Below are 144179 nucleotides of genomic sequence, written 5' to 3'. Positions count from 1 at the left end.
CAGCCCTGCACAGCAGTTCACCAAATGTTTAGTTTCAAGTAGCAAGAGAAGCTAATGAGGGTAGCTGGGATTCTCCTTTGCCCTTGGGTAGGATTATGGAATTGAAGATTGTCTGGTGTGCCTAGTTAGTGGGCCCTCCCACAGGGGCACAACACTTAGAACCCACTTTGTACTTCAAAAGATAACACCACCAATTTATGTTGCTAACAAGGCCCAGCCGTGCGCTGTGTGCTGGCCTGTTGTGTTTGCAGGCGTGCAGGGAGCTCTGCTGCCGGACACTGCGTGGGCTGCAGGGGAAAAGCCAAAAAACAAACCCCAACAACAAACCATCAATAGTCCTCCAGATACTCTTCCCGCACTAACATACACTGATCCATTTCTGTCACAGCACCTAAAGGGCTCGTACCACCTCAAACCTGGCTAAAACTTTCCTGTTCATTCCCTGTGACTGGCATTTTAAAACAGGAATTTAGAATGCTCCCATAATTTTAATTCAGAAAAATGAAAAATAAACTTTGTAGTGGGATATATAAGAATACATGTCTCCATATGCAGTCATTATCCATATGTTCTATCAAACTTTGGCACAGAGAGCTGCTTTTGCTGGGAACATATCCTGTTTTATCAGCATATAAATATAAATAAATATACATTTTATAAATATAAATTTTAAATTTTGCCTAAAACACTGTGGAGTTTTAAGTTTTACTTTAAGAGTAATATAAATTTTGAAATTAACCTTTCCCCCTCCAATTAAAAAAGCCATCCAATGTTCCACAAATGTTCTTACGAAGTAGTTGCTAGTACATTATGGCCTTCTTTTAAATTTTGAGCATTTCTTGGATAATTGAGTCCCATGCCTCCTCCTGAAGGTTTTTAATGGTTCTACTTTTGTTTATGCAAGTTTTTTGCTACTATTGGAGACATTAATGCTATTAAACACTTTACCATAAATCAGTGAAACTAAAAATGAAAGCATTCCCCAACCATGAAGTCACATTAGTGGCTCATCTATTGTTAAGCTCTATCTTTCCAGTTCAAAACCCCTTCAGTGAAGTGAAAGGTACTTAAAGTTTACAGGGCAATGGAACCCAAATTTCCAAATACCTGACTTAGAATGGGAAAACTGGAGCTAACAACATCCCTGACAACTATGGTGTAATGAGCAAAAGTTACAGCTCAGGCCATCAGCTGCTGAAAATACACAGCATATGCACCATACTACATGAATCCAAGCAGTAACCAAAACAGGGACTTGAACATAGCTTTTCCTCCAAATAGTCAAACTTCAGGTAAGACAGAATGATGGCAAATGATGGCATTTACACTTCAGAATTAAATTTATGGCCTAAAACTTTTTTACGCACATTCACGTACAGGTACAACCATGAGTAAGAAAGAACTGATCAAGAACTTGTGTCTCAGAGACACATAGTATTTTTGAAAGGAGGGACGGTAGAAATCAAACAAGAGAGCCTTTACAGCTCCTTGTAAATCTGGCGTCTGGTGGTCCTGTGTTTATAGGCTAAGATCTTGGAAACAGAAACCTTCTTGACAGAAATCTCACATTTTAAAAAACCCAACTTGATGCAAACCATAATGTCTGTGGCAGATTCACACAAATTACTTGGTTGATTACGTCTATGTATTTTATTGAAAGTATTAAAAACCTTCATATAGTGGTGCTTGGCTGACAGCTTGTAGATGAAACCATCTTCCTTCGGTGAAGATGGATGAAAACAGGGTTCAGAATCTTAAAATGTAACATCCTAATCTAAATAAAAATATTTACCTCCATAAAACTAAGTTTAATCTGAGAAAGAAGCTGTTATAACCTAGCACTATATTCTAATTACTTCAAGACCAAAAGAGCCAAAATAAAAAAGTTTGAATCATACCAAAATTAACAAATAGAAATTAGCCTGGAAAATAAGCAGGAAGGTAGTCTTAAAAATGCTCTAATGTAAGAAAGCATTTACAAACGTTTCATTAGCAGAACCAACCTTGTTTATCTTCACAGAGAAAGTTTTCTTGTTTTGTTTGTCATACAAAATATTACCTGTGGAACAAGGAACAAAACTTCCATCTTAACTTTGGCATATTAGTTCTTGATTGTTCATCAAAATCATTAATGCAATGGGAGGTTAACAAAATGCATATCTTGAGTGTATTTACAATGTTTATGTACAGACTGAGTAAAATAAAAATGCACGCACCTTCACAAAAGCTTTTTAGATACCAAGCAGTTTTTACCTCTTCAGGTATTTGCTTCATATTTCCTATGTTAAGAAAAAACTTACCAAACAACTTCTATCGAATAAGCCCCTCAGAATAGCAACTCCAAAACACAGCTAAGTGCTGCTTATGTTTGAACTCTCACCAAAAAAACTTCTATGAATAAAAGCTAGTCATTAGCCCAGCCGCCTGATGCAGAAAATTACTTGAGGCTGAAACCATATCCATTTGACTTGTGAATTAAATTGAAGAGGCAGTTTTCCAGTAATATAAAAACAGGACTCTCACATACTGCAATTCTGTTCTAGAAGTTCCACACTTCTACCCTACTTGGAATTTGGTTTTTATATAAAAATGTAAGCAATTGTAAAAAATTTAATTGGCTCATCAAGAAAAGATATTCTAGAGTTCCTTAATACACAGCAATTCTGGCAAATACCAACTTACTGTATTTTTTCTTCACAATTCTGCTTAATTTTACTGTTATTGGCCCTTTGTCTGGACATACAGCTCTTCTGCAAGATCAAAAAAAGACATTAAAAAAGCAGTTTCTAGACACATCCAAACAAAATCCTCTCCTATTTGAAGGTATTTTTATTTTGTGCACATAAACCAAGTTCTAACTGCTATTAAAACCTGAACTTGCATCATGAATATCATCTTCCATGTATTAAAAGCCACAGTGCTTCAAACAGCTTAGACAGAAGAAAAAGGAAGCCAATTTAGACAAGAATTAATATCCTGTATTAAATCAGAATGCTCAGTTTTGTTTGATTTCACAGCAACATGTGAAAGGTGTTATAACCCGCTTCCTTTTAGGAATATCAGAGTTGATTCAAAATGTGAATCTTATTTTCTTATGAGTTGAAAAAGGTAATTTATCTCCAGTTATATTTTCTGCAGTGAAGTCTGATCACATTAAACCTCAAGAACTCTGTACTTTTCATACATTCCTTTAAACACTGACCTTAGATAAGCACTATTTAGCAAATTAATCTACGTAATCCTGAGCTTCCCCTGTAACAATGCAGCAAATGTTACAAGATAAAGTTTATGAAAACAGAAATGCTACTTCCATATAACAGCAGAAGTGATCCCTCTCAAGCTTACTAGAATAAAATCAGTTTTTAACTAGAACTATTTTTTATAGAAGAGGAACATTACCAGTGCTTATGATAACGTGCAAGTTTGTTTAGATAAACAAAGAAAAATATTTATGCTGTTAAAATTTGATGTAGCCATATTTCAAATTAATGTAAAATTTGTCAATTGCTTGAAAAATGCAACTTTCACAGAGCTCAATGCAAGAAATATATTGCCCTTTACTTCTTCCTCGCTATTTTAACTATTCAAGTGGGAATTACAGCAGTGATAAAAATAAAATTAAACTACTACTAATAAAAACTAACTTATTCTAAAATAAAACTAATTTTACATAATTTTCAGCCCGTACATGTTAAACCAGTTGATTTTAAACATTTCAAATATTCCAATTCAAATGCTTGAAGTTACACAGATGACCAACCTCACAAAACTTCTCATCTTCACATGGCTGTAAGTTTCCTTATTGCAGGCACAGTTTTCCTCTTCCTCCTTCCTCCTTAGCTGTTTTGTAACCTGAACCTGTGTTGTAAAATACAGTCAATCCAATCTAGAATGTCATGACACTTGGGCTAAATTCATACAAAGTCTCTTCAGGTCCATACAGAAATTAAACTCAAACAGAAGGACTAGAAAACATTTCAAGTCTTCCTTCTTTGACTTCACAGTTTTGAGAATTTTTTCTTTTGTTTTTCATAAAATACAAAAAAATCTACACCTTGATATGTTATTGACAATGCCTGACAATGCATACTAAGTTCACAGGACCAAAAAAGCCCTAAAAATTCAGAGTGCCATTGCAAGTGTCTTAGAGCTATGCATTAGTTTCCATCATGAATCTGTAAGTTAAGTTTTTACAATCTAAGTTGGTTGTTCAGAGTACACAGGATTCACCTTGGGAAACTGGTAAACTACCACTCAACTTAATATGCTTCCTCATAATTAAAAAACACCCAATTGTATCTTATACAATACTGAGGTTTTTCCACTTTTCAAAAACACTGAGAACAATACAACTTTTATTTCACACTGTGAAGTTGCTTAAATGGATACATTGCCATCATTTGCATTAGAAACTTTGTAGTTCCTCATTCCCAAAATTTGCCTTTTTATGCAACCCCTTAATGTATTAGTATTCTAATTCTGAATATCACAAAGAGAAAGCTGCCAGTCTCCTGGTAGCACCACTGATGATGCTGACCACTGTGTCTGCATATCTTGGTACACATTCCATCTACTCCTACGGCTCCCATGGCTCTTTCTCAGGTAAGGATACTGTTCTCTGCCCACCTGTTTACACCGCAGTTCTGTGAACAATCTTTCAAACTGTATTTTGATACAGCCTTTACACTTTTCCAAATGTAAACTTCAGTATATCCTATTTCAGCTGCTTCCTTGATTCTTCAGCAATAAAGAAGACAAAATACGCAAGCACAGTTTTCTACGAGAAGGAAGCATCTCTAGCACGGCTCCTTTACAGGCGACTTTCTGGGCCTCAAGAGGTACAAGAAACGAGTAATGGAAGCCTGTTTTCTAAATGTCACAAAGTGCAAGACCAGCAGCTTATGAACTACTTATAAGCATAACTTCATCAAAAAATTTCCAAATCATACATGGAATTATCAGCATCTTACTATATGCATTTTTAGCATCAACTACCGGAAGAGGTTTTTTCCTACTTTATAAACTACTCTCCATATCAGTATTTTTAAGAATTCAGAGCTGAAAAATATTCAGATTTGGGTTGAACAATGTTTAACATTAATTGATTCCTCTCGCCTTCATGTGTTTTTGTCTGGGAATTGGAGGCTGTGAACACAGAATATTCATCTCAGCTAAAAATAAGGCAATATTGCATGATAATTGGTATATCAGTTGTTTACAAAACCTAGTTTAAAAAACACTTTGAGACCAATTACTGTACTTCTATTCTTGGACATATCACAGATGCTCAAAGATACTAGAAAATAGCAACAGCAGCTTTATGATTATTATAACTACAGTAAATACTTGCTCTGAAAAAATAATTAAGAATAGTTCCTAGCTTCAAATATGTAATAGAAACACTGGTAAGCAGCAATTACTTTGTTAGGAAAGCTTATGTAACATAACGCATTTCATTTTATACGAATAAAGGGCTGCAGCATAACTTGGACGTTCCTACAACAGAAGTTATTTGAGCCAATAAGTCTGGAACATACCTTTATCTGCTTATCCAGTGCATCCAGCCTGCACACTGCTTGAAATGGTCTGCGATCAATAGGACATGAAGCCTGTGTCTGAAAAATGATTTTTCTTATTACAAACTTGGTAATGTGCTAAGAGAAGTCTTAATTTTCTACAGTTTTATTTGCTATTATAGTATCTTACAGAAGCACACAAAATCCCAACTTGTTCACAGTAAGAATGCATTTGGACACATTATCCATACATTCAGTATTTTGTTTAATATAGAGAGATTGCTCTTTCAGGAAAAATCTAAAGGAAACAGAAACATAACCCAGAAGTTGTGTTTAAAAAAGGAAAAGCATTTTACATCAAGTTACCCTCATTTTCTGGTTTATTAATTCCTTTTAGGTAACTGATTTTATACCAATGTGTCCTGATTTTGACTGGGGTAAAGCTCATTTTTCTTAGTAGCTGGTACACTGCTTTGGATTCTGTGTAAGACTAATGTTGATAACACACTGAAAAGCATAACCATATGCAAATTTACTTTATATTTTGTATTGTTCTAACATTTTATTTCTTAATATTATTTTCAACAGGAAGTGTGTTGCATTGTATATCTCCCACAACATAAAACTGGTAAGCCCAAAACAAACAGCGCTTATAACACATCTCTTTTGCTGAAGTCAGCAGACAACAGATTCCTACTGTAACACATCTAAAGTTTTACAAACCAATTTTCAAGAAAAAAGAACTGAAGGCTATTTTACCCTACTGTTTGATGGAAATAGCAATTTATTGTTTTTCCCTAGTCACCTAAATGCTCTCTTACTGAGGCTGCACTACATCAGATTAAACACACACACACAGAGAACAGTAACACATTATTAACCATGGAAATGGGAAATTTCAACTGAAGCTCCACCCAAGTGGATCATGTAGTGAATCAGCTTTAAAAAAAAATCCACATTGGATATTAACTTTTGCTGAGAGAGAACTCTTTATTCCTTTTAATTACAGACCTGTTTGCTTGTGGGGAGGGGTTGTTCTTTGTTTGGGGGTTTTGTTATCATTACACCCTCCACATGCACCTTAATTTCATTGCCCTTCAGAGGCTCAGTTCAACACTTGTAAAACAAAATAAAAAACCAAAATACACACCCAGTCTCCAGCCCTAATTCATTCACTGAACAAGACCAGTACATGAACTGCATGCCCTGAAGAGGCAGGTAATTTCTGCAATTTAGAGAGTTACAGGGTATCTATGCAAGCAAGATGCAGTACTTCAATTGAATAAGCAGCTAAGAAAAACCTGCATATGAACTCTATCCCAAAATTCAGTGGTAAACCTCATTCCTGTCTTATCATCAGGGCTTCTAATTTTCCAGTTAATTCTCTTCTTTTCTCAGTTTCAAAGAGTGCTCAACTGCTATTTCACATACCAGCCCCCAAACATGGAGTATTAACAAAGTTTCTGAGCTTCTGATTTTAACTGAAAATAGATAGAACCAAATTAAGACTGATTTTAAAAAACCCAAACCCACCAGACAAACAAACAAACCCCAGGGGTAGCTTCAGGAACAAGCTGTTGAACAAGAATGTAAGTTAAAGCCATTACCTACCCCCTTTGATGCTCTGGCATTTTAGCCTAACTAAAAACTTCCTCTTTTGGGGGATATTATTGCTCTCTGCAGTGTCATGGCCCCAGATAAGAAAAGCATATTGGGTAATTAAGCCAGCTCCCTAAGGACTCAGTTCACAAAGTTTTTGTCCTGTAGTCAAGGCACAGCTAACCCACAGTAACACAGCAGTGCAATGTTCAATCAGGATATTTGATAGCATGCAATGCACTGTAGCTTCTGAATCCACTGCAAACAACAAGGTACATACCTTCATTCTTAGATATACCAGATTGTAAAAGATAAGTAGGAGGAAGTAATTAGACATTTTTGTTCTCATTTCAGGATCTACCTTAGCTGAAATGTTTATCCAATACAACCTCTTCCTACATTAAATTTACACAAGAATGTCAAGTAATCTTCCAAAGTGTAAGTCACAGCAAATTAGTACTCTATGATACTTTATTGCAATGAATAAAGTGTTACTAGTAGCAATCCAAATAGCAACTGTTTTTACCCCACTAGAAAGATGTTTAATGTTCAGTTCTCCTGAACAAATGTTTAACAACTTAATAAAGTTTCACAAAGTAGTAGAAAGGGAGGAAAACATTCTGGAAGAGTCAAAAACTACCTTTAGGTTCAGATATGTTCAGAAACAACAGATGCTCTTTCCACTCCTACTCAGTTGCTTTTTGTAGCCTTAGCATTTTCAGTAAGCTGACAACACTATCACAAGAGAAATTCTAGTAAACTCAGGACATTTGGTTGTACACCCCCAGTCCCCAGGTGGAGTACAGTTGTTTGGTACCCTGAGGGAGTTCTGTCTAAACATGCATCAGCTCTCACCTGTCTGCTAACAAATTAAAGTAAACATTTAAAATGTTGGAAAAACTGGAAGAAAAAATCCAAAGTTCTTCCCCTGTCCCTCTCCCAAGAGCAAGACAGGATTTATACTTTATTTTACATAAAGGTAAAAAAAAAGTCATCATTCATTACAAGAAGCAATTATGAGGAGTGGCGGCCTTTAACTCATCTCTCACATTTTTTGAGAACATGGTTCAGGTAACAAAGGTGTTGAGTCTTCTTTCATCAAAGGCAGGTTGCAATTCCACTCCTCTGAGGTTTCTGTTCAGGGAGCACTGTAAGTAATAGTGAATGTACACTGTGTATTTTTTGATGAAGAACATTTAAAATAAGAAAGAAGATGCTGAGATGGAACAAGTCCGAGGAGCAGCTACCACTTTTATTGTGCACAAGGGAGAAGGTATGTGAAATGTATCACAACCTTAGAAGAACCACAGATTTTTACAATATCTTTCTTTACCATAGCTTTAAAAATCAGAACATGCAGTATTTAATGTAATCATCAATATCATTAGAACCTCAGCCTGGTACTAGTGACCTGCTTTTCTTTGCTTCCCAACAGTTATTTTCTTGGAAAAGCTCAGCACACTTCAAAATGTCTTTAATTGTTTTATTCTCCACATGAAAGTATTTAGTTTTCCTGTTAAACCTGATAAATCCACAGTGATTCATTCTTTCACCCATCCTGTGATATCTGAAAAATTCACTTCATAAAATGTGTAAGCATTCACAAAAATCTGCAAGCCCTGAAAAGTTATCCACAAGCAATATGTTTGGTTTTCAGATTAAAAAAAAAAATAAAAAAATTATATTTTATTTTGTTTTTATGACCCTCTAGAAAAATCTCACTTTAGCTCCACAAGCATAACATAATTTCTATATTCCTGTAACTGCTAGAGTGACACAGAACTGCGATCTCCAAACTCAAGGAGCAATTGTCCCCTAATTTAACTGCATCACTTCAAACAGCATTTGAGCAAAGTGAGGCAATCAAAAGGCTGAAGCAGTTACTATATTCCAGCCAGGAATTTTCAGAAAGCTATACAAACAGGTGCAAGCTAACCCCAAAACATATTTGGCTGATAAAATAACTTGGACAGATATCCCCATCTCATCAAGTTCCATGCTATGAGGTTTCATAACAAGTAGCAACAAGATGCAAGTACAGAATTCAAGTTGCTGCAGTAGATCCCTCCCCCAATTTTTTTTTTCTTTAAGTGTCTCATAATAAAGTCTGTTCTCCAAATTTTGTATTGAAAAGCTAATGCAAAAAGAAACATGATCCTGCACTCTTAGATAATCTGTTACACACAAATAATATCAGATTCTCCTAACTAAATTCAAGCTTAAAGTGAGATTTAGAGCGTTAAAGCCATGTCTGTACATTTCACTTCACCTTGTAATAACAGTACAGTAAGAAGCCCACAATTCCACCTCAAGCTCAGTGAACAGGGAGACCATTACACCACATGTAGTGAGAAACACCCCTCTCCACATTTTAACCAAAGTAGGGAGACATCAGAAAATGCACTGTTTTCTAGAAGCATGTAAAAACTTACCATTACGTTTTTTTCAGTCTACTTTAAAAAACAAGTACATTTAAAGGTTTTATAGTAATACTTTAAGAAAGCACAGTTTCTGACAAGAGTCTTTTTCGGAGAGAAAAATCAATTATAATAATATACAAAAGAACAGCAGACAGTTTTAACACCTAATCAGCAGACAACTTAGTTACAAATCTAAACTACCTACATGACACAGCTAGCTAGTTCTTAAGTTCCAATTCAAAATTGCCATAAAGTGTTGACAAATTAAGTTGAATTGTATCGACACTATTGGCAAGAACTGGAGTAAAATGAAAACCACTCAGACTTTTGCACTACGCTTCAACAGCATTAACATTCATAAGCTGCTACACAAATGTTCTTGGAAAATCACAAAGTGGTTGATGTTGGAAGAGATTTCTGGAAGTCATCTTGCCCAACCCCGCTGCTTAAGCAGAGAAATAGCCAAGAACAACTGTATACTACAAAGCAAACATGCAATTTGCAAAAAGGTATCTATAATTTACACTTTCTGAAACAATTTGATTAATACAGTTTTTCTGAACATCAGTTCTCGTATGAACTATCTACATATAGATCACTTCGGGTATACTTGAACAAAAAGGTTTTTTCACTGTTATTTTTGGGGTTTTTAGGTTGTGTTTCTTTGAACACGATTTGTTTTTTTCATTTGTGTCATATTAATACTGCCCACAGTGCTCTATTCTGCAGATCACTGCAGAGATTGTTGCCACATAAGCTGATTCCTTCCTATATTCTTTAGAAAAAAAGGAATCCAGATCAGAAAGAATACACATTAAGAATCCAATTATCATGCAGATAACTCTCCTTAACCTCAGAAGAATATACACGTGCAGTAGCTTACTCCACATACTCTATGATCCAAGCCTTTTATAAGCAACAGCAATGACAACTCTAAGAACTTAACATCAAAATCTATGAATAAAACCCCTAGGAACATCCACTAGAAACAAAATACAAGACAGCTCTTTGGGCCAACTGCTTAGTTTTATTTAGTTAACCACAGATCCTGTACAGGGCCTACCTGAATATGCCCCAACACTTTGGAGAACTTAGGACTGCACATACTCAACTTCCAGATCAGATGGGGAAAAAATAATGAGGGAAACCAGGACCAGAACACGAGAGGAATAAGTTTGGTAGGTGAGGGTCACTGAAATTGATGTCTGATACACAACATTGTAATAATGCAGACAACACACTGAATCTTTTCTTCAACACTCTTCTCTTATGATGGCTCATTAGAGGAATTAATAGAAGAACAGAGATGGAAATCTCCAGTACATTTATTAGCACTCTGAAGAACAGAAAGGAAGTTAAACTGCCTACAGTAAAGTAAATATTTATTGTTTCTAAGACTGTTTTCTTTGAATAGAAGAGAAAAACAAAGGTAGAGATTTTTCTCTAATGCACAGACAAGATACCACAGCCGCTAAAGCAGTTGTTTTAGCTGAGGGGGTGTTAACTACTGTGTGCATGTTTGCCACAGATGCCTATGTAACTTTTCTTTGCATCAGTTTCACTTAAATCCTCTCACAACCAATTATAAACTAAAACATGTGCTTACCAATGAAAATACAAAACACAAGTTTATCAGAAAAAAAGTTTAAAAAATTAGTTCTGACCCCAAGCAGTTTTAATGTACTAATAATATTACAGATGACAGAAACGCGTTAATGTAATTGCTTCCTTTGGTGTAACACAACATTATTGATAGTTTTTATATACTCTAGATAGAGGATTTTTGTTGTTGGCTACACCTTCCCCCCTTTTTTATGTGGCTGGAATGATGTTAACAGATACAAGCTCTTTATACTGAAAGTAACCCTTCACTTACACTGTCCTTCTACGATCCCACCCACTGAAGGGTGTGTCCAGTAACCTCAGTTCCTGATTTAGCACCTTTTACTTTTTATGATCTTCCAGCACAGAGTCACTGAAATACAAAGCCTCAAGCTTAAAAATCTTCATTAGCAAATTATACCATGTTGGTTTACAGAAGTGGTTGACAGCTGGCACAGGATGACAAATATTTATGTTAATCTTCACGTGCCTACTGAAAACAGCCTTCAGCAGTCTGCCAGCCCAGTGCTGCCCAGCAGTGACTGCAAGAGTGCTAATTAGCATGGCCAAAGGCACACAAGTTGTCAGTCCAATAGTATAGAAGAGTTTAACAGTATAGGCAACTGAATTTTGTGCACAGCAATGCTCTCAAATGCCACAATTAACACAGCCAAAGAGAGCGGAACCATTCATGGGACATATTAAAAAGTTACTCTATAGATTAACTCCTTTGTGGGGGTTCTTGGTCTGCCCCTCACTTTTCTTTTAGGTGTTAAGACACCTTTCTTCTAAGGAAAAGAAAATACAGCACTGACTCAACTGTAATGCTATTTAATTCTGAAACTAAATCTTCAGATTTAGGCAACAGGATCTAATGTGTTAGACCTGTTCCGTGGCAAATTTCCTACCTCCCTCTAGCCTTTAGAATAAAGATGATTTTTATATATTATTTTTTATTGGTTTTAAGCGCTTTTTTTTTTAATCTATATTCTCTCATTTCTTAAAAAGTAAGATGTTCAAAGTGTTATGGCTGCTGCTTTCAGACAGATCTGCTGGTATAGGACACGACTGCAGTTGCAATGTTGAGAATCTCCTGTAGACTGACGAGGAAGCAGAAACATAAAACTCTTATCTTCTGCCTAAACTACCCTGGTTTTGATTAGAGTCTACAAAGTTATACACAAAAGCCATAAACTCTCAGGAGAGCAATGCTTATGTACAGCTTGAAAATAACAGTTTAAAGAAGTAGCTTCTCCTGTTATATTTTGAGGTCCTGATGCAATACAGAAAAATAAAAGAAATACCCAACTTGAACACAGACTGCTGGCAAAGCCTCAAAGTGTAAGGAGCACAACTGAAGATGCACAAAAGGACATGTCAAATAATGTGAATATTAGTTTTTTGGGGTTTTTTTAAGGTTTCATGCAAAAATTTTATTCTCAATTTTGTTTTTCTCCAGCACTTAAAGAAGAAAATACCATTTCTAAAATCAATTTGTTTATACTCCAACAAAAACCCCTTAATCTTTACTCAGAATCAGGCAGTGCATTTTTTAAACAGCAGCTAATTTTTGTATCTTTTTTATATCTTTATTACTCAGAATGACTTAAATTATGGCTATGATCAACCAAGAACCAGAGAAAGCTAACCCTTATGGAACACTCCTCAAAAAAGAACACATTCAGTTACTAAATATTAGTAACAGGCAAAAACCACACAGCATCAGCATGTTTTAAATACTGACATGCTTATAATATTTTTTTTATCTTTCAAATCTATATAACCTCATCTGCTTCTCACAGCTGAAACCTCTGAACCGTCACACAGTTTAACACTTCTTTTGTCACTTTACTTTTAATTAAAACTACTAGATTTAGGCAGTGGAGTTCCATGAACTCAACAGGCCTGGACGTCAGGTAACCTCAGAAAAGGAAGCCTGGCTGGTTTTACCTATCTGATGTCACGAATGAAAAGCAGCAGCAGTCTTATGTAGCTTTAGAGACACCCCCACATCTTTTTTATGGCATCACATCTACTTTACCTGTCAACTCTTAAGAGAAGTTGCTTTTATTCTATTTGAATAGCACTTCAGATCACAAAAAATAAAACTGACGTGACAAGAAAAATGCCAGATCATTCATCCGCCCCTTTAGAACAAGAAAATTTCTCTTCCTCATTGGGCTTAAAAGCATCTGTTAGACAATGTGAATAAACCTGAATCCAGCAGCAAGCCAATATACTGTACTGCTTCCCTGTGCACATCACGGTTTAATGCTTTTCAGCTGTCATTATAGCAACCAGCTAAGTCACTCAGGGTAAAATTGCAAGTGAGAATTTCCTCTTCTCTTACAAATAAAATTGCTCCAATGAATCAAATGCAAAACAGAAAATCTGGCAACAGGAAACTTTGTTTATTATCTGGTTTGTAAGTCTAATGCAATTTTAATGTAATAATCTTTTTTTTAATACTCTGAAGTTCATACAAATTCTTCAGAAAATTGTGTTACCACTGCCTTTCAGTAATAAACAGCACAAAAATTAAGATTAAAAACATAGCAAGAATAAGCATATTGCATATATACCTCAAGGCAAGTGATACCAACCTTCTAAAGGGAATACTGCAACCAAAATCATCATTTACTTCAAAAGAATGATATTACAAAGAAACTAAACAGTGGTCTCACCAAAGTGACAAACAAATTTAAGCCAAGAAGCAGGACAAAAGGCAGCAATCCCCCACTCATTGCAGTAAAAAGCAATATTAATTTGGTGTTTTATACTGATAATTGAAAAAGTTGCAGAGAAGGTTAAACACCAGACAATGCAATGATTGCATGACATAGGTGAGGAAAAAATGGACTAAATAGAACAAGGTCATCAAGGATTTGTTCAACAAGTCGTTTTTCTTTAAGGTTCCAGAACTATTTACGAAGTTATTGACATAGAACAAAAAACTGTTGAGTGAAAGAAAACACAAAATACTTCATTGCATTAAGAAAGTTTTCCAAAATCTATTTACAAATTGGTCATTGAACATTTCCGTGCAAAGCCAAAACCTCTAACTTTCTTAAAAAATATCTGTAGGCATTAGATGCAATAGATTTCGCTGAAAGATAAAAACACACCTTAGTGCTCAGTCTTACCTCAGCCCATTTAAGAATACAAGTCATGCAGAATGTATGACTGCAGTTCTCAGGAAACCCAATCTCTTGTTCTAGAAGGCAGTTCAGGCAGATGGGGCACGTGTTGCCATCATGCAATAAAGCAGAACAGGAACAGTTTTCCTCGTTTTCTTCACCTGGTATTATTAACATTGACACTTTGAAGTTTTGACAGTTTTTGAAAAAAAGTCCTTCTAGATTTGAATAATAAAGAAATAAGAATTTTTTCAATACTCCTCTGGCCAGCTTCTTATCTGCATTAGATTTGAAAACTTGAATTAAACTTGCTTGTAACAACAGAAAACTGTGTTTCAGGTGAAAAAAGCTAAGCAACATATTTCACAGACTACTGTACCAGTAGCCATTAAAACAAAGGTAAGTCAATTACAGGGATATTTCAATAAAGCAGGCATCACACTGCTTGCTATTGGTTATGCTATCATTTAAACATAACACCCCTAAGTTCTTTCTCCTCCATGACATAAATTTCACCAGCATATTTTATATTCATTATCTTATATACACAGGGTCTACCTTTAGTTTTTCTTTCTTAAAATTATCTTAATCTGAATATCTTTAAATATTTATTTGATTATTAATCAAATTATATTTATATTATATTATATATATAATATATTAATCATGTACATTAAATAAAAAATTTTGTTAAGAGTTAGAAAGTGTTTTCAGAATACAGTAATGTATGAACTCTTCTTAAAGAAATTTTACTCTGAATTAATTATTTTCTCTGAACAGCAATTGCTATCAACATTTTTGTTTTGCTACTAGAAGTTACCAAGTAATAACAAGAGAAGAGACAGGAAATTATTTGGGGACCTCATAGGCCAGAGCCAAATATTATGAGATAGTGGCTATGTTTATACAACTTCTTTCAAAATAAGCAACATACTAACTGAGAGAGCAAATGAAAACAAATCAGACCTTCAGAACTTGAACCTGAATAATATGCTTTCATATTTTCACACACACAAAATTTACCTTCCATGCCTTCATGCGTCTGATCCTCAGTTTCTTGAATACATCGTTTTCTGTTCTTCATCTTACAAAATGTAGTCTGAAAAACAGAAGCAGTTCATTGAGATTGCAACTTGAAAATAAAATTAATGAGTATTCTCCATTGTAGAGTAGAAATACATAATATTAGAACTTAAGAGAGCATTTACAATGTCTGCAATTTCTAAGTATCATCATTGCTGTCTAGCAACTGATGTTTCCAACTTCAAAATTTGCTTTTGTTCAACAGATAAAAAGTTTTTGCAGTGTTTTTAGACTACCACTGGTGCTTTTATTTTTAAAAATTAAACATATTGCTAAGTTTCCATGCAAACCACCCCATGCAACATTGCAGTAACGAACACCTGCAAACTGCTCTATGCAAATAGTTGAAGCAACAAACTTTAAGCACCCAAGCGCCAGAAGAGTTAGCTGTTTTACAAACCTAGAGTCACCATGGTAGTGGCAAGTAAGAAAAATGAAAGCAGCTTATATATGACAAAAGCAAGAAGGAAATAATTCAAACTATTTGCACTCCAACCCAAGCCCCAAAGGGAACAACAGGTTTCTTCAAAACAACATGAAGCTTTAAAAATTAGTAGTATTTAAAAGGACAAACTAAAACTTCAGAAGACATTGAAGAAATCAGAGATTACAAAGATCTGCTACTTAAGCATTCAAACCTGAATCAAACTGATGTTTACTCTCACACTTCAACACCTTTGCTAGACAAAGCAGCAGGATAGAGCTGAAACTGCCGCAATCCCACTCCTCAAATAAACTTCCTATTTCACTCAGAAGCAATACTTTCCCCCTACCATCAAGACAGAAGAGGGAAACACAGAATTTGCTTTCCCAAACTTTTCTTCTGATCAAGTCTTTATTGCTCGATCTTGGGAGCAGAAAGTGTTTTTTTAATACTAAGAAAGGCAACTCTGCTGCACATTTCCACCACATATACTTCTCATTTTCTTAGGCAACCCAAGAAATCATGACTCAGATCTGTGAGTCTCAAACACAGACTGTTTGCTAAAGAAATGGTTAAAACTGTGAAACTAATTAGAAATCTGTATTTAGAATTCAAAATGGCTTCAATGTTCCTATTAGAAATTACTTTTTGATTCCTGAAAGAGAACATGGGAATCAATCCAACTGTGGGTAGGGAAAAGTGAAGGGACAAGGAAAGAAAAGCCTAGCTATAACGGATTTTCCCCCTACACTATCACATTTTTATATCTAAAATTATTTCAAAAGATATCATTAATACATGGCATCAACTATAGGCTGGTTACCAGCACTAATACTAACACTGACTGAGTTGTAGTCAATGCTGTAAGCTACAGGCATGTTCTTTTGGCAAAACAACTACTGTCCAGACCTCCACCATTTGCAAGCTAAGCAAAACTAAACCCAACCCAAGTCAAGCAGCTCCTTTAAAGTTTAATGCCTTCAACAAGCAAAATCTGCATGAAATCAGGGCAGGTAAGACCACCAAAACCACATATGAATTTAGGAGATTGTGGTCTGTCGCTTTCACTCTGATTTGCACAAGTGGCTTTGGCCCCAGAAAATGTAAATCATGCAGTTGTGTGCAGTATAGATGCTTTTATACATAAAATATAACATCCCTCCTGTTCTATATCTTAAAACCTCAACAATGTTTTACAGAAGCAGAAAATTCCACAAGCTATACTCAAACATCTTTCAACCCTACAAGTCCCAGGACACCTTATAGCTGAGTCAGTTTCAAGACAATATCAAGAATTCTGTACTCTGCATACTTACACAGAAAAGTATTTAATAAACACAGCCTAGATACCAAATTAAGGAGTAGCTTTTGAGTTCACACTTATTATAACAGAAGTCTTGAATTCACTAAAACAGATTGCAGAAACAGAACACAGAAGCTCTTCAAATTTGTTTTTCCCCAGAAAAAGTAATCTTGTATTCCATTGCACTCTTTCTAGACACAGACATCCCAGCAATTCTGAAACACTTCCAATAATTAGAAAACCAGAAATCCTAAAATTCTGACAGAATATCAGTAAATCCAAGACATGCAGCAACTGAAAACATGTGGTTACCCCATTCTTCTCACAAGTCTATTATTTAAACAGATACTGAGTGCTGCTAATGCTTTTCACAGATCACTATGCACAGCACAACTTTGTCAGTTTGATATTTATTGCATTTCACACAACACAGTAAAGAAATTTAATACTACTGAATTTTTTATAAATAAAGAAAAAGGTATCAAAATTTACACAGTATTTAACAAATTAACTTTGAAAAGACTGTTTTCTGTACTACTTTAAAAGGGCCATCACAGGCATTAAAATAGAAGAGTTAACACTGGACTGTTACTACATTTATATGATTAAAAGCAGAGTTAGGAAAAGAGAAGCTGGTGGTTTAGAAAGAGCAGACAGCATAGAAAACAGAATACTTATTTTTCCCAAAATGTGACAAGCCAGCAACAAGCACTATACTATGTTGTGACCAAAATTAAATAAATAAATAAATTTAAAAAATAAAAAAATCAACCCTCTCCAAACTCCAGATAATCCTTCCTAAGAATGCCTCAAGACAGCATAGCATTACAGCCAACATGGTACTTTTCTGGTGCTTGTACATTCTCAATGGAATTACTTTCTAAGAGAAATATCTTACTTTATTTCATATTTGACATAAAGACAAGGGTATCCTAGTATATTTAACTGAGAACAGTGATCAGAGATACTAGCACAGGTACACAACACTACCTCATTTCTCTGTTCTCTTAAAATAATTAAGTTTCCAGACTATTCTTCCAAGGAAATGAAATTCCTGCTCTTATTTTCATGGAATGCATCTACCAACAAACGTGCTTAAAGAGAGGTAACTGTAGATTGTGGTAATAGATTTGTCACTGTCCATCTGACAAAGCTTCAAGAAGAATTTAAACAATTCCATAAAGCAGACTAAGTACCATGCACACATGAAACTATTTGCTATATCACAAAAGTAGAAGTGTGATTCACACAAACTACTTCATAGAACTCACAACTTAAAAACAGAGCTCTATTTCCACACTAATTCATTGTGCACATGGAAAGAAAAGACTTGGTCTGTTCAAAGTCATGCCTCTTAATTCCTTAATGAATCTGTTACATTAAAATCTTAAAAAGACATAAAAAAAAAAAATTGGATTAAAAAAATTACAGAAGCCTAATTATAAGTGACACATGAAATTAGCACATGCCTCCTTCTTTGCCTAACTACAAGACAAAGTCTTTACAAGCATTCTTTATACACTGTAAATGAAATGCATCAACTAAATACCCTCTTCCTCCAACATAATAACAGTCTAGAGACTCAGCTACATAGAAGTATTCCAGTTCAGCTGGAAAGGGGGATGGAAATCAAGAACACATGCAACAAAGTCTCCAGTGTGAAAGTGAAAAATTATGTTCAAGATACTTTACTCATTTCTGCAACAGATTTAACTCAGGAAACATTTGAAATCAAACTTTCAGCTTCTTAGATACATGTTACATTAATACTCAAGAGTAGTAAGTTATTTTCACTGTTCTGTTTCTCTTAAAAACAATTTATTTTAAAAATTATTTGGGGGACTCATTAGTCATGATTTGATTTTTGATTTTTATTTTTTAAGAACTCAAGAAACAATCAGATTATGAAACAACAGTCAGACATATATTTAGTACACAGAATTTTTTTGCTTAATAAACAACAGTAACAACCTTTACTTCCATCAAAATTTTGGGCAGTAATAAGTAGGATTCTGTTTCTCCCTATGCATTTTCATGGTCATTAAGAAATCTGGGAAAGAGGTTTAAGCGGCTCCCTCAGCAAATACATTTTTAAAGAAAACAGATCTCAACAACTAGTCACATTCACAAAAACAGATTTTTGCTGGTGGTGGTTTTCATTATTGTAATCTTAGTAGTTAATGACAGAACACATATCTTCTGAAGTTCCTCATATGGGCTCATCCTAATCTCTGGATCATTACTGGGAAAACATCCAGCTGCTGATTAAATTTTTTAAACATTTTGCCAGAACTTTTGCGCTGTCTTAAGAGATGGGCTGAGAAAGCACTTGTTATTTGCAATGGCAATTGAACATTTGAAAAGCTTTTGACCTACTCGTATCACCATGTCTAACACAATACATACAGCAAAAAAAAAAATATATTAAAAACCCCACATTACTGGGTATTGTTTAAGTACATCAAGAACCTTCACAGTTATTTAATTTTTTTTTTTATTTGGAAAAACTTCTGATTTGTCAGAAGAGCCTGGAAAGTAGACTTGCTTCAAGTGACAATTGGGTAATGTTTGTCCTTCAATAAATGAGGGCTACACTGGGAATCTGGAAGCACTTATCCTGGATTTTCTCCTTTGTGCAGTAAAATCTCTTGGCCCAGCACATTAGTGAGAATAGAACCGACGGTGACACTCAAAAGCAGGCTTTTAAAGAGGATCTTTACTCTCTGTAAGCTCAAATTGCACCTTGTCTGCATTCCCAAATCAAATGCAATAGAATCAACAAAGATGAGGAGAAAGAAAAAGACCAGTGCTATGCCTTGGGGAATAAAGAGAGAAATCTTTTTCTATAGGTGGTTTAAGCCTATTCATGTAGATCCAGTGTCTTGGAAAGAATCACTGCTATTCAGGCAAGGAGATACTGCTGATTCAAAGACTCTTTCCAGACCCTCTAAGGATGAAATTACCCAAGAGACCTGAGCTAATCTAACAGTTTGCTGCCACCCTAAGAAGCAGCTATGTTTCTCACCACTAGTGATGGTGAGCAGACTCACTAAGAGCCATAGGTGTCCAAAGACATTGCAAGTGACAGAATGAGGGAGGGAAGAAATAAAAAGGCATTCCCCCTTTTGGCAGTGGCAAAGTACAAAAAAAGCTCAGACTTTGCTGTCAAACTCCCTTCAAGGACACAGCAGTATCTATCTAGATCAGCTGCCAGGTCCATGAAAATGCAAGGTAAAGTCACAGGAGAAAACTACCAAAACCAAATGGCTAGAACTATACCACACTAAACAGTACACTGCTGTCTGTTGCTCTTCCCTTCCCTACACAAAAAACAAAAACAAACAACAACAACAAAAAACAAACAAAAACAAAGCCATCCTACCCAAAGCAACACAGTAGATATTATCCTCAGATTTTCCATAATCTAGCAGCAAGATACTGACATGCACACTTCAATTAGAGATGCTGTGGCTATAGCTATGTCCCTGAATCATTGTTTTAATTTTTGTGGCCCACTCAACAATAACAATGTGAATAGCAGCTGCAAACACTCATGTCCAGTCAGCACTGGACAGGACAACACCATAACTGCCTCCTAAGCAGGGAATGCAGGCATAACTCCCATCAAAATGTGCTTGAGAACTGCTCCAGTGACTCAGATGCAGTGCAGACTATCATTTAGTAAGCTGTCTGACCATCCAGAAAGTCAGGAGTTTTAAGACTTAGAACCTTACAGTGGACACACACACACAAGGTAATCTCCTTCCTATGTGTAATACTTATAAATAGTCTCTAAACCTGCAGTACAGATCTTTTCTTGCTAAATAAGTGAAATAGGCAGTGGTCCTCGATGAAGTTTAACAAAGGAGTACCTGCAAAACTTAAGCAAAAAATAGAGTAGTAAGAAAGATGCCATTTAATAAGACCCCCACATATTTGAGAATATTCTATAAACTGTAGGGGACACCATGTCTTCTACAGAATGTTGGGTGTTGAAGTGCTGCTACAAATCAGACTGAACTCTAGAGTTTTGCAAGCAAAACACTTCTGTTTACTGGACAGTGTAAAAAGGTAGCCTAGCAATGTCAGCAAAACCACTTCATGTATCTGTGCCTTGACATCTTATGCTGATCCCCAAGTTGCTTTAGCATTCTACGATTATTAAATGAAGAACACTCATCATAGTTATTCAGACGTATAAGGGTGAATAACAAAGTTCTAGCTCTACTTAGAAAAGTCACCATCCAAAAAGCTTCACTACAATACAGATCCAGGCAGATTACCAACCTGAAAAAAGGGCAATATACTTACATTGTAAAACTTACACTTTACTGTTAATATCTCTAGCAACAGCATGGAACCCATATAATGTTCTTTAGTACAAACTTACCAAAGCTGTAAGAAATCTAAACCAACAGATTTACTACTCAACAGACATCAACCAAGTTACTATCACCAACAGGAACCTATTAAGGAACTTCCTATCTCTCTCTATACTAGGAAACTCAAACATGGGAGAAGCATCCCTTCAATCTCAGAATCCCAGTCATGTAGCTGGCCTTCCAGTCCACCAACCTTCATGTTCCCTTCGTTCCACAAGTAACCAGCTCTCATTAGTTTTTAGCTAGTAATAAAAAAAAATGAGGATGTAGGTTACAGAAGAGTAACAAGCAGTAATAAAATGACACTCAAAAATCTTGTCCCAAAAGTTAACTGGTAATAAAGCAATCATTCTTCAGCAAAATTCCAAATCCCATCCTTCCCATCTGAAGAATCCACCCAAAAGAACAAGCCAATTAATCATTCTTAAGCAGTAACTAACTTAAAACAACACCAGGCACCAAAGTTTGTGAAATATTGTTGTTATCACCCCTCCTTCCCCAGAGATGTCACACATGGGATGGCTGATTTGCCAGACTCAGGAGCATCCACATAACTACTGGGACAATCCATATTAAAACCGATGCTTCCAGCAAGCCACAAAAGGTATGATGTTTGACCAAAACAGCTAAAGCCTCAAATAGATATTAATTCTCTTTGTAAAAACACAGAAGTTTTCTCTGTATTCATCAGTTCTCACCATGCTGATGGTGATGGAGCCCTATTTTCTGAGGGAAAAATGAGAGCATGAGAGCATGTCTATTAGAAAACATTTTGTTCCCCTAGGATGGATAGCAGAAGTTTAGGATCTCTCCTGAACTCGTTTTAAAGGTGATAATAAACTGTGTACTTCAGCAGGTTTCTCCATAAGTCAATGCACATCAATTATCCCACAAGATTTTCAGTATCTGGCAGCAGCTGTGAGGTTAGCCCATAAGACCATGTGACATTACATGTCAAAATACAGCTAAGTGGCACCTCTATACTATCAGTATGCTTCAGGGTGACCACTGACAACCAAGATGGCCCTGTATTTAGGTAAAGTCAATTTGCAGACCAAAAACTAGATAGAGCTAAACTTGTTAGTCAGAAAGAAACACAAAAAAACCAAAAAAGGCACTTAGTGGAGTTAGTTGTCACAGTGCAGCTTCATTTGATTCAAAGTATATGTTCCCAGCTGATCATTCTAAACTGTAAATTAAAGTTATGCTTGTGTCCCAGCTGGCTCTTTAGTGACACTTCTCAAATCCGTGGGAAAACCCTTTCCTACTCTGCTAGAGGACAAATTATGTTACTCAAGCCTCTGTCAGCTCTTGACAATTCAAAAGCAGCGAGGGCAAAGACATGCAGCTTCCCTAAATGCTAAACTAAGGCAATTTTGCAGGATAGCTCCTCAGTAAGTCTGCACTGATAACACTGCTTTCCAAAGATGTTCTGAATTTTATAAAACAATCCTAGACCTAATCTTTCCAGAAGCGCATGGCTGGGCTCACAATAGCCATAAGGAGGAAACATTCATTGGAGCTGTAGTTAAGTCCCTTGGGAAAAACCAGCCTCATTTATACAAAAGACAGGATGAATAAAACCTTCTAAAGACTGATACAAGGTGATGAAATGTGCATTCACAGAAACTACAAGCCCACCTTGCTTTTCTTTCCAAACCACTGTTTTCAACAGAAGGCAATGTGCACTGTGCTGCTGTTTCTCCTGTGCATGCACATGCATGATAAGACTCTCAACAGAAGAAGCACTACACCACAACCAGCCCTGTAAGAAGAACATGTGTTTGCCACCGGCTAAGTCACATCATTTCATATCTGGATAACAAAACATGAAAATACTGTAGTAATTACCATAATACAAAAAAGATGAAAGAGAATATAGGGTACATAACACGCTCTCACAAAATGTAGAATTCAGCGCTTAGGTGTTTCTTCTAAGTAGTCTGTGACTAAACTGGGTGAAATTTGGATTCACAAACAACAGGAGCTCATTAGGCATTAGGTGCTATTGTCATAGTGCAAATGGTTCAAGCAACTAAATTGAATCAGCTTAAACTCAAGCCCTTGCCTTCTGCTGGTTAGGCTCCTTAGTCATATGCATACTTTTGCAGCTGGAAGGGATAGCATTACATACCAAAGTCAGCAAAAATGGCTCAGCCATTTCCAAGAACAGGGTTTGTTTTTTTTAAAGTACTTTTTTTCTAGCCACTTGGAAGCACGAGTATTTTCATGCTTTCCACCAAAGAGCAGATATTTGGCAGTGGGTCACTGCGAGTAAGAACATGATTTCCACACGAGTAACCCTTCCAAATACAGCCATGTCACAGATCTGGGGGGAAAAAAAGTTTGCATTTAGTCAATGAATCTTTCCTAGTCATTGCATTTAATTTTCCCCCTCATAAACTTAATCTGTGCTTAGCATACACAAATAATTTTAAGTTCCTAACCCACTGCTACACAGCACATACAACATTCCCACAAGATGAATGAGCATACTTCAGCCAGTGCTATGGCAACACAGCAGGACTTGTTGCAATCATCTCTCTGATGCTAAAGAAACTAAAAAGACCATCTTTATTTTTCTTAATACCATCCTAGTCACACCCAAATAGCCAGACTCAAACATCAGGGATGCGGGAGCTGAACTAGAAGACCTAGCAAATACAGAAGCAGAGAAGACTAAGACCTTTTATCAGGGAAAGGAAAAATGATGGGCAAAATCAATGGAGTAAGACTGAGCTCAAATTAAAAGCTATGGGACAGCAGCAAGAAGAATATTTAAGATGCAAAAAGTAATGGGGCAACAGGAGAGTGGTAGGTAATTAGAGAAACATCTTGATCTGTAGACAAAAAGGACAAATGCAGCAAAGGAAGAAACAACATGCAATTGTCCAACTACAGACTACCACTATTTTTTCTTTTACCTAAACCGTAGTAGTCACATTTTTTAGCTTCTGCATGTTGAACCCCTTCAAAATGAAGGCTATTCTTCTAACAAAATTTATATAATGCACAGGCTTTCCTCTAACTTTATGGTTTAATTTACACTGGAAATAAAAGGACTACAGGAGATTAGAACAATAGACACAGCTTTGATAAAAATACCCTGAATTTGAGTCCTCTAGTAAATTTGAGTAATTTGAGTCCTCTATGCTGTTCCTTCATTTGGAACATCAAATCAAGGGTTTAGATTTGTGTCATGTTTATGACATGTTCATGATTTAAAAAATTGTATTCCTGCAAAAAGAAATTTCAGATTACAAGTAAAATATACAGAGTCAAAAACAAACAAAAGAAAGAAAATAATACACCCATTTAAAAGTACATTTTGCCTCTCCGAGGCATACACTTTAAAAAAACCAAACCACTAGATGAAAGCTATGATGCCAAAAATACAGTCCTCAAGCTCCTTCTTGCTTTAAATAACAGAATTTCATAAGCTCAGGTCAAAGACCTACACTAACCTCTTACAAAAACTCAACAAAAATAAATGCTGTATTTGTGGGAAAAGAGAGCTTGCAAAGGATTTATGACTACTATAATAATTTAAAGTGTAATTGTATTTTGTACAAAATCTCCTACAATATCTGTAGAATAACAATGCATTGGACGTCATTTCAGAAGTAGTAGATAGACAGGGAATAAGCAGATTCAATTACTGTTGATCTTGTTTTCACAGCCCTTACTCAGCAGTAACTTTCAGGACAGCTTAAATAAAGTTAGGAAACCCCAGCCAGAAACGGAAGACAGATATGTAAGAAAAAGCCCTTAACACAAACAGCAACGCAAAGAAAGGTAACACAAACTACTAATGCAAGATGGCAACCTCAAATCTGGGCTTGAAAATACAACCTGAACTCCATCACCTTTCCTTCCAATTTGTGAAGTGAGTCTAACAGATAGTTACACTCATCACCTTTTTAGCTTCACCATATATATGGCATCAAGAAACTGTCTACAACACAATGGTACTTTACTGTGAATTCTTAAGTGACCAACATAGGCTTTGTTATAATTGATTATTCTATGCCATTGCAAACCTTCAAAAAGAACTTCAAGCTTCCCATATCAACAACGCTAGAAGCTCCCCACAATGAGGAACTCCACTGTCATTCAAATTTTCTTGCCAGAATAACAGCCACAAAATAACCACTGGAACCCACAAACTTATCCAAGACTTGTATAAGGTACCTTTCTTGCTTGGACTGATGAAACTGCATCTTAAAAATCACAATTTCATAGGTTTAAAGAGAAGAATATACTTTACTTTCATTGTTATAGGTGTCTTTATTTGGTAACATCTCTAAGCCAAACTCCAATGAGCTCAAGGTAGGCCTAACAGATTGATTTTCTCCAGCTATTTCATAAGACCCCAAATTACTTTTTGTTACACCCATCTATCCACGACAGTCACCACCTCTTACCTAACAAATGACATACTAAGAACATTTTTAAAAAAGCAAAACTGCATAAAGAAAGTGCTTATTCAGTAGCTATATGGAAAGCAGAGGAGAATTTAATTGTCCCTCCTATGTCCAAAACTGCTGAAGTTATTCACTCTGAATAACTTAATTGGCAGACCAATTAAGACCACATGCCTACCATCAGATTCTACCTTAACATCCAGATTTTTAATATTAGTTCAACTCATTTTCATGTGTCTCCATCTCTCCTGTGGCATAGCAAGAAAAGCACCAGTTTCATTGCTCCTGTTTTAGCCTGTGTTGCTATTTAAAGATATGGACAGAGATGAAGACTTCTATCAGGCACTGGAATTTCACATTCTTTATTACTGCTGGCAGTCTAACAAAAGCCAGGTGGTAAGTAGAGGGAAAACAAGGGTTAACACAATTGGCATTTCCAATGAATTTCATACTAGCTTGAAAAAGCTTCAAATTTACTCAATTCATTGAAGTTTACTCACAAATAGTATCTGCAAAGGCAAATCACGGTTAAACAGTACTTTCACCCCTAACCATCGCATTTTAATGCAATCCTTAAATAAAAAAATGCATTGAGACATTATTATTAGTGTCTTTTAGAAAAAGTGATTAGATAATGCAATCTACCACACTATTAGGCTTTAGAAAACAGCTACTCAAAGACATTTCTACTTCCCAATTCTCACTACGTATTCTTTTATACATACACACATATATACACACACAAATGCAAAATCTGAAAATCTCAGAAAGAATAAATACCACCAATCACAGAACCATAAAATTAAAATGTTACCTTTTCATTTTTGCTATGACAAAGTATTTTTGAGTTCAAATTCCAATTCTGTGCTATCATGGAAGAAAAAAAGAGCAATACTTTTGTTTCATCAAAAAAAATTTGTGAGATAGTGTAACTTGCTAATAAAAAATAAATAGGTGAAAATACTCAGCACAACATACACAAATGTAAGACATATATGTACAATGCCTACACAGGTGTGTCTGCCTTTGTTTTCTGAATAAATCAAATGCAGTATTTTGATTGTCCTTTGTGAAGTTAACAATTTCCCAAGTTTAGAAGTGACAACTTCCACATTGAGTTATACTGAATTTGTTTCTCCAACTGCAAGTCTTTAGAAAATGATACACTGCAATAAAAGAACATAGAAAAGTTAAATCTTTCAAGAAGAAGCAGCTTCCTCTTTTCTATGTCTTTTTTAATGTCATGGTTTGACACTGGCTAAAAGCCAGGCACCCACAAAAAACTATACTCACTCTCTTCTGCTCTAGTTGAGCAGAGGAGGGGTAAAGAAAACCTGAAGAGCTCATGGGCTAAGATAAGGATTAGGAAAAAACACTAAAGGGCAAAATAAGCTTAAATGGTACAAAGAAAATTTATTAACAGAATTAAAAGAGGATAATGAGAACTAAAACAAACCTTTAGAACACATTTTTCCTCCCTCCAGCCCCTCCTTCCTTCCCACGTTCAGCACAGAGACAAAACATGGGAGTCTTTAGTCCTTTTGTTTTGGTTTTTTTAAATATCTTTCCTCAATTCACTTAGGGAAAGGAGTTTGGGTTTTTTTCTGCTGTGCCATGGGCTCCTCCCCATGGGAGACAGTTCTCTGTGAACTTTTCTAGCATGGCTTTAATTTTCACAAGTAGCAGTCCTGCCCAATCTGCTGCAATCTGGGTCCCTCCCACAGGTAAACCATTTTCCCACCACTGTTTTTCATGGGTCGTTAGTTCATGGGTTGTACTTTTGAGAATGAACTGCTCTCCTTTGGAAGAAATGGTCCTTTATCTCCAGAAGCAACAGTTTTCTCCCTCTGAGTTTCCCACTAGATTACAGCTTTTCAGCATCTACTTGCTCCAGCATGAGCATCTTTTCTTACAGGCTTCAAGTGGACCTCTGCATCCCTCCATGTACTTCATGAGTAACAGGGAACCAGTTTGTTGTATTATAGTCCTCACCACAGCTTGTAGAAAAATTTCAGCTCCAACGTCCAGAGAACCTCTTTCATCAACCTTAGTGCTGTTCTCCTCATATGCCCTCACTTTTTCTCTGACTCAGAAGAAAATTGTCATTTGCAGGTTCATTTGTTCTCAAGTTCTATCAATTGGAAAATTCTTATAGGGTTTTGTAGTGCTGAAAGGTTGAACCCATCTGGGCTCTGCATCAGGGAATTGCTCATCATGCCCCTCGTTGTCGGCCACCTGCTCTCCTTGAGCACGGTGCGGGCAGCACTGGCCGCTGCGGCGCTGGCTCCATTCAGCACCTCTCTTTATGCCAAAAAGGAGAAACTGCTGCCCCTGCCCTTCTGCCCACAGCACAGCTGGCTAAAAGTGCCTAAGCAAGCCCAGTTTACTGCAGACCGTGCCGAGATAGCCCCAGCCGCATGGGTGCTCCTGGCGCTGGCCCCGGCTGCATGGTACTGGCCGCGTGGCCATTTGCCGTGCTGGGATGGCCCCAGTGGCTACCTCATCACTCCTCAGAAGAGAAGAGTGTGCACAGATTTTTCTTTTCTTAAATATGTTATCACAGAGGCGTTGATAACTTCTCTGATTGGGCCAGCCAATATGTCCATCATCAGAGCCTTCAGGGATTGGATCTGCTGGACACAGTAGAAGTTTTGTGGAGCCTCTCGCTCAGAAGCAGCCTCTGTGGTTTCCTTGGCCCCCACTAAAAGCCAGGCTGTATTAAACCAACAGAGTTAGTTGGTTGGATTTTTTAAAAGCTCCCAACAGAGAAAAACTACTTGTTGGATTTGGTGTGGGGTACTTAAATACAGATTATGCACATTCAACCTTTAAGAGTCCCTCCAAAGCATCACCCCCATCATGCCTTTGGTGCTTCACCAGAGCCAGATGCAGAGGTGACAAACCTCTCTAACAGAGCTGTTTGAGACAGCAGAGCTGCAGCTTTAGCAAACACAAAGGTGCATTCACCTTCCATCTTCCAGCTACAGCCCTCCCTTGCTACTTCAGGACTGCAGCTATGTTCCTACACAAGAGATTCAAGTAGTTCATGGTATCAAAATTAAGCGACTTTCTTGCAAATTGTGTCCACATCCTCATCTGTTGGGTGAAAAGAGACTAAACAAGTACGGAAGATACAATATCAATGCACACAGACCCTCTCCAATCAAGCCCACTGCCTTGCAGGGCAAGGTGGACTAGTACATACAGATGAAACAAAATGTGTCTACATTCAAAGCCACAAACTAGCCCTTGCTTTGAAGCATATGCATTTAAAGATCTCTGGCATTGAACACAGAGGATGCTTAACACTGCATGTCAAAGCCACAATTAAAAAAAGGCAGAAAGACTAGACACTGTCAAGATTTAGAAAATCTACCTCATCCTTAAGGGGTTGACCAGATTAACCATAACCATTTAAGCATTCATTCAGAAAAACTGATAACAACGCTTGACAGCACTGAATAGTCAGTTTAGCCATCATGAGGAATTGCTCTGCATGTTTGTATAGGTATTAACTGGAAAGACAAATTTTCTCCCTCGCCTTAGACTAACTGGCAAAGAAAATCTGAACACTGAACATCAGTCTGACAGAAAGCCAGGCTTCAACAATTTTGTGTAGGTATGGCAAGTCAGCCCTTCAAACTTTTACCAGCAGTGGTTTCTTCATCCCTATTAATATAAAGTATGTTTAAAGACATCATTATTTGAAAGAAAAATTACCTTTTAATGTCTATATAAAACCCACTTAAGTAATTTAAAGTTTTTGCACAGGTTTTTTTAGTACTCAGGACAGTGGAAGACTGAAGATCCTGCAAAGAAACCCTATAACAGGATAAAACAAAAAACCAATAGATCTATGTAACCTGAGAAGAACAATCATGTATGATGAGCAGAACTGTCTACAAGTTTTATAAAACCAGGGGCTAGAAGCCATGCAGGAACTGCATCAAACTACAGCCAGTTGAGAGCACAGAGAAACTCTTTTATCATCTAGATGTTTCCAATGCAATAGCTGACTAACTAGAGAATAAGGTAAACTTACAATTGCCTACTGGGTCAAACTCAACAACCTTCACACATGCAACAAACAGCCTTCACATGTGATAGAGAACCATAAAAATCAGGGCCAAAATACTCACTATATACCTGGAAAAGTGTTTCCAAAGGTAATCCGAATACGAGGTAAACTATACCCAGGATTACTCAACAACCCAAGATCACTGCTATTCAAGAAGGTCAGAAAAAACATTCTCTTCCATGACCATTTGGAAGAGAGATTTCCTCACAGACAAAGCTGTTGCTTGCCCTGCTCATTCCAAAGCAGACTTTAAGGTCAGTGAAACATGAAAAAAATAGACATATTTCTTATTTGTGTCATTTGTCACTCAAAGCTGACACATCAGCAAATGTAAACTACTGAAAAGAAAGCTTCAAAAGATTTAATATTCTGACTAAAAGTCTAAACAGCCATCCCCACCTCAAATATGTCTCATCTTATCTCAGGAAATAACAAAATCAAACACTGTATTCCTAGAAATGTTAAGGAAATGTTAGAAATGTTAAAGGAAACACTTGAAAAAGTACTCGGGATCATTTCCAAGTATTTTCCATGCCACTGAAGAGGATGCTAACCATTTTCTTTTAATACTTTAAGTTTCCAAATACAGCTTTTCCCGTTAAAAAAGATGATACATGGATTATCACATATAATCAACCAAATAACAGCAAATTTTTTGTCACTGTCATTTCATTTAAGAAGCCTATTACTTATTTATGCTAAGAGCAAATGAAATCATGACAAAATTACTCTCCCATGTGTAAGAATCTGAATACCTACATAGTAAAACCTTAAGTCAGATTATACTTAAAACTATGACCCACTGAAAAGAAAATCAAAAGCCCCCACACATTAGTGATCTACAAACTTAACAGTGGACACTCAGTTAGCTAGATTTCCCTTTAAGGTTACCGAAGCTATACAATTACAAACTTAAAATAGAGGTTCAAGAATCAGGCACATTCCAATCCATCATAAAATAATTACTTAGATGGGCACAGCCTTAACTGTCTCTTGACATTTTAAATAAATAATTCTTTGCCAACAGCACTTAGTTACTGATACTAAATATACGGTAACTACCTGGCCTTTCTCTCTGTTATCTCGTTCTTCCTAAGAATTTAAAATTAATTAGTAGTCTAAGAGGAAAACATCGTGAGAGGGAGGGGACCAATTTTAGTCCTAACAATACAGCTTTGTTTTGAAGTTATGAGTTACACTTCGGGCGCAAGTTAATAATATTCTTTAATACTCACCAAAGAGGGAAAAAAAAAAGAAAAAGAAAGAAACTAGGACACCATGTACTATAAAATACGAAAACTGGAAATTATCTCACTAGCTCGGTAAATTACTTCCAGGCTCCAGCGCTCCCCTGCACAACTTTGCTGATGTCTAAGTCGCGGTCCCACACCAGCACAAAAGCAGAGCTAGGCTTTGAGCTGAGCCTCTCCGTGCAACTTCCTCCACAGCTCTAAGGTCCCAGAAGCCGCTCCTCCAGCAAAAGCCGCCGGTGTTTACAGCTCCAGGCGTCCGGTCGTGCGCCCACCCCACCGGGAGCAGAGGGACGGCGGTGCTCCGCGGGCCGTATCTTTGTTCAGCCCCGCTCATGGGTCAGCGGGCAGAGCTGCTGTTCCTCCCGGTGCGGCTTCACAAAAGCTTTCGGCACGGAGGGGGCCGGCGGATCGTCCCGGCCGCGCCGCTTTGTTTCCCCTCTCGCCCCAGGGGGGCCGGCGGATATGGGCGCCAGACCCGCGTCTCGCCACGGCGACCGAGCGTCAGCACCGCTCCCGGTCGGCGCCACGACGCGGGCGACGAGGAGAGGTGGGGAGGGGAGTGAAGGGGGAAAACGCGGCCGGAGCCGGCAGCAAACTCCGCCCCAGCCCGGCGGAGCGGCGGGAGCGCCCCAGCCCGGCGGGCTCCGCGCGGGGGCGAAGGCCCCGGCCGAAGCGGGACTGCAATGCCTCCCGCCCGCCCCCCTCTCCCGGCCCGCCAGCGCCCGGCCCGCGGCCCCGAGAACTTCCCCTCGCCGCGCGGAAATTCCCGAGGGAGGCGGCCGGAGACAGCCGCCGCGCTCACCTGGCGCCGCGACGTTCCCTGACGCGGTCTCTGCCCCGCAGGGAGCGGCGGGTCCGGGTCCGGATGCCCGCGCCCGCTCCGCCGCCTCGGGGCCGCCGGGGCTCGCGGGGCCCCGCGCGCTCAGCGCCCGCCGCGCCGCCACATGTCCGCGCGTGGCCGGGGGAGCGCGGCGGCAGCGCCGGCGGGGCCCGGGCGGGGGCGCTGCTCCGCTCCGGCAGAGGCGGTGCCGCGGCGGCAGAGAGACACGCCTCCAGACCGCCCCGCGCCGCCCCCGGAGCATTATGGGATAGGTCCTCCAGCACCGTCTGGCGGGGCGGGCGGGAGCGGGAGGGCACGTGACCCGGCGGCCCCGCCCCGAGTGGGCGCCAATGAGGCGGGGCGGGGCCGCGCGCCGCAGGCGGGGGCGCCCTCTGGTGGCGGCACGGCAGCCGGGCGTGGCCGAGGATGGGTGCGCTGCTGGTGACGTCATCTGGCCGCGACGCGGGGCATGCCTAGCGCCAAACCGTTTTTTTGTTTGTTATTTATTTATTTATTTTGTTAATACTAGTATTAATAGCATTTTAATACAATTAGGCAGCGGGCACACTGGACGAAGCCCCGTGACCACGAGAGTGTGGCACGGGGCAGCGTGGGTCCGGCCCTGTAGGGAGAGGAAGCCGTGCCTGCGGGGCCCCAAGGCGTCGCGGGGTCAGCCGTGGGTCGTGCTGGCTGCGGCCTGTGGCTGCACGGACACAGTGACGTCTAATCCTTGTACATTTCCATACCCAGCCTTTTCAAAAGCAGTTTGCCGTGGTGTCGTACGTCCTGATTATGGCAGACAGGGAAGAAGTTCAGTACAGCAGCGGCTTCTGTGCGCTGGCCCCGTTACATCTGCATCACAGCACCGCCGGGCTGCGTCTGCTGGAGGCTCCCCCACACGGGCTCAGAGGCAGCGGAGAGCTGGGAAGCGCCGTGAGAGCCAAGCCCTCAGCTGAACCCCCAGGGCAACTCGCTTGCCATAGCAACAAACCACAGGAAGGGGAAACAGCTCCCCCAGATACGCAGGCTTGGTTGAATGTCTCCTTGCGTTCAGAATGAAGTCACAGCCTGAATCGAGTAAAATGTATGTCAGAGTCAGTCTGTCAAGAATTATAATAGCTTATTAGTTGCTATGATTACGAGAGAGTATTAATTTAGGATCAGCTCAGAAGGACTTGAATTAAGTAAGAGCAGGCTATGGGACAGAATATAAGAGCCACAGGAAGGAAGGAAAAGACTGTATCCATTGGAAGGCTGCAGGGAAATGTAATAAGAAGTAAGACTACTCCCATAGTTTGGAAACATAGATTTAGGAATGGAGATGAAATGTTTAAGGTAAGTCTGACTTTAAAGTGATTAAGGCTAACAAATTCCTCAAATTCTTCAATGGGATTATATAAATAAAAGAATCAGGTGTTAGGAAAATTTGCATTAAAGAAAGCTTCGTTATAAACACGAGTGCTGTGTTTTGACTACACTGAGATCTTGAATGACCCTAGAACTAGACCCTGAAGCAATTAGGAAGAGAGAACCATAGCAGCAAACCAGCCATGTGTTTGCTTAGCCAATCACAGGGGTAAGGTTTTGTTGCAAGGAGGGCATACTGTACACAGCTACTGTATGTTACTCTTTGTTACTGTTGAATATTTTAATTAAAATGTTTACTAAGACACCTGGGGCTCACAGGTGCAGAGAGAGCTTGGAATTCACTGTTTCTGTCACAAGTCGAGGAGATGTTGCTGTCACCCACTCATGCTGCACAGATCATGTTGCACAGAAGAGCCAGGCAAGCTGAACAGAAATATCTGTGTGAGAGAGGAATGCAAAGAGAAACACTCATCACCTCTGATGTGCTGTCTGTACTTCCATTTGATCCTCTGACTGTCTGTCTTACATTCATCCCAGTGCTTGCCTTTATGGCTGCTCATACAACTTCAAGATATGTCATAACAGTCAAGTGACTTTGGCCCTCTCTTGCTCACCTTTTGAGATGGACGTGTTATGTACATTGTTTATGATGGGGGGACAGATGGACATCTGTGACTTCCCTCCTGTCAGCTTTGGCAAATATGTCTTTTGTTTTCCTATGTATACATGAGTTTCCAGCCTGCAGAGGTTTGCAGTCCAATCAGGGCTGAAGGACAGTCCTGTCCAGTTGGACATCTGCTCCCAGAACCAGTCTGTCAAGGATGAGCGGTTGGTCAGTTCTGCCAAAGGTGAGCATGAGGAATAGCTCCTTCTGTGAGCTCTGTGTCTGCGGAAAGGGGGAGTGAGGAGTTTAGGTTTTGTACAGGGGTATAGAAAAAGGGGGTAATGATTTCTGATTTTCTACTAATCTCAGCAAACCCTGTGATAAATTAACTGGTCATTCATAAAACCCTTAGTATTTTTCTCAAAAATCAAGAAGGAGGATGATTTGACCTGAAGGGATAGCTGAAATATCATTAGGAATTGAGATGAAGATGGCAGGACAACAAGTATTACCTGGGGCAAAGTTGATAGGAAAGGATACAGAAATTGTTAACATTTCTGGATTAGTGGATGAGATGTCAGCACCAGCCAGTTTTGCTGAAAGGATAATCTTATATTCAAAATCTAAAGATCTGAGAGCTAATGTTGTATTTTTAGACATTGGATAATTTTGTTCTCATGCGTTACAGTGGGAAAAACATAATGTTTTTAGTCTGTTTTAATGTGTTCTAAAGTCTTCAGCTTCTTCAATTGTTCTTCAAGTGACTGATGGCAGAAGTTGTCTTTAGTCGAGGTGGACGCCACAGAAATAAATCCTTTGCGGGTGAAGGATAAGTCTAGTAAAGGAAGTTACTGTTGCCTATTGTCTTTTCTAGGTAGGTATGAGTAGGGCTGTTTCTTCATTTTCCGGCTAGATCCAGAATGTTCTGCTGAAAGATCATGAGTAAACCTCAGGCTGTAGGAGACACACAGTTTTTAGCAGTACTTTCAAGGCCCTTTGTGTGTGCCCTATTCTGTTTGGGTGATTTACTCTGCCCACATTTTTGAGAGCTTCCCAGTATCCGTGAGAGCTGGAAAGTTCCCTGAAGTGGAGCCTCTCACCGGCTCGTGTTTCATTCAGGATGGCAGCATGGTGTGGAAGCACAAGCAAAGCCATATTCATGGCACAGCTCTGAGTATGGTCAGAAGCCAGATGTGCCAGAGAAGAACTGCAACAAATGCAGGAAGAATAGCGTGAGTGAGGACATGGTCATTTGGAGAGGGGAGCAACAGGGAGTGTGATACTAGAGATGAGAATGGTGTTAGGGTGAGGGAGAGAGGGAGATGATGGCAGAACTGACTGAGAGATTTTGATAATGATATGATAGAGCAAAGGAGAGGAGGTGATGCTTGATGAAAATAGGGATGAGTCAAGCATAGGACTCCTGGAGGACAAAATGGTAGTTATTCATGAGAGCAGAAGCTAGAATTGTCACAGAGCACAGAGGGGAAGATGGAGACAACTGCTTATTTGTGCTGCGAATTTAAATTCTTAACTTGGAAGTATTCTGTGCCATCCTACACCATTTGCCATTAACACAACATTGCAATGATGGCACAGGTAAGTAACTTCTTTTTTTTTTTTTTATTTTTCTCTGTCCCCAGTGTAATGAGCCTGAAATGGTATTTCTGGGGTCTTGAAGCTGCCAGTACTACGTTCTGTCTCTGGAAAAGAGGAGGTGAAAAAACTTTAGCATAGTGCATTGTTCTTCCTGCTGTGATACTGTTGGGACTCATCAGTTAAGCCACTGAAATACACTGTACCCAGGGAACAGAAGAACTATTGATGATACAATACTTTTGCTGTCTGATTTTCACATTTAAGTAATAAATGATTCATCTGTTGGGCTCTTGGATTTTGAGCTTTTAAAGAATGTAGATATATGCAAATGGCATTAAAAAGGTGGATTTTGAGAGTTTATTCAGAGCTTATTTACCCTCTCTGCCCCATGCAGGGTCAGTCATGTATATGATACTTCTTCACTCAGTCTGTTCTTCAAGATCTCTGCTGGTGGACTCTCTCCTCCCAAAGTCTCCCTCCTGAAGCGGCCATTTCTCTAGTTTAAAATTTATACTGTTGAAAAGCTGTTCTGATTCATATCTGTGATCCTTCCTACTGCATCAGAAGCCCATTCATTTATCCCTGTTCACCATGAGCACTGGTATCAGATTGTCCCCTTTCTCTTTGAAACAGATTTATATTTGCTTTTACCATTTTTAATTCCTTTTCGGTCTTTCTTTTAGGTTAAGCAACATTGAAAGGTCTACTAAAATCAAATATACGGTAACTGCTTTGTCTGCCCTATCCAAGGGGCTTGATATTTTCCTATAAAAGGAAATGAGAGTGCTTTGGCAGCATTTGTTCCTGAAAAATTAGTGTTGGACATTGTCTTCTTCTTAACTTTGAAGTAATTAAAAGTTGTTAACTTGATAATTTTTTCAGAGAGTTTTTTTGGGGCTCTGTCTCTCCCTCTTTCCAGGAATAAATTTTTATTGTTTTAATGTGAAATTCAACTTTGCCATGTGTTTATATATTAATAAACAATTAACTGAAAATAAACTAAGTGAATTAGCTCATTGTTCCAATAAAGTGTCCTAAAGTCTCTGTCTATGGTACTGGCATTCTCCTTTCTTTTTAGGGAACTTTTAATTTTGAAATTCCTAGATATATATATATATATATATATATATACACACATATATATATATATATATATATATATCCAAGTAAGTAGGTTGTATGTTTTTTTTGTCAAGATGCCTTAAATACTTGGCTGCACAGAGAACATTATTTCAGTGATAGAGCTTTTCATTTTTTTCTTGTTTTAAAATACATTTGATTGAGAGACTAGTTTTTTATTTACATGCAGTATGTCTTTGCTTGCAAGTTTCATTGTTTAGAAATACAGCATGATAGTCTCTAAATAAGTGGGATGAGTTAACATAGACTAGTGAGGAATTTCAGACTTCTTTTTAGCCAAAAGGAATATAAAAGTATGGTCTAACACTCTAACACCTAAAAAAAGTCTTTTTTGAGAGTACAGTCAGTCACAGTAGACAACTGTTCAGCTGTTCCATTTCCTTTTTTCTTCCTTTTTTTTTTTTTTTTTTTTGTATTTGTTTTAATAAATCACAGAATATTCTGAATTGGAAGAGACCCACAAGGATCATCGAAGTCCAACTCCTGGCCCTACACAGGACAAACCCAAGAATCACAAATGCTAGCAGGTATAGCCATGTTGGAAACAAAGTTATCAATCCTCTGCATTGGATTTTTGTTTGTTGCTTGTTTGATTGAGTTGTTGGGTTTTTTTGGCCTTCTAATTCATTCAAAGGTGCTGGTCAATTGCTACTGGTTCAACTATTCACATTTGAACTGAACACGTTTGTCATTTAGTAGAGTATACACAATTGTCCCTGTTGGCCTAATCTTTGGCAAAACTGAGTTTCAAAAGATGGACAGGATCAGATCAGATAAAATTTGACGGCACACATATCAGATTCACAGTATTTCCATATTCAGTATCTACATGTCAGTTCCTAGGAGTTTCCTGTTCAAATAAAGTATGTTCTAGCTCTGAAGCTGAAGACCTTGGGCAAAACCCTAGGGTATCAGACTTTCTCTGTTCTTTGTGGGTAGCAGCAACCCTTTTGTATCGGATCAAAGGAATTTTGTAGTGGTCTTGGCTGCAATTTCTCTCTTTATGCCAGTTTGCTGGTCACACTTTGACTGTTCTCCATGGAGATAGACTGGAATTCTCTGGAATATGTCCCATTGTAGAAATGAAAGATGCTATTAACAGCAATATTGAATATCTGGAAGAAGAAAAGGCTTCCAGTGTTTAGGGCTTGTGAGGAAACTGCATTAGTTTAATGCCATAATTTATTATATTGTTTCCTTGGCAAGAAATGGAATAGGTGTTATCCTGTCATGGAGACACCGTTCTTTACTTATTCCAAGAGTTCCCAAGAGCATCCTTGTACTGTGCTGTGACCAGCCACATTTATTCACAGTCTTAAGACAAAAAATCCTCAGAGCTTTTGACACTAGTACGTACATACTTACAATTTCTAACAAAAATCCAACAGTGCACTCCATAGCAAAAATAGCCACTGTTCTATCCTTGCTCCAAATTATCTGTTCTAATTTGTGGATTGATGACTTGTCTAACCAATTTAGTCCATTGAACTTAAGCTGAACCATATTACATAATGTTTCCCTTCACCACCCTGAACAGGCTTACTGGTTTCACTCAAACTTGATGTAACAACAGGGTAACATATTGTTTAAAGTGTTGAGTGTAAGTACCACCCTTCATCTTAGAAGAGCTATAAGAAATAGCCAAATAAAAGCAAAGTTAAATTAAAGGCACACATGGGCTTGAACTCATTGGATGAAAAGGTTTTGCTCTAGGACTGTGTATGACAGGAGGATAAGAGGGAATGAAGTTAACTGGTGTCATGGTTTAACTCCAGCCAGCAGCCAAGCACCGGGCTGCTGCACTCCATAGACAGGAACTGCTCTTTACTATGTCCCAGCACTCATGGACATCAACAAACTTAGAAAACAGTCTTCCTTTCCTGTCTTTTTTTCTTATTTTTGTTTACCTCAAGGGATGAAAACATCTTATCTATCAAGAGTTTATGCAATCTGAACCATACTGGAGAACATTATAATACTGCAATCTAATTGCCTTGTTTCATGTGAATCAATATTTTTGTACTCACGTGAATATCTAAAAGATTTTAATTTTTTAAACAGATGCAAAATGTCCATTAGTTGATTTTTTTTGCTTGAAAGATATGGACAGATTGATTTTTCTGAAATTCCTTGTCTAACCTTAAGAGATTAAGAACACTCTTTGGCCTTTGCTGGTTCTACTACAGAAGAGCTCCTTATATTTAATTTAAAATGCTGAATCTTTAGCACAGATTTACTTTCTCTAAAGTATTGATTAACTACTACAGTTCAAAAGTGCTTTGAAATCTTCGTCTTCCTTAGTTGTCCAGCGTGTTGAATCCTGCAGTGTCCTTTGCCCTTCCTTGAGATTTTGAATACACCAGACTTCTCAAAGTTTCCTGCACTTGCCACTCCTCCTGTTAAGGGAATCCGTATTCATAACTTTCTGGTTTAGCAATGGCAGTAGCAGGATGAACAGGAGTCTCTGAAATCCAACCTACCATGCCATCAAGTTGAGGTGCAAGAGAATATAATGCAGAACAGTGTCTCCAGAAAATGTCTGTCTTTTCATACCAAGAGACATTACCTTGCCCTCCTGCCTAATCTGTCCCTCTCCCAAAGGTTACCATTTTGGACAAACCCAAACACAACCACAATACAAATGCAATACACAATACAATACACAATAGAAATAAGTCCCAAACTTAACAGTTCTTTACAATAATCTGCCATGCAGTTTGAAACATTGTTTGTGCTCTCTTTTGTGAGATGGTAACCAGCAAAATGGAAAAGCAGATTAGTGGAGATGGAAATATCCTCTTGGATTGCTCCACATGAGACATGAGTCAATCAAGCTTGTCACAAAGTACCCAGAGAGGGCAGAATACAATCCATGTTCACATTTGGTAATGTTTTGGTGAGGTGGTGATGAGAAAAAATTATTTTACTTAATTGTTTTGATTTTGAGATAGTTAATTTCATCTTTTCAGTAAGACTGAGTCAGGAAAGTTGATTCCCTGTGATGGTTGCATGGCTCTTCTTCACAGAAGGTAGAAAACAGAAATGTAATTCAGTGTCTTATAGATGGAAAAAAAGGAATTGCTCTGAGGCAGCAGCTCTCAGGGGCTGTGAAGCTTCTTGGAGGACTTTCAGGCCATTTCTTCTGTTAATTACTTTTAGAGTTGTGTGTGTTTCTTTAAATGCATTCAGAAAATGTCCTGTCTTAAGCATAACAGGCAATAATCCAAGTGACTAAAATAAGAACAAAACTTGGCCATAACTTTAAAAAAATAATTTCAGGCTTCAGATTATTTGCTGTATAGCTCACATGAATTCTGTCAGTTGCCAACACCACCACCATCAGCTTTTCCAAACAGTCATTTAGTTTTGTACTATTATCAAATACTTTATCTTGACAGCATAATTAGTGATTTACTGCACCCAAACTGGGCTATGTTATTACAGTCCCTAGACAGTAATCCCCAGCTGATCACCCAGTAGAGTCAGCAGACAGGTTGCTAGCTGATGGTCCAATACAAACTGAAGTGCTGTTTGCTATCTAATAAACACATTTGTTCATAGCACACTCACTAATAAGGGCACCACTAAAAAGAACATCCCTTAATCATATATAATACCACTGGAGTATTTTTAGTGCATACTAAACAATCTTTTTACCCAAAAGAAAAACTAAGCATCTACTCTACTAAAAGTACACCACACTTAATACACTCTGAGAACAGTATGTTCAAAATTGTGTTGAAATTAATTATTTCTGACATTTTCCCCAAAATAGCTTTTTAATAAGTCTCTGCTTCTCTGCAGCTGCTCAGGATGACATTATGGAAGAAGGCAGCTAGGTGGAGGAGTTGTTAATGTTATGGTGCTCACATTCATGCAGCCACCATCAAGGCTGGACTAGAGGAGGTGTTAGCTTTATGCTCTGAGACAAGTTTTGTTGAATTGCTGAGATTACCCACAGGTTATAAAATTAAGGAGAAATATAATTATTTCTTAGGTCTATTTCTCTGGGGTTTTTCTAGGCTGTTTTAATTTATTTTGTTCTATAGCTACATTAAAAAATATTCTTGTCACTTATGCCAGAATTCTTTGCAGTGAAGCTTTTCCCACCTGAAATTTGCTTGTCCTTTGTATTTAAAATGCTGGAAGAAAAATTTAGCCAAAATGCTAAGCACTTTCACACCTGTAAATACTAACTAAGAATAGGGAAGTAACCTTCCCAGTAATAATTTGGTGACTTGAGCACCTTCTGATATCCCCTCTGCTGCAGTTTTTGGTGCCAGAGCTGTGTGGCACACTGTATGCTGTGGGTCCCTGTCCCTGCTGCTCTCAGCTCTGTATGGCAGAACAGTGAGGCTGCCATGGTATGAACTCATCACCCAAGCAAGGCTCATGGGACACAGAGGTGGAAGACATATTTTGGAGTAGTGTCTGAAAGGAAAGGCAATAATCTCTTCAATAGACCCAGTGGATAAAAAGAGGGACTGGATTGTAACTACCATATAATGTCAGAAATCAGAAGGGATCTGAGCCATCAAATCCAATTAGCCATCTATTGAGGGAAAGAATGTCTTATTTATGTTCTTATTCACACACCTTGGTGCTACCATAGACTTGTTTAGGTGGAGTGACTGCAGGTAAATGCTCTTGTTGCCTACAACTACTTAGTGAAATGTCGTGTGTCTTCTTTTTGCATTGGATATGTCCTTGTGATGGATACACAGGATGATTATGTATCCATTTGTTTATCAGATAAAATTCACAGAATCACGGAGTTCTTGTGGTTGGGAGCGACCTCTGAAGGTCACCTGGTCCAACCTCACCTTGCTCAGGAAGGGCCACTTAAAGCCAGTTGCCCAGGACCATGTCTAGATGGCTTTTGAATATGCCAGAGATGGACACCACAGCCTCCGTGGGCAATCTGTGCCCTGATATTCAGAGGGAACCAGTGTTTTCAGGCTGTGGTTTCTTGTAATGGATTCTGTCTCTGGGCACCATTGAAAAGAGCCTGGCTCTATTCTTGTTACACCTTCCCTGCAGGTATTTGTACACACTGATGAGATCCCCTTGAGCTTCTTCTTCTCTAGACGGAACAGTCCCAGATCCCTTGGCCTTGCCTCCTGTGTGAGGTGCTCCAGTCCCTTTGTTGCCTGTGTGATCCTTTGCTCGGCTCTCTCAAGTAGCTCAATATCAGTCTTGTAGTGGGTAGCCCGGAACTAGAAACAGCAGTCCAAACATAGCCTCCCCCGAGAAGGATCACATCCCTCAACCTGCAGGCAATACTTTACCTAACACTTGCCTTCTTTGAAGGAAGGCCACTTTACTGGTTCATGTTCAACTGGGTGTCCATCAGGACCTTCATGGCCTTTTCGACCAAGCTGCTTTTCAGCACATATACAAAAAAAAAGAAAAAAACCCAAAAAAACAACCAACCAACCAAAAAAAAAAAGTTATAAAATAGAATAGTTCTATAAATTTCCAAATTTCCAGAAGAGCTAAATAGATCCTATTAATGCCATCTTCCCAAGTTAGTGAAAAGGAAGCGTTATAAAGTGTGAATAAAATAGCCACATTTCTGCTGAGGGAGCACATTATATATTTTGTAGCTATTAATAACACTGAACTGTTAAGGGGAGTTAGTAATGACCTTCTCAATTCAGCATTGAAATTGTGGCTGAGTCTGTACCTGATCTGTGACAAACTTTGTGTTTTCAAGTATTGGGGTACACTGCCCACTAACATTCTAAGCACATAGTAAAAGAGTATTTATTTTTGCCTGCTGCTTATTTATTCTTTCCAGCTGCTTAAAAGTCTATAATAAAAGTGGTAAAGAGACTTCAAATAAATTGTTATACCTTTTAAACAGAACTCAGATCTAGTGCTGAGACTGCACCTCTCCAACAGAGTTCAGCCATCTCCTCTAGAATGTTGGATATGTTGAATGTTCTCTAGCCCTGCAAACTCAATGTTTCCTTGATGCCATTTTCCCTGTCATTGCATCAAAATATTAGCTTATGTGAGAGGTTGCTGTTGTGGTGGCCTGGAGAGCATTGCTGCCCATGAAAGCAATTATTCTGCTTCCTCCACTTTCCAAAATATTTCCAGAATAGGTAAGGAACCATTCTAAGGCTGAGATGAAATTACCAGATGGCAGCTGCTGGCTTCTGGATGCTTCTTTTTATTTTGTGGTGGGAGTGGTGGACAGCCTTCTTGTGCCACTGCTCAAAGCCACATGCTGAAGTGGCCTCTCTGGAGAGGCTGTTCATGAGGTGGCCCTGGAGCAAGCTGGATCCCTGGACTTGTAGGTGGCAAGAAGAAAACACCTGTTGTACATGCTCCCCCTGCCTTTCTTCACCTCAGCTTCTGGGAACACTTCCTGTGGCAGTAGTTTGTGAGGATTTCTGTGCTAGTTTTTGTAAAGCAGATTTCTAAGTTTTAGAGGGAAAATGTGGATTTTCATTTGTTTCTGGACTAATAATTCTTGAAAATTTTAAATGGATAAAACTGCAAATGCTAGCTACAATTGTCCATATTTTCTCAAACTATCATTACATAGATAATTGTGGGAAACTTTGCAAAGTCCTTTTGGAGAATGACCTCTTCCCCAACTGAGCATCAGGATGAGCAGTTGGAAAACCCCATCAGAGAACCTTCCTGGGACAGCTCCTGTAAAGCAGGCAGCAGGCAGCTGCTGTACGCCTGCAGCCGCAGAAGATGCCCGTTAGCACAACCAGCCGCACGGTGGAGCTAGGTTTGAGGAGACAGAGGTCAGAGCATCCCAGGAGATGTTCTTTCTGGCTTGGGAGGAGAGGTGCTGCCTCCCAGAGTACTGGCAGGTTTCCTGCTTGTTGTCTTCCAGACATAAATGAGGCTTTCAAAGAGAAAGGAAACACACAGAGAAAAAGCAGTTGTCAATAGGGAAGAGGTTTAGCAAGCTCTTCAGCAAAGCTAAATAGCGAGATTGAGTGCCAGTGAGCACAGGACCCCAGCTACACACTTAAATGCAAAGGAAACATAAGATTAGGGGGAAAGTTTAATTTTCTAGATATTGAATATCGTGACTAATTTCCTATGAAACTGTGTTTCATCAGGATCTAAAACACAGGCTATGGCTCGGAATAAGGCTGCAGTTGTTTCCGTGGACACTGCTGGCTGTGACTGAGAGGTTTAATTGTGCAGTAGCATCCTGCATTTCTAGGGAAAAAAAAAATAAAAATAAAAAGAAGGATTACTGCAGCAACTCCTTTCAAACAAATTTTCTGTTCACTGCGATGAAATCAGTTCAGAATTAATTGTCATGTTAGGTATCAGTTAGCCACATCACTTGAAGGAGATTCAGAGTTTCTCTCTCCTGATGGCGCTTCCCAGCAGCCAGGCAGAAGAAGCTGTAGGTGGCAGCATGGCGCTCCGCGGGAGGGCAGACTGGTGCTGGGCACTTCTGACTCATAACTGAGCTGGTGAACAGAAACCACAGACTCGGTGGAGACGCCACTTTTCTGTCACGTTGCAATCTCCCTCCCTCCAGCAGCCCTCTTGGCCTCTATACATTACCCATCCCAGCGTTTCCCGGCCGGATAACCACTTACTCTTTTCCTTCCACCCATCACAAACTCTTCATTGTACAGCACTGATACCCCTGGGTTTTGCTGGAGTTTTATTCTGGTTATCCTTTTTCAGAGAGGGCTAAAATCTGTGATTGGGCACAATGACACACTTAGGGAAAAGGACAGCCAAAGATATTATTAGTTCCTATTAAATGGCAATGCCAAAACTGCACAGGATCAGGTTTTATATGACCGGGTATATTTAGCAATTTAGCAGTACTGTAAGTGAGGATGTGCATCATTTCCGGGGATTGTCAAGCCTTTGATGGAACTCTTGGAATGCAATGAATAATATTATTACAATACTGTACTTTCTTAAACATAGTGGGCATAATTAAAGTCCCACCCACAGAGGTCAGATCCATCTGACTCACTATTGTTAAGAGTTAAGAGACTTCCATTTATTTTAACAATGGTTTGTTTAGAATATGAAGTCAATGGATTTCTTGCCTTTGTGGAATGTGTCATTTTACTATTTTATTATTTACATGACATTTTACATTGTCAGGGACAATGTGGAGTTCTGGAGTAAAGCTATAAATAGAGTAAAGATACTATTGGATCTGGTTGTCACCTAATAAAAGTTAAATCTGCTTTGATTAAATCAGTGAAATTATTATTTGCATCAGTGTATTATCCGGTCTGGTATATTTAAAATATACCTTTAAAGGTAGGATTGCTAGACCAATAACAGTGTAGACTGTATGAAACAATAACACTTTAAAATTTTAGGTTTCTTAGGTATTTTCTTAATCCTTTCATCACAGTGGTTTAGAGAAAAAAAAAAAAAATCTCATTTTTACGTCGGTTTTAACATCTGGAGCTTTTGCAGAAGCACAGAACTGATATACTGTATTTGAATCAAGCATTGCATTGGGACTTTTAAGGGAATCCTATCAGGAGAAAAAGAGCTAAAACTATTATTACCAGTAACAGCAAAATAAGTATTAATGAAAGCCATTAGCAAAAAGCAATCATTATTTTTTAGCTGATTAGTCTATGGATTTGATAGCTGTCTGAGTAAAATTAGTTTCATGCATTTGCTGATATGGCCACTTAGATTCAGATCTTCAGAGGCATTTCAATTTGGAAATCCAGGGCAAGCCTGGTTCTTGTGTTTATTATTAGGAGCCTAAATAAATTGTTGAGTCAGAGGTCCTGCTAATGGAAACACGTTAATGTGTACCTTATTCTGTTACTGTGAACAGTCTGGTTATCAAGCTTAGAAAGAAAAAACAGTGAAAACCAAGGCTTCTTTTCTGCTCTTCAAATAAGGAAAGAGGACTAAAAGGTTCCATCTAGCAATACAGAAGATAACAGCAGGTGAGTGGCTTTCCACTTAGAAGCTCATGCTCCTTCAGATGCTTTTCCAGGGTGACCTACCCAAGGTGCAGGGGGGCGACAGGACAGTCAGCAGCTGTATTGTGGATACAGGTGGGTGGCCCTCCTCACCCTCTCAGTGAAAGAACCACAAAGTAGCAAAAATCAGCAATTCCAGGCAATGCATCTTCTAGCTTTCTTAAGGCAAGGAACTGTAGCACCACAGAGACCTGACGTCTCAAAAGGAGATGTTCTGTAACCCTGCAAACACAGTCTGCTCCACTGCCCACCACATGCCATCCCCGTAATTTTGCTTGGGGAAGCTTAGGGCTGGCAGTTCTTGTCCCCATGGTCACCATGTTCTTGGTGGGCAAACCATCACCTTACTCCTGTCCGTATTTACTGATAACTGAATGAGGAGCAAAATTAATCAGCTGGGGCTGCAAGTGTATGTTATGCTACTTTTCTTTCATACTTGCATGAGAGAAACACATCAGCACATATTACTGCATGTGGTACTGTTGAATGTGCTGGATAATCAAGGCAGAAGATGCTGGCAGCATCTGGCAGTATGAACAGCCAAAATGCAAAGGAGTAGAAGGGACAGTGCTTCAAAGACACTTCTCAAATCATTGTACAGATCTCTGCAATTTTTGTCCTCAAGCTGAAGGTGAGAGGGCAGGGTTCAACACAATATTGGAATGAGTCTAGCTTTCATTCATGATTGATTTTGCTGTCTTGCTTACATAACCCACTTAATCCTGCCTCCTAGCTTGGTAAATCACAGCTTGCATTCTCTTCTTAGGCATCAACCCAGAGGATCATGATGAAAAGCAAATCTCATTACCCAACAACAGTGCAAGACATAGAAAACGGAAAGTAAAGAGAATGATAATGTTGCCACTTTGGTGGGATCAGTTTTATGTTCATTTTTATCCAGTAGTAATTCTTAGACACAAAAATGCACTGTGCTGGGGGATGATAAATGAGGTAGGAATTGGAGTACAGGATTTCCTGTTTTAGAGGAGCCCAGATCTCAGGTTGAAGGTGTGGGATTAGTGGGTCAGGGGCCATGCTTATTCCAGTGTCCCCAGTTAAGCCCTCAAGTAAGTAGGCAGGATTTACAAAGATATATTGAACCTTCCAGAATAGCACTCTCACTCACATATCTTGGCCAATAATATCAATGTGAGGCACTTAAAAACATGCTCTTATTTATTGATCTAAGCAGGAGATGAACTCTTCTGGCAATTTATTCCCAGTGGGAAGACAGAGTATCTGGGACATCTGACCTTGTACACCCTCCCTTGGTACTGGGGAGGTGCAGGCTTGTCTTTCATTCTTTTGTGCAAAAACAAGGACAGTGCTGAAAATATATGGGGCAGGAGGGGAGGGGGAGAAAAGGCTGGCCCCTAATTCAGTCACTTCAGTCACCAAGTTGTATGAGTAACTTTGGTCTTATTTCTTCAGACTGTTGGGTTTTTTTCTTAGAGTAATTTTCTCTTTTCTGAAATTGAAGTAGGGTATGGCCAAACAGGCCCATGGGGAAGAAGGGGAAGGGTGAGCAGAAGAAGCACTGGGGTGGAAGTCATTCACTTTAATCCTCAGTGTCTGATGAAGTGGTGCTAGCTAAATATTGGCTGTCCTCCAAAATTCCTCACCTGGAAAACTGCTCAGCTGGGGAGGGGCTGAACTAGGTGCTCAAACTGGCCCCTGCAGGCCTCAAAGATGAAGTAAAATAGAGTCTCCTAGGGACAGAGCACCATCTTTCCTAGGCCCTCCTTCACTGAGAGCTGAATCCAGCCCTTGACAAAGCTGGGACATGGGATCATTGCTCCAGCCTGCAGATGATGGATGGAAGCAATGCTGTCAGAGCGTGCACGATCCCATCTCTTTTCGACCAGTTTTGATTAGGAGCCTTGTGTTTTGCAGCAGTAGCAGAACAAACGCAATGAGGAAGGCCATGTGAAATCAATTTTTATTTAATTATTCATTGCATATTTCTATGCTGTACTGAGAAAATAATTCCAAATCCTATAGTACCCAGCTACTTTGAGCTACTTTCCTGGAGGCAAGCATGTGACTCTGGTTTCAATTGCTACTGTAAATATACAATTATTTATAAACTACCTCAGAGGGACCATATGGTCCCCTTTTGAATAAAAATGCACAGACGGAGCTGAAAAGAAATCAGTGAAAGAGAGGCATAGTAAATTGATATGTAACAAACCATCTGCTTCCGTGTATGAGGATGTTATAACCAACTGCAGGAGACATAGTTAAGACAACAATAGAGAGCCAACTCCTTCTTGATGTTTGCAGATCTGCTAGTCTTCTACCTAATATCAATTTTGTGTTGTCATTTGCCCCAGCAATATACCAGGAAAGCCATATTAGCTACCTTCTACATGCCTGGGACTAAGAATTCTCTGTTGTTTCTCTTGCATATGCCTATCCAGTGAACACATCACAATTTGATTTAAGTTGCTTTGATTTTTGCTAGGTCTATGAAACACACTAAGTATCACTAATCAACTGTGCTAAAATTAAAATGTTTTGAACAAGGTTATTTCTGTAAAACAGTAAGAAAACTGATGTATTTATCCATTCATGATTCACTCCGTGATCATTTATTAAATTATTTTTCATACAGCTCCAAAACTTACTATGACTTTGGTTGGATGATGTCAGAATAATGCTTGTGTTATTTCTCAGTTATTACAAAGGAGCTGTGACAGCTGCAGAGATCTGGTTTATGTTATTGCTATCATAATGTTGGGCTACCATAAAGACAGATGCCAAATGGGAGCATTGTTGATGTCACCTGGGTTACAGTGCAGCAATGGGAACCCTTAAATGGGGTGCTGGTGCCGCAGGGAGAGGGTGGCTCAGTACCAGCAAAAGGGCAGCATAGTTGGTGTGAGCACATTGTCCCATGCTTTGCCCCATTCAGCATTACAGGAGCTAGGCTGCTGGCAGTCCCTTGAAAGCACAAGGGCAGTGACTGAAAACTGTGGGGTTGTTATGGCAAGAGAAGAATGACAGTCAGGACAACAGTCCTAGCACTGACCCTATGAGTTTGGGAACAGTTCGGTGACCCTGTCTGACACATGCAGTGAGTTACTTTTGCTCTCCCATGGTTTGTTAACTCATCAAGGGGCCAAGAAACTGTCTCTGCCTTTCCTGCCCAGCCTCTGAGAGCAGGCAGGCAGAGAGTGAGGATCACCTCTCTGCATGAGGAAAGGAAGTCTCAGGTCCGAACTGCCCCCATAAAAATCCAACTGTGACTACACTGCCTGGGCAAGGGAGAGAGGGGAGACACTTGAAAATACTTGGGTTCTTTATAAAAACACAAGAAAAATATAATTTTCTTTAAAAAGGTAAATTGAATGAACATTTAAATGTGTGTTTTCTGAATTATTATAGTTATCCTAATAATGTAACAATATTATGAATAATATAAGGATCACTATTACAAAAATTCATTCAAATGGCTCATGTTTTGACATGGGAATTCCAGCTATGGGGCAGAGACTGAGTCAGATAGAAAGGGACAGAAGCATTAAGAAAAGAATTATAAACTGATTTGCCTTATTCTCTTCCCCAGTCTTCCTCAAGGCTGCCAAACGCAGGACCACAGTCAAAAAGGCCTTCAGGCCAACATCTCCTTGCCTGGCAAACTCTGAAGAGATGTTGAGTCTCTTGGGGGCACTTTATTCCTTTGCAGTGTGTTTTGTGCCTCTCTTCAGTGTACATTGAACAGGAACTTCACCATCCTGACTGTGTATTCAGGGGCAGTTGGAGACTGTCTCATGAGAACCAGCAGCATAAAATGCTGAGATGAGAGAGAAGCACATTACTCAATATGAAAGCATGGCTCATCTAGAGACCTGTATTTCCACACAAAGCTTTCTGACCTTCTGTCAATCTTTCCTTACTTCAACCAGCAGTAAAGTTACGTATGTGCAACCTTTTCTTCTTACTTCCCTTCTAGGTTTCCCAGGTGAGGTGCAGCTTGCTGGAGCACCTCTTTCACAAAGTTTACCAAACTTCTTTGGCTGTAAATCAGTGGGCAGAAAGATGGTCCTTCTAAAAGCACTGTCTTCTGACTTGAAACAGAAAAAACAGCAGACATGCAGCGTCTTACAGAGGAGTTCAGGTTGTCACAAGCAACACCAACTGGGCTGCTAAATGACATGCACATATTAGTGCAGTGGTATGACTTTTTTTTTTCAGCTGTTGAAGAAAAACATATGACTACCTGATCCGAGCCCTAACGGTTTGAAAAATGGTTCCCAGCGAGACTTGTGTTTGCCCTTCATTAACTTCATTGGGTGACATGGATTTGTTTCAAGGGTCATCAGAAGCATGGACAGCACTTCAGTTTCTGTGTGTTCAGATGTAAAATAATGGTAAAGGAGTAAATACTTTTGATGACCCAGTTTCTCTGGAGCTGAGAACAGATAGATATGTTTTCTATAGCATGCAGTATTGCTGCAAAGTGGTGAAATGCTAAACTGCTGGTGTCTGTGCTGATTTGCCTCCTGACTTGGATAAGAATGACAAATTTGTGTTAGAGATTAGTCTTCATGTGTAGCCTGCAATGACAAATCCTATAGGCAGTGATGGTTTTGCTCTGCTTATGAGGAAAAATAGCAGCAATAACTAAGGACTGACGTATAACTATGAGCGTGTATGCAAAATAATGTTTGCCACAAGAACAGAGAAGACATTGGCGCCTGGTTGTGCAATTCTCAGTAACCATCACTAGCCATATTGGCTACCTCCTCACAGCTTGGGCCTTGTGCATTAGATGGTGTTTCACTGAACTCTATTACCATGATTGCACTTGCCTTTAATTTTTTTTATTCTCAGTGGAGATTTGAAGTAATATTGTCCTAAGAGACCTGGAGCTCATACAATTCCAGTGAATTTTCGTTCCTAAAGATATTTTCTTTATTAGTGCTGTCTGTTTTCCTGGGCTTTTGTTGACCTTCTGCATTGTTTACAGAGTCAGTTTAGATACTTATACATTTCTTACCAAGGTTGAAACAAATAAAATATAAATCCTTTATCAGCACTAAAAGATACAAAGGCTTGAAGCCTATCTAGCATTTCTCTTATCCCCTCCAACTCCACGAAGCAATTCTTACATAACTTATTAGAAATCCATTAAGGCAGTTCTTCATAAGTCAAAGACATTTTATCAGGCTATATAAATCTAAATCTAATTCCATTGATCACAGTGGACCTCAACCATTTCACAGCAGGGTGTGAACCTTGGAAAGTCTGTGGAAATAGTGCCTGGAAATAGCTCTGTGTATCTAATTAGTAAATTAGTCTGGTGTGCCTACCACTTAGTAGTGCTTGCTAGTACCCTTTGTAAAATAAGCTCTGTACCAACTCAATATGTTTGTGGCTAGATTTCTTTGCTCATAAAACTTGGCACTTGAAATTCTTGTGAGACATTAATTAATTCTTTTAAAAAATGCACAGCATTTGTATATGGGTGCTATATAACTAATCTGGTCCCTTGTAACTAGACTGTGGACTTTCTGTCTTGGACTCATCCAGATCTTCCTGGAAGGCCTCTGGGATGGAAAATTGGCTGAGGTGATCCATAGCAAGAATACGTGAAGTCTCTTTTGTGGCACTGAGCCATAGTACCAAAGTTGGTACTTCCCCAGCAAGACAGCAGAGGTGTTACCAGCTGGGTTTTGGGACAATGCTGCCTTTGCTGGAGGTCCATGCAGCATCTATAAAGGCGTAGGGTTGAAAACACTGTGTGTTCTTCTTGTGGGTAAATGCCCTCTTCCTGTCTGTCCCATTATGAAAAGTACCCCTCAGAGCTGACTTTGATGAATCCTGCTCTTTGTGGGTGTTGTTTACCTGTCTCAACTGTGCTAACCACATTGTTTCCTCAAGGGTAAGTGGGTAGGTAAAGAGTGTGTTGCAAGACTCCTTTTCTAGCTATTAGTTTGGACCTATTTTTTTAATAGGTATCTGGGCTGTTTGTCCAGATGTGAGTAAAACAAAAAATACCCTGAAAAAGATGCTTTCCGATTTTAGACAACTGTTTTGGGTCCTCAGAATGGTATTCAGTTGCCTGAGAGAAAGTATTGCTTATTTCTGCAGTAAACAGAACTAATGGTCTCTTGTGCTTGATAGAGGGTTATAAGGTAAATATAGAAATGTTTTTGCTTGAATGAACTGATTTATTACTGTGCTCTCTTTTAGGATAGTGAAATTATCCCCAGAGAGGTTAACGTGTTGGTGATGTGTTTGCCTGATGTGCTGAGGTGAAGCCTCACTTGCTCAGTGCTTTAGCTGCTTGGTTGGGTTTGCAACTGCATGGGGTGCGTCTTCTGCTCAGCTACACATACTCATCATGGTATATCTAAAATGATACTCTGGTCATCCACAGGGACACGCTTTCACTTCCTAGTTGTCCAGAGCATGAGTCCTACCAAGACCTGAATTTGGCCTAGTGTAATTTGTAGCAGGCAGGGACATGCCAGAACACTACATGAAGGAAGATTATTAGGCGGCATGCATTTATCTGAGCACAATTCTCACTCCTTAAAGTGCACTCTGCATCTTGGTGGGCACTGGCAGCTTAGTACAAAAGATCTCAGGCCATTCTTTATTCTTTGGCCCACAGCAGGGGTAAAAATATCATCCTCTCTCTGGGTGAGACTGCTCTGAATGGCACAGCCAAGTAATCACATGTTGCTTTAGGACATCAGCATCCCCTGTGAGGATGACACGTCTGCTTTTGTAGTGATAATAAATGCATTTTGGAGCCATCAACACAGCTAGGATTCATTTATTTTGTCTTTGTTTGTCAACCGAGTTTAATGTTTCACAACCAGGACTCTTGAGAAAACAATTTCTGCATCTCCTAGTACCTGCGTTCCTAGGGTTTATTTCATTAACTACAGGGACTGTGGATTCTAGTTAAAATAATCTGCCTCTGGAAATGGAGAAGTTGACCCTGATTGTTCTGCACAGAAAGATGCCAATTATTTCTCTACTCAAGTAAAAATTCAACAAAGAGTTGAATGTTCCTGTGCCTGTTGCTTTACAAGATTGTTTATCAGTTTACAGGGAGGCCACACTGCCTTTTCAAAGTGCTGCTGGAGGGCTGCCAGCAATAGTAACAGAAACTGTGCTCATTGTTTAAGTGCCACTGGATGCAGGAATGGCAGACTGATGCCTGCTTTCCTTTCATTTTGTGATGATCTAATTGCAAGAGATATATAATTCCTTGTTATGTCAGGGAAGTTGTTTCTTCAGCATCTGGTACTTCTCTGATTATCTACAAATGGTATCTGAAAATTAATAGGAAATCCAGCTATTATGTAAGAAGTACTGCAGGGAACTGCTGCCTGCACTAAGCCTGAGAAGACTTCCGAGACTGCAAGAACTGGCTTTGTCAGTGAACATATAATTTTCTTTTCTTTTCTTTTCTTTTTCTTTTTTTTTTTTTGAACATTCTAGTAAATTACAGGCTTTGGTTATGGTTTGAAGAAATGTGTTCTACAAATGTTGTAGCATCTGTATCCTGCTGTTTTTACTGCAGCCATTGTACAGGTCATTAATCTGATCCCACATCATAAAAATTTCTCCACCCTCTTCATGAGTTTCTTTGTTATCATAACACTTTCCAATACCTTAACGCCTAACTCTGACATGTTCCCTTATAATTACCTGGGGTACAACAACAGGTTTTTTATCCTCAATGCACTTGGCTCCTGCAGTGGTCTTCCTGAGCACCACATTCACCCCATCTCTGTCACAGACTGCACATTCAGCTCTGGTGGGCTGGAACCAGTGGCCCGGGAGACATCTGGGCAACAGACCCTCCTCTCTCATCCTCATCAGCTACTTACCAGGATGAGCTCATGACATGAGCCTGAACAGGAGAAACGGCAGCTGCAGATGCTCCCACGTCTGATACTTGGTTTTCACCTCTGTAATGTGTCAAACTGTAACTCCTCTGTAAAATGGCAAACACCTCTGTGCAAGGGTTGTTGCCATCCAGTGCTGTGCAAGGGGAATGGTTAAGCAAACCCCTGCCAAGCAAGGTGAGAGGAGCTGCCAGGTTTGCCTGGGCTGTGGGGCATGTCTATAGCAGCAGTAACAAGGGTGGTCCAGCTGTTGCAAAGCTTAAAGCAAGCACTGCTGGGAAAACAGTGGGGTTTGGAAAGAATAATTTTGGGAGCTTATCTAAGCATGGGTCCCAAAAAAGTATCCAGGAGGGAAGACCACATGGGAGCATGTTATGGGCATGGCCAGTACTTGGTATGTTTAGTCTGAAGTGACGATCTACACCAAAAACTAGGTAAATCTCACCAGCTTTTCATAACTGGCAAGAGGACAGTGCTTAAGGTTGGAAGCCCAATGGGCAAACATTCTCCCAAGGTACATGTGTCCTAGGTAACCCAAAATACTATTGTATTCCATATTCATCTGTGTCCAAAAAATCATTATTGTCTGTTTACAGCCCAGCAGCACAGCCAGAACAGCAATTGTGGTACAGTTAGGAGGTACCAATCCCTTCAAAATGTTTGGGTCTGACACTGTTTTCCCTTTGTCTCCTTATATGCAGTCGGCAGTGGGGGCTGCTATCTTGGAAGGGCGCAGTACCCCACCAGTTTGGGTGTCTTTTGTTCCTGTAGAATTTGTGAGATTTAGCAATTTTGTATTTAGTGATTATTCACAGCTATTTTTTGCCTGTTGCAGTTTCATTTGTCAGTAAACTTATTTTTTCCATTTGTATCTACTGGTTCTTTATTGATGGAAAGGGATTGGTTGGAACTAAGGGGAGGTAACTAATTTTAGAATGTCCAGTTATTTAAATTGTCTTAAACCAAGAAAATATGGCAGGCAGGAGGAAGGGGATCTGGTTACCTCTGGGAAAAGGACCTGACATTTTAAGCCAGGTAGCATTTTTAAGGAGGGGATGTGGTTCTTGCCTCCAACGTACAACCTAACTCATGTTGATAATACACTTTCCTCCATTTTTCCAGGACAGCAGTTTCTGTGGGCTCATAGTTCAGGGAACTCCTAATGTGGCTTTATCTGCAGGTCAACTCTCAGACAGGGCTGCCAGCCATCACAGTTTACATTTCCAGCCATATTATCTAAGCCTTGGCTGATCAACACCATTTTCTAATAATATCAATAACCTCACATTTTTCAGGCAGTGAGCCATGACAGGTTGAGGCACACTAAGCGAGCAGCACCACCCCTTGCCAGTGCCATGATATTTAGTAACACTTGACAGCTTTAAGAGTCTCCATTTTCCATAACTGTAAGCTGAAAGAGGAATGCATGGCACTTAGTATTTGGAAATTGCAAACACAACAGGGTTGCTTGAAGACTTCTAACCGCACTGGGATCTGTGTTAGAAAGTCAGTAATTCAGCCAGAGATCTTTGAATCAACTGACTGCAAAAAAAAGGTGCTGCCCTCCTGTATGGGGCTGAGAACAGGGAAGGAAGCTTCCTCGCAGGAAACAAAGCCCATGTTCAGTTTGTGGTTACAAAGTCTTAGAAATGGACTTATCACTTGTGCCTGCTCCTACTATCTCCACTTTCTCCACACTTCCTAAAGTTAGCATGAGTTCTTACTGCCACCTCTTAGTATAATGAGACATCTTAACAGTGGCTTGAATTTGGGCTTCAGCTTGAAGGCTAAACGCAATTTCACACGAATTTAAGTCAAACCAAGACCCCAGCTGAACCATATGAAGGAATGTCTTCCTTCAGATAAAAACATTGCTTGCTCTAGGAAATAGTTTTTGTTGTTTTGTTTTTATTTTTTCCCTCGCAAACAGGGACTGGTCAGATGTACTCAAGAGATCAGGCTGACTTTGGGGATACAAGTCAAAAGTAGAAGTGTGTGGCTGGAAAGAAGATTGGTGTTTTTAACTTTGGCTGTGTGGTTTTAGGTGAACTTCAGGTGAAGCTGTCAGACTGCACTGCAGAAGGCAACATTATTTATGGCAGTCTCTCTAAGCAAGGAAAAAAAGAACTATAGTTTCTCTTTTTTCCTTTGATCCATAAATTATGTTCCTGTGTCTCAAGATATGTCTGAGATGATTAAGTTTGGCTGGGTAGAGGAGTGTGTGCAAATGTATGCCAAACAGAAGAGACTATTAGACCAGTCCAGTGCAGAAGCTTGTACCTCTGTGCTCCCAGGTTTATGGCTTTAACATACATCCCTGGGCTTGGGAACCAGACAATGGCTTCCAAGGAACCTCTGATACACAAATTGTCCCACCACTTCTCCTGCAGAGGAGCCTGGGGAGCTGTACTCATCCTGTGCAGTCAAGTAAGCTCTTCAGTTGTTTGGACTCTATACAAGACGCCTTTTTGTCGGTGGTCACTGTAATCTGAACACTAGTAAAATCAGTGGTCAAAGGTAAAAAGGTTAGCATTTTCCGGACCATTCAAAGCTTTGACAGAGGTGCTTTGGCAGAAACAGCTAATGCCTAAAACATTACTGTCTTTGGGTATCCTCCTCATACATCTGCTAATGGTTTCTGCTTCCATAGCTGAGAAAAGTCTGGCAGGGGTTTAGTCACTTCAGGCATCAGTGTGACATCTTTAATCAAACCCAACTTAAAGCAGCCCTTAACAGCAAGTTAAATTGCCTGATTTGACCTTGAAACAGACTGGCAAGCACTCAGCCTTCAAGGAGCAGGCAGAAACAAGTACTGGCCTTGAGGAATGCTATTATCTTCAGCAACCAAACCACAGGCTGTGGTAACCACCTGCTCCAGCTTCACATCCCTCTAAAACTGCATCAGAAACTTCATCTTAATGTACCATGGCCTTTTGTTGATGCTTTGCTCTATATACTGCACCAAATCTAATGCAGTTGGCTTTGCAAGAGCTGCATGCCCTACAAATTCAGTGAAAATACTTGAATAAAGAACAAGAGAGCGTTTGCTGTTCAAGCCATTAAAATGATACATCATCACCCCTTTGGAAGAATGAGTATGGCCCCAACTAATTTAGATCACAATTTTAATGTTTAAAAACTAAGAGGTAACAGAGAGATCATAGAACTTGATACATTTTATTTACACATAGAAACTGAAAAACTGTGTTGTTTATTTGGATATGAGCAGCACAAAGTTAACAGGTGATGTTAACAGGAGCAAAATATTACCAATGACTCACTTCAACAATCTATTAGCGATGAGCTTGTATCAAGCATACATCATTCAAACAACATTGTTTATACTGGATCTGTGAGCCTTAGCATATGTTGGGACACTAAAAACAGGTTCCTATAAACAATGTAAAGTTCAAGTCTAGTGGAAAAATACCTTTACAGTTTATATTTTGTTGGCTATAACACTGAAAACAAAACATACACTGATATTAATTTGAAAAGCTCTGTAGAACTGATTGTATATAGGGCTTTTTCCCCTCAAATTTGTGCTCATGATAAAAGCAAATGTTTCAAGTTTCATTTTCATCCAAGCCCATAAAGTAAACATGGAAAAAAACCCACAATTATTTTTAGATGCATTTCTTAACCTCCATTTTTCAGCAGTCCTGAAAAAACATTTCCATGTTTCACAAGGGAGAAAGTCTGTGCAAGGCCTCTGATGGATTCAGTTTCAAGACATACTCAGCCTTCCTTTCCCCATCACCCTCACCCCTGGACATGCAGCTATCCAGCTGCCTGTTCACAGGGTGGGATGTGCAAGCAGTCCCTGGCCAGGGAGGCTCTTGGCAGCATCTGGTGCCAGTGTTTTGGTCGCATGAGAGCAGCAGGGTCTGAGGCAGAGCAGCCACAAGACTCTGCAGGAAGGGAAGGGGGCTGGAAATGGCACCAATTGCTCTGGTTGCTGCCGACCCCTGGCTTGTCATACTTTTTTTTTCTGAACTACTGGCATTCCTGATGGCTGAAAATGGAAATGCAGAAGCTCCACCCTGACTCTGTTTGTACTAGATTGGTAAATATACGCCTGGGCACAACATAGCATAGTGCTAAGTCAAATTGCTGTCTGCAGTTTGCTGTGATTTCTTCCATAAAGCCTTTTCAGCACTTTACTACCAACTGACTCCAGCTGAGGAGGTAAGAGGTATCTGGGTACCAAAGGGGCCCTTTAATAAGGGAGATATTTTACTCAACAGGAAGACCGGCAGACTTGCTGTTGAGAAAACAGGGAGTCATGCACTGGAATTAATCCTAGCAACTTAACTGGACCTTTTATTTATCTTTTTACTTTAAGGATGTAATTATAATTTCAAGTTTGGGATTTAACTTGTGAACTTTAGGGACAAAGAAAAGGATATACATTTTGCTAAGAAGCTAAAGTATTTGTATTTCTGTTAAAATTATTCTTAATATGCAGAGCCTATTTCAACACTTCATAGGGGATAAACAACTGCAAAAATATACAGCATCCTATTTATTTACAATATATATGTACATAAAAATGAAATTTCCTACAATACAACACAACTGCATAGATTTGTCTTCAGAAACATAGGTATGTGTACAATTTGTGAAATTCTAGACTTTCCAGCCCTGTACCTTTTATTAATTCGTTATCTTTTTTTTTTTTTTCACAGTTTGTTACAGAAATCCTTACATTAGATACAAATAAAACATTCTTTGCTGTACGTTATAGGAAATAAGGATTTTCTGACGCCAAGGGCTCTGGGGATTTGTTTATCAAAGCACCGTGGCGCCAGCTGATAAAGCCATCTCATGGAGCTGCTGATGGAGCTGAGTACATTCTGTGGTGCCTTTCTCCTACAGGCACTGGGGTGGGGCAGTAGGACTGGAGGTGGGACACCACCACATGAAAAGTTTTGTTTTGACCAAGGTGCTCTTTAGCCTTAATGTAAGGTTCAAGCAAAGAAATGTATAAATTTAAAGATAAGCTAGACATACCATTAATTGTTACTGTTTAATACTCAATACCAGAGAGCTGTGTTGCGCTTATACATTGTAAGGCAGATGTACAGACAAAACCCACACATCATCCAACCCACACTTCCATGTGTGACCTATTACAGGTGGAGCACAGGCTTTGGGTTCATACGTGGCTGAGAAGAGCAGCCCTCGGAGTGGATGAGCGTCCCCATCCCTAACCTCGCAGGATGACACCAGCTGCTGTGCCCTAGGCTTGCACATGTGCCAGGCACCACTTGGTCCATGTCAGCTCTACAAAAGCTCTGTGCTGGTGCACAGTTTTGGCATTGGCCCTCTGACCAGGAGCAAGCATCACCCAGAGAGGTCACTGCCCCGAGATACTGTTCCCAAATAACAATTTACTGTGTTTTACTACCTAGGCATGTTTGCCATTGTACAGAGAAGGGCAGCTGTATTACGGTTGCTTTAAGCCCATAACTATTTTCTTTGCAATGTGCTGTGGACTAGGAGAGGCAGCAAGGCTGTCTTAAGTGTAAGATTAACTCTTACAGTCTTATTAGTAATCCCTGCTTCTAATTAGTCCTTCCTTGTCCCTCACCACTTGATTGTTGCTACTACACAAATGAGAATTTTAAAGTTTTTTGTTGCAGTTATTAGGAGCAATTTTGCATCCAGTCTATGACACTTGCAGTGCTCACAATAGTGATAAACTCTCTATGAAAAGAAAGCATGCTATCACCTACTAAGTAGATAATGGTACTCTGGATCCTATTAATTTTACAACAGAGAAACTCCTACAGCATTTCACTGTGCTCTTAAAATCCTAACTAAAATGTGGGACTCATACAATCGTGGCTACAGTTTCACTATTCCAAATGAACTGAATAACAGCAGTACATTTTACAGATAACCTCATACAAATATTGTCATCCATCACTGATGTTGACAGTTACAGCAGGGTCTATTGCATTCTGTTAAGAATGTATAAACCTGATGAGAAAACAAAAAGCACGTTATTTCACGTTCATTACCACAGACATCAATAAACACATGATTCCTTTCCATAAATATCTATAAATATGATGCCAGTAAATCAGTCTAAGCAAAATTCCCTCTTTTTTTTTTTATTTTTTTATTTTTTATTTTTTTTTTCCAAGAGACCCAGAAACACAGTCTATTTAAAGACTTCAGATTTTGGGTATCTATTTTTCAGTATATAAGACATGCTTTGGTGATTCAGTACCTTGGGTAATTTCAGTTCTATGCGCACTCAGCTCATCCTCCCTAATTATTCAGTAAAACTCCAGTATACAAATAAACTGGGGAAAAGGAGAAGGCAGAATAGCAAAGAGGAGAGAGAAGGGTAGTGATGGAGATTTAGGAAGATGAACAATCAGTGATCCAACAGCCCTTCAAGTCGAAGGAAGTTGGGTGCCAAAACTCAATGGTTCATATTTCAAACAGCAGACTACAGACTACTTGTGGGGGGGAGGAAGGAGGAGGAAGATGTCACACATGTGACCTTGCTGGAACCCTGTACAGCAGATCAGACCTCTAGCTCATACCTGGATACTTGAAAATCATTCCCAGGATCTTGTCTCTCACAACCCCCCAATGCAGAAAGCTGTGCTGCTCATTAATCAGTAGTAGAAGAAAGATAAAGGGGGAGGAAAGCAGGAGAGCCTGGTAGCATCTTAAGGATAACACTGCACAGCATTCTCAGGTCTGACTTAAGTTTTTAGGATAAGATCCAGAGAGATTAAAAGGCACCTCAAAACCTGAAATGTAACCTCAGCAAGCTGAGTCAGAGAATGGAGTGAGATGCTGGGCTTCTGCTGCAGTAACCAGAGGGTTGGGTGCCTGCAAAAGGAAAACCACAAATTTACATCCAAAGTTGAGAAGATGCCTGGAATGAGGTGGAAAGAGATACGAACAAAGCACAGGCTCTTCTTCCCAGAGCTTGCCTAACATCTGGTCTTGTAGGCTATGGTATGGACTTCTCTATGAATAAGGGCAGGGATCAGTCCCATAAGGGGACAGCGCAGAGAGAACCAGTGACCCACACCATCACAGGCAAGGGTCTGAGACCAGCCACAGGAAACTTAGCACAGGGGTCCCAGGTAGCTCAGCGGTTTGCATGTTAAAGGCTGGGCTAGGGGTGCTTGGGAGAAAGAATGATGCACCAGAGAACTTTCTGGGAGAAGGTTTCCAGTTTTGTTCTTGCTGTTGGGCTACTCCAAGTACTTGGGCAGCCTGTGGAATCTACTCTGCCTTATTTCTGGATCACAGTGAAGTACAGTCCGAGGCAAGCACCTCACTGCCTATGCTAAGGTACAGATCTGGAAGTCTGGGCTTAGTAGGCTTAGTTTCTGCAGCATGAACAATATGCATCTCAATGCCCAAATTCCTAGGAAGGCCTGTAACTAACCTCTCTGGATGTTATCTTTAGAAACCAACTTTCAGGGTCCTGAGATGTGTTCTGTGATCTCAACTCTCAGTGACTTCAAGCCATTTAGGACAAGGCAATGGCAACTGAGGCAATTCAGTAGTGCACAGAAATCCCAAGATCCCAAATACTCTATCCCTAGCCTTTAAAAGATCAAGTTGCAATGACAGGTTCCTCACAGCTGATGATGGTCTGCTCCCACAGTTACAGAGGGAGTTGTCAGTGAACCAGCTACTAAGAACAAGAGGGTCACTACATACTGACAGGTATGGCTCAAGCATATCAAGGGCATCACAGACCTTGGGCATGAGCAGGGCTCCCTTTAGCCATCATTTCTTTCAGTGGGAGCCACGTTCATATTCTGAGACACTTTTTAGCTCACATGGTGAATGACACAAAGTGAACATGTTTACACTGCTGGCAGTGCGCTAATAGAAGATGTCTGCTCAGGATGGTGAAGGATCACCTGCTTAGCTTTTGAGTCTCTACAAGTGGTTCTCTACACCAGCTATAAGGCATTAGGCAAATGCTTATTCTGTGGGCAGCTGTTGCAAGTTACAGTGTTTCTGCTAGTAGTAATTGAATATCTTCTAATTGTAATGGAGAACTAATGAAAAATGTAAATGAAATCTTGTAAATACAAAAAGTATTTCTGTTAATTTAAAGAAATGTTGCAGATTTCAATTTCATTAGAAATCTAGTAGTTTGGCAGAGTGAGTCAAATCCTGCTCCCACTGCTGTCAAAGACCCCACTGACTTCAGTGGGAGGAGGGTAAGACACAAGAGAGGAACCAGTCCCTACAAGGTATGGAAAAGGCATGAGGTATGAGTAAATGCGTAGGTTTTGATAAAACTGGAGCTTGGTATTTTTTTTCTGAGAGCAATGGGCATTACTAAACAGTTTAATGATGAAGAAAATGCAGACTTCTTATGGAAATCTGCAAATGTCTGCTTCTCTTCAGACTTATGTACTCATGGTTTGGGGTCAACTTCTGGTCAACCTCCAGCTCAAGTGTGCCAGAGGAATGGTGGATCTCCTGCTCCCTGCTCCACATCACAAAAACACACACACAGACACACACAGTCTGTTCCCCAGAGCCATGAATGGGCCAAGCCCTGGGGCTGGTTCATCCCCCAAAACATCAGAGAGAAGCACCGGATTTAGGACCTTACACAGGGCTCAGCTACGCTCTCGTGGTGCTTTTCATGCCTGTATCCAGAATGCTACACTTAACCCAGTGAGGCAAATGGTGCCTGAAACAGCAACAGAACAAACAAACAAACCAACAAACCAGATGCATACAATTAGAGAGCAGAGTTTTGGCTAAAAGATGGGGGAAAGATGTGAATGGACAACACTCCAGTTGGAATTGATAGCAACAGGCACTGCTCCCCTAAAGGAGCAGAGCTTGTGGCTGGACGGCTAAGGATAATAATGTAACAACGCAATTCATGGGTGGAAGAGGGGAAAATAGTTGTGATGGATTTCTATGAGCGATGCTCTATATAATCTCATAGACAATTAACACAGACTGTTTGCTGATCAGAGAGTGATATGCCTGTTGGAAGAATGGGTCTGTTTTCTGCAAGAAAATACTCCCATGACAGTATTTTCAGTACTGGATAATCATTATTTGGATTTGATTTGAGTAAACTCACAAAAGGTGGAATAGACAACAGAACAGATGGTTGCGATTTTGGTGTGTAGCAGGCAGGGGTGTCTTCTTTCGAGAAGAAGGTGAACTTCAGTGGCCTTCGGCACTGCCCCCTGATTGTACCCAGTCATAGATGACCAAGGGAATGCTCACTAGGGAAAACAATACCCCCAGTGCCAAGAAAAGAGAAGCCTGAAACAAATAAAAAAGGAGAGAAGATTAACAAATAAAAAGAAAAGGCAATTAATTCAAGTATGTTAACTTCTCTTAAGGAGATGTACAAGGGGATGTATCAAAGTTATCAGCTAAAATGAGCTAGCAGTTCTGGTAAAGACGAGATACACAGATAATTAAACTGATTAGTGTCATTAATAATTACTTGCTGAACACCAAACTATTTTTTTTTTCTCCTTTCAATTCACTTCCAAACAGTGATCATCCCTAAAGAGGATTAAGTGAGTCTGTTTTTAGGACTGATAAGCTCTGAGCTTTCCAAAGCCTCACAGAAACCAGTGTATTCTTCCCATTGGATATGTGTTCATCAAAGTTCAGCCCTTTTGTCATGGGATCTGTGGATGCGGCCAAAGTGAAACATGTTTTCTACCTGTTTGCTCAGAGAAGAAAGGTCTGACTGTACAATGCTTCCAGTGCATGCCTAGTTAGACTGGGAATACACAGGAGTATTGCATCTTTTCAGCTGCAGCACTCTCTGGGGCTCACAGGAAATCTTTCCAAGGTCCATTCCTATCTGCTCATGCATGCCAAATGGCTAACACATCACTTTAGCTGGCTGCTTCATGTGGAACCACCCTAAGTCTGACATAGGTCCATTAAAACCTTGAGGAATACTGCAAATGGAGCACTTTGCATGCTTTCTGGATCAACACACAGAAGCAGAGAGAGCTTGCTGTTCTGAAAGGCTTGTTGAAGTGGGCTGGAGGGCTTCCTGCACCCTGCTGACAGTTGCTGCTGCTTGCCAGCCAGGGAATTACCTCATCCCACAGAGCAGGGCCTCCCCAAAACACAAGATGCCATGCATGGCATGGCCCCTCCACCTCCACCAGGGGACTCCCAGGGTAAGCAAAGGAGAAGGGCAAGCACAGCTGCCAGCTGACTGAATCACAGAGGGAATGTAATGTGAAGGAGCTCACACATAGGTCTGCTTTGCACCTAACACGTTAAAGAGAATGACAAGATGGAAGTGTTGCATTGATGGGAATGGAATGCATACCCAAATCCTCTGAGTCAACTTTGATCCATCCTGCTGTGTAATTTTTAAATACAACGATGAAGGAAGAATGAAAATCAGCATATTGGCAGAAGTGACCCCTGCAAAATTCAAATGAATGAGTTTTGTTAACTGTCAGCAACAGCTAACTATTACATTGCTGATTAGCAACTCTTTTTTTATTAGTAGTACAAAACCAGGATACTCTACCTACAACTCCAAAGATATCCTTCATGGATGGGATAAAAATGACTAACAGGTTGATGATAACCAAAAGAACAAAAGTAACCAAAACATGACGGCATAAGTCAAATTTTGTTTTTCTGGCCATCTCGAATAATGATGAACGCACCTGTAGGGGGAGAGAGAGAGAGAGAGAGAGAGAAAGTTTCTTGTCAAGAATAGTCTATGAGCCAATTCAAGGCTTCCCATGTTTATTTTAACTGGTTCTTCTTGTGACAAGTGCTGCATAGATCTGTCAGAAATTTTGAGTTGCCTGAAGTAATGTCCTTTGAAATACTCCTTAATTTGTTATTTCAGAACTGTAGGTACACATGCATGTGCAGTAGGATATTCCTCTGTTTTTAAAGTGCCTTTTTGAATCCTTCTACACTTAAAAAGAAGCTTCACCTCCAAGCCTGCTCCAGTAAAATAATGTAAGAGAGGACCCTTGTAGATTCAATTTAAAACAGGTGTAAGACCAAAAGTAATTTATTTATTTACTGCATAGAGAATTTTCCAGAAGTTAGTGGGAGTCTAGCATGAGAAAAGACTAATCCAAGCTCAAGTTCTTTTTGTAGCTGCAACATTGTAGTCTCAGCCACCACTGGACTGTGGTTTGAAGAAATGTGCTGTGTACAGCTGTTGCCAACTTCCAAACCAAGCAGACCTTTTTACTTACAGTGAAAAACAGCACTGGCACGGTGAGTATCACCGCCACAATCACAGCCAAGCGCACAGTCAGGATGAGGATGTCATCTTTGCTCTGGTATTTGTGAAGCAGATCTGACTGCACATTCTCTATGGGAAAGACAGTAAGGTAAGTGTTCTGGCAAAAAGGCAATTAGTCCACAAAAATCATTGCTTAACAACAGCCTTCTTGAAAAACAAGTGATTTATCTGTAAACAAAAGAGTGTGGAATGAAACATCCTTGAGTTAAAACAGCACTTTGAACAAAATCCCAATGATCCCATTACTCCAGATTAATCCTTTGGAGGCCTGATTTGGGAATGCATCTTAATTCATGACAGCACATGCCTAAGTCTAAGGTAATTTTCACTGTAGAAAAGACAACAGTGAGACATACATGAAAGCTTGCTTACATATATACATATATACAGAAATAGGTAAAGTGAAATAATCTATTTTTAATTGGTTCCATGGACTTTTTTTAAAGTTTCAAATTATATTAAAATAAACACATGCACTGCAATGGCTGAACTTAATATAAACTGCAAGGTCTTGGGCTAAATTGGTCTAAACAGCAAATAAACTTCCAGCAAAAAGCAGTGCCCCTGTTCTAAACTGAGAACAAAGCCTATCTTGGGTTAGCTCTCAGCAGGACGCTCTGACATTTGCACTCAAATCCTTCAGCAGCTCCTCTGAGGGCTGCCAGCAGAGCCTGCAACTCAGCTCCACGCTGGCCAGCAGCCCCAGCAGCCAAGACAAATCACAGGGGGTGCTTAACAGGGAGGTGCTGGCAATATTTTAATACAACCTCCTGCAAAATGTTTCCTTGAAGCTGTGATAAATAGCGCAGAGCAGGTCTGCGTGTACTAACCAGCAGGAAAACCAAGTTGCTGAGGGACCTATGTGTTTGCTTTGTAATTTTTAAATATCCAGGAGCAATAACCTAAAAGGGTGGCTGTTAAGCATGCCACCAAACACACTTGCTGCCCCTTTTTAGGTCCATGTTTTGTTTCTGCCTGCTAATCTTAGAAAGCTGGTGGTAAAACGTAACAGCTGTTAAAGGGAACTCAGTGGCCACATCTGATTTACCATCTCTGGCACTTGGCAAAACCTCATGTATTCCTGGAGGCAGAGGGATCTGTCCTGTGGCAAAATGCCTACATTCCCCCCAGGGCACCCTTCTGGGTAGAGACCACAGGTCAACACCACCTAGGCAGTGCCTGAATCCCCACCAGGAGAAAGAAAACACTCTCCCACCTCCCTGCAGATCAGGAGTGGGGTTTTCAAGCCGGGCACATGCACAGCTTTCTGCAACACAGAGCTTACTCTGCTCCTGCAAGCACAGACTGCAACTTCTGTACCGCTCACGGGCTGCAGCCAGGTAGGAAGTGAAGGGCAAGGCTTACAGTTGAAGGTCTGTTTTCCTTTCAGCTAGATACACCACAGAGCCCAACCACACTGTGACCTTTTAGGGGAAGAAAAACACCTCTTTTCTGTAATTCTGCAATGTAAATATAGTCATCACTGCAACACTTTTGAGAACACAGCAAACAGACAAGTACTATTGGTGTAAAGAAGAAATGGTCACAATAAAAATACTGTTCTTACCCAGGTAAGGGTAGAGAAGAGGTTATAACACTGTAAGTGAACATATGAAATGTAAGGTCTTTTCAGTCTCAAGGGGCAGAAGGAAGGAATTTTATGGAGGAATTCTATATTCCCTCCATGTCTTTTTTGCAGCCTGTCACTGCACTGACACTGCAGAAGCCCCAGCAGAGCTCACCACAGCTTCCACCTGTGGGGTCTCAGTGCTGGAGAGCAGGGATGCCTAATGTGGGGAGAGGCACACAAGACACCCCAGGGATTCCTCCACCATTTCCCCTCAGGAGGGCCAGAAGGACGCAGCCCCTACCTCCTCCATGGACTCCAGACCCTCGTCCTTGAGGGATGTGGGAGATTCCCAGAGAGGAGCGCCACAGATCTGCCTCCTCAGATCCCTGGGGCAATCACATCAGAATCTCCTCCCTGCCAAAGTGAAGGGGTCCATGCTGATTTACACCCACTTGCTCCCTGGGGCTGCTAATTTGATGCATCTCTACGAAAATGTGTTAGATGGGAGCAGCTGGATGAAAGCGGCTGATGCTGTTGTCACTTGCAGCCTATTTGTGGGTTTATGGGGAAAATTAGAAAAGATGACCTCAAGTTACTTCAACACATGTATACTCAAGGCCTCAGAATGGGAGTCTGAGAAATCAAATATGAGATAGGTACACCTTTGAAAAAAAAAAAAGCCACATTTCATATTTTTTTCTCTTGCAATTGGTGGCTGACAAGGGACAGTATCATGAATGAGGAGGTTGTAACAAAAATGCCACTTGGAATAGGGTGGTGAAGACTGATGGGTGACTCTCAGGCAAAAGGCAAACATTAGCTTTGTCACCTGTCTTGTAACCTCTTAACAGTCCATGGAAAAAGACACTACTTTTCAACATTCTCATGACATTGGAACATGAGAGCTCCATGGGCAACATTCCTGCAAGTTCCCGGGCAACATTTCATATTTTATCCTACTTTACTTAACAGTTGTGGCTGTAGGGCATACATATTGTATCCTTTAGCAGTACAAAATAATTTGTTTGTTAAGTGAATTGATATGCAAGGAAAAAGAGAGGGTGGGAGTCTCAAACATGGAGATAATCATCCTTGGTGGCTGAGCTGGGACAACACTCAAAGCTTCCCTGCCTTCATTGACAGCTTGTTTAACCAAGACCCAAAGAGGTCAGCTCTAGGGACACAGGGAAAACATTTGGTCTGTTGCCTCTGTGATGGAAGTGTCACTAAGAAAGTGAAAAAGCTGTGATGGCCGATTTCCTAGGACCTGCTCTCAAATCTGTCTCAATTTTTGCAAATAGGCATGCTTCAGCCATTACCAATGCACACATCATTCAGGTGAGGACCTTGGAACAAAATCTTAGTGGGGCCCAGCTAATCCCCAGTTCTGTAAAAAAAATCTTTCCCTCATATTTTGAAAATGCCTTTTGCAAATAATACTTTCACTTGTTCTTTTCATCCACAGGGGAAAAAGAGGAAAGGCTTTATACCTTCAACATGAGAAATTCAAGGAAAATCATTTGGAAAAGTATTTTAATATAAGTGGATGGGACTTTCCTTTCTAGCTGGGATACACTATTGATTTTACACGTATCCCCTTTCTACTCTGATCAGTAAAGAACTGCATACTTACCGTAGAAAGTCAAATAGCCAAATATGGCAGTCATAAAGTACATCAGAAACATGGCAAAAAATGAGATATTTGAAACCAACTGCATTTTTTTCTGTGAACGGCTGGAGAAAGAACAAGAAAAGAACACATAAGAATGGTTGGGCTGGATTTTTCCATAGCTGTTTCAAAATGTATTAGGTGTTTGCATAAGCATAGTAATTCTGGGGAGACTCATGAATGCATTTTCATTTAAAACAGAAACTCACTGACAGCTGCACAAGGAAGAAAAGGACTGGGGAAAAGAAACCTACTTGGGGCTTAAGTGAAAAAATAGTGGGTGTGACCTGTGGGTCTGCTCCATGTCTGTACCTGCTTAAACAGTGAAGCCGTGTGGACAGAGGATGACCCTGAAAACACTTTGGTAATTAAATTAAAAGGTGAAAATGAAGGAACGATAAAATTATACAGAGAGAAAAAAAACCCAAAAATGTTCTGAATGACTGCAGAGAAATTTTTTGTGTGCCCATGGGTAGAAAATACTGCACTAATGCTGTGGAACACACACCTCTCCTCTGCCAAATATCAACCAGCAGAACTTGGCTCTCCCCAGGCTGCTGTGTACTTCCAGGGAAAACTCCCAGGTGTTGCATTATTCTCCACCTCCCTCGCCCCTGCCCCAGGGGCACAGCAAAATCTGGGAGGCCAGATTTCCTAGCTGACAGCCATGCTTGTTGGGTGTTACTAAAGCACACCTCTGAGTGGCATGAATGATTCAGAGCACCTCTGTGCTGACATTTTCCATGTAAAATGGCTCCAAACAATAAACTGGAAAAAAAAAAAAAAAAAAAAAAGAAAGGCTTACTCTTTAAGTTCGCTGTAAATCGGGAGGACTGATGGGTGGCACACAAACGCAAAAGCAATGGTGGGCAAAGCGTACACGGTCTGTTCAGAGAGAATTTCAGAAAATGAGTTAAGAAGTATTTCCCCCAGTGGTGTGAAGAAATGTTCCGTGTTCAACTACCTCAGCTCCCAGCTCACTGGACTCTTCAACAGAACATTGAGAGCCTTTCTGAGAAGGCAGAAGACCTGTCAATTAGCATGTATTCAATGAAATGTTGAAAACAGTGCTTTCAACAGGAGGACAAAGTCTTTGTGTTGGTGGCATGAGTGCAGCACTGACTGTGCTCACAGAGCACACGCTGCTGCTGGCTTTGCCCCCTGGGATGGGCTTGCCTGCCCAGCTACTGCCCCCGTTACTAGCACAGTGTCACGCGTGAAAGGGACGCATGGTGGGTCACCGCTACGCTACCCTGCCTTGGCATGGAGAGGGGTGCGCACCCATGGTGCTAAGGCTGAAGTCCTGAAGAGGAAGCCCGTATCCAGACTGTAAGAAAAGAGAACAGGAATGCAGAACTTACAAATAAATGGATATTACAAGGTACCAGACTGAATCCCTTAATTTTCCAGGCCAACAGAAGGACTAGGAGGGCTGTGGATGGAGCATGCTTCTTCTTGGGAAAAAGACAATTATGTCACCAGAAAGCGGAAGAGGCCTCCAAGTGGGACCTCAGCCCCTTCTCCACTAAGAACCTGAGTGGGTTTCAGTCCTCAGCCAAACTTCAAAAATGGTGTCAGTGCCCATGCACTTCTATTCTCCTGAGAGAACAGGTATGAGCAGAGGTCACAGGAAATTATATATAGGTCCTCCTCAAAGGACATGAGTCCATTCTACACACAGCTCTGTCCTGCCCTCTGAGATCTGCTTGTGCTGGTCACAGGCATCCCCTTCCCATACAAGACATCCTATGGTGCACCCCAGGCCTAACAGATTCACTAAATGCGCTGGTTGCTCTCCAGAGGTCCCTCCTTGCCAGGTCTTTGCCACCTCTCCCTCACTCACAGCACAGTACTATTGTGGTGTCTCCATCTGCAGGGATATTCAGAAGCTGCCTGGACACGGGGCTGGCTGACACTGCCTCAGCACAGGAGTTCAACTAGGTGACCTCCAGGTCTCTGCCAGCCTCAGATATCCCTCTATTCTGTGAAATTGTACTCTCTCCTCTCACACATTGAAGTTGCTAAAGTGACTGGCAAATTGTTGGCCCTGAGGGCAAACCTCTGAAATTCAGCTCTGGTGTGCGTAATTCAGATGGACCAATCCTTCTGAGGTGCCTCCATTGGCTCTGAGGCAAATGCATAAGACCACTACCCTTCAATGCTTTCTAAAATATGCCTACACCTAAGCTGCCATGGCACAACAAGTTAACTAGTTCTTGGTCCATCATGCTGGATCTGGGGTGATGGTTACCCCCAACCAAAGAAAAGTGCTTTGCTTGGCTTCTTCAACTGAAGCTGGTGGGTTAAATTAAAAAAAAAAAAAAACAACAACTTTTTGCACACCTCTGCTGTAAATGTACATTCCCTATGAATGTGACTAAGGCCCTGAGGACCACGCACTGATGGATAAGGTGCTGTTTCACTGGGAGCACTGCCTCCCAGCACAGCTGACAGGAGCCATTCTCCTGCTCCCACAGTTACAGACAGCTGCCCTCTCACATTCTCTTAGACCAACTTTTTCTGCAGCTGTGTGGTGAAGGAAGGAACCATCCAGCTGGAAGGCAACCAAATTTTTGCTGGATTATCTTTCAACCATATCCTTTTCACAATCCAGTTCACCGCATGGCTACAGAAACATGTACCCTGTTACAAAGAAGTGATTTGTGTGCAGAAGGACAGAGATTATGGGCTTTGGATGCAGGTGTGGCCTACTCAGCCTCTACTGAGCAACAGCCTAAAGGCACAGTTGCAGCATGGACAGTAAGCAGCAGTGGAAAGGAAAAGTCTCCTAAAGAAAGCAGTTATTGTCCAGTGGTAGCTTGGGCTCATATCCTTAACACCTCTACTACCGGGGCAGGACAAGGCTGTAAGGAGGCACATTCACCATGGCATCTCTGTAAGACTGGGCAAGGAGATCTGTTGTGCATTTACCACTGGATCACAAGGGGAACCATGAAGAATCAGGCTCTTTGTGGTGCTGATCAGAATAAGAACATGGGGTTTAGGTGCATATATTATGTGAATTAAAAGTAAGTATTATAAAAAGAAACATACCTTGGAATTAAAGATAACATACTTTGGCTTACACGTATGTTCTGAGCTATTTGATAGGATAGATGATGTTGCATTTAGCCCTTGTCCATCACAGGGAATTTGAAACTTCTTGTAAATAACCTAGAATAAGAGCAAAAGATAGCTAATTGCTAAAATAATAATAAAAAGACAATTTAAATTAAAATATCAGTGGAATTGTGGGCATCCTGGCCTGTATCAGCTAGAGTGTGGCCAGCAGGACTAAGGAAGTGATCATTTCCCAGTATGCAGCACTGGTGAGGCTTTCCCTTGAGTGCTGTGTCCAGTTCTGGGCTCCTCACTACAAGAAGGACACTGAGGTGCTGGAGCAAGTCCAGAGAAGGGCAACAGAGATGATGAAGGGTCTAGACTGAGTCGTAAGAGAAGCTGCTGAGGAAGCTGGGGATGTTTAGCCTGGAGGGCTGAGCAGGGACCTTATCACTCTCGGCTGTAGCCAGGTGGAGCTCAGCCTCTTCTTCCACATAACAAGGGACAGAACAAGAGGAAATGACCTTAAGTTGTACCGGGGGCATTCAAACTGGACATTAGGAATTTTTTTTTTCATGAAAATGGTTATAAAGCATTGGAAAGACCAGGGAAGTGGTGGAGTCACTATCCCTATAAGTGTTCAAAAAACACACAAGTGGATTTTTCACTTGAGGACATAGTTTAATGGCGAACAAGGTGCTGGGTTGATAGCTGGACTTGATGGTCTTAAAGGTCTTTTTCCAGCCTTAACAATTCTATGATGCTAAGTGACTCATCCAACAAAGAAGGCAAGTTGAACTTACCACTACCAGGAAAAATACCATACAGCTTAATGAAAATCCACTGGTATAGCCAAGGTATCCTGAAAGAAATTAAGAGGAAGTCTCATACAGAGTAATTTTATTAGTCTTATCTTGGTTTTTACTGCTGTTTGCTTCTTCATAAGAAGTTCAAGCATATTACACATTTAATATGTGTAATTGCGAACATCTGGGCAGGACAAAAGCATGTACTGCTGGTTTGGGAGTCTTCCAAAGTCTTTCAAGTCTTTCGGGCAAGCCTAAGCCTTGCTCTGATCTGTTGTGACATACTCAGGGTCACCTTTACATTGGTTTAACTAACTTTACTTTTAAAAGAGGCTGTGATAACTGAGAAAAACATGAAAGTGTGCAATTGCAGTGTGAATGTGACCCAGGTTCCCTGAGTCACGTCAGCTGAGTTTGGGTTTTTGTCTCAAAAGGAAGATCCCAAATGGACTTTGGTGCCAAATGCTGTAACCAGCATGGTTTTAAAAAAACACACTGTGTACCTACTGGCATCTCAGTGGATTCAAACACATCTGAAAATGCAAATGTCTGTACATATCTTACTTCAAAGTCCAATACTTCCAGTTAACCTCACCAGGAAAAATGTTGATGCTGATAGAAAAGTAACATTTTTTGTAATCTCACCATTTGTGAAGTTGCTTTTATGGGCCACACATAAAATTGAATTATCTTATGAAATGAAGACCCTCTTAACTATAATTTTTAAAATCAATTTGCACAATTGTATGGATAAAACTGGTTTATACTGAGCTCAATCATTGTGATAATTTAGGCCTACTTGTTTCAAAATGCTCAGAACACAGACAATTTCTGGATCAGGGAGATGGCTTAGAAAAAAATGACAGCATATTTTTATTATTATAATTGAATTGCCAGTTTGGCCATCAGTGGCACGATGTTACTTTTTTTTGATACTCATGATGGCATTTTCATCTTACCTAAGTTCTTCAAGAGACATAAAGGGAGGATTATACAAAACGTCACTGTGACAACAAGAATTCGCCCATCCACGTACCACTCCCTGTATAAATTCCAAAAAAACATACCATGAGCACATCTTAAACATTTTCTGGTTCTTTTCACTCAGTCATCCTCTTTGATTGCTATACTTACAGTACTATCTTTGGTCTCCTTACACTACAAGCTCCTACAAAAGGAGAGAAGGGACCACATCTTGGCTTTGTAGACTCATTAAGTACTCATGGCACTGCTCTGACTCAGGGCAGACTTCCAGAGTAACCAAAGTATTACCCTGCCATGGAGATCAGTGCGTGGGTCTGAGAGGCAGAACCACCTCTGTAACCTGCTATAAGCCACCCTGCCAGGATGAGGAACGATCACACAAAGGGCCATAGAGCACAGTGGGGCTGGGGGGCCACCATGAGTCATTTGCCAAACCACCCAGGCGCGCGACCAGAGCAGCAAACCAGGCTCCAGCAGGCTGGCATGAACTAACTAGCCCAAGTCTGCATCTCCTCCACCAAAGTGCTTTGCACTCTACTGCAAATAAAGAAAGAGGAGAAGGGGCAGTGTTAGTGATGTTCTGTATGACCGATTTCCATTGCTTGGTCCAGTGTAGTAGGAAAGCCTGAAGAATGGAATCTCTACCACCTTCTCCTACACTGCAGCACACCATATATTCCAGTGCAAGGGGTTATTACTAGTATACAGAAATGCCACCCCTCTACTAAAGTAGCTGGTAAACGCCAAGTAGTGATAAGGGCCAGAAATCTTAGTATTATATTCTGCAGTTGTCACATGCTAGTAGGAAAGAATTTCACTCAGTGGACATTGTTTCAGGGGCAAAATCATGTAAGAGGCTGAGAACTCAGGGAAACACACAGTATCTTTAACTTGCATTGTTCACAGTATTTCAAGTGTTGCCTAACACTGTAAAATATTGGATTCTATGACAAAAGTTTTGTATATAACAAAATTCTTCATGAAAAGCTGGTGTGCAAAAAGGGTAACAAAAGCTTTCATTTTCTATCCATCTTCTCCTTCCCAAATTTGTCTTGTGTTTTATTAACCTCCTGAGATATTCCTGTGAAAATCTACTTTGACAAACCTAAAGGGTATCCAATATTTCAGAGCTTTTGTAAAGATATGTTTAAACTTTACTATACAATGTTAAATTCTACAGTCTAAGTACCAGAACTAATTCAACTTACGAAAAAGTTTCTTCTTTTCCCATTAGAAACTTTATGGCAGAAGGCAGCTCATTTTTGACTATGAAGAGATAGCTCAACATTGCTGGAGGAAGAAGAAAATAATTTTAGAAAACAGGTAAAATATTTTGTGGAACAAGTGCTGAGAAGCATCCTTAACTTTTCCTACATCCGTGTCTGATGATAGAAGACCCCAAACTATGACTGATTGTAAATTACTGATCAGTAATGCAGTATTTTTAAAGGGCTGCATGCAAAATGATAACCACAACTATACTGAGGAGCATGAAGATCCCTGGATATCACGGAGAGAAGGAATCTGATTTGTCTGTAGCTGTAAAATTATTGAGATATTCCTGGGCTTTGTTTTTCAATATTTCTTATTTCCTTTACCTCCAACATTCTGAAGAGATGTAGATCCAAAGACAATCATTTTCCCTGGGGTACCAAAGATCTGCTCACCAAGCTTTTCATACACCATGCAGCCTGCATGAGAAGAAGAGGAGAGCTATTGAAAGCTGTTGAGTCAAAGCACTTAGATTTCCTTTTTAGCCAAGCACCTATTTATGCAGCCAAACCTGCCCTTTGCAAGTAGGAAGCTCTCTTGTAATTTCTAGGGCTGAAAATGATGTAGGAATGTTTTCTTGACTGTTGACTAGCAGTCACTTCTGAAATGGAAGCTCTTAATGAGACTATTACACCCCTTTAATGAGTCTGTCTATACCCCGAGTGACATGTTAAGTTCTGGTATCCTCATCCCAGTATCTTAAGTTTTGCACCTGCAATGAGAGTAATGTAGAAAGGCTCCTCTCCAGAAAAAAAACCGGCACAGCAGGATCCATAAGTCAGCCCTGGCAGCCCAGACACACACTACTGCCATTCTGCAGTTCTGCTTGCCTTGACTGAATGAACAAATGAGGACAACCACTGGTTTAGAGCATCATTTATGGCTTCTAATGACAAAGCCTTAACCTGTGAATTCTCAGTGTCGTATGTTTTTGGCAAAGCAGGCAAAGGTGTAAACTATAATTAAAATTTCTTTTCAAATATCTGTCAAGCTTGTGAAATTCCTCTATTAATTGGTTTGTGTTTATGTTAAAGGTTTTGTTTTTTTTTACTTGGCGGTGATGTAGGCTGATAAAAAGATTGGGCATTGTGAAAATGCTGAGATCCATAGGAACAGAAAGAGAAATATTCAGACGCTACACTAGATAGATGATTTTTAAAATGTATCCCATTATCTCTTTTTCTCTATATTACCTTACAGCTGACATTTCTGCTTTGAAATTTGTGTTAAAAGTAAGTTTGAGCTTAAACGTACCAGCAATATAGAAATCAGGACTTAGATTTTGGGAAGTAATGGGGCACAAATGTATCCATATTAAGGCACCTGTAGCTAGTTTAAATAGGCAGTTATTGACATTATACGTGCTGTAATAGTGATCATGTATGTCCAAATTGCATATTTAAATATTACAGTATTTTGTGCACAGATTATTTTTAAAATATGGATTTAGACGTTAACAAGGAAAAAGACTTCTTGAACTGTAGGCAACTTCTAATTTCTGAGTTTAGATAGTGCATCTGTGTTACAGTTACACTTCTCTCTGTGAAAGAACTGTTCCCTTTTATTTTATTCTAAGAAAACTCCACCACAAAGATTATCAGGAGTTTCACACTAACCACTGTATTTCCAGGTAAGCTTCATCATAGGCAAAGATTCATTATATTTAATTTGAAATTTGATTTGTAATGCAAATAAACTTTATGAGCTGCTCCTCTTGGCTCACTGAAGATATCATTTCTGGGCAGCAGCATTCATTCTTTGTCATAAGTTTTTCTCTTTACAGTGATGTTGTTCTCCATTGCCATGCCATAAATTCTTTAAATTCTTGTTAATTCTAGGCTTCTGACCCCAAGTGTGTCAGGCCTTCCTATTGTGTCAGCAAAGTGATAGAAACTTACACAAAGCATCTGGCCTCATCTGAACACTTGTCACCTCTTGATTTTTACATTCTACTGAATAGGGGAACATAATAAATTACCTGTTTCCTTTGAACACACCAACAGGAGATGTATTGAATAAATAGAAAGCAGTGTGACTGAAACCAAAAGCAGCCTAAAAAAGAATGGAAAATAAAGTTTACCATACAAGATGAGGTCTGACATTGCAATATTTAATTCAGATCATGTTTCTATTGTCTCTGAGAGAATTTTTTATTCTTCTGACAATGCAAAAAGGCCTAAAATACATGTAATTCACATCCTGCTTGCAGTTCCATCATGGAGGTAGAAAACTCTGTGTGTAGAGGGATACAACCAGATAAAACTTAGCAGAGCTGCAGAGCACAGCCTCTTAATGAGTTACACCTCCCCATATTGAAAAAAGCAAGAATAAAGATGTTTTATCAGATAGGAATGAAGATTTATCAGAGTACAGACAAGCCAGATATGTCACTCAAAATCCATTCTAAGGGTTTTTTTCTTCTGGAAGCAGAGTGAAAATTTAAATGAGAGTCCTGTATTTAAGGACTTCCATACAGAATGGAAGCCTCTATTCCCAGGACATGTTTCATATGCTACCAAAGCCCAAATGACTTTTTATATGCCTCACAGTTCCCAAGGAGGAGGATGTGGGGGAGTTGAGGCTTGACTGTTCTTCCCTTGGGAATAAAGGCTGCAGCCAAAGGCTTGCATTTTGTCCAGGTAGGATTTGTGTTCCTTCACTGATGTCAGTCCTGCTCTGACATGATCCATAATTTAACTTCACACAGAAGAATTGCAGAAAGTAATGACCTTGTAGGGAACTTGCAATGTGTAGTGTATTGTAATGTGTAGGGAACTTGCTGGCACAAAGGATAATTAGTCAGTGCCGGGGGCCAAGTGCATAAAAACACATTTTCTCATTGCTCAATGTCTTTAATCCAAGCACCATGTGTGCCTTCCTCTCCAACACTCTGACATACAAAGACCTGATGATATTTTCATGATGTGTGCGAAGAGCATTCAGACAATCTGTTGGCAATTCCTCCCTTTATTATGACAACTACCCTCCGGACACCAAGAAAAACAAGGCTAAAATTCAAGAGAAAACAAACTGCTGCCATAGATGGATTTTCATAGGAATACATAGAAAGAACAGAATGAGAAGCCTCCTCCCCCTACCTTTTTATTAGTTTAGACTGGAAATACTTTAATGTCAAATAATGACTGACTAGTTTCTTGGGCCAGAGGAGCAGGAAGAAACATAAAGAGGTGACAGGAGGAACTGTCCTTTCACCAGCAAAGAATGACAGTTAACAACACACTCTTTGTACAGCCCTAAGGGTGTTTCTCCTTGAGAAGGTGGAGAAGGGAAGGAAGACTGCACTGGCTTAGGTCATTCTGGTCCATTTTTTATGGATTTGCTAAGCCCTGCTCCTACCCATGTTCCCTGCCGAGCCGTTCCGCCCCTGTCTGCCTACAGACACGGCGCTCAGCCCCAGTGCTCAGCTGCTGGGGCTGACTCACTCCCAGCCCCAAATGGCTACAACTCTGCATGCCAGCATCCAGTCTGTCTTAATATTAAAAGCTTCTGTTTTACAGGCACTGAGCTCATGGAGCCTTTGCAGTGGTAAAAATAACACTCCCAAGCAGCCAGGTATTTATCTGATCTGTTGTCCTTAGCTCCCCATAGGGTTCCTACAGACACTTGGCATTTTCATTAGCACTGTATGAAAAACTTGTTTGTGCTAGGACTGTGGTATGGACAAGAGTATTCGTGCCAGAACCACCCCTTGGAAAGGAATGAAAATGTCCATGCCACTCGCTCTGCACAAATTCAAAACAGAGGCAGGGGAGCTCGCGCTGCAGTCCCAAAAGCATTTCCCTACTTTTTATTATGTCTGCTTTCAAAGAAGTGCTGGTAGCTATGGAAGCCAACAGCAGATGCAAAAGTTACCTTCTCCCAAAAGAATAAACAGTTCAGGCCAGGGGACTGATAAAGTGTTGGGAAGAACAAAGTGCTTCTGTGATGCCAGCGCTGTCTTCTCCCAGATACCACATTTACCAGAAAAACTGAAACTTGTGCTGTCCCTCCCCTCTGTGAAGTCCCAGGCTTTGGGGCCAGAAGACTTATGAGGCTTATGCAGTGACAAGATTATCTCACTGAGCAGTTCTGAACCCTCAAAAGGTGCAGAGGATGGAAGAACACAGGGTTTGCTTTCGTATAGCCTCCCTGTGGGCTGGTCTGCCAGCCTGCCCTAAAACACTGCAGGAATTATACTGAGGCTTCCTGACCCCTTCCAGACACACCCAGCAAAAGTGGCTGCAGTGTGAAACTTCATCTCTAGTCTCATACTATTCCCAATCTAATAAGGCCCTCTGCCTCAGCAAGGTTTTTCAGATCACATGCAGTGCTGGGTTAAATGCAGGTTGAAAACACCTTGTGCTTGGCCAGCTCATATTTCTCTGCAACAGGATCCATCACTTTGGTCCCTGGTCTCCAGGATGAAACCACAAGCAGCAACAACTTCTCCTGCTGTCCCCAGGTAATCCAGCTCATCTCTAACCTTCCAAACTTTTTGTGTTACCCTTCTACAGCAAAGTTTTCTCTCCTTTTGCACACTGGAAACTCTCTTTTGGTCTAGGCTGTAGTTATCAGTAACACTGGGATTAAGTTCCTCTGAGTTCCTACTCTCAGTAATTTTGCCTAGAAAGGATATTGCTTTGTTATGGCACTGTTAAGCAAATAAGCTGTGTCATTGCCATGTTTATTTTGCACATCTTATGCTTAGGATATCGGATCTGAATTGATCCAGACACTCATGGCAGTGCACACTTCACACTGCAGGAGCCCAAAAGTTGTGGGAGTGGAAATCAGGCTGGGTCTGCTTTGTAAGTGCAGAAAATGCTCCCTTAATTTTTCTGCATCTGCAGAATTTTCAGGGATGGTGCATGCCAACACTGGATAAAGCAACTAGAACCTTTCCAAAATTGTGCTACTCAAAAGCAGTAAATTTAAGATCTTTCTCACGTTCAAAAAGTAGTGAAAGTATTGTTAGGACTCTGATCACCTGCAAAGCAAAATTATCTACCTGTGACAGTGACAGCAGAACTATACATTTATGGGAAAAATTAACTGAATTAATTTATATTAATTTAAAATTAACTGAATTAATTTGAGTGTAAGAAAAAGTCTATCACTAATGGACTAGGTTTAATGCTGAGATTATGGCATGAGAGCAGAACACTTAAAGCAGTTCAACTTTCAAGCATTAACAACAGACACCACATTAGGATCCTGCATCTCCTGGCTACAAAGAGGAAAGCTCTACTAGCCTGCTTAGTTAGGTCCTGCTAACTTACTTCCTCTGATCTCAGCTGGCTGCTCAATCTCAAGGCCAACAGATCTAAAGGCATTATAAAGCTAACAAAAATTATTATCCACTTTTAAATACACATAGTTGATGCTACAGCAAACAATGCTGTCATTTTCTGTGTGAGATCTCCACATTCATGTTTGGCAGCTTTTTGTACAATGTGTACAAATCTATAGATCTAGTACACTCACTACTCTGGTTGAGCTCAGTCACCAACACACCTTGCTAGAAGTTTCTGAGGTGTTCACATCACCTGTCTGATCTACATTACTTAAACTGCATTTGTACATCCTTTAGAACAAACACGTCACTTAACTCTCCCAAAAAGTGCTGAAAGAATGAGAAGAGGATGAGATTATAAAAACTAAATCAATAAGGGGAAATTGTGGCTGTTCCTTTGCTGAGAGCCTATTATCACAGAAGAGGTGACAAGGCTGAAAAGACGCAAATGCTTTTTCTCTCCTTACAGTGATGCCTTTTCAGGACTACCTAAAAACAGAGGCCTAAGGCATCAACAGCAGTTATTGCAACCACCAGCTGTACTCTCTGAGATGGAGCATGGGTGGAATATTATATACAGGTTAGAGTACTGGGTAAAAAAAGCAGCAAAAGTAAAATAAACTCTGTCACTCTGCTAACGGAAGATGTAAATCACTAGCTTAGTGACAACACAATAATGAGACGCTCTTGAAGTAAATGGATTAACTCCTTTGATTACTGCTAGATTTTACCCAACCACGGCAAATTCTAAGCTAGCAGCATGGACCTAGCTATCCTGGCACAAAACTCCAGAGCAGATGGCTATATGTACCACTTTGGCCATCTACTCTGCTTTATACAAGGGCTCAAATTAAGTATTTCCCAAAATCCTAAGAAATGACAAAAGTTTTGTATTTTTAGATTTAACAGATTTAACATTCAAGAAATGACATCTCTTTAGAGCAATCTGTAAACTCAATAACTATGTTGAATAGTTCTCAACTATTGTAAATTATTGTATGTCTTCCCTCAATGAACATTTATTATTGAAATCTACACACAATTCCCAACTGATTTCCTAACAGTCACTTTTCAAAATGAAATGTCTCATACTGAGATCCAGAATAAAACTCTTAGTCATTCAATGGCACTGTTTCATTTTTAAACTATTAAATTCTCCTTTATAAAAAGCCTCTTTTTTTTTTTTTTTTTTTTTTTTTTCTGGAGTTAGGTAGTCTACCTTAGTTCTTTTCTATACTAAAATCTTGGCTATATTTATGTTGGCTTTCAAGGACTGTCACTGAAGAAACTGTGGGAGCGAGATGAAAATATTATATGCAACATATAAAGGAATATAAATACTCTTTGTTTAAAAAAAAATGTTTATTGCACGATGCCTTGAAGAGAGATCTGAGATCCTGTGTCACAAGTAAGAACTAGGTACTAACCCACTGCAACTATTACTACAGAATATTTTTGACGTCTATGTAGCTTGCAGAGCACAGGAAATGTCCCTACTAGGTCTGTAGTAAATAACATAGACCTAACTTTCTCTTGCACTACAAATAAATGGTTTTTTCTGCAAAAACATTTGACTGAAAAAAGATGTCTGAAACTCATAGCTAGTATTTTCAGGCTTGAATGCTGTACTTGACTACACATGGACTATAAATCCCTCCACATGCTGGCAGTGCACGCATTCTTTAAACACAGTGAAATTCCATGGAGATCAGCTACTCACCACATGAATACTTACAGAAAAAGGAGAATTCCTGTGTTGGCCAAAGCAAAAGCAAGACCCAAAATCCCACTGCCCATAATTGCATTACTAAGGTTGAAGACGGACATTCCCAGTGAAGTTGTTCCTGGGATCTGGGGAAATAAAGACAGATGTGTCAGCAACAGCTTGGAACAGAGCAGGGAAATGCACCTCTGCTTCAAACCCCATGTTTTGTGATGTATCAGATGTAACTACTGCTATGGAAATGACTTAATAAAAATTGTTTGAAAGAGGAGAAAGCATCACTGAACTGTCACAGCCACGCTGCTCGCTGCCCCGTAGATTCTGTAAACTGACCTAAATGGTACAGGCAACACTCAGCTCAAACTGCACTTTCAGTTTTAAACCCCATCTTCCACTACACCTAAGAAACATCCTGGATGTGTAATTTATGTATGGTGAAGCCATGAGGAACCACCACAACTTCCTGCCCAACAGAGGCCAGAGGGATTCCCTTGCCTCAACCGAACCAGTATGCTTGGGGGTTTTGTATTGAGGTTTTATTTAAGTGCTGATCCCAGGCAGTTCCTACTGGAAATTGAATTCAGTTATAGTTGTGTGTGCCCAGCACTTTTAAAGACAATGTCTAAAGGCCTTTCATATGCACAACATGCATTTTGACAGGGAACAGAGCAATGAGAGAGACTTACATATTCATCACATTTCTTCTTCTCAAGGTGGCTGTTTGTGAGACTTCTTCTGCTTTCTCGATCCGAAATAAACTTGCTGGAAGAAGTCAGAGGATTTATTTCCAGCAAGTGCTTATAGAAAATATGAACACGTTCATTCCGTAAGCAGCATGTGATTACAAAATACTCAATGTATAAAAACTGTATGTGAAAAGAGGTCACACTCATAACTGTTCAATGAGCCAGGTCACGCTTCACTGATAAAACATACATGGAGCATCAAAAAAAGGTAACATCAGCACAAGAGCAGAATAAATGCATATAACTGCAAAATATATGTATATATAAAATAGACTTTTAGGCTATTTAGGGAAGGAGCAGAACCGATTTTGTGGACAGAGAAGTAATTTGTTTGCACAGAAGCTAAGAGGAGATATTTCTCCAGGGTGCTGCAGAGGCACACATGACCAGTACCCCACTGCTCCCTGCCCCTGCATGTGGGTGAGCGTACCTAACACCACTCTACAAGGCAAGCAGCCATTCTCTGTGGCCGAGTGAGTTGTACTTATTCCCTTCCCTCATTACCAGGCCCTGTAGGTCCTGTGAAGCAAATACAAGAAACCAAACAGACTTCTTTTTCCCATCCCTATCGACCTTCAGACTGCTGGGAATCGGCTCAATTACTTCCTGCCTTGCCAGGCTGGAAGGTCCCAGGCACATGGCCCACCAGGCAATGGTGATGACCCCTCCACAGAAGAGGGAAGTGTAACAGCATCCTGGGCACTGACTATAAAATCAAGCAGTTACAAATCCTAAGTGGGGAACTTGGGACTGCAGCTGCCACTGGCCAGAGACAGCCACCTGTCCTCCACATCCTCCAAGGATTATGGGAGTGGCTTTTATTATTTTACAGGATTTTGAGTCAAGATAATGATTGTATTCTGATACAACGAACCATAGATTAAGATCTGACTCCGTTTGCTGAGGATTCAGGTGACTAGAAATTGTAAGTCAAATTGCACTATAAATTCTGTATTATGCTATTTATAGATTGCACTGCATTGATTCTGCTTGTTGAAATCCTGTACCATTCTAATCATAAATTCTGTACTACACTAATCATAACACCCTGCTAAAAAATAAACCTTTAATTGAAACTATGAATTACTGCCATCATCATTCTGCCAAGGATCCCTAGAAGATTTCACCTGTCCCCTCACTGTCAGGGGTACTGCAAAACCCTACATTGCTACTGAAACCTTAAGTTGCCACATAGGGTTGGTAGGGCTGGAGTTAAGAGGAGGAAGATGTGACATACATGCCAGTGCTGGCTGGACAGTCCTGAACCAGGCAACCTGCTCTGCTGGTACACTGTTCTGGGCTGCAGGATTTTCACGTAAGCGTATTTCAAAAAGCAATGCTGAATTCATCATGCTGCAAAATTAAACACTTCTGTGCAGGGAAACATAGAATAAACAGCTTTTCTTTCTCTTTAACCTTTACTTGTTCTGTGTCCTCGATGTATTCACATTTAGAAACTTACTGTCCCCCTGTGGCAGAGCTGGCATCCTTGAGATTTATGACACTTTTGATTTAGATGAGCTGTTATTTTCTCACAGATCTTCTCTTCAGCAAACACTTTGGTTTGCATAAAGCATTCTTTCAGCTTTTCATCTTTTGAAGGTTTATGCACAATTAAGTCCCTGGCATCTTTGCTAATCCACAGATGGTTCTTAGCCTGCACTGGCTAATGCCTCAGCCATCGTACACGTCACATACCTAACCAGGGGCTGTCACCAAGTGTCAGAGCCCATTTTAGCTGTAGCTACATCAAGCTGGCTCTTCTTAAATTGAAACAGACAAACAACACTGAACACAAACAGCGGCACTGCTGGTCCTTTCCCACAGTAGGAAACATCTACTGGCCAGGGAGATATAGTTCAAACTGTGACTCAAGACTTTGCATCATCTCAGTACATCCAGCAGTATTCAGGCTGGTAATAAATCCATGAACTTGTAAAGACAGAGCTTGAGCAAACTTCCCTACTGCCCCAGCTGTGGCCTAATTACTAGTGATATGTATGCTAGCAGAGCTTCTAAGGCTGTGCCAAAATCATGCAGCTATAATGCTGCTGACTTGGCTTCCACAGCTGAAACACTGGGCCTTGTGTCTAACATTTTGTGTTTATGCCTTAAATCCAGGCATAGATTGCAAAAGGTAAGTAGTATTTTAGCTGGGTTTTTTTTGCAATTTTGACTCCTGCCCATTGGTCTGCTTTGATTTTCTATTCCTTCAATAAAAAAGAACTATAGGTTTCTTCTGTATTTTTTAAATACTAACTTCAGCAACTAATTTGCTGCAAAATATAGGCATGATGTCAGATTTACCAGCCCTAACACAGTTGGAATAGATGGCTGAACCTCCCCCACCGTTTTATGAAGTGAAAAGCAACCACTTCTAAGACAGACTGATCTGAAATTAGCTTTCCAAAGCTCACCTTGTAGGTATTTCATCCTCATGGAATAAAATCTCAACCTGATTCAGAGCATGTGCTTTTTCTCTTTCATGTCTGTTTAAAGCCCATCTCTTGAACGCAGGCAGCAGAGTGTGAACAGTTTGAAAAGGACATTCCAGCTCTCTCTCGAAACACCCTGCAGGCAATTTGTACAGGCAGGAGCACAGAGAAAAGTTTTGTCTCTTTTGGATTTGTAACTGCTGCTGGGAACATCTGTGGACTTTGCCTTCTTCTGTCATTTATGGAGATCATGTGTCATTTTAGATTTTGTCAAGAGCTATGATAGAAGTCACTAGTCTTCTCCCCCTAGTTCTGCTCATCCCCTGCAGCCAGTTCCCCCTTAATAATTACAAAAATAACAAATTTGTAGATACTATTATTACTGCCTTCTGGTATTAATGTTCCATGAAAATTATTGTTAAAAACTAATACACAATAAAGACAATACTCGAGCAATGTTGTCTGAAAATAGAAGTGACCACAGGACTTTCCATTAGAATACCTCTGACAGCATAAACAGTTTCTGCAAAGCTGGTACCTTCCATGGCCAACAAACATGTTATACCCTTCTGGACAGGACTTTGAGAGAACTAGTCTGATTTGATAAATTGATCCAAAGTACTTTTTTCTGTGTCAGTTCCAGAGTGAAAACAGAGTGGGCTTGTTGCCCAGCCGGGCTCCTCATCCACCCTGCGTTTCCCACATCACACTGCACTTTTCTCAATTTATGCTGTGTGATGTCTACAGGAGGGCAAAGTTGGGCATGGGAATGAGGGTACTGGGATCCCAAGCCACGGGGTACCTAGCACCGAGCCCAGCTTTCTCATGGGGGCCCTCCCAGCCCCGGGAGAGCTTGTGCAGACAGCTCAGCAGCCACGCAGGACAGGGGGATGTGGGCTCTGCTGTGCGGCGTTTGCTGTTGCAGGCAACTTAACCTGCAAGTCCAGAGGAGAGGCCTGCCTTGGGACAACGCTTGGTTTGCCCATACCACATGACAGAAAAAGTTTTCCATAAATGAAAAATATTACTGATCTTAAAGGAAATAAAATTTAAAAAAAAAAAACAAAAAAACAATGAATTCAGCAGAAACAAATTTTATCAAGATATTGCTTTTTATAAACTTTTTTTTTTTTTCATTTCAGGATGTTTTTTTTCCCCTAGAGCATATGAAAGGAAACATGTTGGAATACTGGAATTTCTAGTTAAACTGTGCCATGCATCTGCTCTGCTTAATAGACGTGCTTAGAAAACAAGCCATTCATTGTCACAGAATGTTGTATTTTTGACCTTTATGAATATGACACAAATTAAGTGAAATGCCTGTTTATGCTGGTCTCTCCCAGCCCTCCCAAGGATCAGAGGCCTCTGTGAGAGGTGCTGTGGCAATGCACTGTGGGACTGTTTGTGCCATCAAAGCTTTGAGACTCCCTGACAAGCATGAAATCCATTTGCACTGTTTGTTGTCTTCATTTCAAATGCTTTACCCACCACTGAAAGACATAACCCATTCTTATATATTTCTGCTTTCCTGTTGTGTTTCCTGTGTCACAGCTGAGTATGAACAGACTATACAAAACTTTTCAGATATATTAATGAAATATCCTGGCCAAGATATAATGAGCTCATCCTTGTGATGCATGAAGCATGAAAGAATATCTTAATCTAACTTAAACTGGTTTGATTTAGTGCAAAGTAGAAACTTAGCCTTATTGATAAAGTGTTTTAAAAAGGATGATGTTGAACTATGGTTTCCAAATGTAATTTATTTAAGGACTTCAGTGAGAAATGTTTGATTAAGGTGATACCCCCAAGCTAACCACTTTGGCTAAGCAGAGTTAGCCAAAAACCATGTAGCCATCTCAGATACGTTTAAGCATAATTAAATTAAAATGTTATTTTACAATGCCTTAAACATTTATTAGGGAAAGCTAGTTTTGCCAAGATGACAGAAATTTATCCTTAGGCAGCTTCTTAAACTGCATGCTAACTTGAGCAGTGGCAAAGATTTCCAGGGCAGGCATGAACAAGAAATGCAGAGGAAAGCTTGATCTGACTTACACTATGAAACCTGAACCAGATCTTAGCATAGCTACTAACAACCTTGTTAACTGAACAAGGGGGACTGATAACTCACTGTAAACCAAGACAGGCATTCAGATATCAGTTTCCTGAGAGCACTGTCATATAGTTAAGGACTAAGTTATCTAAATACTGATTTACAACTATGCACAGAGATGGCAAAGTTTTATAGCCAGGAGACATAGTCGAAAGTCACAAAATTCATGTCTGGGTTTCATGCAAATCTCTGAATTGACATTTTCAGAAGACATTCCCATTCAACATCTGCATACAAAGAAAAACCCCTCTTAATACAGCCTCTTCAAGTCAACATACCCTCCCTACATATAACTATATATTTAGGCCCAGAAAAGGCTGGAAAGTCAAAGGAACATATAGGATTCTCTTCCAAGATCAAGAAATATTTGGAGTTTACAGCCAGTTTTGGAATCAGCTTGTGCCTGGTATACCGTCTCCAAAAGACCCTTGAAAAATTGCTCTACATTGAGCTTGAGAAAACTACATGCTGAGAGAAAAAAACATTTAAAATTAAATATAGGGTGCTAAATCAAACAGGTTGAAACAACAAAAAAGTGAGTTGAAAATTACAGATCTAATCTAAAGCTCAAGTGAAATCAACAGAAAAAGTCCCACTGATTTTGATGGACTTGGGCACTTTACAAGGCCTCACATCACGTGCCAGGCAGCACAAAACATGTTTCCTATGCCTGTCAACCTCTTACTCCATGGAAAAAAGGTGTTTGCCAAACTAGTTACAAAAAGGGACTAACCACATCCTTTCAGGATGCGTTTGGCACGGGTGCAGAGCAGGATGTGCCCGCCTGCTGGTCACACGTGACAGCACGGAGGTGCCTGCACAGAGCAGTGGCTGTGGGTGCCTCAGTGAGAGCCTGAGCCCCAGGCCATGCTGACAGGCTGCACTGGTAGCTGTGCTCAGGGAGAGCTGCCTTGGTTTGGACATGGAGGGAAACATGAACAAACTGGGATATACGGGGCAGAATAGTCATGCATGGGATGCAATGAGTGCCTGGGCAGAGGGCTAAGAGAACCATAAAGGCTATATCCTATAGCCAAATGACAGATCCTCCTTCTGCAGGGGAAGCAAGTTCTCCAGAAAGGAACAGAAACTTGTGGAATATGTTAATCTGCCCTAAGAGCTAGACCACTAATCAGAAATTCTGCCTCTGAGTTTCTGACCCTCTTTCTTCACTCCGCTTTTTGTCTTCCTTTCGCAGGCAGTCTGGATCCAACCCAGATCTTGCCACACTTATTGTGCCCTAACTCCAGAAAGCACATTGTGACCACAGAGGACCAGGCACATCCAGCACACTCCTTCCCCACCCTCCATAAACATTCACTGACAATGAAGCACCAGCAGGGTTTTTCCCCATAACAGTTACTGATGGCATCAGCCAAAGTGCTGGTGAAGCACAGCCAGCCCAGTATAGCCACTCCTTGTCTCGAGGATATAAATCCTCAACAGCCTCCAGGGAGTGAATTTACCACTGTCAGCCCCTAAGCTCCTCTCCTTACAACATGAACCAGCAGGAAAGCAAGCATGTTCATACTGGAGCTGTTTTATTTTGGCAAAGTTGGAGGCTTTTTTGTATTTCTCTTGCCTTTTTTTTTTTTTTTTTTTTTTTTTTTAACAGAAGTGGTTTGTGTTTCGTTTTGGCACTTTCCATCAAAGCAGTTGCATCAGAAAATTCCTGACCAGCTCTAATCTTCATCAGCGCAGCTGCGCTGCGGTCACAGCACCACCCGCCCTGCTGCTGAGGGCCCCAGGACTTCCCTGGGGCTGGCGCTGGGGACAGGCTGGCACTTTGCTGTCCCCGCCCGCAGCCCGGGCCCCCGCTCTGTCCCACGGCACGGCCGGCTGCTTCTGCTACGTGAATCGTGGGGACAATGCTGGCTGCTTATTCCCACACCTGGCACCAAGATCCTCGTCCACCCACGCAGTTGCGAGTCCCACAACCGACTCTAACCTCACCTGGGAAAAAACAGCTCTGAATTTTGTTTTAACACTAGAAAGTGAGTTTCTCATGTAGCTGGAGACGATGCTGCCAACAGGAAGAAAAGGCAAGAGAAGAAGATTTTAAAAATCGTAAAATAGGCGGTGGCAGCCCCGCAGAAGGGAGCAGAATGATGTGCTGGGACACGCTTCCCGGCAGGGCCGGATCCCCACGCAGGCACTGACTGGCCCTGTGCTCCACCTTGGTTTGCAATATTTGAACAGGAAGTTTGATCAAAACAGAGCTTCCTATTTTACAGCTCACAAAATCCAAACAGGGTCTGTCAGCAGGTCTTTGCTATAAACTGGATGGCTCAGCACCTGTTGGAGGCTGGCAGGAAGGGCTGGAGAATGGCTCTCTAGTGGAAAAGGCAGCTCTTCAGAAATGACTGTAAGCTTATAGAAAAAATCAACAGCCTAATAATTGTATTGATAATAATTGTAACTAATACTTTTCACCAATATTGATGCATTTTTTACACTTGAGCTGAGTTAGGCGTAAGACTCAGTTTTACCATCTTCTTGCCACTTCTGCCTCAAGGGAGCAAACCGCTGCCCAGTTTATCTTGCCAAATTACAAATACAGATTGGAACTATGTTTGCTGCCAACCACAGCAGCTGTAACTCCCCAGAAGCTTGGATACATGGAGGTGGCCAGACAAGTTAAAACTGTCGAATCAGAGACCAAAGGTCAGCTAACAGACCTCTCCAAAATTATGCCATCGTATTGTTATTACTTCTTCGCTGTGTGTAAGCAGACATCTAAAAATTTTGGTTTTTTGCTGCATTATATATTTGTGAATTTTATTAGACTAATTTGAAAGATTCAAAATGATGAATAAATTGCTACTCTGTTTGCTTTATCTGCTATTGCAGCCTATGCCCAACAGATGTTACGTATGAAATTCAAATTACATCTTCAAATGGAGCATGACTTGGTAATGAATTATTCAAGACATATATTGAAAATTAGAATGCTGTTTTTAAACAGTGTGTTTCTTAGCAGAGGCAACGTCAGTGGAAAAATACTCACCTATTTATCTGGCCATTTTCCACCTCTGTGAAATCATTTGAGTCATTGCTGATGTTATCATCTTCAGGGACAGTCATATTCTGCAATTCGGTCAGTTCTAATCCAGCTTTGAAAGGCATGCTGGGTGAGGAACTGTGCCTATCCAAGTGGTTCTTCAAATCCTAATGTTTGGTTGATATCTCGTGGGTAAACTGCAGCCACAGTGTCAGCAACCTAAATGAAACAAACAAAAAAAAAAAATCCAAGATGTATACCACCACCGGCAGGCAATATCACCAGGAGAAACCAGTGAAACCTGTGCAGGAGGGCTATCCATACCAAATGATTTCGTACTGTTAGCTGGACCTCAGGTTATGGCCTAAATACAGTGTGGAACAGTAGTAACCTCATATGTTGTAATGAGTTCAACCTCACTAACCTTATAAATTTACCCTGTCCTGCAATCAATTGCTGAAGATGGTATTTTATTTATTTTTTTTTTAAGTTGTGAGCAAACCAAGCCTGATGGTTTCAGGAAAAAAAAATTAACCTCCTACAAATTAAGGAATAAAAATTATTTGCTTGTCCAAGTCTCAATTCAATATCTGGTGTTTGTCCTCTGTATGTTCTCCATTCTTACTTAAAAAAATAAAATACACTTCCATGCTAATGCTAAGTGGGATAGAAAGAGGGATAGAGTTATCCCAATACTCTGTTCTACTAAAACATGTATTCCAACCTGGTAAAGATTTCTGAGAAAGCAGAGGTGCTTTGTTCAAGTTTTTGGATGGTTAAACTTGTTATGAACAAGGAGAGAAGCAGAAAAAACCTAAATCCCTCAGCTCATGTATCACAGAAAGGAAGAGCAACGCATACCTTGTGTCAAGCAGTTATAATCTAGAGATCAGGTGATCTCTCCTCTTTTATGTATTCCATAAAAGCAAAGGCAAATCAGAGAAGTCTGCTACAGAGACATACTTCCTCATCAGCAATGCAAATCAACCGAAAGACCAGTATTTTCTGGAGTCCAACCACTCTCGGCTGAGCTACAACTCCAGCGTGGTAGTCAGGCAACAGTGTGTTACTCACAAACAAGCTCTTGCACCACAACTCTCTGAATTCTCATTTTGTGAATGAATTTCCTGCAGTACTGCCAAACAACTACTCAGCCTGGGGTACATGGTGAACCCTCAGACACCAGATTAATTTGGGGATATTTTTAAATTCTCAGGGTTACCTCAAAGCCATCAAACTGCTTGCATGCAAAGAGGCATGAGCATCCTCAGGCTCTTGCAGGGAGAGACAGGAGGATGTAATTCACTTGTTCAGTTATAACATCTGCCTGTTTCAAATGAAGTTTACAGAAGTCAGTACTTCTGTTTTATACCACATCCCCACCATGCAGAAGACAGCTTTACAAATGAGCAGTTTTTTCCCTGTAAATACTTTCTCAGAAACGCCATTTTAAAGTTTACACGTGCTCTTAACAATTCCTCAAGAGGCCACCCTGTCCAAACCTCAGGTGTCAATTTTAAAGGCTAGCCTCGAGGCTAACAGCAGGGCAGGATCCCTTCTCTTCAACTGAAGGAGCAGCTAAGCATGTGATTATGGTGGCAAACACGGCCTGGTGCAAGGGTAGAGTTCGGGGCATGCCAGCTGGGTACTTTTCAACTCCTCTGCAAGAGATTTCCACTACAGATACCAGGAAAAAACTGCTCAGGTATTAAAATGTTGGCACAATAAAATATTAAAAAAAAAAATTATTTAGGCTGCTGATAAATAAATGCAGACTGGCAAGCAGAGGGTGGTTTTAGCATTCTGGAACCGTCTTCCTGGAGGCTGCAGGGAGAAAATAGTCTACCTATTTTGAAAGAGAGGCACAATCTTTTTATAAAAGGATAAAGCCACAGGAGACAGCGACTGCTGAGGTGTCAAGGACCAAGCCCTAAAGTCCCCAAGGACTAAATTCTGAAGTTTCTTGGGACCACGAGTTCCTAAAATAAACAATTTCTTAAGAGACCTGGCAACCTCTGTACCAGGATCTGTGTCCCCCAGCATTTTAAAGCCTGTGTAAAGGTTCATTCTGAGATTCAAGCAGAGAAGCTTTTCCTTTGGGCACTGTTTTGTACCATGATGCCCAGGAGGATTTGCAGAACTGCTTTGACATTGCCTGTGCTTGATAAATTCCCCATTAAGTGTTTCAAAAGCTGAAGGCGCTGAAATTAGCAGCGGTGTGAGGTAAGCAGCACACTGGAGAGCCGGCTGCACAGCTCACTGATGTGTGGCTCCAGCTTTGCCCTCTGCCCCTGTCACTGAAACACTACAGGACCAGACTGGCAGGAACACAGTTCCCTGCTTCATCCCCAAGGAATCTTTGCAGCACAAAAGTGACAAGCGTCACTTGCTTCTACAGAAAACTAATTGAAGACTTTTCACACGGGCATGTAGTGATAGAACAAGGGTGAATGGCTTTAAACTGAAAGGGGACATGTTTAGGTTAGATGTTAGGAAGAAATTATTTACTGTGAGAGTGGTGGGGTACTGGAACAGGTTGTCCAGAGAAGTAGTGGATGCCCCATCTCTGGAACTGTTCATAGTCAGATTGGATAGGGTGCTTTCTACAACCTGGTGTAGAGGAAGATGCTCTTGCCCACAGCAGAGGGGTTGGAACGAAATGATCTTGAAGGTCTTTTCCAACCCAAACCCTTCTATTACTCTATAAGGCAGAGCAGAATCTTAGAGCAAGCTGAAGCACCACCAATCGTTTCAGCAGATTCCATGTTTCAGTGACAAGTTGCTCCTGCAGTATCATGAGAGTAGGCACATCTCTGAATATGCATCAGGTTCTTGCTAGGGTAAGTGGTTTACTAAAAAAACACCAAAACAGAAGCCTGAAACAAGGAAACAAACAAAAAAAAAATATTGAATGAAATAATGCATAGCACTTCTAAGTATGAGAAAACCTGATCTCAGTGTCAAAACATGGGGTGGTTGAGGAGAGAGTGGTGGGGCTGGGAACTGAAGTTTTCATTGTCACGGCATGAACTCATAACAGATCTTTGCCAAAGTAAAAACAACATGTCCTCTGCACCTCCACCTATAAACTTAAGATGATAGTAGTGACAATAACACTCAGTTTGTGAAGTGCTTGAAGACTCAGAGACAAAGGGTGATAAAAGTGTGATACCTGGAATAAAACACTATGCAAATCACAAAATTTTTGCAATGATAACTTTATCTTAGAGATAGACAGAGAAAATCCTTTGTCACTGCTAATTACTCTGGGCATTCTCTACAGTCAATGGAGTACAGGTGGTCAAATGAATTTCATCCCCAAATCACCCACTCTAAACTTCAAGTTCACCCACTCTAAACTTCAAATTCACCCACTCTAAACTTCAAATTCACCCATGTGACAAATCACAGAGCCTAAATAAAATCTAAAATCCCAAAGGTTATGGTTCATGTCAGCTAGCTTAATTCCCTACAAGTCAGGTGTCCACTCCAGGCCTGTCACTTGGCCTCTACAGCGGAGCCTGGTGCTGCAGGAGGACAACTCCCCTGACCCATGGGAAGGGTCTGCAGCCACACTGGGCTGTTCCCTGCAATTGCAATAGCTTTGCTACCAAAAGGAGATTCAACGCTGGGATAGCTGAGCTAAGCAGGCTGCCACCTCAGGTGTACGTGCCACTAGTGCTGTGAGCAACAAACCCAAAATTGCTTCTATACTAATAGAATATACTAATATGCTAACTATAATAATTAGTTATATTAAACTAATAAAAATTCACCATATGTTGATACTGAGCTATATTGGAAGCACCAGGGTAATATTTGTATTTTTACAGCCTTTTCATTCAAGAAATGTCTTTAAAGAAATGCAAATAAAAATACTATTTTGGCAAGAGTTCTTAGGCTGAGCTTTATTCCCAATTCACATTGAAAGACAGTCAATAATCACATGAATAGTGACTGCAGAAATCCCAATCACCTCGGTCACTGTGCCTACTACTCTGTCCAGCCTTAAACCTCTCAAAAGAAAAACTTCCAGAGACCTGCCATCAAACCTCTCTTTCCAAACACACACCTAGTAAATAATAAAGGACAAATCAGAATTTTGCTCTTCAAATTCTTCAACTCAGATGGGCAAACACTCCTTATTGAAGAAGGCACCTCCACAAGAGAAAACCAGCAAAGAGCTATGACTCTTCAAAATGAAACTCAAGGATCTGTGTTTTGTAGCTAACCTAGCTCTTCTGTTTAGTAGAAAAAGCATTGCTCTGGCCTAGCAGCTTAGCCTTCTCTTTAAAGATCCCATGATATGTCTTGTAAAAGCCATTAGAGATAATTTCTTTGTTGTGTGCTCTTTACAGAATATGGGAAAAGTTACAACTAGTCACAACTTGAGGAGGACTATGAGATGATACAAGAAGATAAAATGAGTTTATTATTTTCAAGGACATCGAGACTGTCACAAGCCATTAAAGCACATTCCAAGAGCAGTGGTCATTTTCTCTGTCAACCTGTGAAATATAAAAAAAAAATTCCCGTGCAACTCCAGGTTCCTAGACTGCTAAAATTCCACAAGAGCAGTAATGGGATCAAAAACTTTATATCTGAAAAAAAAAATAATGATAATACAGACAATCTATTTCTTCTGGTTCATGCATGAATCCTCTCTAGGCCATACATGGAAGAGGTATATATAATCTCAGAAAACAGTTTGTCGGAAGCTGTGTTTCTGCACAGAACCTCATCACTCCTGGTAGTAATCACGACGGCTTAGTTCACATGCCATTTTTTTTTCACATCCTGTAAATGACACAGCTCCAAAAGTGTCATCTTAAGGCACATGGCTGCTCAAAAGCTGACCCAGTATGTAAGTGGTCAAGCTGAACAAAATCTAGTCTATCTCTGGGTATGGTTTTTGCAATGTGCCCTTTCACTGGGCACTTCATTCACTGCGCGCTTCCCCCAGTCAAACGGTCTCGGAGTTGGTAAATATCCAGGACACACTAAGCACACTTAACTGTGGAACTCAAGATAATTTGCTCAAAAGACAAAATGTGAGTCAATTTCTTCTCAAAGGGAGTTTTGCCAAGAACTCCTCTTGGTTGGTTACAAGTCATCAGAACCCTGCACTTGAGTTTCACACAAGCTGTTTTCATTCTGCAAAGCCTGAGATGTGATACATCTTCCTTTGCTCATACACTTTTGAAAGTTCTTTCAAAGAAGAGCAATATGACCAGTAAGACAACGGATATAAATAATGGAACACAGAAACTGAAACTCTGTGTGTGGACTATTCACTTAAATGACAAAAAGCAAGAATAACCTTTATACGTAACAGTATCACACTGGGAGGCAGGGAAGCAACTATCTCCTTTTTGTTCTGCATTGGTGACACCTGACATGAGGGACATAAAGCTCCAGACTTACTCCTCATCTACAGGAAGGACAAAATGGAGAGATTAGAGAAGAGCCACTGAGATAACAAAGAGCTTGGAAATTAGACTGACTCACATCCACTGAGCAAACATCTGCAGTGCTCGAAATGTCATTGCCTCCAGCTCCTCAGCTCTGCCCCTCTGCATGCCGCAGGCTGCAGCCACAGGAGCAGTGGAAGGAAGCGGCTTCACCCTGGCCCCGGCAGTGTCCCAGTTGGGCCCAGGAGCCACAGAGAACCATCAAAGTGCTGGCACACTCCTGTCCTGCCATTGGCAGTGGCGCCAGGATGAGGGCAGTGCGGTGGCTGGGAGGCCTTCGAGCTGCCACAGCCATTTGCTTGGTGTCTGCAAGCCACCACCTCTCATCCCCAGGCTCCTCTCCCTCACAGCCCCCAGGGCAGGCAGGATGGAAACAGTTAAAAGATAAGATGGGGGGTGGGAAAACAAATGACAGAAGACTTGGGAAGGAAGCTCAGAAAAGGGTGCTATAAAACAGAAGTGATGAGAACAAATGTGGATTGTCAACCTTTCTCTTGGTAGTGCATGACCTCGTGCTACAACAGGAAAATGCTCCTCCTCTGCCCCATCACTCTCCACACTGCCCTTCCATGCTGCCATAAAGAAAGGGAAGACAGTCCCAAATTAAGTCTCGACAGGCTACTCAGCTGATCAAAGGCAGGCAACTAAGAAACCATAAAATCCCAGTCTGATTCACCAAGTGATTCATTACTTTAGGCAAAACACTTAAAGATGAGCCATAAAGGAAAATGGTTTTAAGTACATTTTTGTTTTGAGCCCTTCCCAGTCAATTTAGGAAAGGAATTTGGCAGAGGAATATAGTCACATTTTTTCCTCATTATATTTTTTTGTGAAATCCTCTCAACAGTCTTGGTTTTCCCAAGAGATCACCACCACAAATAAATGCACTCTTGTCTTCCACAGAAAGTGGAAATGCCGTATGAGTGGGGCTTTATGGGTCACTGCAACAAAACACGCTATCGAGATGTATTTCTAAGGGTTAAACAGCAGCTCTGAAATTCCCATTTAAATAAACTTTTGTACTACAGAAGGAAGGATCCTTTGTAATAGTACATGTGTAACTCACTTTTCTGCTTTGGTTTACAAGTAATTTCTCTGCCTCAGTTTTCTTGACTGTAAGAGATTCAAAACAGTATTTACCTGATAAGCATGGGCAAATGTTGTAAGAGTTAACTGCAAAACATGAAAAATCTGCCATTTTTCCCAAGAGCAGCTGCTGAAATTTCTTGGATTGGATTAAGGTCACAGCAGTAAGTATCCATCAGAAAGAAAATTGAATTCAGGCTTAAAATATTTAAATATTTCCACAACATCCACTTGCCTTCACAATACAAACTTTTAAGTGATGGTTATTATCATGTTACTTGCTATGCACATTCCAACAGAAATGAGCAAGATGCTAAAAGAGAGAGAAGAGCACAGGAGAAAGGAGAGTCCCATTTCTGCTCGGTCACCACTCTTACAATGCTAAGAACAAGCTCCCAGAACAGCAAACACAGACAAAATGTAGGACAGAGACCCAGGAGGAGCAGCCTGCAAGCAGGAAGGCCGAGAGAGTACTGCCTTCCCTTCCATCCTTTAAAACCCTTGTAAAAAGCAGGATTTGGGCACCAAGGACAATTGATCCTCCACGTTTTACAGCATTCTGCAGAAAGCTTCAACCTCAGGGGACAATCCTCTTCACAGGGGTATGTGCAGCTTGGTGCTCACTGCCAACAGCTGTCTCCCATCCTCACCCAGCCTGGGCAGCCCAGTTGGTCCGACTACGGCACAAACAGTCTCAAGCGACAAGACAGAGGATGCTGCTGCAGTGTGCTTCAGTGAAGTGCTCTCTCTATGGTGCCTCTTAGAATAAAAAAACTCCCGACCTTCCGAAAAGGCAAAGTCAAATAGGAGTCATTCAGTACGACAGCGAAGCAGATCCCATTTTAGTCAGTGAATTTCCACCGAGCTTCAGTAGAAGGCCTCTGCTTACCAGCAATATGGCAGTTTGGAGATTTCACGCAGGTTTTGCAAAGCGGATTTCAGCGCCATTTCAGAAGGGGCTCCTAGCCTGGAAAGGGCAGTTATTGATACCTATATCCTTCAGCAACAGATGGAATTCCCTTTTAGAGGCTTTTTAAACAAAGTTGGTCTTTTGGTAGCAAATGAAGTAAAATTTAGATGGAGGATGCTCTTTCTTTCTCCCCCTGTGGCTGTTTTTACTTCTGATCTATGAAGGTTAGACTCATAATGTAGGGAATCTTTGTTTTGTACTGGTTTTTTATTCCTGCAATATATTTTATCAACTAACACATATTTTTTTCTTACACTTTACTTTTAGAACAATGTCTGTTCTATGTTATTTGGCCTTTCAAGCACAAGTAAAAGCCAAACAAACCTGAAGGTGAACAAAACACGGCACAGGTTCCTATTTATAATTTGGATTAGAGGGTGGTAGAAATGCCCCACAGCAGTCTGGGACACTGAATAGCCTAAGGACATGAGGTGAGTTCAGCTGGTGGCATAAGGAAACTATAGTTTCTCCTTCTATAAAACCAGGGGTGCCAAATCCAGGGTCTATTTCAGTCCTTGCAATGTCACATAAACAAAGCACGTCTTCACACACCTCACCGTCTCCTCTCTCCCAAGAAAACACATCCTAGCTACAGGTTGCATTACCAACTCCGCAAAACAATGGAACGAGCCCCCTGCCACAAGAGCGAGCTGGACGCACACACACGTGAGCCAATGCAGCCCCGGGCATCCACTCGGGCCTCTTTTTGTTCTCGCCGTCGCTCACTGAAAGCGACCACCTCAGCTGTTACTATGTATTTACGGGCACCACGCACACGCCTGCGCGCCGTGGGCCCAGCCTGCATTTTCCGAATACCGTGAAACTTGCACTGACCCCATAGCAGTGCAGGGTTTCAGGCAAAGCCCGGAACGTTCCCCGGGCACGGCTGCACCGCGGCCGCGCACCCTGCGGGGGCTGCGGCACCCGCCACCCGCCCGTCATAAGGGGCAAACTCATTCATTATTGATATTTATTATATTTCTCTGCCAGCGGAAGCCCGTAGCCGCAGACTGCCAGGTTTTTGTATTATTTCTGCGGGTTCAGTTTGTTTGTTTGTGGGTTTTCTCCGTGGCCGCCTCAGCAGCATCGCCGCCCGCCTCCGGCGCGGCAGCCGCGGGAAGATGCCGCATGGCCGCCCCGTGTCCGCCGCCCCTCCGGGCTCCCCCCCGCTCCGCACGGCTCGCTGCCTGCATTTTAGGGTTTGCACAGGGCAGCACCAGGGCCGAGCACACACGTTTTGCCGGGGATGGGGGCAGGGTTGCGCAGACGGCGGGGACAAAGCGCGGGCGGCTCCGGGCTCCGGGCTCCGGCCCGCGCTGCGCGGAGACAAAGGGTGCGCGGGGAGCCGCGGCCCCATCCCTCCGACTGCATTCGCTGCTGCTGCCTACCTTCCCCAGGAGCCGCGGGGACCCTCTGAGAAGCGATCCACCTTTTCCGCCGGGATCCGGCTGGAGAACCCCGACAAATAATTACAGGGATAAAAATAAAATAAAATGTAATTAAAAAAAAAAAAAGAAAAAAGAAAAAGAAAATAAGAAGAAGGAGGGATGAAATTGAAGTGGCGAAACGAAAAAGGCGAGAAAGATGTCCTTCCTCCTCCCGCCGCGCGTGTGTGCATGTGGAGGTGAGCGGGCTGGCGGGAGCGCGCCAGGCGCGCCGCCGCGCGGGGCCGGCGCCGGGGCCGCGCCGCCAGGTGCTGCGGGACCCGGAGACTCCGCGGGCCCCCCGACACGCCCAGCTCCCCGGCCGCATGAACGTTCAGCACCTTTTTTATTATTATTATTTTTAAAAAACAAAAACAAAAAACCCCTAATTTTTTACTCTTTTTACAACAGACAACATTTTTTCTCTCTTTTTTCACGCCACAGGAGAACCCCTCCTGGCAAGCAGGCTGGATTTTTGTAGCTTGAAATGGCTACGGAAGATCTGGCATTATTGTGTTAGCTGATTTCCTGTGTTGTCATCCTAAATGTATATGCTGAAAATGCTGCCATTTGTGCAAGAGGTCAGAGCGTTTCCTGCTGGGGCAGGACACATTCCTCAAAATGAACGAGGAATTTGACGCACAGACGATTTGCTGCAGCTTTTTATTTCCATGCTAATATCTAGAAAGCATTGTATGAGCTTTTTGGCTTGGAAAAACTTTTCAAGAACTAACTTGAAGCAAGATGGTGTTGCAGCTGTCCTTGTCTCCCCCCGCTACAGAACACATGACTTGCATGGGATATCACAAGGCAAGGAATGAAAGGGTGATGGAGCCTGTGGGTTTGGACACACTTTGCCTGGCCACCCATGGAGAGTAATGGCTTCTGGGAAGCTTTCATGGCAGCTCTTTCAGAAGCTTCTTGAAGTGCTTGCTCTGGAATTTCCACTACTGGGTCTTCTAAATGTCAGGCCAAAAAGGCAGATGACACACATGAAGAACTGTGGTTTTCAAATTACTGATTTTGCATATACAAATTGGATTCCTGTTTTGGTGCTTTCACCTTTTTTTTTTTTTTTTTTTTTTTTTTTTTTTTTTTTTTTTTTTTCAATAGGGCAGTTCACAGAATCATAGAACAGTTTGGGTTGGAAGGACCTCTAAAGGTCATCTAGTCCAACTCCCAGCAATGAACAGGGACATCCTCAACTATATAAAGTTGCTCAGAGCCCCATCTGGCCTGACTTCGAATGTTTTCAGGGATGGTGCATCCGCCACCTCTCTGGGCAACCTCTTCCAGTGTTTCACCACCCTTTTTTCCCTAATATCTAATCTAAATTGCTCCTACTTCAGTTTAGAACCATCACCCCTTGTCCTATTGCAACAGGCCCTATTAAAAAAGTTTGTCCCTCTCTTATAGGCCCCCTTTAGGTACTGCAAGGCTGCAATAAGGTCTCCTTGGAGCCTTCTTTTCCCCAGGCTGAACAACACCAACTCTTTCAGCCTTTTCTCATAGGACAGGTGCTCCATACCCATGATTATCATCACAGCCCTACTGCACCAACAGCCCCGTGTGTCTCCTGTGCTGAGGACCCTAGAGTTCTCTAAATGTGAAGCACTGTGCAAACAGTAATTTAATCAACACCTATTGCATCCTGCTAGGACAAGAGCCATATCATCCCAGTATTGGGAGTAAAGCCTGAGGCAGAGCTGGCTGAACAAGGGCATTATGGCAAATCTTTCAGCCTTACTCGTGTGATTTAACCTCTCACATCAGAATCATATGCAGTTCCAGAGAAATTTAAGATTGAAAAAAGATGTGGGACTGGATTCCAAGCCAGAGGCTTCACTCCCCACCCAGCCCTCAGTGCAAGATACCATGCATGAAAGCAGAGAAGTAGATGTTTGCAATTCACTCTGACTCAATTAGACTTCTATATGGTAAACTGAAAATCAATCTCTCCCCAAGATTATTGAATAAAAATGTGTATTGTATAGTGCATGGAGTCAGGTGGTGTTGCCCTAGGGAATAAGAGCAAAAACTACTTTGTTTCTTTAAAATGAAACATGTATCAGGACATCAGGTGAATGATCATTGACTTGATGTGTTCTGCTACCTCCTTTCCTTTTATAGTTGTAAAGGCAGGCTGTTTGATTCTTACCTTGTCATGTGCATTCTTAGAATGGAGGTAATTATTTTTCATGGAATTCTGAAAAAATCTTTTTAATGTATCTTAACACAGCTCCACAAAAAATGATAGCATTTCTCAGAAATGGAAACTATTTTACTTTGCATCTTTACTTTGCATCCACTCTCCCTCTCAATATCTCTCTGTCTTTATCACTGTTGGTTCTGTTTGCCTTGATACACTGTGCAACTTTGATGCTTGTGGAAAGCATCTTCTAGTTCAAGTTTTATGGTTTCTTGTGAGCTTTTATTCAACAGGTTTTCATGACAGTCACTCTTTACTGACTCTAATCACTCCTCCTGTGTCTTTTTCTTTATTCTTTTCACTCATTATCTCATTCCTATTTCTATACACAGAGAATCCACAAAGATTCAGGAATTTACCGTAATTTTTTTCTTTCTGTTGCCCATCTGAAGCTGGTATGAGGTGGGTATCCATCTCAAATCTCTTCTTGGAGATTGCCTTTCAGTGCACTTTTATCTAATCAAAATGGATCCTATTTTCTTTCCTCTGAAATAACCCTAAGCCTTTCTCTGTTTGTGGTATCATCATTCTCATCCTGTTTTTGTTCAGACTTGCAACTTCCAAATATCCTTTAGATTATATTTTGCCTGCCTAAAATGAATCAACAGCCATGTTCATTTTCAGAACTACCCTCTGAAGTGCAATGTTCTTCCAGAGTCTGGAAAATTCCCTTCTGTACTGTTCTTCAAAAATTTATGCTTATTGACTAACTTACATTTACTAATGGAAACTGCTGGTATGCAACAAAAAATGTATCTACATAATAAAAGTGGACCTAAATCAAAAGACACCAAATACTTCTTTGGCTGACCTAATTATTGCACGTGTGAACATTTAGCAATTTTCTTAATGCAATTTCAGAATGCTGTTTGATTCGGTGTGCATTTCATTGGAAGTGGGGCTTGTTTGGCTTCTTTGTTGTCTTTTGCTTCTAAATTGCAGCAAAGCCTACCAGACATTCCAGACACAATTCTTGCACCTGAAACAAAGCTGATGACAGAGCGTCATTAAATTTGTATGATTATCCTTACAACTATTTTACCCTCAGGCAAATATTTGGCTACAGCCCAGGGGAATGGAGTTGCTTGAGTTAGAGGTGGCTGTGCCTGGGGCAGAGGAATTCAAGGCTGATGTGATGGGCCTGACAGGTGGAGCTGGAGGTGCTTACAGAGTTCTCTTCACCTCTATTTTAGTAAATCCATCATTGTCATGCTTGAACTTATGTGTTAGTGCTTGTGTGAAAGAGAGGAGAATAAAAGAGAACAGATCAGAAGTGTAAAGCCAGCTGAAGGAGAAAATCCTGTGTTTTTCAGAGAATGTGCTTGCTGCCAGAAAGTGACCTTGAACGTCTTTGAAGTCTCTGTGACTGCCGTTCAAGAATAGTGATGAAGCAAAGGGTGTAAGCAATGGCTATTTTTGCACCTCAGTACTAGCTCTAAATCAAGATGGACTAAATTTCATACAGAATTTAGTGACTTTTTTTTTTTTTGTTCACTGTCTCTTTTTTTTTTTTTTTTTTTTTTTTTAGGAATTTATGTCCATTTGCTGCAGATAACCAACAGGTTTGGAAACACGGCATCTAAGCCCTGGGACTGCTCACAGGAGGGGGCAGTACTGGTCCTCTTAAAGGAACTAGACAGGGAAATTCCTTTCCCACCAAGGCTTCACAGAGACTGTGGGCTCAAAAAGTCTTGGAGATGTACTGCAAGGACAAACAAAATACTGGTACCTACTTGGGCTGGGTGTGGTTCAAGCCCAAACACACCTTGGGGCTTTCTGAGGTGGGTGAAGTCTTTCAGGGTGGAACAGCAAGCTGTTGACTGCACAGTACAAATTTATTCCTGGAAATAAAGTAAATGTTTCAACAAATATCTGTGGATTCTCTAGTCTGCCATGCCAGGATTTGCTAGCAAACAAAAAAAAAAAAAGGTTTTGGGGATATCCATCATCATGTTAAAAGCTTTCTGGTGCTAGCAGTGTCCTGACACTGTGACTTTAGCAGAGGAGGATATTTTGCCTAGCAGCTGAGCAAGGCAGAACATCATAACTACGATGCATAATGTATGATCTGCACATGACTGGTCTTGCGTGATACTCTGAAAAGAACTGCCCACACCTGTCACACATTTCATGAACACTGATAGCATCAATTGTGATTAAACGTGTTCAGATGCCTCCAACTCTGCATGTCGAGACAATCAGTTTTGCAGGGCTGTGAAATCTTGCAGGCATGTCTGTAATGCTGTGACCGTGAGATGTTATCCCTCGTTGGCTTCCTGGCCAAAGGATGGTATACAACTGATGATGAGTAATCCTGGTTTAATAGGAGCTGTCCTCTGCTCTTCCTCTTTAGATTCAGGAATTCACGCAACGAACCAGGTAGTTGTGCCTTTTCTCCTTAACTCCTGATCATCTGCTCTAACTCTTTTCTTTGGTCAGAACAAGTGTTTTACTGGGATACAAAGTTTTCAAACTTCTTGCATGAGGCTAAGAAAATAGCAGTGGCTAAAATAAAATAGATTTACAAATATGATATATGCCTGAAGTGGTAGTAAAAGTTTCATTTAAACACATTTTAAAAGTAGGTGTAACAAAATGCTCTTTTATTTACTTTCCTTTAAGGTGGTGCTTCCTGACATCAGTTTATAGTACTATAGACCAGTTTATATGGTCTGAATAGAACATAAAACTTTGATCTTTTTGAAAGGAGTAAATTCAGACTTAGTGGTGACCAGGATGCTGAGTTGTGTTACAACATAAAGATGAGATCCTCTCTTTTTTTTCCCAGAAAATAATGGGTTTTGACATTCCATTTGTATGGAGTAACTTCAAGGGCTTGCTTAGCATTTTGAGGGATAATACCTGTGATGTCATGTTGTCAGAAACCACCCTGGCAAATTGCAACTCCCAATCCCAGCATATACTATTGATATTATGTATTGATAGCATAGCTATTGAGAATGGGATGTGTCCAGAAAAGTGAGATAATTGATAACTGTTGTGAATTAAATTATACTAAAAATACTTAGTTATGTATTGTATTAAATTATACCAAATATAATTAACTTAATCTAGGAGTGGCCTGCTAGTGCAGATCCCAGTAATTGAATTCTCTTCTGTTAAAGAAGATGGATAGATAGATAGATAGATAGACAGACAGACAGATAGATGAAAGAAAAAAAAAGAAAATTCAGAATTTAGGTGCCAAATATATATCTAAATCCCTAACATTAATTAAAAGCTTGTGAAGTTGATGACCGTATCTCACTGCTACTTAAATCCATGGGCATTGAGGGAAATCAGTATCTTTAGAAATCAGAGTGGTTGTTTACCTGACTATGTGTGAAATTAGATGCTGACTTGTAGGTATCCTGATTGTACATACTGATCTTAGTGTAACCCTGCAATAATATGATCTGCTAACCTCATGGTATCATGAAACATCATGAAATGGGAGAATTTTGAAAAAAAGAATGAATTTTGAATTTTTTACAATTCCCATCTTAATAAGATGACGTAAGATTTTCAGGATGGTGGAAAAATAATGAATTCTTTAAATCACCACAGTAAACAAACAACAAATAAAGCTTTCTTTACACACAAGAAATTCAGACTCAGGGAGGTTAAAACTAAGTCCGTTAAGAACTTCCTGATGGCCAATATTTTTTAGAAGAATAAACCAAAATAAAGCTATTGACGTGCCTGAGGACATTTCAGGAAGTGCAGCTAAAATCTGACAGAAATAATCAGGTTTTTTTTAAATCTGATGTTTTTAACACATCTGTAAGACTAGACAGATGCCTCATGTGGTACCCAGGACCCATCCCATACTTCTTCTGATATTTACATTAGCTTTTGCAATTCTGTAAAATACAAACCAATTCGATATTCATTAAACATAAATTAAATCAGTGAAAGCAGAATTTATCTCATCATTTACAAGGCTTTGGGTATTGCATATTCCATGCAAGTCCTAGGTTGTGACAGTGCTGTAGGCCAAGGCTCTGTGCACAGCGTTCAGTGGTTATCGAATGCACATGTTTTAATTACATGTTCATGGAGGAGTACAGTTTCATAGAAGAACCATTGAACTAATAAAATTAAACACACTGGAATTTCATGTTATAAATATAGCAAGACTTCCTGCTCTGCTCAAGACAGGTAAGTTTCAAGCCCTGCTGGTGTGGCTGCTTCCCCCAAGCCTCCCATGCAGCAGGGAGATGGTCAACACTGGTTGTGCCGCACAAACAGGCAATTGAGCTCAGGCTGCAGATGAGGAGAAAAGGCAAGTAACACACAAAAACGCCAAAATATGCAGCTCTGTTAGCAGTCATGCTTAAACACATTCTGAGGTACCTGTGTGGTAACCTATTTGTCTCTCTGGTTTTGGGCTTCGTGTAGCAGCTGTCATTACGGTAATGAAGTGATTAGATCTGCTCTGTTGCCTAATTACAGGACTAGAAATGGCATGCGCTCCTGCATTCTGGTTAAGTACTCTATATCTGAATCCTCTGATTTCAAGGATAGTGTTTGGGAAATTATCTTTAGAGCACATAATTTTTTTTTTTTTAAGTGCACTTGATTGAAGTAAGGAGTCTATCATATTGTAGAATTATTGATTACATCAAGTACTTTGAACTTACACAGTGTTTTTCATCTCAGCATCTCTTAATATTTTGCTACAAGGGGCAAGTATTATTAGTCCCATTGCAAATTGAAAACTTGGGTAAAAAAAGGAGAAAATATTATTTATTTAGGATTCCTGTCAAATGTTAAAGCAAGATTAGTTAGTTCAAGACTAGATACCCTTTTCTTTAATATCCTTGAGAAGATGCTACAAGCAAGAGACCTTTTGTTGCATTTCTTTTGAATGAAAGGATCTTCCATGTAGGTCCTGGTGCTATAGGTTTTGGGTACAAAATGAGACTGCTCACAGTTTGCAGCTGGATACAGCACCTGCAGCTTTTATTTCCCAGAGTGGCTCCCCACTCTTTGTACAATTCTATATAGTCATATTAATGATGAAGAGAGAAGACTTCACATGTCTGCCTTAATTACTGATACTTACGTCTCTAGAGGTAGGACTGCCTTCATACCAGCTCCTGACATCTTTGGAGATGGAAAACTAAACCTGTTCCTTACCAGCATCTGTTTTATTGTCCTCCAGCAGCTGTGTATTTGCCCACCTAAAATGCATTTCAACACTGTGGGCTTAAATCCCTCTCCTGTCTGGCCTTACAACCCTTAATGTCCTATCTGGGACAGTTGGTGTGATCAGAAGTTGAACATCTGAGTGAAGACTACCTGCCTTGTCCTGCAGCCTCTTCTGACAAATGTGTGCTAGCAGAAGGTGCTGCTCACTTAGCAAGGAATACAACTGAATGTGTACCCTCTTACAGAAACAGGATGATCATTATCAGTGGAACATACACTACTCAAGCATTGGCAGAGGCTCTTCACACTGGAAAAGGGATTCAGTAGTTTTGATTCCCACTGCTTTCACTCATCCACAGTGAAACAGGTCCCTCCTGTTTCACCATCTGTCTCATGTTGCTTAGCCAGAAGGTGAAAAAAACAGGTAACAGTAACTTTTTAACAAGAGGGTGTCAGAGGTAAAGTGCAATAAAATTTCAAAGACTGATGTAAAAGTTTAAATGCTGGTTTAAAAGAATGTATCCTGAGGAAACTGATAGTAGAAAAAGTTCTTAGAAGACTGGAATGCAACAAATGCTTTGCCGCTAGATCTGGTGTATAAAGCTCTAAGTAACCAGAAGACAAAAGATATATTACAATATGAAGGATATATAAATTTACATTATTATTTTATAGCTAAAATTTAGAGATATCTAATGTATAATCTATATTAGCTGATGCTATTATAGCTCTTGTAATGAATGCATTTAAAAAAAACTGAGAACAGGTTTAGAACTTGTATTTCATGCAGGAGTTTGGCCGTAGTTTGCTAAGTATACCTGGTCCAAAATGCCGTTTGGAAATGCTGTCTTCCTAAAGCCTTGGCAGAAAGCCATAGCCTGACCCTGCAATTTTGTACATTCAGGTACAGAAGTCACACTGGAAATATTGTTATGGACCAGTGTACAAAGCCCAATGTGTTTTTAGTATTGCCATCATGGCTTAATGCAGATGTAAAAGGAAGGCATAACTGCATTTTGCAAATGTGTTCTGAAATATTCATGTTCATCACAAATGCTACCTGGTTCAGGTTGTGGATGCTTTTCTAGAAGATTGTAGTCCAAAACTGCTGTTTTCAGAAAGAGTTGTGGTGGCGGTTTTGCAGGGTCCACCTCCCCTCTATGCATGTGCAGGGGGGCTGTGAGAAGTGGCCTCTTTAGGCAATCCCAGTGTTAGGGCTGGCCAGAAGCTTCTTGAGGACAGTGAAGGCAGGGAGATGCACAAAACAAATGCTGTACTGAAGCACTTTCTGAAATTTGGTCCATAATGGGGAGTCCAGGATGTAATGGTGTAATTAATTTCTCGGAAGTTGCAAGGGCCCAGGGGCAAGGAGCAGCCTGTGCAGGAGCATGCCCCCCTACTAGGTTGTGGGTGGAAAGCCAACTCATTTCCTTTCAGCCAGGCTGGGGCACACATCCTGGTTAGGAACAACATCATCCAAAGCCTTGAGCTCAGATCTGTTCTTGCAAAGGCAGAAATGGGCAGGTGGTGCACAGGCAGCTTTGCTTCTCTGAAGCCTGAGCTAGCATTTTTAACTCATGAGAATTGTCTGCAGCAACTTGTCTCAGACCTGACTTCCCACTGGAAGTTTGTATAAGAGATGTTTAATCCCACCGCTTCATGTCCTCTTCCCAGACTGGGTGCTCAGGAGTCCCCTCTGCCCTGCTGTTTCCCTACCTCAGAGTGGGACCCTCCCTGGGCCCCAGGCAGCCTCAGTGGGGGCACACCATGGCAGGAGCAGCACTGGGGTGCTTGGGATCAGAGCAGGGCCACTGTGCTCTCAGACCTGCTGAGGGCTGCCTTGTAACACAGGGGAGCGGGCTGCTGATGCTAACCTTGGGTAAGACTCAGAAAGGATGCTCTCTCTCTGTGCTGACCTGGAGGGAGCATGGTAGCTCATTCCAGCTCCCTGCGGTAGTGACCGCAGTCCTACAGGAGCTACACAGCTCTCTGGGTTACAAAACTGTATTTTTTCCTGCTTTCCAGGTAAATAGCATTTTTCTGCAATTTTCCTTGGGTTGTGCACTTTTTGCTTTTTGCACTAAAGTTTGTGGCTTAGTGCAAAGCTGAGAGTTGGGAAAATCTGGATGCCAAGTGGCAGATTTAGGACAGAAAAAAGTCGCCAAGCTCAGCCACAAACTCTTCTCCTCTCTTCTCGGTTGAGACAGGACAAATCCATCCCACAACTCTCCCTGCCAAGTCACCTCATGCTTGAAGGATGCCTGGCATAGGAAATGTCAAGACTTTGATTATGGTTGTAAGAAACCTGAATCAGGACCTTAAATAAAAGAGGGATTGGACTTTGGGGCATGCCCACTGCCACAAACAAAACCAGCAGCCTGTACTACAGGGAACCAGGAAACTAAAAATACAGTGAATCAGGACTTGATTCACATGCATAATTCTGTTTGAAAATGTTTTGGGTTTAACCAGGGGAGTGACTGATTGTTAATTGCTGAGAACCTCACCCTGTGCTCAGTAAATATTCTGCAAGCAGAGAGGCAGTGTCCGTGAATGATCAAGAAGCTCTCAAAGCTTACAGCACTATGCAGTTATTACAGTCTGAGCATTTTTTAAGCACAGCAAATATTTGCTTTCAATTTCACGGCTAGCTGTTGCTGGCAACACACATGGCCTCTATGGGCACAAGCACTCATTGGCTCCTTGTTTGCCTTTTGGTTTTCCGTCAGGAGCACGGTTTGGTGCCAACGTGTAGTATTACAAATATAAAATTATTTGCTTTTCTCTGACGTTCATCTAGTTTCAAATGGCTACTGATGCTTTTCATTTAATTTCTCAAGTGGATTAAACAAACATTTAATTTCTCATGTGGATTAAACAAACACGTGCCACTCACAACAAACACTGCTGCTCATGACTCATTAAGTTGTGCTTCCTAACCAGGTAATCAATTGCCTGAAAATGTTGCAACAACAGAGTTGATGACCTGTGTAATGTGAAAACGAGGGTAACACAACCAAAGGCCACCTTCTTCAGGCCTTTTGCACACAACAGTGCTGCGTTGGGACTTCTAAAACTGGAGGGATTTTTTTCCTCATCATTTTAATCTCATGCTTGGGAAATTTTTGGATTGAAATTTATGGTTTTCCCCCTGCTCTTTTCCTTACTCTGTCTCCCTTTATTTAGGCTAACTCGTGTCAAAAATAACATTATGTCACATTACATAATGAGAAAAGTGGAGCACCAACGTCGTTAATTAGGGACGGACAAATGTTGGAGTCTGTCATTGCAAGGGGTTGGCAAGGGGCTTTGTCCCAGACACTGAGAAGAGAAAAATCTCCTTTAGTTGTGGCGAGCAAAAGCTCACCCACAATGCCCCCTGAAAAGTTCTATGTAAACAGTACTAGGAAGTTCTATAGTTTCTCTGTTACTATTGGTTAAGCATTGTCAAATTATTTTACATATTCCTAATTCCCAGTTTTTATTGGACCCTTTCCCTCAAACTCCGCCCTCAGCCCACTTAATATAATTATTTCCCTACCCTGGACCCCGGCCTTTTTAGTGAACCCTATCCAGTGTACAGATTATGCGGTTGTTGTTTTGCTTATTAAAGCTTTTGTTTTCGGGTTCATCCCTCATTTATTCATCACCCTCTTGAGGACCTCTCCCCAAGAGAGCAGCAGCAGCCAGCCAGACCTAGCGTGTTACAGACAAAACTTTCCTTTTCCAATACCTCCAGTCCCTATCTCTTTGCTAATTAAAAGACCACACTGCCAGCTTACCTGCATTGCTCTATATGCTGATCCAGACCTCATTATGCCCTATGGACACAGGGACAGGAAGCACACCCTGTACCTTCCCTCAGCTTTGTGACAATATGCAAAATCTGGGTGGTCTATCTGGGGCTGTTTGAGTATGGATACTTATTTCTGTGCTCTCAGAGTTTTGGAGTCCTCACTGCACGTTTGGAGAATGAAATTTTAAAAAAACAGCTATTTTTACAATTTTTTTTATATAACTTTATATATACATATATATATATATAATTATTTCTATATATATTTATAAATAGCATCTAATGTTGAACTGCTCTTGGAAAATATTCGTCTACTGACAAAAGTGACTGCCATCCCCCTGCATTTACCCAGTCTAAAAATACTGTGTCATACAGAATTCACTCATATTTCATTTGTGGGTCTATAATTTTCTCTAAGAATTTATTTCTTGCTCTGGAAGTGTTTATTTTCCCCTATGCCAGTGACGCTAGTGCTAGAAGTGTTTATATCATTGTCATGCTGCTGCTGTAAAACTTGCCCTTGTTTTTCTACTCATCTGGACTATTCTGTGTTAGCACATCATGAGAGAAGTCAACAAACCAGGACACAATTCATGGAGCTAGGGTGCACCAGCACACTCTGGCAAGAAGAGGTTTGCACACTGAGTAAGGCAAACTTTTGAGCACACATGGCCATCTCTGGGTAAGATGTAGAAACAGACTTGGAAGCTTGGCAGAAGTAGAGGGAAGCTGCTCTAAGCCAAATTGGGCGTGTGTAAATTTGGCCACCCAGCAGAAAAGGTAGCTGGTACTTGCTCAGCAAAACAGGGAGATGTGATAAATTTATCCCTTGAAGTGTGGGGAAGGGTAATGTATCATCTGCCCGAAGTGAGAATGGGAAAGGAGCAGTCAGTGATGTGCAGTGAAAGTTAGCTTCTTAGCAAACTTTGGTTTGCCACTTCTATTTCAGATCTATACAAGGCCCTGTGCTCATGCAAGCTTTTTTTTATTTCTAATTCTTTTTAATTACACCAATTAATCTAATAAAAGATGCAATCCCTACTTACAAAACCTGTCTTGTTTATTTCTTAGGCCTTTTGGCTACAATGGTGCTACAGCTTTTGATACAAATGTGTTGAATACAACTTATTTTGATATATATGTCAGCATGTTCTCATCTTTCATTTTACATGATACAAAGGACACAATATGTTCTTGTGAAAAAGTTTATGAAGGGAAAGCACAAAACTAAATTTGATTCCTATGATTTTAAAATTGACTTTTCTGAGAATATGTGTTCCTCTGCTACACTGCAGTTTTTCCACAGTCCTGTTTACTATGTACAGAAGATTTCAATGTTACTTCTTTGACATCTAAATTGAACAGTCTTCAGTTTATTTCTGTTTCCCCTGTATTTGGTTTTGGATATATAGATTTGTCTCTTTTCTGTTTTGCTGTTCTAGGAGATAGGTATGCACCTTTCAGACAAGTGGGAAGTGATTTATCTTTGATAGAAATACGTTATGACATATAATGCTCTTATTGATCTATCATGCTGTTATTCTCGGATGTGCTTTCCTTGCAGAACTGTTTTCTGTATTAAAGAAATGAACAGCTGAAATTTTGATAATCCCAAGCTAAATCTGAATAAAACTCATACATCTAAATATAAAACTAATAGCAAGATGTGATCAGAGTTTGCATATGTCAGCTTCATTTGCAAAATCAAATTCTGACAGGAAATGGAAAACAAGAAAATCATCCTCAAGAAGATCCTAATAACCTCCAAATTCGAGTATGTTTATGTTTTGTTCATTTGATCCTCTTTAAGGATTAATACAATACATCAGGATGGAGCTTCCTATGCAGGAAAGTTAAGAGACAGAAAATAATGTTAAAAGGTCTTGTATTACATCAGAACGGAAAAAAAAAATTGTAAAAAGAGGAGAATGAGAAGCAAATTTAAAGGAAATAGTTGCTTTTTCGTAACTTTGCTACTTAGCAGCAGCAGGCAGGAATTTTCCTAATTTTCTCCACAGTATCAGACAGTAAGCAGTGAGCAGAGTGGTCACACAGCACAGCAAAGCCATCTCAGCAGCCACCTTCGGTTGGCTGTCTGCATCTGCCCAATTCTCCCACTGAGAAGTCTCCATCCAAAAGTGGCCATGGCTTCCCTGAAACATCTTCAGGTCCATTAGCTGAGAAGTTCCTCGAAGCATTTACTGTGAAAGGACATCTGTGAGAAATTCCTTGAACGGTGCAGCTGAAGAAATGTCTGGGAATATTTGTAAGAGCCCATTAAGCTGAAAAATGTGCTGTGTTCAAAGGCCAAATGCCTGGAAATTCACCCCAATGGCACAGTTTGTTTTGCCATGCTTGGCCTTCCTCGCCATGCTGACACCCTGCCCTCTCTTATGGGTGCCACATATGATGCTTTGAAACACATGCACATATTTCATGAAAATATCATGAGATCAGTTTTGGTAGGGATTCAGCAGAATTTGTAATAGGATTCGGTATCCGCAGCAGGCTCGGAAGCTGGGGTAACTTTTCTCATGCTGCAGGGATTCTCCCTGTCACCTTTCTCAGCATATGTCCCAGATACTTGCTTGTTTCAGTGCAAAGTTTGAGCTACAACTTCTTTCCTCAGTTTCCAAATTAATTCTGTATAGGAGGCCTTGAGAAAAAAAAAAACAACCCACTTGTTTTTGGCTTGAGTCCAAAACTACTTTAAAATAATCATTAGTTAGTGAGATGGTTCCAGCTATTTAAAGCATATACTTAATTTGGGTTCCCAGAGCCCCAAGCACTGTGCAGGGAAGACCGAACTTTGCCTTTAAGTTCAGGCAAGGCTGGAGCAAGTGCTGTCCCTGTCCTCCAGCAGCATCACTGGACTTGGAGTACAGCTGCTTATGTTCCTGCAATAATGATAGTATGCAATAATGATAATTATGTAATAATTATTATGTAATAGTGATAATTATGTAATAATGATGCTGTCAGGTTTGAAGATGGTTTCAATAATTTCCAGACACTCTTTTGTGTAGAAAATTTGGTTAGATGAGAAGTAAAGACCTTCACTGGATTTTGGAGGGGATTTGCAGCTCTCTCTCTGTTTGTGTCTCAATTAATCCTTGTTAACTTTGTGGTTGGTTTAAGAAAAGTGAAGGTAATGTGTGACAGCTGGTACCAATACCACATGAGACCACCATTCTTAAGACTATAAATCTCTTCAAAGCAAAGAATTTATCCATTTTTGTGTCTTCCAGATAAACAAATAATTTGGAAACAGCAGAGTGATTCAAATTAATTATTCAAAATTTAAACTCCTCGCAATTTCTGTGTTGCTATGATCTTTAAAATAATTCACCCCGTCATCTGCCTTTGGTGCAGCCAACTATAAAGAAAAACGAAAACGGCCTCACATTCCATTAACATACTTCTTCACCTTGTTATTCTTTTCAATAGGCAAAGTTATCCTTCCTCAAAACACAGGCATAGTTCAGGCCCTCTATTTTGTTCTACAAAGACTGTTTTTAAATCCCCAAGAACAAAGATAATTTCCTATGAGTCAAGGCAAATTCCTCCCTTCAAATGTGAGTATCACCGTCAATCTTGTGACCAGAAAAAATTACGTACTCTCATTTCCTTCCTATTTGGTTCCTGGAAAATTGCATCATTACTACCATTTAAAAAAAAAAAAAAAAAAATTTCAGGAAGTGAAGTTTCTAACTCAAGGCTAGAACCTTGTTTGTGACTTTGCAATTTTTATGAGATCCTTGTGATTCAAGATATTGTAATTGACTGTGAGTAGAAAAGCCTACAGCGTCACTGACAGAGTGACAATCCTAGGATTTCTCAAATATATGGATCAGGCTCACTATTTCCCTAGGGAAAATACATTTTATGCTTGTAACACCAAAACCCATCAGTATAAAAGCTTTTTAGAAAGCAAGAGAGCCCTTTTCTGGAGAGAGGCACACACATGCCTGTGCAATTTCTCTGTAGCTGCTTAGGATAAGAAGGAACGCTCTGCCATAGGGCTGCTGTGGGGCAGTACCAGCCCTTGCTGCCCAGCACATCCTGGCTGCCCTGGGAGACTTGGCTGTGCCAGGAACCAGTGTTTCTTTGTTTTCCAGGATTGGTTTCCTCATTGGCACCTTGAAAACCAGGAGAGGAGAAGGTTTATGTGTCTTTGTCCAAAAGTTAGAAATTAGTAAAATCTGAAAAAAGTTAGTCATCTCTTTGTGGCTTATCTGTGAGTTATCCACTCTAAGAATCCATTTTTAAATGGTGGTGTGATTTTAAATGGTGATGGACCTCCATGCTACTCCAATAAGCTACCTCCTTCATTTCACTGAGCATATAAATACTGGTAATTGCTCACAGTCAGCAGGAAAGGTTCTGGCTTACAGTGATTTACTTTATTGTTTATGTTAATGTGCCTGTGGGATAGAAGATAGCCCTGTGGGCACTAAGTAACAACAGTTAAGTAATGACTCCGGTTGCCCTTGGAGACTGTCAACACATACAGTTTTCTCCACTATTTTTCTCACATGATTTCAAAATAATTCTAAATGATTATGAATACTTATTAATTGAGCTGTTTTACAGGCTGGCGTGGCTAATGTTTAGTTTTTCACATTTTCTTTTATATGTACCTTATCCAGGGTTATTTCCACAAAGTCCATTTCCCCTTTCTGCTCAGGGAAGACAAGGACACAAATGAATAACCACGAAATCACTTTGGGATTTCTGATGTTTTGCACAGGCGTTCTTTTCATCTCCCTTTCTATTTGCTAGTGAGTCTACTTTCTCCCCACCGTTACGAAATCATTGTCCCTTTCTGTTCCTCTAGAGGCCTCTTTTCTCTGCTGTGTTTCTTCTGGCTGCTTTCCTCCCCTATGATTTGTGCTTCAGTGACTCTCACTGCCAACTCCAAATATGCAGTTGTCTACATTTTCACTCCTGCTTGTGGGAGCCCTCAGTGACACTGAACTGATTGTGAACATGCTGGGGAGGGTGAGGAGACCTGAGGGACCATCAGTCCCCACTGTGATGGGTACTTGGCCACCAGTGGTGGCTCCTTTCCCTGTGAAGGATAACTGGCTGCTAGCAGCTCTCATTCCCGCCCTCCAACCACCATGATCAAGCAGCCCTTCTGCTAGCACACATTTGAGTTTTTGTCTTGGACACCTTTCTCTTTTGGGAAGTAGGCAGCTCAGTGGCCTGACCACCTCTTTGCCCCTACATCTGCCAGCTTTCCACATCTTCCAGCTCCCTGGAAGGCTGCAGGGAAATTGGACTCATGGCTAAAAACAACACTGGCTAATGAAAAAAAGCACAAACAGCCAGATCAGCGTGCAGGGCAGCAGGTAGGCATGGCCAAGCTGCAGCAGGAGGACGCAGAGAAAGCTTCGTCCAGTTACATTTTCAGTTATGCTCTCCAGTGCCAAAGGCAATCCATAGTTTAGTAACATTAATGCACCAGTTGGCTTTCATAGTCATTACCATGATATTGCGATATTTCTCACTATTTCATCTTTACAGTCTATGAAAAGATGGTATGGGAAGACACAAAGCAAATGAAAAGTAAAGACATTTATTTGTGAGAAGAAAATAAGTGCCAAGAGTTTGTAAAACATTGGAAAAATTAGAAAAGTGAATTAATGGTCTCAGGTGTCTGTATTGGAGAGGGAAGGGAACGCTACAATACATTATTCTGCAGAAGAGTGAGAGAAATGAAAGCAGGAAAGCAGGAAAAGATTCTGCAGAGAACTTCTGTAGTTTAGAGGAACTCCTTTTTAGAGGAAGTTCTGTAGTTTATCTCTGTGTTCTTGAACTATGTATAATAACTCATTGTGCACAGACAGGGCACAACATTCCAGTAACTTCTGCAGGGAAAAGTCTGAATCACATGGGCAGCTTGACTCAGATAACAGCAGAACTGACAGAAACAAAATAAACTGTAAAAGTAATTTAGATTCCATGTAGTTAATTTACTCAGTATTTATAAAAATAAGAAGGCAATAAAAGTAGTTACACTAAGTGGTTATTGATGCCTTTTTCAGAAGGATTTAATGTTTCTATAATGATTCTGGATGACAAAGATTGTGTCTGATTCTTTCCTACACTTACCCATATTCAAGTAAGAAAGGAAATACTTCAGAGACAGAGTTTTGGTGAAGCTGCTGCTAGAAAATGCAAATATGAAGACTGATGTTCCCTGCCAAAGTAAAATTTGCAGGGGAGGACAGCTGGATATTCTAGTAGTTAGCCATGCTCAGACATAATAACTGTCATAGGACTTCTCTCCTGGGACTTGGAGATAAGCAGTGTGTTGATCCAAGATACTGATTGTTTAAATGTGTTGAGAAATTTAACCACAAGATGGAAACTGGCTCTGTTAAGTGTGGGAGTAGTGAAGTGCTGCATTTGACCTACCACAAAGGGTGGAAATTTGTGGCAGCAAGAAAACAAAAACATTTGTTTTATGTTAAATTACAAACTTGATTTTGAAATACAGTGTGACCCGGAGGGTGACGTGGCCTGTATTTACTTTGGTAGTTTATAGGAACTCACTGCAGTGCTTAGGGCTTGGTCTTGGGGGGAAAAAAACCTGCTGCTCTTAGGTCTCATAATCAATTCAGTGTTCACATTAACCATGTAAGGTCTGAAGGGATGTGAAATACAGCACATGTGAAATGAATGCTCTCATGGAGGAAATGAAGATTAGAAGCCAGCTCACGGTGGCTGTTAGAGTACAGGCTTCCACAGCACAATGCGTGAGAGGAGTCTGAGGATTATGGATCTTTCTGGGACTGAGAAAACAATGTAGGTGTGGAAATCAGCATTGATTGAAATCACCCCTCTGGGGTGAGAGGGCTAGGCAAGACCTTGAAGCAGGACAGACTTGGCAAGGCCAGGGTAGAAGAAAGAAGCAAATTTCAGGGGAACTAGAAGAAAGTAAAGGTGCCATCTGTTTCCTGCTCAGCATTGTGAATAAGCTTAAAGTGACAACCCTCTTTTGGAGCTTGGACTTTGTGGCAGGTACAGAGGCTCAAAGCATGGGATTTTAAACACTGTTACAACATAGTTTCAGTTCATTTTTAGAAAACCATTGCACCATCTCATTAATCTCACAAGATGAGCAATCTTCTCATTCTTGTGTGAAATAAGATGTAGAAAAGACTGTGTTATGAAGTTATTTAAGTTAATGGAATTGCGTGATTGTACAGGTGAGCTTAATTGTTCAGTTTGTCAAACAGCATTCTAGGGAAGGGCTTCTACACTGCTACGAAGTTCCTGTGTGACAGCAGACAGCTTATGAGACATGATCACCCTTTCCAAATGGCTAGCTTGGTGCTTAGGGTTCTTGTTCCAAGAATGATCACCATTAAGTAAGTGGAGGACATTAAATAGACTCAAATACATGGCTGTGCCACAGTGCTTCCTCCCCATGCTCCAGGCCCCCAGAGCTGTATACTGATTAACACCTTCTAAAAGGCCTGCAAACACTGTGAAACTGAGTAATTATGTTTCACAAACATGACACTAAAATGAGAATTAGAAAGGAATGAAGGCATTCATCCCTCATCAGGATGGCATTTGGATTCTGGGAGAACACAAACACTGTGAACACACAGAAAGCATCTTAAAAAAATAAAATAATGAGCAGCTACTAAGTGAGGATTCCAGGAAAAAACCACTTTGCAATCTTGTAATTAATGCAACCTTAATTGAGGATTTCCTGATTTCAGAGCTTTTAACTATCCTTCTTAAGTATTGCTTTTGTATAGTGTTCTGCTGTACACATGACAGAGTTACAACTCCAGCATCTCTCAACCAATTCTGAGTATGTGGGACAGATATTCATTCATATGATGTGATACATATTTATATGATACACTTGTTTTGTATCCAGTTTCCAAAATGGAAGCAAACCAGGCATACCAGTTTTGTAATTTTTTACATAAGCAGTTGTTCTACTGGAGACTCAAATGAAGGAAAGTGGCACAGGATTTTAACAAGACTCACTTATTACACTTAGACAAGATCTAACACATTGGGTCTTGTCTCTAGCTATGCCTTTTCCATGAAAGAAATTACTTAATGCAGGTTCCTTGTAGAATTTTATCTCTAATGTCCAGACCTGTTCTCTTTTACTCTTGTAGTGTCCTAAGTGTCCTACCACTAAGTGTCCTACATCGTGGATGTAGTTGTATGCCATTCCCTCACCCCTTTCCTGGAAAGTGTTAAATATGTTAATTATGCATGAAATTAAAGGTACACTTTTAGCATCACCTCTAAAGAAAATCCTCAAGATGCCTCCCCCAAGAAAAACATCACGCCCTTGCTTAGGATTATCTATTTATTTATTTCAGTTAAAACAAACATACAATGTTTCATTGAAACTGTGTTGCTGGCCACCAGTCTAGCCAGCAACCCTAGCTAGGCTGTTGGCCCCTCCCAGTAAGGCGGGTATTTACATATGTACACGGCTGTACCGCGGGATGCCCGAACCTGGCGGCCTAACTAACGAGCGTTAGATCGCAGAGGTGGTGAACTTGCTGCATTCAGGAAATCGTAACATCCATGGTAAATTTTAGAGAAAAAGTATACATGAACCTGAACAATGCTTTCTATGGACCCAAGTGATTCCTGTGTTTATTGCAACATATACATTTGTAATAAATACAATCTTAGTGTTTTCTTACACACCTTAGGCGTAACACACTTCTTTCATCTCTGTAAGCATTACACTTTGTTGAAAAAGGCTCTTTCCTTTGACAGCTGTTACACAGATGTACAACATGGACAACTGCTTGAAATGATGTAACAATCAGTAATGAGAGAGGAATATATACATAAATCCTGGACTCCAAACCTACATTATATACATTATACTTACAGTATGTACACACATACAATTTATGTACATAGACTATCATAAATATTGAAAAATAGTTTTAGTTTTAATGGATTAATGTTTTATAAATAACATGTTACATTTATGACTGAAATATCATGGAAGACAGTAATGTCTAACTGAGGTGACAGAACAGTGGTTTAATACTGAAGCTGCTCTTTTAGGTGGTTTGTAATGTAGGTAACTTTAAACAGACAGGTTTGGAAAAAAATAATAATTAAAAAAAATCACATGTTGGATATCGACCCAGCCAAGTGGAACTCAACTGTTGCAGGTGGAGAGTCAGTCATCAAATTATATAACACATAATGTATAATCTAGAAATTGCTACATTCAGAGAATTAGTGACATGTACAATACACTATGAGGTGTCACCACAAAAATCTCCTTCCCTTCCCTACTACAAAGAAGGAATCTGTAGTAACTTCTCACAATTCCTTCCTCTTCTAGGGTTGCTGTGAGAAAGGAGGAGATTTCTCACTTTCTTTCCTCTTTTTAAACGCAAGGGAAGCACTTCATCCCTTATGTGCTACAAATTGCTCAAAGGTAGACAACATTTTAATCCTCTTCCATCTTTGCACATTTGCAGAGAAAGAAGAAAAGCTGCCAAAGTACTGAGGAGGCACATGCTCAGCACTTCTGTGGAGATCAGGTAACATGGGATAGTTAGCCATGGATGTACAGTACCTGAGGCAGAGAAGTACCTACGGAGCGTTAGTCAGTGCTGACTCCAGGATCATTAATTGCCAGTTGAGTACCACCGAATTAATATTACAAATAACACATGAGGAATCTAACTTGTCATTACAGTTTTACACTATAGTCTTAGTGACCAGTACTTACAGTCATGCAGAAGTATCAATACAAAATACCTGCAGTTGTTTTTCCATAGATTTTAAATGGCTGGGCAGAGCTTGACATCATCTGCCAAATGGTGATTATTGTTTAGATTAATTTCTGATTAATTCTAAAAGAGCAAAAAAGTCTCAGGCACTGTTTAATCAATGGATTACAGGCCTTTACTTGGTCTCTCTGACACAATGAGTGGGATTTCACAAATCAGATTTTTAAAACATCGTGTCAGATGAAGACAGTTGACCGACCACATTGCCATGACTATTTCATTAATAATCTCTATCTAGGCTTTTGTACCCAATATTGCTGTGTTTGAGAACCTCTGTAAGCCAAGTACGCTGTTATACAAATGTTACCTCTCTTCAACCTGGGACAAGAATGAAAGAGCAAACATGCACTAGAAACAAAATAGCTCATCGCAACCATACAGCACCTGTCTCATCAGCTAGGGCTCCTTAGAAACTTAGCTATTTCTGAAGCAAACAAGTATGAGATGACTATCCAGCCTATGAGGTTATTTTTAATACTACTATACAGTATAAATTGGAAGAGGAATCCCAGTTGCGTATGTGAAGAGAGTTTGTACCAAGCATGACATATCGGTGCAGTTATTTTGTGGATTTGACTCAGAAACAGAATAGTCAAGTAATTCAAAATCCAATAACGGATGAGGAATTTGAGAAATACTGTACAGTTTTTGAATATTATACAACTAGAAGACTACGTTAGGACTTTTTTGTTTTCCTACAGAGTGTTTCAAGATAGATTGGATAGAAAAAATCCCAACAAACATTGTTACAACTGACAATGGACCTTATTAATAAAGGGAACTTGAGGAGGGAGTTTTGTATTAATGGCATCATATGCTCCAGTGCCATTCAGTTTCTATCTACAACAGGAAAAAAAAAAAAAAACAAAAAGCAAAAATCCCAAACCCTGTTTTACTCAATTGCACTACTGAGTACCTCAAGAAGGGAAATGTCAATGCCATCTTTACAATTTTAGATTACTTATGCTTTTCTCAAATGCACCCTTTTCTAAAGGGTGGGATTTTTAAAGTTTGAAAATTTGTGTTTCCACACCATTTTTTGGTAACTCTAGTTACTTATGAAACCCTGAAATGATTTTCAGGATTATTTTCTGTAAGGGAACTTCATGGAAAGCATTTAGTATCTGAGAATTTTGATCTGAATTGGCTTATTTTCTGTTTTGGTCATTAGAAGCATTTTTAAAATAAAATTTCTTCTAATTATGCCTCTACAGAATCATAAGGTATGTTGAGTGGGAAAGGACCCATCACAATCACCATATCCAACACCTGGTCATGCACAGGGCACCCCAAGAGTCACACCATGGTGCCTGAGAGCGTTGTCCAAACACTTCTTGCACTCTGTCAGGCTGGTGCTGTGACCACTTCCCTGGGAAGCCTGTTCCAGTGCCCAAACACCCTCTGGGTAAAAACACCTTTGTGCCCTTTCCTTGGGTCCTGTCACTGGTGACATGAGTGAAGAGATCAAGAAAATCAAACTGAGTTCAATTTAGGACACTAATTAAATATTTTTCTGAGCTCTTCTATGTTATTTTTTCATTCTTTTTAGAAAAATGTTTCTTAAAGTCAAAATAGTGCTTTTGAGGTCCATAAGAATTTTTGGTACAAAAAATAATAGCGTTTCTCTCTTTCTCTCGCTCTCTCATTGGTTATTTAAACACTTTGCTGTAAATTAAAGAGTTCTTTCTCACATCAAATGGTTCCATTAGGCACATTCAAGTAAAATAACAAAATATCCAAGTAACAATGACGAAAGCCAAACATGGCTTGATAAAAGTCTACAGAGAGTTCTGTCCATTCTCTGGAATGGAATAAAGTTGTCACTTCCTTCAGCCAGACACTCACGTGGTTTGATGTTAATATCCACTTCCATCATGCAGAATAGTTTCTTAAAGACAGAGTTCAGATATTCTATGATCAGAAGAACCATCAACAAAGAATCTGCCTTTTAAAGGAAGCTGAATTGCTCATTTTCATTCTCAGTAGGTATCTGAGTGAACACTGGCATTTGAAGTGGAGTATTACAGAGATTAAACCAGGGCAGTTAATGGCCATCAGATGTAACATTCTGGGTCCAGTCTAGAATAATCAGTGTCATACACCCAGTCATCACAAGTATACCACTTAGAAAGAAGAATGAAGCCTGAAAGAGAAAACACAGAAGTATTTCAGATTCTGCTATGACACTGCTGGTAAAACACAACATACACCTACAAATTCACACCCATGCATAACACAAATGCTACCGCTCATGGAGGACAAAGTAAGAGACAAGAGGTTAAGTCAATGACAAGGAGTTAAGTATCTTTCTCATTTTGGGGTCCTTTCTCAAATCAAGAAGTACATATATTTTCAGTATAGCAGACCTCACCCTCAACTAAGGGAAATTAATGTACCTGCTGATACCAGTCTGGCTATGCCACTGTGCTAACTTGACTCTGTCTCAGTATGTCTGACTGCATAATGAGTCAGTACGTCTTTGATTAGTAGGAGCATCAAGAACAATCAAGATAACCCAAACAATCGGCAGAGATGAGCTCTTATGGGGAAAATTATGTAAATAAGTCTTAGAAGAATATTTGAAGAATGTTAAGGCTTTTAAAATATAGTTCTTAGGGCATTCTGTTGAAATCTGCCTCTTACCAGCAACAGAATTACCCAGTTACTGTTGAGACTGGGGGCCAGGGACCAAGAGAAGTCACTGAAGCAGACTTAGTCTTGTGATGGCAAATTCCTTGGTTTTGAGTTCTTATGCAACCCCTTACAACTGTGCAAGGTAACATTAAATACCAATTCACCGACCACCTTCACCAGGACTTCAAAATTCATAAATCATGACAAAGATAATTCTCTTTTTTTGCTTTGAATTAGAAAGCAAGTGTAGTTACATATTTGTCTATACATACCCCAATCTTCTGCACTGACTTCATTGGTTCCTTCTTCACTAATTTGATGTAGAAGGCAGAAGGAAGTATAAAGATCAGCATGGCAGCCGCAGAAGCACCTGCAGAGAAAAAGCATGGAAATAAATATTCATAACTAGGTAAACATACTCTAATTAGACTGGAACTGCTTTTTCTGAAATGCAAAAGACTGCTTGATCTGACAAGAAAATGCTTACCAATGAATCCAAAGATGTCTCGAATAGTAGGGACAAAGATAACGAGCACATTGGTAAATGCCAGAAGAGCAATGGTAATGCAGCAGTGACGCCACCAACTGAACTCCTTCCCTGCCCACAGCAGCTGGGTAATGGAACTGCGGATCTTGGGAAGACAAAGGAAAAAAAAAAAACAGTGATTTGCCACCTGAATTAGACCTTCCTTTTCCATGTATTTTAACATAATTTTCCTGAATGCTTCAGATTTTAATAGAAGGTGAAAGATGAAAGTAATATGGAGAAAAAAAAACAAGGAGAAGTATCTGGCTTGAACAAAAATAAATTCCAGGAAATTCTATAACATCTAAGGGTGTTGTTCAACAACATACACATAAATGGCCAGACCGTGTCCACACTGTATGTACAAAAACATGCTGGCTTTTTTAAGCTGATAATACAACAGTTTAAGTATTTTTATAGAGGGGAAATCTATTTCCCCAATACAGCCATGCCAGGAAAACAATACAACTGAATATATTTGTATCTACTGCTCGGTAAATGTTACCTGTTTATTGAATTAACACTATAGCTATAATTTCTCAAGTTTATCATAGTAAGTTTCCTTTTTCAGTTAAGAGAAAAACTCTTCAGTTTTTCAACTAATAAACAGTAGTTGCCAAATTGCTAAACGACTGCAGCGGTAGAGGTGTTTAAAAAAATTACTTACTGGGAAAATAACTACAGGTACAGTGAGGGTTACAGCCATAAGTACAGCAAGACGCACAATAAGAAGGAGAACATCAGCACCCAGGTAAGCAGAGTAGGTGTGAAGCAGCTCTGGCTCAACTTTTCCTATAAAGAAAACAGTATTTTAACTAGATTTAGTTGCCACACTTCTTAAACATGTGTTTCTGCTCTAGATTGCACACAGATTTTACAGTTACATCATCAACATAAATTGAAAGCTCCAAAAGCTCCTGTAAGAATGTATCCATTTTACACAGGAATGACTTGGAGGCATGGAATCTGGTTTAATCCATTTAATCCTATGTCTTGGGCCTAATTCTATTACTGATCTCCTTCGGGGTGTGCACTTATAGAAGTGCTAAAAAAAACAATAACCCAACTAACAGTGTATATTTAGAATACATAATAAATGCTTGCTTGTTCTATTTTTAAAATAATGCTGTGAGTCTGAAGAACATACATAATTTTAAAGAAAGCAGAGAGGCAATACTCACCGTAGAATGTCAAGTATCCAAAGAGAGCAGCCAATAAATACATGAGGAACATGGCAAAGAAAGATACATAGGACACATTCATCATTCTTTTACGGCTTCGGCTGAAAGAGAAAGTAACATTGTTAGCAGTGAGAACATACTGTTTTATACTATATTTAATTGTTTAGTGAAATTGAAGATACATATCTAACACTTACCCTTTCAGTTCTTCATAAATTGGAAGAATTGCAGGATGGCAGACAAAAGAAAATGTTAGGATTGGGACAGCATAAACAGTCTGGAAAAAAAAAGTATGTTTCTTAAGTATCTCAACAGACATTAGAAATTTACTTTTCAAAATCATCAGGAGATTCTTCAGTTTTGGCCTTATTTGGTGATGAAGACCAGCTATTCTTTACAATGGAAACTTCAGAAAAAGTTAAAACAAGTTTGTATTTTCTTAAACCCAGACCTGGAGGTACCAAATAGTCTCAAATGTCACTGAAGTCCATGCTGAGCTGAATGTATTTGCATTCAAAATCATGTTCAGCAATTCACAGGCTTAAGCCATTCTATCTTGAACTCTGTATTGAGCATTACACATGTGTGGAGATTTGCCACTGTAATTGGGAGCATCCCACGAGTCAAGAATTTGTGACTGGGAACAAGGCAAACATCCTATTTGAACACTTCTACAATTTTCTTCATCTTCTTCTGCAATCTGCTTTTTAAAATGCTTCACTAACTTCCTTGAGGAAGCTTGAGAAATGCTATGCTGTAGAATGGGAGATTTGTTTTTTGCCACTCAAACAGGTACCTCAAATTCCTTTTAATTTCTATGTATTTGGCATGTAAAAATACCCAGTCTGCATGAGGTAAACAGTACCCAAGTCTACTGGAACAGAAAGTCTTGACACATCCCAATTTTAAAACCAGACAACTGCTTGAAGGAAGAATGACCTAATTTATCTGCTACATACTTAAGTCTCTCAGTTGTTTTCAACAGAGCATCTGATTTTTGGACAGTTACCTGTGAATTGAAGATGAAGTATTTTGGCTTGCACATATCATCAATTGTTATATTTTCATCTACCAAAGGTGCCACTGTTGCATTAAATAATGTCACATTCATGATGACACTGTCCATAGGACAAGGAATCTGAAACATCTTCCAAATTACCTAGAAATAAAGCCACATGTTTATTACTTTGTCTAATGCAAGATGTGAAAATTTTTAGAAACTATGCATAATTTCACTTTGAAACACACTTTTACAAGTACTGGAAGTTTTCAAGATTATACTTACAACAATCAGAAAGAAGACCATGCAAAGTAAGGAAAACCCACTGGTATAGCCCAAATACCCTGTGATAAAGAAAAATTAAAAAAAAATCAATATATAATAAATAGAAATACCATTCAAATCAAAACATTATAAAAAAACATATTCTGCCATGTGATCTCTTTAGATTGTCTTTCCCTTAGCATTACACAGAACAAATTAATTATTCATTGACTTTCTGCTAATCCCAACCCAGATCTAAAGGTTCTGAAAGACATATTAGGGTCTGTACACACAGTGAGTCTGTAATGTTAAACTTTTTAACTTACAAGAAAAAGAAGCACACTAAAAAACCCCACAGCAACAACTATATGAATTGATTGTTGTATACTAAGAATGATATAGGATGAATTTTAATAGCATGCACTATCAAGATAACTTGGTCTTTTTTCCTTTTCTTTTTACTTATATACTTAGCTTCCAGAAAACAGTAATTTGAGAGAGTAATTCACATCGAGACTCTCAGTTATTAAAGTTCCATTACAGGATTCTCTGAATAAACAGCCTGTTAACTGAATTATTCACATATATAACTGAATTACAGCCATTTCAGATAAAGCATCTGGTATGAATATTCTGTTACTCCTCAGAATCTACAATGAAAAGATACTGCCCAGGCTTAGCAGCCCTATTCTTTGAAGGCTGTTACAGGATAGATGGTAACAATATTGTAATTTTTCACCATTGACCAAAATAGGTCAAACTTTGGGATAAGAACAGAAACAGAATGTTATTGTTGAGCTCTGTTCTAAAACTATCCTACCTGCTGTCCTTTCATTTTCCACAAACACATCTGTAATTTAGTATACTTGTCTTGATTTTTTTTTCCTTTCTTCAAGGAGACTGACAGCAATTACCTAAATGCTAATTAGTTGCAAGAGATGAGTTTGGAGACAGCTGTGAATTCACACAGCATTTCTAGACCCAAGTATTGTATCAACACATTTCCCCACAGTATTTTCCAATGGGTTTTTATTTTGATTGCCCTCTACTACTTACCTAGATTTTTCAGTAGGGACAGGGGAAGAATGAGGATGACAGACACCAGCAGCACTAAATAGTCACCATTGAGATACCATTCTCTGTAGAAAAAAGGTAATATTTGTAAGTAATCAGGTATTTAAAAACTACATTTGCAGTTTAGTCCTCCCTCTTATCTTCTACAACATATAGCTCCTTAAAAAAATGCACTACCTGATGTCAAAAATGACAGTATTTCATTTCCTATACGGACCTAACACCCTACAATAACTTCTTATCTCACCCCAAACCTGAATTGTGCCTTTCCTTTAGTGTCCTTTTATAAAAATAAAAACCATCTGGAAGTCAGAAGACAGAAAATTATATGATTGGTTAGAAAAAAGTCAAGTGGGATCAATCACAGAAAAAATATAATTTTCTTAAGTGCTGGTTCCCAACTCTCCAGATGTGTTAGAACATTGCAGGGCCCCAGCAGGGTTTCCATTTCTAACGGAAATAGAATTCTGCTGGGTGCCCTGTGGGACTTAAAGAAAAACAGGTGAGGGCTGAAGGTAAGGCAGTAGCTCAAGCCCAGTGGCTGAGAAAACTCCAACAAGCACTGGGAGTCTCTTGGAGGCACATTTAGTCCCTTTCAGTAGGGAAAACATGGTAAGAACTTCAGAAGCTTTTCCTTCAGAACATTTTTGCCATTTTTTTCTGTAAGAAGCAGCACCTATTTTTTCACAGAACATTTTTGAGCATTAGAAGATTAACATCTTTTTTGACATACATAAAAAAAAAGTCCTACAGGACCATCATATATGCTTTAAGCAACTAAAGTAACATTAAGTTACACATTTATTCCCAAGTATTAATACTTTACATCCTATTATGATATCATTTTAACAGTATTTATTTTAAAATGGACTGTACACTATTTAGGTAAACATAATTTAATTTGAAATTTGTATATGCAAACTTAGTTGCTCAATTATAGTCTTTTATATAGTAATGGAAATATGGTATAATTAACAGACTTGCTCTGGATTTACATAGTAAATGCAAAAATGTATAGTCATTTATTTCCTCAGTTTTACCTGGGATAACTAGATGTAAAAAATGAGTATTTTAGAAAATTCAGATGTATAGGACATTAACACCATACACCTTTTGTTGTCTTTTTAAAAAGTACAGTAGACTTGTGGCAAATTTAAAAGAAATCACAACAAAGAAACTCCTTGCAGTTGATACAATCACAAGAACATGCACTGCTATTGTGCATACCATATAGAGGCCATCAGGACTTTCAGATCAAGGACTTCAAAGTTTTTCCGTCCTGAAGAGTAAAGAATGGGATTGTGCAGCTTTAAAATATAGCCAAGTACTTTAGAAGTTGCTAAGCAAATTTTAATCATGGAGCTAGCATTTGTAATATTGTCTCAGAATTCCAGAAGTTCTTTTACAGTAAGCATTAGTTTGGGACACTTAAACAGGTAAGTGCTTACATTTTAGGCCCCAGGCTTCCAGAGTGGAATCCATGCCAATGGTAGCCACCCAGACTCCCCTAAGCAATGCATGGAGAGAGTCAGTTAAATGGGGTTCACAATTGCCAGAGCACTGAGCAAATACTTTAAATCAGTGTACAGCTACCTAGTGCCAGCCGACAAGAAAACATTTAAGACACAGATCTCAATTTCTTAATTTTCTCTACCAGATTCGCAGAGCAGCAGCTGTATCCTATGAGATTCACAGACTTTAACTTTCCCTCTTGAATGGCAACCAGTTTTGAATTCTTTACTGAAGATGGGACAGTTAAAAATATTTGCCTCCGAGCCCCCTTCTAAATACTGGCTACTCCAGGGGCTCTCTTAAGAATCGAAAAATACGGACTTGAATTCAGCCAAAGGAGAGAAATGAACCTTCCCAGCAAAGAATTTGTAACCATAACACTAGTAAGTAAATAGGGTAGGTGCAGTATTCGAGTACATTAAAAAAAAAAAAAAAAAAGAAAAAAAAAATGAAAAAAATATGGCTAGCACTGTTATTATGACAATATCTATCAGCAAGCTGTATGAACATCACCAAATTGCTTGAACCCCTTGGGGAACGCGGCAGAAAAATGCCTACCTTCTGAACTCAGGCTTAGGTGTAAGTTGGAGTCTTGAGCTGCTCAGCCCTCTCAAGACTGGGACACTTCAGGACAAGGCACAGAAGTACAACTCTGAAGAGTGAGATTTATAGCACTTAACTCTATCCATCTGAACTCAGGCATCTTGTTTTTACACACCCTCTAAACACAGAGTGATATGATCAACTGTTCTTTGGAGATGCCCAAAATGTGTCTAAGGTGCACCGAACTGATCACTACAGAGGATCACCGTTCTCCACTGATTGTACTAAGACAATTGTAATGATGAACTCAAAATATGGTTAGATAAAATGAATCCTCTTTTTAAAGCCAAGCAGGAAAGCCACTCTGGAGTCAAGGTGTCTCCAGGAATAGATGGCAAGGCATCTACCACTCTAGTCTTGGGCATATAAACTGTGGTTTAGGTCAATGTTTAGCCTCTGTATCTTTTGAAAACTGCTCCTTATGACATTCCTTGCATAACTGCACTTTAGTCTTACATTTAATCACTTGCCACAATATTAATACTAGAAAATCAAATTAATCAGACCAAACATTTTGAATGCAGTAAGAAAGTAAAAAGAAACAAAACAAAAAAAACCAACCATAATCACATTTATCTTTCCTTATCAAGTGTATGTACTGACTGGTACATACATTAACACTTACCTGATGTTCTTTACAGAACAGCTTTCTGCAACATGATGCAATACCTGTATTTTTCTACCCTTTTCCCAGGTCAGGCTGGATCTAAATGAAGTGAAGCACTCAGGGGAAGGGAAAACTTACTGTATCTCTGTCTGAATAAGAAGCTACCCTACGGTGTACCGAACGTGGTCTTCATATAAAAATATATACAGTCTCCATATTTGTTTCTCCTAATAGTTTCTCTGATGAGGAGTTCTAACACCTACCCTGTGGTCTCTTCGATGTTCATAAATGTCTTGATGACCAATGGTAACTCATATTTCACTATGAAGAGGTAGCTTGACATAGCTGTAGGTGAATAACATCATAGATCATTACAAATATAGAATATGCCACATGATGCAAGAATCACATAACATGTTTCATAACTTCACTTGAACACAAGCAGTTAATGAACACATGTTGTGTGACAAATAAGTCTCCAAGAATAAGCAGGGAACAATTACTATTGACAGAACAGACATTTTAAGATCTTGTCCTCACCTCCAATGTTCTGCATTGTAATTGATCCAGAAGCAGCAAGTTTTCCAGCCATACCAAAAGCTTTCATTCCTAACTGTTCGTACAATAAGGATCCTAGAAGAAAATACAACATCCCATTGAAAGGGTGTATTTCACAAAGATACCGTAAGAAACTAATACTTCATATTTGTAAAACAGTAATTTGCCATACCTCCTTCATTGGCAGTCTTCAAAAGAAGATGCACTGAATACAAAGAAAATATTGAGACAAACAGCAGGAGTATTCTGGGGAGAGAAAAACATGCACATTTGTAATAGCCATAAATAACTTTTTGTAACCCTATTAAATAAAGATGCATCAAATATAAACATTCCCCATATTAAAATATTATATGGGAAAAAGTGTACATTCTAAGGTCACTTGAAAGTGTTCTGAAAACCCAATTAATGCTATGTGTAGAAAGGATTTTATACTAAATTGCAATTCACAGGCATACAAAGAAATTCTAGTGTAGGCTTGAACAATGATTCTATTCAGTCTAAAATGGCATAAGCATCACCAATGTCAGGATATTATACTTGGCTACATTTGATAATACATAACTTAATAAATTATCAATGGGAATGGGTGCATCCTTGTAAGAAACTGTATTCCTCCTGTCTCCATGTCCCTGTTCAACAGTGTGTCATGCACCTATCGAACGTACAGTTGAGGGTAACTACAGCTGAAGTGAAGATTATCTCTTGGTCTTAAAAGAAATCAGCTTTTCAGCTTAAACCTGTGTTATGTCCTTTTTTTTTATGTAAGGATGAAACTGCAAAAGCCTTAAAGAATTGAGTGAAAATTCAGACTCATTGAGAGCTGTGTTTTCAAATGGAAATATACATCTACTGTCATTAAAAAAAAAAATAATTCTTTCCTCAAAAGTTAACTCTTCAGATGTGCTTACATGGGAATCGCTAGTGGCTTGTTTATCTTCCCCACAGCTTTTACAGGCAATGCATATTATTTCCAGAAGCACATTTGCATCACCTAAAATTCGGATCTCTCAACAACAAATCTCTCCCACAACAAATGCACTTCCTGGAGTGGCACGCTAGGGGGGACTTCTCGGCTGCTGAAGAACACAGTGGAAAATTACAAAGCATTAAAAAAAAAAAAAATCCCCGGTCTTTCTTACACCAATACAAGCATTTTGCTCAATAGGAAACCTGAGAATCAGCATATAAAAAATGGCTTAAAAAGGGCAAACTTCATTTCCCAGAGTACATTTCCTCTTCTGTCATTTTTAATGTTGGCAAAGTTAATAAATGCAGCACAAAGAACTGGAAACAAAAAGATCTGAGAAGCTTCACAGATCTGTGTAGGAAACCTATGTTACTGCGCCAATTCAACACTAACGCATGCACACAAATAAACCTCTATTTCTGACAGATAGGGATTAACTAGGACTTGACTCAGCCATTGGGCAGAAACAGCACAGCTGAGATGTGCCAGGGTTACACTGCTTTAAAACAGCACAGACCCTGGACACCTCTCAGTTCCAACCTGGAATGGGGCTGCCTACAGCGCAGGCAAGATCAGTCAGCAAACTCATTCTGAAGCTCACTCTGTTTCTGGCTTCCAGACCATTCTATTCATTTATTTAGTGCTGACACAAGTGACAAGTCACAGCGCTTACACAAGTGCCTCCACAGTCTTCGAAGAACTTACTGCCTTAATCAACTGCATCTGGATCTGATTCTGTAACCTAGTTATTAAGGGATGCCTGTAATGCCCTCACTGTCATCATAAATCCTCAGTATCATCTGTGATTAACTGCTTTCCTGCCTCACAGCTGTACGAACTACAAGTTTTAAAAGGTAACAAGCTAGTTTGTCTTTGAAACGGCACTAATGCAAATAGATCTGAATATAGTACCTGGAAATAAAAAGCAACTAAACTGCCTCAGCACCCAATTGTTAAATTGAAAGTTTTGAACTTCTTCCTCAGAGAAGAGGACCTCCCCAAATCTGTTCAAATAAAAATTTATATTCTCTTTTTGTCCTCTCCTCAGAGACATTTTAATGTGTATTACACTGATTATATTTCATGTGCTGCAGAACATCTTTAGAGCACGAAATTGATGTATAGAGAAATGAAGTATTTCTTCTAGATTTATGCTAAGTCTTTCATTCAGTTTAGCACCATCTAAACTAATGAAAATCTTAGGAGAAGATTTACAAATCACCATATACTTAAAATCCTTTAGGTCAGAACTTTACACGTTGGTAGTTTCCTCAGCAAACATGAGCACCACCCAATACACTGTGAAACATCTGGAAGTAAATCTGACCTACTTTCTGGAAATCTGGCAGCAGAGTCAGGGAAATTTTGAACTAAACATTGCTCTTCATGTGTTCTTGAACATTCAGCACATTGATCTATTTCCAGGATAAAAACACAAAGTTCCTTTAAACATATCCATGGATACTCATTTGCAGTCAAGTCACTGATACTACATTGCTCATGAGCTGAACTACCTCCAATACCTGAAAAATGTTCTTTCCCAGGACATTTAAAAAGCACTGTACACAACTGTATCCTTATGCCATTTCTAACTACATTACTGTAGTTCTGTCCTACACCTCAAAGATTTTGCCAGTGTAGACAGGCCAGTAAAGATACACTGGTCATTCCACTTCCCTCCCTTGCAGGCAGACAGAAATTTTTATAGGTGTAACTGAAACCATATCCCTGAACTGAATGAAAGCGTAGCAATAAAGCTGATTTCTTTATTGGTTAAGTTCATTGTAACTCTGTAGGAATAATGATGTCAGCTGCGGAAAGCGAGACCACATCCCTGACTGGGACTTGGATAACAGAACTTTCAGGGGAATTCTATCAGTTATTCATGGAAAAACTACAGCTAAGTCAAGTAAAACTCACTGTAAAATGTTTTTGAGGGTTGCAGAACTTGCAGTGAATCTGTTTAATTTTTGCAGGTTCTTCTCAATATATCACAATCCTTAAACTTAAAACAAGCCATAAATCCTAAAATGCAATTCTGCACCTATGGAAATGACTGGATATTTTCTAGGGGTCACATTCTTACACACCAGAAACACAGGGGTTTTTTGATGAATCAAAAGATACTTACACAAAAAGAGCAATTCCAGTGTTAGCCATGGCAAAAGAAAGACCAAGGATGCCACTACCCACAATAGCATTGCTCAGATTAAATACTGACATTCCGAAGGAAGTAGTACCTGGATGCTGAGGAAAGGGAGATAGGTAATAATTAACAGAAAGTTATTACTCATCTCAGAACTAAAAAAACCAGAAATTTGGCAGTACGTTTTTGTTTGTTTATTTAGAACGTCATTGCTGGGTACTTACATACTGAGTTTCGTATTTCTTCTTTCCAAGGTTGGAGTCGAGCAAAAAATTTTGGTTTTCTGGATCAATATCCGCATAGTGGCTGCAAAACAACATTGCATCATTAGTGACTCTTACGGGCAACGCGCATATTCGCTTCCCGATGCATTTCAAAGGGAAAAGGACAAACCGATGGAATAACCCCGAAAGAACCACCCCACCTGCCAGTGTCAGCGCTCGGAGCGCCGCGCCCGTCCCCGGCCGCAGCGACTCCGGTGTTTCCGCAGGGATTGCCCCGCCGGGTCCCCGGCTGCTGCCGCCCGCCGCGGGCCGGCGGAGCCCCCTCACCTCTTCATGGCAGCCGGCTTCGTGGGGTAGGGGTAGCTGAAGTCGTTGCTGTTGGAACTGTAGCTGCTGCTGTCCTCGTCGGGCGAGATGTTGAACTTGCCCATCTCGGCGCTGCTCATGCTGGCGGGGCGGGGGTCGGGGCTCGGCGGCGGCCGCTCTTTTGTCCTTGCCGGCGGGACTCGCCGCGCCTGCCGAGGGGGCGGGAGGCGACGTCAGTGCCGCAGCGGGCGCGCGGCCGTCACGTGGCCCCGCGGCCCCCGCCCGCCGCCGAGTGGAAAAGTACCAGGCGCGCGGGGCGGGGGGCGCGCGGACAAAGGTGAGCCCCGCGCCGCCGCCGCCGCCCGGCCCGCACCGCCACCGCCGACACCGCCCGTTCCGCACCGCCACCGCCCGGACCGCACCGCCACCGCCGCTGCCACCGCCCGGCCCGCACCGCCACCGCCCGGACCGCACCGCCACCGCCGCTGCCACCGCCCGGCCCGCACCGCCACCGCCCGGCCCGCACCGCCACCGCCACTGCCCGGCCCGCTCCGCACCGAGGCAGCGGCACCGCCACGCCGCACTCCTCCCCCATCCCCCCCCTCTCCGCCTCCCCACCCCGATAGCGGAGAGCAGACTGATGCAACACCGATGGGCGATTGTCACATCGGCTGCCGGACCCTCCCGCCCCGCGGCTGCCCTTCTCTGTGTTTACCTCCCTCCTCCCCGCCGGCGACACCGCGCGTCCCGGCCTTTTCAATGGAAAAACGCAAATCGGCGGCGGGACTGCGTCGCGCCGCAGTCGCTTTGCGGGTTTGCCACCTTTTCGGGATGCGGCGGCGGCGCGTCCCTACGCGCGTCTCGGCGGAGCCCGGCAGGCTCTTGGCGACAAGCCGGGGCGCTGCCGCCGGACAAAGGCGCGAAGGACGAGCCGCGCTCCATCCGAAAAGTCGCCCCGTTCCTCCTGGCGGCCCGGTAACAGCCAGCCCCTGCCGTACCTTCTACGCACGAGCTTGAAGCGAGGGTTTCTCCCGGAGCCTCGGAATAACGAGATTCTCCTGTCTCCGCTGCTACTTCTTGCGAGGGAAAAAATGCCCTTAACTATGAAATATCAGCGAAAACAAGCCCCTAGATAAATAAAGGTAGAAAAAAAAAAATCACGTAAAAAAGTCAGAGGTATCAAAAGGAAAGAAAATATCGCGTCTGTGTCGCTCCGGCGTCGCTCCCGGTCTGACGGCCCCCTCCGGGCGCCGCCGCTCTTCAGGCAGGAATGTGGGCGCGTCACCGCAAGGGGCGCGGCGCCCGCCCGCTGCCGCGCCGCCCCCCCGCCCTGCCCGACTGACCCCCTGCCGCCGCCCGGGCGGGGGCTGGGGGGCGCGGGGGGCGTCCCCGACGGAGGGGTGGGAGCCGGTCACCGGCGCGCGGGGGTCGGGAGCGCGGCCGCTGGCACATGAGCCGAGCAGCTTTCCAGTGTTTACATTGGGGCCCTGGTTTACGCGCTGGAGCCAGGACGCTGCGGTGCTTGAGAGGCGCTTCTACCGGCCCAGTGTACCATCCGCAGCGTCACTGCAGCACCCGGTGGCTCCGGTGGCTACCGGATTACCCAGGATCTGCCTCCCTCTTTCCACCCCGCCGCCCCGGTTCTGGCGCTGGGGTCTCCCAGTGGCTGGGTGCGTGGCATGGGATGAGGTGCCACCGACCCATAGCTCCTCGCTGCGGTCACTCGCTATTTTTAACACCTGCGGCAGCGCACGTGCCAGCCTGGACCCCGAGGGCAGCCGACAGACGCCGCGAACGTTTCCTTCGAGAAGTGAACCGGAACGACAGACTCCCCTCAGTGATGTGATTCACGATAAACCCCCTGTAGGGAAGGGAGGGGGGAAACAGAACATCCTGCTTCCTTTTCCTCAGGTAACCACTCCAGATTTGGAGAGCTTTGCTGCTTGGCCCTCCGTGGAAGTGGGCGGCAGGACTTTACTGTCCGCCGCAGCTCCTCACACGCCCGGCGCAAGACACAGCTCCGAAGGAAGCTTGATGAGGGTAGCGGGGACCCGGCTTAGCTGCTGTCTCCATAGGGACAGGGGGTTGCAAAGCCGCCTCCCCAGCTCCTGTCCTCGCGGCAGCAGCCACTCCCACGCCAGTCTGGTGCTGCCAGCCTCGAGGGTGGAGGATGCCCTGCCACCGAGTCGTTTGACACCCCCCCCCCCCCCCCGTGTTATCGCCTGGGCTCCCTTCTTCTGCAGCATCGAGGGGCCATGGAGGGTGCGAGGGGCGGCAGCCTGGCTGCTGTCCCGGGGCAGCGGCAGCAGCCGGGACACGAAAGCAGCTCACAGCGTCGAGGGACACCGAATCCCTGACCACCACCCCCGCTCCTGGGCCCGCTGCAGTGCCCGCGGCTCTGACGGGGACACGAGGCTCCCCAGGGCTGAAACAGGCGGGCGGACGGAGGCTCTGCCCCGCCGGGACGGAAGCGGGCGGGAAGGCGCCGGGCGGCGGGAGGCGGCTGCACTCGACCGTCCCCCCCCCCACCGAAGGTTCTGGACCGCCCCCGCCGACGCCGGGTTGGGGGGCGGGAGTGGAAGCCGGGAAGGGGCGGGGACCGGCGGGGGCACGCGCAGGAGATGCAGGAGCCGAAAATTTTCCATCTCTGCAGTCGTCCCCCCACCCCCATTCGGCGCGGTACGTCAGGCGCCCCCCGCAGCCGGCGGGGCGGGACCGGGCGGGATGCGCTGCGGCGCCTTCCCGCGCAGCCCCGGGGCGCGGCGGGGCCGCACCTGCTTCCGCGGGAACGGCCGCTGGAGTGAGCCCGGAGCTGAGCTCGGCGCATTCCGGGCTGGAGCCGGCTCCTGCCCTGCACACCTGCCCTTTACCCCGTCTGCGGGCGCGGCGGAGCGCTACTTGGTGGTGAGGGGCGGTGGAATCGCCCCGGGAGTGCCCAGCCCACGGCGGTTTGGGTCCTCTGAAAGCCTGACTGCACAACGGGCAATCTGCAAAGGCTTCGGCAGCCTGACGGGTTAAATTGAAAGGCTGCATCGCTCGCCTTCACAGCGCGATCACGGCGATATGTAAATAAGCGCTACTGCGGGGAAGGCAGGGCACGCTTTTTCCAATGGGAATAGTGAATGCCTGGTGCCTTTTTCAGTCAATCCCATTCTTCGGGTGTCAGCAGTTCTGTGAAACAGTGTACATGATAGAGGTCAAGGTGACCTATTGTGGTTTTGCCAGTGTAGAACAGACAAAATGACGTATTCGTAACATTTTTAGGACTGCATCATCCATTTCAAGGCAAGCGCACAGATTGGGTGCAAGGTAAAGTGTCCCACATGTGCCTGATAAATACAGCAACCATCTTTATAGATGTGATCTGGTTGTCGTGGACAGTACAGCTTTTAAAAAACTTTAAACTAGATTTTTTAGCAAAATAAAAGTTTTCTCTACAAGTGCTTTTGTTTTGTTTTGTTTTGTTTTGTTTTCCCCCTAGAACTGTCCTCATTTTATATAGGAAACGATGATGAGGCTTTGTTGCTCCTTTATGAGAAGAAAGATTGGTAAAAATGCATCCAGGAAGGAAAATTGCTGTATTTCTAATGGCCCCATTATTGGAACTCTGCAACATGTGAGTGCAATCTGCACTGCTCCAGAATATTGAGTCTTTAAAATTTTACCCGTGCAGTCTGTTTGCTGGTTCAAATGATCTGCTTTTTTCAAGTGGTTTTAAGTAATGCCTCACTGATTGAATTATAATTTTCCTGATTTTTGTAATTGCCAAGAATGTCCTTGGCAAAACATACATAGGATGTGTTTCATCCAATTTTGAAATGTATTTTGTAATCGGAATAATAAAAGTTAATATTCATCAGTTCCTCCCATCATAGTTTAAACGATTCATTTGTTTTCATTGTCATGCTTTTCTTTCTCTCTTTTTTAAAGTGATTTGTTCTTTTTTCCACTTTCCTTTGTTTTCATCCTCCTTATCCCTAAGTCACCCTCATTTTTATACCTTCCATTTGTTTGCTTTTTATTTTGACCTTTTGTGTGCCTTTACACATTGGGAGCTTCCTTACAAAGAGCGAGCATTTAGGATAGTTAAGAATGAAGGTTTTTACTTTTAATCTGGAGATTCTGTTCCTGCTTCATGTTTTAAACCTGTTGTAAACAAACCTGTAAGTTAGTTAGGTGTTGTAAAAATTGAATTGTGTTCAGTGACACAGGTAGAAATTAACTAGAGTTTTCAATTTATTATATGGGGAGGTAATGGGGGTTTTGTAGCTGAAGAACTATCTGCTGTGTTCTAAATGTCAGTTTGCAGTGGAGAGCTATCTATAGATTCACACCTCACTGTAACATCACCTGTCATTCTTCATCCTGCAATTGGTTTCTTTTAAGATTTGATTATTTGTTTTTATATTTAGAAAAAGAGCTACCTTGCAAGTGCCCATGCTTGTTTTTTTATTTTTTTTCTTTCTTCTCATGTTTTAGTAAATAAAAGGCCTTTATAGCATGGGAGGTTTTTTTCCCATGCTATTTCTTCCTACATATATAAATAAATCTTGAGAGATACCATAAAACTATCTGTAACACACACCCAGTAGAGTCATTTATGTTTATGGTATGCATGGAAAAGTTATGTGTACAGTAATACTGTAAATGTCAAGTCTGTTCACAGGGGTTTTAGATGATACTTCCTAAATTGCCCAAAGGATATCTAATGAAATATGTAATATGTCAAAACACTTTGTTCTAATAGCTACATAACATTCATTTTGTCTGTGCCTAGTATGAATAAAATAAAAATCCCAACAGAGTAGGCATCTGCATTGGGTGAAATCCTCAGTACTGCCAAGAGTCTGGGGAAGAATGGTAATGGAGAACACTAACAGAGACCTGAGAGCTGTGTTGTGTCCTGGATGAAACGTCTGCACTGCTGTCTGCATGACAGATGCAGTCTGTCATGAGGAAGAGCTGGAAGTATGGGTGAGTGGGGAAAACAAGGATTCATGGTTTTGCTGCATAGACTCAGTGGTCCACAAAGATGCAGGTGGGGCTAATGGGTTCCACCATCCTTTCAACCAGTTTGGTTCATGATTCTTACCTCACATGGACTGCCTGTGGCATGCAATTAATGAAATTATAGGTTCTGATTATATGCTTTCTTAAACAAAACTTCCACTGAAGCCAAGAGGTATTACGAGTGCATAAGGAATGCAGGATTGCATATCCTGCCTCTTGGGCTTTGTGATGGTGCGTTGGAGTTACATATTAAACTTGGTTTAAGCCTTCATTTTTTTCCCTCTGTGTTTATTCTAGTCTAGTTTCAGTTTTGCAATATGAAAACAACAAAATCACTATGTTAAGAATATAAGCAGCAGTATTCTTTCAAAAAAATAGTACATTCACTATAATTATAACTTGGATTTAAGCCAAAAATAGGGAACAATTCTGAGTTTTGAAGCCATACTCAAAACAGTGAAAGCTGCATGAGATATGTAGTATATGTAGTACTAATAATTTCCAAGAAATTGTCAGCCTTAAATGGACATTGCCAGCTGCTATAAAAATAATTTTTACTTTATATTTTTAACTCTGCAACATTTTTAGGAGTTTTAAAAATAGCATTTCTCTGTTTATCTTGATTCATCCTTTCCACTCAGTGAACTCTGATGGTTTTTTTCCTGTGTGAAATTTGCATAAGTTTTTAAGGTTGTGGTGTCTGTTTTTGGCTTTTTTATTTTGTTGTTGTTGTTTTTTGTTTTGTATAGTACAATTCTAGAAATGCTTTGGAAATGGTATGTGTTAATTAAATGAAACTCTTGTCATTTTCTATGAGCCATTCCATGTATTTTTGTTTAGATTCTTATGAGAATAAGAGCTACCATTTTTGCTCTTTTACCATTTGCTGGTGGCAGAGAATATAATTTAAAATACACATTCGGATTCCCAGAGATGTTATTGCCATTATTATGGGAGTCTGTGTATCAGTATCACTTATTATGTCAGCAGATCTTTGGGGACATTGTTTGTCAACCAAATAATGCTTCACATCTTTGGAGAGTCACTTGTATTTTTGTGGCTCCCTTAAAAATACTGCAACTTTGAGAAATTATTATTATTATTATTATTATTATTATTATTATTATTATTATTATTATTATTATTATTATTATTATTATTATTATTATTATTATTATTATTATTATTATTATGTTATCTGGGCAGGTTGCTTTGCGAGAGGTGTATGCAGAAGGGAACAAAACTGGAACAATTGTGTAGTTATGAAGAGGATTCTGTGCTTTACTAGACAGAGTAATTATGTGTGCACAAAAAAGAAAAAGGCCAGTTAGGGCAGGAGTTTAACAAGCACTGCATTTTGATGGATAACAAAAACTCAGTGAACCAAGAAAATCGACTCCTCACTTTGTAGTTCTTGTAAAAAATACCATGGAAACAGGTAGCAATTAAAACATATTACAACTGGATCTCTATTCTGTAAATTCTGTAAAATCTGTGTGTAACACTTGGTATGCATTAACCTTGTTTTGGTAAAATTCCAAAACTGCTATTCCAAAACATCTTGAGGACTGGATCCTACTTTGTGGTAGACAACCATTACCTACTGAACTTAAAATTCAGCTTTTCAATTCCAGTGCATAAAGCACAAGAATTGTTATTTACAGTATCACAATAGGTCTCTAAAATCTGATACTTTGTGTCTGACAGTGGCCAATAGAGGATTTTTCTGTGGCTAAGGTAGGAAAGAGGATAGGACCATGCAGTTGAATGGTCGAGCAATCTGATGTTTAGGATTTGGGACTTACTGAACCAAAGGTTGTATCCATGTGTTTGTATTTCATAGTTTCTGGTACTCATCTACATGAAATTGTTACATCACTTTTGAGCCCATGTTTGATATTTGTTATAAGCAATGACAAAACTTGCTTAGGCATTTACAAAAACTTCTTCCATCTGATAATTTTTTCCCCCAGACTTCTTCCTGATCAGTTCATTTGAGATCCCCATATTTTGCATAGTAAAAATCAGGTTTTATACACCTTTATTCTACATTGTATGGTTGTCTTTCTTGAAGTCAAAGAGTCATAGTCAATCTGAGAGAAACTTCAATCAATCTTCAGTTCCCCTGGATTCCTGTCATAGAAAAAATGAAAACTGTTCAAGATGTTATAGGTGCTTTCTCCTTTGTTAGAGAATGAAATTTAGAACTGGAGTATTTCATAAAATGGTAGCAAGCATTGCCTTGACTTTTTTTGCAGTTGTTCTGTATTCATGTTTATGTGTGTTCTTCTGCGTGTTCTGAGGAAGGATTTCTCCCTCACGTCTTTAGGCTGAGTGTTTGCTGTAGGTCTGAGTATTCTGAGTTGGCTGGTGTCCATGTGTTGAAAATTTTTAGCTGTTTATTTTTTATTTTTGAAAGCGGTTTTTAGTTGTGAATAATTATGACTCAAATTTATAAACCCATTTCTTGTTGGAAGAAAAAATCACTCTCCTACCTTAGTGTCTATAGTTTTTTGGTAAATAAAATGGGTATCTTTAATTTAGTCAAAGAAATCTTCAAGGATCAATCCCTGACAAAAATTCGGAATGTCTAAATAACCTAGTTTATACACTCTTCCTTGAATGCAAAGAGAAGATTGGAAATAAATGAGTGAAAAAAATTATTACACAAATTCTGTATGGTGGTAAGGACATTTTTGTTTATATACATACCAGAGAATTTATGTGCTTGGAAAGACATCCCCCTCCTGTTTATCTCCTATGTGCAGAGTGCTTTTACAGACTAAGCAGCTGCTGAGTCACACTTTCACCAAATGACTGACAGCCCTGTTTCTACTAAGAACTGGTAGGCTTTCTCACTGCCTATCAGGCGAGCAGTGAACACCCCTCACTTAGGAAATGAAAGTATGACACAGCATTATAACTGACCTCACTGAAAATGCTGTAAGCAGCCAAATGGAGATGTGTTTAGGCAGCCATATAGGGCAAATCAAAATCTATCCACATTGAATTATTTACTGGCAGTAATGATTCACTGTTAAAGAAAGTAGTATGGCAGTATTCATTTCAATGTGCTGAACTAGCAGTTCTGCAGTGCAGTTATTCAGAGGAAATTTTGTCTAAATATATGAGTAGCAAAAGATCTGAGAGCGACATGGAGCTCTCTGTTGGTAATGTTTCCTGAGCTTGGAAAGATATGTACAAAGCTAGAGTAATTAAGTCTAAGCCTAAATAATCTGCAATTTGTAATACCAATATATGACATATATTGAATAGTTTGTGAGTCCAAAATAAATTACAAGAAGCTGTAAATATTGTTTTCCTCTTTAAAAATGTAGAAAGATTTTGTTGTGGAGCTGTAAGTATGTTTAAATACATTTATTCCCCCTTGGTATATGATATTTTAAATCGGCTTTTCCTTGAATGTAAAAGTACATGCTTGGATTCATGACAAGCAGAATCCAGATTACATTTACAGAAATATCTGCAGTTATTACTTCCTTTAAAATCCTTTAAGTAGTTAGTTATGTTGGTGTTAGAACAGAATTATTGCATAAACAGCACAGCTCTTCATGTTTCATTTAGCCATTTGCTTTTTTGGTTGAATATGTAGGTATAATCTTTTAACAGAGATAGAAATCTACCTTTAACCAATACAAATTTTACTGTCATTTGGCATGTGAATGCATATATTTTTGAGGTTTACTGTACTGCTCTGGTAGTCCATAAAAAGTTTTGTTATGGCATTCAGCAGGGAATAAGTGACTGCACTTATTTGGTTGCTGCTGTGGAAGTGCTTATTACATCATTCTCCTGACGACCTTCTTTGGACTGCAGATTATGATATAACTAAAGTCATCTGGATTTGTTGTAGCCCATAGACACCTCAGTTGCCATGATGCTGAGACTTCTCTGTGTGGGGAACTTACTCATCTGAATAGTCCAATAGTTTTCGGGTGTGTGATTTTGTGCATTTACTACAGTTTTTGCTAGATTTGATAGGTTTCGTACCACTGTACTTGTGATGGAGTATGTTGAAATAATGTCCCTTGGATTTGACGTAGGATTTTGACACACCATACTAAGAGACAATACATGTTCCCTGTGGTATGACATCAAAAAGTAACTATCAATTGTACAAGCTATCTGAAGAATTTTAAACTATAGATGGTTCTATAAATAACTAGCCTGTAGAGAATACATAACAATGGGGTTTTTTAGTTAACTCATGGTTGGCACATATGTGGATAGATTGCTGACACTACCTCAAATTAAGAAACAGAAAATCTAGATCACAAAGTCTCCTTTTTATTCCATGTACAGACTTGCACAGGTAAGCACATGTGGACAACCTCAAGGAAGTGATACTGGCTTCTGTTAATGAATAAGAAAGCTACAGGAAGGAATAGAATCCCTTCATCAGAAATTTAACAGCATTTAAAATACAATATGGTTAAATATTTTTGAGTAGGAGCACTAATTAATGTCAAAACAGGTTATTTAGCAAGTGAAACGTGATTTTAGTGGAACTTTGGAGTCAATTGTGGCTAGTGAATGCTATTATGATATACAATTTGTTCCTTTTTGTTCTGATTGCAAAGTTATTTTTAATGTCATGTTGGTTTACAGAATTCCTCAAGGTCATGATCTAATTTGATATGATTTTCTGGTTAACAGTCTGAAATGGAAAAGTCTCACAGAGAAACAAAATTGTTGAGATAAGATAAAAAAAATTGCTACAGGATGAAAGAAATGTAGGTTAATTATTACATCAGCGTACTAGGCATACCCATCATTTATACTTTTCTCCCAAATTTTACATTCTTTATTTGAATATTTTTGGAATTGTTTGTAACAAATACTATTTGTGGTAAAGTAGAAACTTGGTGACCCTGACTGTGACCAAAATTATCTCAGAAAGCATAAAAATTTAGAATGTTTTCCTCTTACAGATTTATGGGACAATATCACTGTAGAGGGAATTACTGACCTAAAGAAAATCATACAAACATGTAGAAGATTTACCAGAACTGACAGTGCTGCTTTTCTACCCCTCTCCATCTAGTTCCCCTACATGTAGGCATGTAATGTTTTGTTCTGTCTGCTTCACTTCTTTCATTCTGCTTCAGGTCTAGGACCATTAGCCCTCAGATGAGATTGGCACATCACCAAAATTTAACGATACAGAAAAAGTGCTCTGTAGATTTTGATTTTATGAAAAATTTTGAAATGAACCTACGGGAAGGTTTGATAAAAAAAGTGAGGAGAAAAGTGGAGGAAGGCTTATTAGGAGTCACAGAGAGGTTGGAAACTTATCTAGAGACCAGATCATCACTTTGTTCACTAAATTTCCATTGAGATCCTCTCATGGGCCCCGTACTGCATTACACCGTGGGCTGAGTTCTGTCCTGCATGTGTGTAATTGTTGCCAGTCACTGGTGCAAAATGGTTGTACACCATCTTCCCAAAAATTGAAGGACATTGGGTGTAAGACTACCTGTGACTAACACAAATCCCATCCCATAAATACATTATTCCTGTATTCCCAATGGTCCTTAAGGTCTTTGCAACACAAAATGGGCCTTACTTCTGCATACCCCTTGTCCTGTCAGCTCTTTGCTTCTGTAACAAAATCCCTCCAAGGCATGGGAGGAAGAAGCACAGGGTAGGACCTGGGTGCTGACTGGCCATGAGCTAGTATCAGAGTCAGGATATTGCCTTGTTGCTCGAGAGTTGGCTCCCAAAAGAAACCTGCCTGTGTAGGCAAATGAGTGGTGAAATCTGTGTTTCCTATGGGCTGTAGCTGCCCTGCCCAGCTTCCTTGGGACTCCCACCCACACCCATGTGTTTAAGCTCATGTCTGGACATCCCATTATTGCTTGTGTGGATCTGCGTCCAGCTCTGTCTCTTGCCCTGTGGAATTGCTGGCTGCCTTCCTGGCAGGCCCTTGAACCTATGCTATAGACAGCCTTGCATCCAGCCCTGTTTCCTGACTGGACCTTGAACTCATGCGATAGTCAGCCTTGGCCCTGGTGCTTTCCTTCAGGAACACCTGGCTGCACCCCCTGGATGGACCATGGACCTAGTTCAATACTAGTCTGGGCCT

The 144179-nt window shown here is 40.5% G+C and overlaps 3 protein-coding genes across 5 annotated transcripts in view; all 3 read right to left on the bottom strand.

Annotated features, from left to right (window-relative positions):
• LOC131593025 (protein SCAF11-like) overlaps positions 1 to 32170 on the bottom strand; it is a 47971-nt gene extending 15801 nt beyond the window's left edge. The window contains exons 1-7 of one of the 2 annotated variants that reach the window (XM_058865178.1): positions 32024 to 32170; positions 15298 to 15373; positions 14281 to 14435; positions 5538 to 5615; positions 3761 to 3858; positions 2683 to 2750; positions 2004 to 2059 (exon numbers count right to left, since the gene is read on the bottom strand). In XM_058865178.1, the coding sequence (XP_058721161.1) occupies positions 2004 to 2059; positions 2683 to 2750; positions 3761 to 3858; positions 5538 to 5615; positions 14281 to 14435; positions 15298 to 15358 (516 nt within the window). In that variant the 5' untranslated portion in view covers positions 15359 to 15373; positions 32024 to 32170. Of the gene's footprint in view, positions 1 to 2003; positions 2060 to 2682; positions 2751 to 3760; positions 3859 to 5537; positions 5616 to 14280; positions 14436 to 15297; positions 15374 to 31283; positions 31404 to 32023 lie in introns of those variants that run through there. The other variant, XM_058865180.1, reaches the window with a different exon arrangement.
• Positions 32171 to 62481: 30311 nt separating this feature from the next.
• On the bottom strand, positions 62482 to 98554 carry LOC131572768 (sodium-coupled neutral amino acid symporter 1). Its single transcript, XM_058826094.1, has 16 exons — positions 98452 to 98554; positions 89543 to 89755; positions 81925 to 82000; positions 81251 to 81366; positions 76201 to 76274; positions 74549 to 74641; positions 74159 to 74240; positions 72926 to 73008; positions 71964 to 72022; positions 71155 to 71274; positions 68906 to 68985; positions 68065 to 68165; positions 64812 to 64930; positions 64121 to 64262; positions 63914 to 64011; positions 62482 to 62874 (listed from the first exon to the last, which is right to left on the bottom strand). The coding sequence occupies exons 2-16, from the start codon at positions 89659 to 89661 to the stop codon at positions 62773 to 62775; spliced, it is 1464 nt and encodes a 487-aa protein (XP_058682077.1). The 5' UTR covers positions 89662 to 89755; positions 98452 to 98554; the 3' UTR covers positions 62482 to 62772.
• A 19428-nt stretch (positions 98555 to 117982) lies between these two features.
• LOC131592922 (sodium-coupled neutral amino acid symporter 2) lies at positions 117983 to 134287 on the bottom strand. Of its 2 annotated transcripts, XM_058864847.1 has the most exons (16): positions 134062 to 134287; positions 133085 to 133272; positions 132758 to 132839; positions 132519 to 132634; positions 129590 to 129663; positions 129400 to 129492; positions 129123 to 129204; positions 126120 to 126202; positions 125085 to 125143; positions 124809 to 124958; positions 123997 to 124076; positions 123800 to 123900; positions 123286 to 123410; positions 122580 to 122724; positions 122365 to 122462; positions 117983 to 121601 (listed from the first exon to the last, which is right to left on the bottom strand). In XM_058864847.1, the coding sequence occupies exons 2-16, from the start codon at positions 133201 to 133203 to the stop codon at positions 121503 to 121505; spliced, it is 1506 nt and encodes a 501-aa protein (XP_058720830.1). In that variant the 5' UTR covers positions 133204 to 133272; positions 134062 to 134287; the 3' UTR covers positions 117983 to 121502. The 2 variants fall into 2 exon arrangements, with proteins under 2 accessions (XP_058720830.1, XP_058720831.1); XM_058864848.1 differs by lacking the exon at positions 133085 to 133272.
• Positions 134288 to 144179: the final 9892 nt, after the last annotated feature.

Source organism: Poecile atricapillus, chromosome Z, assembly GCF_030490865.1.
Source record: "Poecile atricapillus isolate bPoeAtr1 chromosome Z, bPoeAtr1.hap1, whole genome shotgun sequence".
NCBI classification, from domain to species: domain Eukaryota; kingdom Metazoa; phylum Chordata; class Aves; order Passeriformes; family Paridae; genus Poecile; species Poecile atricapillus.
The sequence above is the reverse complement of the archived record's forward strand: the minus strand, read 5'-3'. Positions and strand labels throughout refer to the sequence as shown.

Coding starts and splice junctions, on each gene's coding strand:
- LOC131572768 (XM_058826094.1), bottom strand. CDS start 89,661: ATGCCTTTCAAAGCTGGATTAGAACTGACCGAATTGCAGAATATGACT. Junction 76,275..81,250: donor ACAGGAATTCTCCTTTTTCT/GTAAGTATTCAT, acceptor ATTCTTTTTTAG/GCTGCTTTTGGTTTCAGTCA. Junction 62,875..63,913: donor AGTTGACTCAGAGGATTTGG/GTATGCATTCCA, acceptor TATTTGTTTCAG/GCTTCTCTTTTCTTGGCACT.
- LOC131592922 (XM_058864847.1), bottom strand. CDS start 133,203: ATGAGCAGCGCCGAGATGGGCAAGTTCAACATCTCGCCCGACGAGGAC. Junction 124,077..124,808: donor ACTTCATCTTCAATTCACAG/GTAACTGTCCAA, acceptor TTTTTTTTCCAG/ACTGTTTATGCTGTCCCAAT. Junction 122,725..123,285: donor TACCTGTAGTTATTTTCCCA/GTAAGTAATTTT, acceptor TGTCTTCCCAAG/ATCCGCAGTTCCATTACCCA.